Source organism: Paramisgurnus dabryanus, chromosome 12, assembly GCF_030506205.2.
Source record: "Paramisgurnus dabryanus chromosome 12, PD_genome_1.1, whole genome shotgun sequence".
NCBI lineage: Eukaryota > Metazoa > Chordata > Actinopteri > Cypriniformes > Cobitidae > Paramisgurnus > Paramisgurnus dabryanus.
The window spans coordinates 26,285,109-26,429,287 of record NC_133348.1 but is presented as its reverse complement, the minus strand read 5'-3'; the positions used below and the strand labels follow the sequence as shown (position 1 = coordinate 26,429,287).

The 144,179-nt window shown below is 34.7% G+C and overlaps 4 protein-coding genes across 10 annotated transcripts in view; 2 read left to right on the top strand and 2 right to left on the bottom strand.

Annotated features, from left to right (window-relative positions):
- Nucleotides 1-41,832: 41,832 nt before the first annotated feature.
- On the bottom strand, nucleotides 41,833-105,775 carry suco (SUN domain containing ossification factor). 4 transcript variants are annotated; one of them, XM_065257361.2, is made up of 24 exons: nucleotides 105,519-105,775; nucleotides 76,237-76,345; nucleotides 74,511-74,636; nucleotides 73,968-74,335; nucleotides 73,371-73,481; nucleotides 72,880-73,036; nucleotides 71,243-71,333; nucleotides 70,169-70,296; nucleotides 69,971-70,038; nucleotides 68,356-68,463; nucleotides 68,163-68,268; nucleotides 67,056-67,076; nucleotides 65,559-65,614; nucleotides 63,095-63,186; nucleotides 62,661-62,726; nucleotides 57,483-57,566; nucleotides 55,695-55,785; nucleotides 50,676-51,917; nucleotides 50,505-50,592; nucleotides 48,839-48,943; nucleotides 48,590-48,738; nucleotides 48,418-48,509; nucleotides 44,943-44,998; nucleotides 41,833-44,408 (listed from the first exon to the last, which is right to left on the bottom strand). In XM_065257361.2, the coding sequence occupies exons 1-24, from the start codon at nucleotides 105,569-105,571 to the stop codon at nucleotides 43,914-43,916; spliced, it is 4,062 nt and encodes a 1,353-aa protein (XP_065113433.1). In that variant the 5' UTR covers nucleotides 105,572-105,775; the 3' UTR covers nucleotides 41,833-43,913. The 4 variants fall into 4 exon arrangements, with proteins under 4 accessions (XP_065113433.1, XP_065113434.1, XP_065113435.1 ...); XM_065257362.2 differs by lacking the exon at nucleotides 67,056-67,076; XM_065257363.2 differs by lacking the exon at nucleotides 73,371-73,481.
- Nucleotides 105,776-106,727: 952 nt separating this feature from the next.
- tmed5 (transmembrane p24 trafficking protein 5) lies at nucleotides 106,728-110,604 on the top strand. The gene is made up of 4 exons (XM_065257365.2): nucleotides 106,728-107,045; nucleotides 107,421-107,518; nucleotides 107,616-107,796; nucleotides 109,912-110,604. The coding sequence occupies exons 1-4, from the start codon at nucleotides 106,878-106,880 to the stop codon at nucleotides 110,128-110,130; spliced, it is 666 nt and encodes a 221-aa protein (XP_065113437.1). The 5' UTR covers nucleotides 106,728-106,877; the 3' UTR covers nucleotides 110,131-110,604.
- A 3,544-nt stretch (nucleotides 110,605-114,148) lies between these two features.
- Nucleotides 114,149-117,615, top strand: pigc (phosphatidylinositol glycan anchor biosynthesis, class C). The gene is made up of 2 exons (XM_065257360.1): nucleotides 114,149-114,231; nucleotides 114,674-117,615. The coding sequence occupies exon 2, from the start codon at nucleotides 114,677-114,679 to the stop codon at nucleotides 115,556-115,558; it is 882 nt and encodes a 293-aa protein (XP_065113432.1). The 5' UTR covers nucleotides 114,149-114,231; nucleotides 114,674-114,676; the 3' UTR covers nucleotides 115,559-117,615.
- Nucleotides 117,616-117,747: 132 nt separating this feature from the next.
- Nucleotides 117,748-144,179, bottom strand: part of dnm3a (dynamin 3a) — a 70,662-nt gene continuing 44,230 nt past the window's right edge. For 3 of the 4 annotated variants that reach the window (XM_065257355.2, XM_065257356.2, XM_065257354.2), the window contains 5 exons: nucleotides 142,560-142,671; nucleotides 136,472-136,636; nucleotides 130,595-130,833; nucleotides 129,916-130,071; nucleotides 117,748-118,186 (listed from right to left, as the gene is read on the bottom strand). In XM_065257355.2, coding sequence (XP_065113427.1) covers nucleotides 118,147-118,186; nucleotides 129,916-130,071; nucleotides 130,595-130,833; nucleotides 136,472-136,636; nucleotides 142,560-142,671 — 712 coding nt within the window. In that variant the 3' untranslated portion in view covers nucleotides 117,748-118,146. Of the gene's footprint in view, nucleotides 118,187-129,915; nucleotides 130,072-130,594; nucleotides 130,834-136,471; nucleotides 136,637-142,559; nucleotides 142,672-144,179 lie in introns of those variants that run through there. The other variant, XR_010528827.2, reaches the window with a different exon arrangement.

Sequence of the window (144,179 nt, the reverse complement as noted above, 5' to 3'; positions counted from 1 at the left end):
ACACAAGGTACAACGTATTATAAACAAACAAACAAGTTATTAATACCTGAAAGAAAGAAAAATGTGTATATGTGTATATGTCGCTCCTTCTCGGAATTATAATGCTGGCAATAAATCTGTAGAGCAAAAAGTTCATTGTTTAGTTTTTTTTTCCATTAAATGTTTTAATAAACAAAAAAATGTATAAAAATGACACAAGATACAAAGCATAATAAACAAACAAACCAGTTATTATTACCTGAAAGAAAGAAAAAATGTGTATATGTCCCTCCTCCTCCCACTGTCATCCTCCTCTGAAATAAAATGCTGGCAATAAATCTGTAGGGCAAAAAGTTCATTGTTTAGTTTTTTTTTTCCATTAAACGTTTTAATAAACAAAAATATTTATAATAATTACACACGATACAAAGCATAATAAACAAACAAACAAGTTATTATTACCTGAAAGAAAGAAAAAATGTGTATATGTCCCTCCTCCTCCCACTGTCATCCTCCTCTAAATTATAATGCTGGCAATAAATCTGTAGGGCAAAAAGTTCATTGTTTAGTTTTTTTTCCCATTAAATGTTTTAATAAACAAAAATATTTATAATAATTACACACGATACAAAGCATAATAAACAAACAAACAAGTTATTATTACCTGAAAGAAAGAAAAAATGTGTATATGTGTATATGTCGCTCCTCCCACTGTCATCCTCCTCTAAATTATAATGCAGGCAATAAATCTGTAGGGCAAAAAGTTCATTGTTTAGTTTTTTTTCCCATTAAATGTTTTTATAAACAAAAATATGTATAATAATTACACAAGATACAATGTATTATAAACAAACAAACAAGTTATTAATACCTGAAAGAAAGAAAAAAATGTGTATATGTCCCTCCTCTGAATTAAAATGCTGGCAATAAATCTGTAGGGCAAAAAGTTCATTGTTTAGCATTATTTTCCATTAATTGTTTTAATTAACAAAATTATTTATAATAATTACACCAGATACAAAGCATAATAAACAAACAAACAAGTTATTATTACCTGAAAAAAAGAAAAAAATTGCATATGTCCCTCCTCCTCCCACTGTCATCCTCCTCTGAAATAAAATGCTGGCAATAAATCTGTAGGGCAAAAAGTTCATTGTTTAGCATTATTTTCCATTAAACGTTTTAATAAAAAAAATATGTATAATAATTACACAAGATACAAAGTATAATAAACAAACAAATAAGTTATTATTACCTGAAAAAAAGAAAAAATGTGTATATGTCCCTCCTCCTCTGAATTAAAATGCTGGCAATAAATCTGTAGGGCAAAAAGTTCATTGTTTAGTTTTTTTCCATTAAATGTTTTAATAAACAAAAAAATGTATAATAATTACACAAGATACAAAGCATATTAAACAAACAAACCAGTTATTATTACCTGAAAGAAAGAAAAAATGTGTATATGTCCCTCCTCCTCCCACTGTCATCCTCCTCTAAATTATAATGCTGAAAATAAATCTGTAGGGCAAAAAGTTCATTGTTTAGCATTTTTACATGAAATGTTTCAATAAAAAAAATATTTATAATAATTACACAATATACAAAGTATAATAAACAAACAAACAAGTTTTTATTACCTGAAAGAAAGAAAAAATGTGTATATGTCCCTCCTCCTCTGAATTAAAATGCTGGCAATAAATCTGTAGGTCAAAAGTTAATTGTTTAGTTTTTTTCCCATTAAATGTTTTAATAAACAAAAATATTTATAATAATTACACACGATACAAATTATAATAAACAAACAAACAAGTTATTATTACCTGAAAGAAAGAAAAAATGTGTATATGTCCCTCCTCCTCCCACTGTCATCCTCCTCTAAATTATAATGCAGGCAATAAATCTGTAGGGAAAAAAGTTCATTGTTCAGTCTTTTTTCCCATTAAATGTTTTAATAAACAAAAATATTTATAATAATTACACAAGGTACAACGTATTATAAACAAACAAACAAGTTATTAATACCTGAAAGAAAGAAAAATGTGTATATGTGTATATGTCGCTCCTTCTCGGAATTATAATGTTGGCAATAAATCTGTAGAGCAAAAAGTTCATTGTTTAGTTTTTTTTCCATTAAATGTTTTAATAAACAAAAAAATGTATAAAAATGACACAAGATACAAAGCATAATAAACAAACAAACCAGTTATTATTACCTGAAAGAAAGAAAAAATGTGTATATGTCCCTCCTCCTCCCACTGTCATCCTCCTCTGAAATAAAATGCTGGCAATAAATCTGTAGGGCAAAAAGTTCATTGTTTAGTTTTTTTTTTCCATTAAACGTTTTAATAAACAAAAATATTTATAATAATTACACACGATACAAAGTATAATAAACAAACAAAAAAGTTATTAATACCTGAAAGAAAGAAAAAATGTGTATATGTCCCTCCTCCTCCCACTGTCATCCTCCTCTAAATTATAATGCTGGCAATAAATCTGTAGGGCAAAAAGTTCATTGTTTAGTTTTTTTCCCATTAAATGTTTTAATAAACAAAAATATTTATAATAATTACACACGATACAAAGCATAATAAACAAACAAACAAGTTATTATTACCTGAAAGAAAGAAAAAATGTGTATATGTGTATATGTCGCTCCTCCCACTGTCATCCTCCTCTAAATTATAATGCAGGCAATAAATCTGTAGGGCAAAAAGTTCATTGTTTAGTTTTTTTTCCCATTAAATGTTTTTATAAACAAAAATATGTATAATAATTACACAAGATACAATGTATTATAAACAAACAAACAAGTTATTAATACCTGAAAGAAAGAAAAAAATGTGTATATGTCCCTCCTCTGAATTAAAATGCTGGCAATAAATCTGTAGGGCAAAAAGTTCATTGTTTAGCATTATTTTCCATTAAATGTTTTAATTAACAAAATTATTTATAATAATTACACAAGATACAAAGCATAATAAACAAACAAACAAGTTATTATTACCTGAAAAAAAGAAAAAAATTGCATATGTCCCTCCTCCTCCCACTGTCATCCTCCTCTGAAATAAAATGCTGGCAATAAATCTGTAGGGCAAAAAGTTCATTGTTTAGCATTATTTTCCATTAAACGTTTTAATAAAAAAAATATGTATAATAATTACACAAGATACAAAGTATAATAAACAAACAAATAAGTTATTATTACCTGAAAAAAAGAAAAAATGTGTATATGTCCCTCCTCCTCTGAATTAAAATGCTGGCAATAAATCTGTAGGGCAAAAAGTTCATTGCTTAGTTTTTTTTTCAATTAAATGTTTTAATATACAAAAATACTTATAATAATTACACAAGATACAACGTATTATAAAAAAACAAGTTATTATTACCTGAAAGAAAGAAAAAATGTGTATATGTCCCTCCTTCTCGGAATTATAATGCTGGCAATAAATCTGTAGAGCAAAAAGTTCATTGTTTAGTTTTTTTCCATTAAATGTTTTAATAAACAAAAAAATGTATAATAATTACACAAGATACAAAGCATAATAAACAAACAAACCAGTTATTATTACCTGAAAGAAAGAAAAAATGTGTATATGTCCCTCCTCCTCCCACTGTCATCCTCCTCTAAATTATAATGCTGAAAATAAATCTGTAGGGCAAAAAGTTCATTGTTTAGCATTTTTACATGAAATGTTTCAATAAAAAAAATATTTATAATAATTACACAATATACAAAGTATAATAAACAAACAAACAAGTTTTTATTACCTGAAAGAAAGAAAAAATGTGTATATGTCCCTCCTCCTCTGAATTAAAATGCTGGCAATAAATCTGTAGGTCAAAAGTTAATTGTTTAGTTTTTTTCCCATTAAATGTTTTAATAAACAAAAATATTTATAATAATTACACACGATACAAATTATAATAAACAAACAAACAAGTTATTATTACCTGAAAGAAAGAAAAAATGTGTATATGTCCCTCCTCCTCCCACTGTCATCCTCCTCTAAATTATAATGCAGGCAATAAATCTGTAGGGAAAAAAGTTCATTGTTCAGTCTTTTTTCCCATTAAATGTTTTAATAAACAAAAATATTTATAATAATTACACAAGGTACAACGTATTATAAACAAACAAACAAGTTATTAATACCTGAAAGAAAGAAAAATGTGTATATGTGTATATGTCGCTCCTTCTCGGAATTATAATGCTGGCAATAAATCTGTAGAGCAAAAAGTTCATTGTTTAGTTTTTTTCCATTAAATGTTTTAATAAACAAAAAAATGTATAATAATTACACAAGATACAAAGCATAATAAACAAACAAACCAGTTATTATTACCTGAAAGAAAGAAAAAATGTGTATATGTCCCTCCTCCTCCCACTGTCATCCTCCTCTAAATTATAATGCTGAAAATAAATCTGTAGGGCAAAAAGTTCATTGTTTAGCATTTTTACATGAAATGTTTCAATAAAAAAAATATTTATAATAATTACACAATATACAAAGTATAATAAACAAACAAACAAGTTTTTATTACCTGAAAGAAAGAAAAAATGTGTATATGTCCCTCCTCCTCTGAATTAAAATGCTGGCAATAAATCTGTAGGTCAAAAGTTAATTGTTTAGTTTTTTTCCCATTAAATGTTTTAATAAACAAAAATATTTATAATAATTACACACGATACAAATTATAATAAACAAACAAACAAGTTATTATTACCTGAAAGAAAGAAAAAATGTGTATATGTCCCTCCTCATCCCACTGTCATCCTCCTCTAAATTATAATGCAGGCAATAAATCTGTAGGGAAAAAAGTTCATTGTTCAGTCTTTTTTCCCATTAAATGTTTTAATAAACAAAAATATTTATAATAATTACACAAGGTACAACGTATTATAAACAAACAAACAAGTTATTAATACCTGAAAGAAAGAAAAATGTGTATATGTGTATATGTCGCTCCTTCTCGGAATTATAATGCTGGCAATAAATCTGTAGAGCAAAAAGTTCATTGTTTAGTTTTTTTTTCCATTAAATGTTTTAATAAACAAAAAAATGTATAAAAATGACACAAGATACAAAGCATAATAAACAAACAAACCAGTTATTATTACCTGAAAGAAAGAAAAAATGTGTATATGTCCCTCCTCCTCCCACTGTCATCCTCCTCTGAAATAAAATGCTGGCAATAAATCTGTAGGGCAAAAAGTTCATTGTTTAGTTTTTTTTTTCCATTAAACGTTTTAATAAACAAAAATATTTATAATAATTACACACGATACAAAGCATAATAAACAAACAAACAAGTTATTATTACCTGAAAGAAAGAAAAAATGTGTATATGTCCCTCCTCCTCCCACTGTCATCCTCCTCTAAATTATAATGCTGGCAATAAATCTGTAGGGCAAAAAGTTCATTGTTTAGTTTTTTTTCCCATTAAATGTTTTAATAAACAAAAATATTTATAATAATTACACACGATACAAAGCATAATAAACAAACAAACAAGTTATTATTACCTGAAAGAAAGAAAAAATGTGTATATGTGTATATGTCGCTCCTCCCACTGTCATCCTCCTCTAAATTATAATGCAGGCAATAAATCTGTAGGGCAAAAAGTTCATTGTTTAGTTTTTTTTCCCATTAAATGTTTTTATAAACAAAAATATGTATAATAATTACACAAGATACAATGTATTATAAACAAACAAACAAGTTATTAATACCTGAAAGAAAGAAAAAAATGTGTATATGTCCCTCCTCTGAATTAAAATGCTGGCAATAAATCTGTAGGGCAAAAAGTTCATTGTTTAGCATTATTTTCCATTAATTGTTTTAATTAACAAAATTATTTATAATAATTACACCAGATACAAAGCATAATAAACAAACAAACAAGTTATTATTACCTGAAAAAAAGAAAAAAATTGCATATGTCCCTCCTCCTCCCACTGTCATCCTCCTCTGAAATAAAATGCTGGCAATAAATCTGTAGGGCAAAAAGTTCATTGTTTAGCATTATTTTCCATTAAACGTTTTAATAAAAAAAATATGTATAATAATTACACAAGATACAAAGTATAATAAACAAACAAATAAGTTATTATTACCTGAAAAAAAGAAAAAATGTGTATATGTCCCTCCTCCTCTGAATTAAAATGCTGGCAATAAATCTGTAGGGCAAAAAGTTCATTGTTTAGTTTTTTTTTTCAATTAAATGTTTTAATATACAAAAATACTTATAATAATTACACAAGATACAACGTATTATAAAAAAACAAGTTATTATTACCTGAAAGAAAGAAAAAATGTGTATATGTCCCTCCTTCTCGGAATTATAATGCTGGCAATAAATCTGTAGAGCAAAAAGTTCATTGTTTAGTTTTTTTCCATTAAATGTTTTAATAAACAAAAAAATGTATAATAATTACACAAGATACAAAGCATAATAAACAAACAAACCAGTTATTATTACCTGAAAGAAAGAAAAAATGTGTATATGTCCCTCCTCCTCCCACTGTCATCCTCCTCTAAATTATAATGCTGAAAATAAATCTGTAGGGCAAAAAGTTCATTGTTTAGCATTTTTACATGAAATGTTTCAATAAAAAAAATATTTATAATAATTACACAATATACAAAGTATAATAAACAAACAAACAAGTTTTTATTACCTGAAAGAAAGAAAAAATGTGTATATGTCCCTCCTCCTCTGAATTAAAATGCTGGCAATAAATCTGTAGGTCAAAAGTTAATTGTTTAGTTTTTTTCCCATTAAATGTTTTAATAAACAAAAATATTTATAATAATTACACACGATACAAATTATAATAAACAAACAAACAAGTTATTATTACCTGAAAGAAAGAAAAAATGTGTATATGTCCCTCCTCCTCCCACTGTCATCCTCCTCTAAATTATAATGCAGGCAATAAATCTGTAGGGAAAAAAGTTCATTGTTCAGTCTTTTTTCCCATTAAATGTTTTAATAAACAAAAATATTTATAATAATTACACAAGGTACAACGTATTATAAACAAACAAACAAGTTATTAATACCTGAAAGAAAGAAAAATGTGTATATGTGTATATGTCGCTCCTTCTCGGAATTATAATGCTGGCAATAAATCTGTAGAGCAAAAAGTTCATTGTTTAGTTTTTTTCCATTAAATGTTTTAATAAACAAAAAAATGTATAATAATTACACAAGATACAAAGCATAATAAACAAACAAACCAGTTATTATTACCTGAAAGAAAGAAAAAATGTGTATATGTCCCTCCTCCTCCCACTGTCATCCTCCTCTAAATTATAATGCTGAAAATAAATCTGTAGGGCAAAAAGCTCATTGTTTAGCATTTTTACATGAAATGTTTCAATAAAAAAAATATTTATAATAATTACACAATATACAAAGTATAATAAACAAACAAACAAGTTTTTATTACCTGAAAGAAAGAAAAAATGTGTATATGTCCCTCCTCCTCTGAATTAAAATGCTGGCAATAAATCTGTAGGTCAAAAGTTAATTGTTTAGTTTTTTTCCCATTAAATGTTTTAATAAACAAAAATATTTATAATAATTACACACGATACAAATTATAATAAACAAACAAACAAGTTATTATTACCTGAAAGAAAGAAAAAATGTGTATATGTCCCTCCTCCTCCCACTGTCATCCTCCTCTAAATTATAATGCAGGCAATAAATCTGTAGGGAAAAAAGTTCATTGTTCAGTCTTTTTTCCCATTAAATGTTTTAATAAACAAAAATATTTATAATAATTACACAAGGTACAACGTATTATAAACAAACAAACAAGTTATTAATACCTGAAAGAAAGAAAAATGTGTATATGTGTATATGTCGCTCCTTCTCGGAATTATAATGCTGGCAATAAATCTGTAGAGCAAAAAGTTCATTGTTTAGTTTTTTTTTCCATTAAATGTTTTAATAAACAAAAAAATGTATAAAAATGACACAAGATACAAAGCATAATAAACAAACAAACCAGTTATTATTACCTGAAAGAAAGAAAAAATGTGTATATGTCCCTCCTCCTCCCACTGTCATCCTCCTCTGAAATAAAATGCTGGCAATAAATCTGTAGGGCAAAAAGTTCATTGTTTAGTTTTTTTTTTCCATTAAACGTTTTAATAAACAAAAATATTTATAATAATTACACACGATACAAAGTATAATAAACAAACAAAAAAGTTATTAATACCTGAAAGAAAGAAAAAATGTGTATATGTCCCTCCTCCTCCCACTGTCATCCTCCTCTAAATTATAATGCTGGCAATAAATCTGTAGGGCAAAAAGTTCATTGTTTAGTTTTTTTTCCCATTAAATGTTTTAATAAACAAAAATATTTATAATAATTACACACGATACAAAGCATAATAAACAAACAAACAAGTTATTATTACCTGAAAGAAAGAAAAAATGTGTATATGTGTATATGTCGCTCCTCCCACTGTCATCCTCCTCTAAATTATAATGCAGGCAATAAATCTGTAGGGCAAAAAGTTCATTGTTTAGTTTTTTTTCCCATTAAATGTTTTTATAAACAAAAATATGTATAATAATTACACAAGATACAATGTATTATAAACAAACAAACAAGTTATTAATACCTGAAAGAAAGAAAAAAATGTGTATATGTCCCTCCTCTGAATTAAAATGCTGGCAATAAATCTGTAGGGCAAAAAGTTCATTGTTTAGCATTATTTTCCATTAAATGTTTTAATTAACAAAATTATTTATAATAATTACACAAGATACAAAGCATAATAAACAAACAAACAAGTTATTATTACCTGAAAAAAAGAAAAAAATTGCATATGTCCCTCCTCCTCCCACTGTCATCCTCCTCTGAAATAAAATGCTGGCAATAAATCTGTAGGGCAAAAAGTTCATTGTTTAGCATTATTTTCCATTAAACGTTTTAATAAAAAAAATATGTATAATAATTACACAAGATACAAAGTATAATAAACAAACAAATAAGTTATTATTACCTGAAAAAAAGAAAAAATGTGTATATGTCCCTCCTCCTCTGAATTAAAATGCTGGCAATAAATCTGTAGGGCAAAAAGTTCATTGTTTAGTTTTTTTTTTTCAATTAAATGTTTTAATATACAAAAATACTTATAATAATTACACAAGATACAACGTATTATAAAAAAACAAGTTATTATTACCTGAAAGAAAGAAAAAATGTGTATATGTCCCTCCTTCTCGGAATTATAATGCTGGCAATAAATCTGTAGAGCAAAAAGTTCATTGTTTAGTTTTTTTCCATTAAATGTTTTAATAAACAAAAAAATGTATAATAATTACACAAGATACAAAGCATAATAAACAAACAAACCAGTTATTATTACCTGAAAGAAAGAAAAAATGTGTATATGTCCCTCCTCCTCCCACTGTCATCCTCCTCTAAATTATAATGCTGAAAATAAATCTGTAGGGCAAAAAGTTCATTGTTTAGCATTTTTACATGAAATGTTTCAATAAAAAAATATTTATAATAATTACACAATATACAAAGTATAATAAACAAACAAACAAGTTTTTATTACCTGAAAGAAAGAAAAAATGTGTATATGTCCCTCCTCCTCTGAATTAAAATGCTGGCAATAAATCTGTAGGTCAAAAGTTAATTGTTTAGTTTTTTTCCCATTAAATGTTTTAATAAACAAAAAATATTTATAATAATTACACACGATACAAATTATAATAAACAAACAAACAAGTTATTATTACCTGAAAGAAAGAAAAAATGTGTATATGTCCCTCCTCCTCCCACTGTCATCCTCCTCTAAATTATAATGCAGGCAATAAATCTGTAGGGAAAAAAGTTCATTGTTCAGTCTTTTTTCCCATTAAATGTTTTAATAAACAAAAATATTTATAATAATTACACAAGGTACAACGTATTATAAACAAACAAACAAGTTATTAATACCTGAAAGAAAGAAAAATGTGTATATGTGTATATGTCGCTCCTTCTCGGAATTATAATGCTGGCAATAAATCTGTAGAGCAAAAAGTTCATTGTTTAGTTTTTTTTTCCATTAAATGTTTTAATAAACAAAAAAATGTATAAAAATGACACAAGATACAAAGCATAATAAACAAACAAACCAGTTATTATTACCTGAAAGAAAGAAAAAATGTGTATATGTCCCTCCTCCTCCCACTGTCATCCTCCTCTGAAATAAAATGCTGGCAATAAATCTGTAGGGCAAAAAGTTCATTGTTTAGTTTTTTTTTCCATTAAACGTTTTAATAAACAAAAATATTTATAATAATTACACACGATACAAAGTATAATAAACAAACAAAAAAGTTATTAATACCTGAAAGAAAGAAAAAATGTGTATATGTCCCTCCTCCTCCCACTGTCATCCTCCTCTAAATTATAATGCTGGCAATAAATCTGTAGGGCAAAAAGTTCATTGTTTAGTTTTTTTCCCATTAAATGTTTTAATAAACAAAAATATTTATAATAATTACACACGATACAAAGCATAATAAACAAACAAACAAGTTATTATTACCTGAAAGAAAGAAAAAATGTGTATATGTGTATATGTCGCTCCTTCTCGGAATTATAATGCTGGCAATAAATCTGTAGAGCAAAAAGTTCATTGTTTAGTTTTTTTTTCCATTAAATGTTTTAATAAACAAAAAAATGTATAATAATGACACAAGATACAAAGCATAATAAACAAACAAACAAGTTATTATTACCTGAAAGAAAGAAAAAATGTGTATATGTGTATATGTCGCTCCTTCTCGGAATTATAATGCTGGCAATAAATCTGTAGAGCAAAAAGTTCATTGTTTAGTTTTTTATTCAATTAAATGTTTCAATAAACAAAAATATTTAAAATAATTACACAAGATACAAAGTATAATAAACAAACAAACAAGTTATTATTACCTGAAAAAAATTGTATATGTCGCTCCTCCTCCGAATTTAAATGCTGGCAATAAACCTGTAGGGCAAAAAGTTCATTGTTTAGCATTTTTTTACATTAAATGTTTTAATTAAAAAATATATATTTAAAAAAACTACACAATATACAAAGTATAATAAACAAACAAACAACGAGTTATTATTACCTGAAAGAAAGAAAGAAAAAATGTGTATATGTCCCTCCTCTGAATTAAAATGCTGGCAATAAATCTGTAGGGCAAAAAGTTCATTGTTTAGTTTTTCTTCCATTAAATTTTTTAATAAACAAAATTATTTATAATAATTACACAAGATACAAAGTATAATAAACAAACAAATAAGTTATTATTACCTGAAAAAAAGAAAAAATGTGTAGTCCCTCCTCCTCTGAATTAAAATGCTGGCAATAAATCTGTAGGGCAAAAAGTTCATTGTTTAGTTTTTTTTCAATTAAATGTTTTAATATACAAAAATACTTATAATAATTACACAAGATACAACGTATTATAAAAAAACAAGTTATTATTACCTGAAAGAAAGAAAAAATGTGTATATGTCCCTCCTTCTCGGAATTATAATGCTGGCAATAAATCTGTAGAGCAAAAAGTTCATTGTTTAGTTTTTTTTCCATTAAATGTTTTAATAAACAAAAAAATGTATAATAATTACACAAGATACAAATTATAATAAACAAACAAACAAGTTATTATTACCTGAAAGAAAGAAAAAATGTGTATATGTCCCTCCTCCTCCCACTGTCATCCTCCTCTAAATTATAATGCAGGCAATAAATCTGTGGGGCAAAAAGTTCATTGTTTAGTTTTTTATTAAATTAAATGTTTTAATAAACAAAAATATTTATAATAATTATACAAGATACAAAGTATAATAAACAAACAAACAAACGAGTTATTATTACCTGAAAGAAAGAAAAAATGTGTATATGTCTCTCCTCTGAATTAAAATGCTGGCAATAAATCTGTAGGGCAAAAAATTCATTGTTTAGCATTTTTTTCCATTAAATGTTTTAATTAACAAATATATTTATAATAATTACACAAGATACAAAGCATAATAAACAAACAAACAAGTTATTATTACCTGAAAAAAAGAAAAAAATTGCATATGTCCCTCCTCCTCCCACTGTCATCCTCCTCTGAAATAAAATGCTGGCAATAAATCTGTAGGGCAAAAAGTTCATTGTTTAGTTTTATTTTCCATTAAACATTTTAATAAAAAATTTTTTTATAATAATTACACAAGATACAAAGTATAATAAACAAACAAATAAGTTATTATTAACTGAAAAAAAGAAAAATGTGTATATCTCCCTCCTCCTCTGAATTAAAATGCAGGCAATAAATCTGTAGGGAAAAAAGTTCATTGTTTAGTTTTTTTTCCCATTAAATGTTTTAATAAACAAAAATATTTATAATAATTACACAAGGTACAACGTATTATAAACAAACAAACAAGTTATTAATACCTGAAAGAAAGAAAAATGTGTATATGTCGCTCCTTCTCGGAATTATAATGCTGGCAATAAATCTGTAGAGCAAAAAGTTCATTGTTTAGTTTTTTTTCCATTAAATGTTTTAATAAACAAAAAAATGTATAATAATGACACAAGATACAAAGCATAATAAACAAACAAACCAGTTATTATTACCTGAAAGAAAGAAAAAATGTGTATATGTCCCTCCTCCTCCCACTGTCATCCTCCTCTGAAATAAAATGCTGTCAATAAATCTGTAGGGCAAAAAGTTCATTGTTTAGTTTTTTTTTCCATTAAACGTTTTAATAAACAAAAATATTTATAATAATTACACAAGATACAAAGTATAATAAACAAACAAAAAAGTTATTAATACCTGAAAGAAAGAAAAAATGTGTATATGTCCCTCCTCCTCCCACTGTCATCCTCCTCTAAATTATAATGCTGGCAATAAATCTGTAGGGCAAAAAGTTCATTGTTTAGTTTTTTTCCCATTAAATGTTTTAATAAACAAAAATATTTATAATAATTACACACGATACAAAGTATAATAAACAAACAAACAAGTTATTATTACCTGAAAGAAAGAAAAAATGTGTATATGTGTATATGTCGCTCCTTCTCGGAATTATAATGCTGGCAATAAATCTGTAGAGCAAAAAGTTCATTGTTTAGTTTTTTATTCAATTAAATGTTTCAATAAACAAAAATATTTAAAATAATTACACAAGATACAAAGTATAATAAACAAACAAACAAGTTATTATTACCTGAAAAAAAGAAAAAAAATTTATATGTCGCTCCTCCTTTGAATTTAAATGCTGGCAATAAACCTGTAGGGCAAAAAGTTCATTGTTTAGCATTTTTTTACATTAAATGTTTTAATTAAAAAATATATATTAAAAAAAACTACACAATATACAAAGTATAATAAACAAACAAACAACGAGTTATTATTACCTGAAAGAAAGAAAAAATGTGTATATGTCCCTCCTCTGAATTAAAATCCTGGCAATAAATCTGTAGGGCAAAAAGTTCATTGTTTAGCATTATTTTCCATTAAATGTTTTAATTAACAAAATTATTTATAATAATTACACAAGATACAAAGCATAATAAACAAACAAACAAGTTATTATTACCTGAAAAAAAGAAAAAAATTGCATATGTCCCTCCTTCTTCCAACTGTCATCCTCCTCTGAAATAAAATGCTGGCAATAAATCTGTAGGGCAAAAAGTTCATTGTTTAGTTTTTTTTTTTCAATTAAACGTTTTAATAAAAAAAATATGTATAAAAATTACACAAGATACAAAGTATAATAAACAAACAAATAAGTTATTATTACCTGAAAAAAAAAGAAAAAATGTGTATATGTCCCTCCTCCTCTGAATTAAAATGCTGGCAATAAATCTGTAGGGCAAAAAGTTCATTGTTTAGTTTTTTTTTTCAATTAAATGTTTTAATATACAAAAATACTTATAATAATTACACAAGATACAACGTATTTTAAAAAAACAAGTTATTATTACCTGAAAGAAAGAAAAAATGTGTATATGTCCCTCCTTCTCGGAATTATAATGCTGGCAATAAATCTGTAGAGCAAAAAGTTCATTGTTTAGTTTTTTTTCCATTAAATGTTTTAATAAACAAAAAAATGTATAATAATTACACACGATACAAAGTATAATAAACAAACAAACCAGTTATTATTACCTGAAAGAAAGAAAAATGTGTATTTGTCCCTCCTCCTCCCACTGTCATCCTCCTCTAAATTATAATGCTGACAATAAATCTGTAGGGCAAAAAGTTCATTGTTTAGCATTTTTCCATGAAATGTTTCAATAAAAAAAATATTTATAATAATTACACAATATACAAAGTATAATAAACAAAAAAACAAGTTATTATTACCTGAAAGAAAGAAAAAATGTGTATATGTCCCTCCTCCTCTGAATTAAAATGCTGACAATAAATCTGTAGGCCAAAAGTTAATTGTTTAGTTTTTTTCCCATTAAATGTTTTAATAAACAAAAATATTTATAATAATTACACACGATACAAATTATAATAAACAAACAAACAAGTTATTATTACCTGAAAGAAAGAAAAAATGTGTATATGTCCCTCCTCCTCCCACTGTCATCCTCCTCTAAATTATAATGCAGGCAATAAATCTGTAGGGCAAAAAGTTCATTGTTTAGTTTTTTATTAAATTAAATGTTTTAATAAACAAAAATATTTATAATAATTACACAAGATACAAAGTATAATAAACAAACAAACAAACGAGTTATTATTACCTGAAAGAAAGAAAAAATGTGTATATGTCTCTCCTCTGAATTAAAATGCTGGCAATAAATCTGTAGGGCAAAAAATTCATTGTTTAGCATTTTTTTCCATTAAATGTTTTAATTAACAAAAATATGTATAATAATTACACAAGATACAAAGTATAATAAACAAACAAATAAGTTATTATTACCTGAAAAAAAAAGAAAAAATGTGTATATGTCCTTCCTCCTCTGAATTAAAATGCTGGCAATAAATCTGTAGGGCAAAAAGTTCATTGTTTAGTTTTTTTTTCAATTAAATGTTTTAATATACAAAAATACTTATAATAATTACACAAGATACAACGTATTATAAAAAAACAAGTTATTATTACCTGAAAGAAAGAAAAAATGTGTATATGTCCCTCCTTCTCGGAATTATAATGCTGGCAATAAATCTTAAGAGCAAAAAGTTCATTGTTTAGTTTTTTTTCTATTAAATGTTTTAATAAACAAAAAAATGTATAATAATTACACACGATACAAAGTATAATAAACAAACAAACCAGTTATTATTACCTGAAAGAAAGAAAAAATGTGTATTTGTCCCTCCTCCTCCCACTGTCATCCTCCTCTAAATTATAATGCTGACAATAAATCTGTAGGGCAAAAAGTTCATTGTTTAGTTTTTTATTAAATTAAATGTTTTAATAAACAAAAATATTTATAATAATTACACACGATACAAAGTATAATAAACAAACAAACAAACGAGTTATTATTACCTGAAAGAAAGAAAAAATGTGTATATGTCTCTCCTCTGAATTAAAATGCTGGCAATAAATCTGTAGGGCAAAAAATTCATTGTTTAGCATTTTTTTCCATTAAATGTTTTAATTAACAAAAATATTTATAATAATTACACAAGATACAAAGTATAATAAAAAAATAATAAGTTATTATTAACTAAAAAAAAGAAAAAATGTGTATATCTCCCTCCTCCTCTGAATTAAAATGCTGGCAATAAATCTGTAGGGCAAAAAATGCATTGTTTAGCATTTTGTTCCATTAAATTTTTTAATTAACAAATATATTTATAATAATTACACAAGATACAAAGCATAATAAACAAACAAACAAGTTATTATTACCTGAAAGAAAGAAAAAATGTGTATATGTCCCTCATCTGAATTAAAATGCTGGCAATAAATCTGTAGGGCAAAAAATTCATTGTTTAGAATTTTTTTCCATTAAATGTTTTAATTAACAAAAATATTTATAATAATTACACAAGATACAAAGCATAATAAACAAACAAACAAGTTATTATTACCTGAAAAAAAGAAAAAAATTGCATATGTCCCTCCTCCTCCCACTGTCATCCTCCTCTGAAATAAAATGCTGGAAATAAATCTGTAGGGCAAAAAGTTCATTGTTTATTTTTTTTTCATTAAACGTTTTAATAAAAAAAACAATATTTATAATAATTACACAAGATACAAAGTATAATAAACAAACAAATAAGTTATTATTACCTGAAAAAAAGAAAAAATGTGTATATGTCCCTCCTCTGAATTAAAATGCTGGCAATAAATCTGTAGGGCAAAAAGTTCATTGTTTATTTTTTTTTCCATTAAACGTTTTAATAAAAAAAACAATATTTATAATAATTACACAAGATACAAAGTATAATAAACAAACAAATAAGTTATTATTACCTGAAAAAAAGAAAAAATGTGTATATCTCCCTCCTCCTCCTCTGAATTAAAATGCTGGCAATAAATCTGTAGGGCAAAAAGTTCATTGTTTAGTTTTTTTTTCAATTAAATGTTTTAATAAACAAAAATACTTATAATAATTACACAAGATACAATGTATTATAAAAAAACAAAAAAGTTATTATTACCTGAAAGAAAGAAAAAATGTGTATATGTCCCTCCTCTGAATTAAAATGCTGGCAATAAATCTGTAGGGCAAAAAATTCATTGTTTAGCATTTTTTTCCAATAAATGTTTTAATTAACAAAAATATTTATAATAATTACACAAGATATAAAAGCATAATAAACAAACAAACAAGTTATTATTACCTGAAAAAAAGAAAAAAATTGCATATGTCCCTCCTCCTCCCACTGTCATCCTCCTCTGAAATAAAATGCTGGCAATAAATCTGTAGGGCAAAAAGTTCATTGTTTAGTTTTTTTTTCCATTAAACGTTTTATTAAAAAAAAATATTTATAATAATTACACAAGATACAAAGTATAATAAACAAACAAATAAGTTATTATTACCTGAAAGAAAGAAAAAATGTGTATATCTCCCTCCTCCTCTGAATTAAAATGCTGGCAATAAATCTGTAGGGTAAAAAGTTCATTGTTTAGCATTTTTAAATGTTTTAATAAAAAAATATATTTAGAATAATTACACAATATATAAAGTATAATAAAAAAACAAACAAGTTATTATTACCTGAAAGAAAGAAAAAATGTGTATATGTCCCTCCTCCTCTGAATTAAAATGCTGGCAATAAATCTGTAGGGCAAAAAGTTCATTGTTTAGTTTTTTTCCCAATAAATGTTTTAATAAACAAAAATATTTATATTAATTACACAAGATACAAAGTATAATAAACAAAAAAAAAAGTTATTATTACCTGAAAAAAAGAAAAAAATTGTATCTGTCGCTCCTCCTCCGAATTTAAATGCTGGCAATTAAACCGTAGGGCAAAAGGTTCATTGTTTAGTTTTTTTCCCATTAAATGTTTTAATAAACAAAAATATTTAAAATAATTACACAAGATACAAAGTATAATAAACAAACAAACAAGTTATTATTACCTGAAAGAAAGAAAAAATGTGTATATGTCCCTCCTCCTCCCACTGTCATCCTCCTCTAAATTATAATGCAGGCAATAAATCTGTAGGGCAAAAAGTTCATTGTTTAGTTTTTTTCCCATTAAATGTTTTAATAAACAAATTTTTTTATAATAATTACACAAGATACAATGTATTATAAACAAACAAACAAGTTATTAATACCTGAAAGAAAGAAAAAATGTGTATATGTCGCTCCTCCTCCGAATTAAAATGCTGGCAATAAATCTGTAGGGCAAAAAGTTCATTGTTTAGCATTTTTTTCCATTAAAACTTTTAATTAAAAAAAAATATTTATAAAAATTACACAATATACAAGTTATAATAAACAAACAAACAAACAAACGAGTTATTATTACCTGAAAGAAAGAAAAAATGTGTATATGTCCCTCCTCTGAATTAAAATGCTGGCAGTAAATCTGTAGGGCAAAAAGTTCATTGTTTAGCATTTTTTTTTTCATTAAATGTTTTAATAAACAAAAATATTTATAATAATTACACAAGATACAAAGTATAATAAACAAACAAACAAGTTATTATTACCTGAAAGAAAGAAAAACTGTGTATATGTCCCTCATCTGAATTAAAATGCTGGCAATAAATCTGTAGGGCAAAAAGTTCATTGTTTTGCTTTTTTTTTCATTAAATGTTTTAATAAACAAAAATATTTATAATAATTACACACGATACAAAGTATAATAAACAAACAAACAAGTTATTATTACCTGAAAAAAAGAAAAAAGTAATTATTACATGAAAAAAAGAAAAAATTGTATCTGTCCCTCCTCCTCTGAATTAAAATGCTGGCAATAAATCTGTAGGGCAAAAAGTTCATTGTTTAGTTTTTTTTTCAATTAAATGTTTTAATAAACAAAAATACTTATAATATTTACACAAGATACAACGTATTATAAAAAAACAAGTTATTATTACCTGAAAGAAAGAAAAAATGTGTATATGTCCCTCCTCCTCTAAATTATAATGCAGGCAATAAATCTGTAGGCCAAAAAGTTCATTGTTTAGTTTTTTTCCCCATTAAATGTTTTAATAAACTAAAAATATTTATAATAATTACACACAATACAAATTATAATAAACAAACAAACAAGTTATTATTACCTGAAAGAAAGAAAAAATGTGTATATGTCCCTCCTCCTCCCACTGTCATCCTCCTCTAAATTATAATGCAGGCAATAAATCTGTAGGGCAAAACGTTCATTGTTTAGTTTTTTATTAAATTAAATGTTTTAATAAACAAAAATATTTATAATAATTACACACGATACAAAGTATAATAAACAAACAAACAAACGAGTTATTATTACCTGAAAGAAAGAAAAAATGTGTATATCTCCCTCCTCCTCTGAATTAAAATGCTGGCAATAAATCTGTAGGGTAAAAAGTTCATTGTTTAGCATTTTTAAATGTTTTAATAAAAAAATATATTTAGAATAATTACACAATATATAAAGTATAATAAAAAAACAAACAAGTTATTATTACCTGAAAGAAAAAAAAAATGTGTATATGTCCCTCCTCCTCTGAATTAAAATGCTGGCAATAAATCTGTAGGGCAAAAAGTTCATTGTTTAGTTTTTTTCCCAATAAATGTTTTAATAAACAAAAATATTTATATTAATTACACAAGATACAAAGTATAATAAACAAAAAAAAAAGTTATTATTACCTGAAAAAAAGAAAAAAATTGTATCTGTCGCTCCTCCTCCGAATTTAAATGCTGGCAATTAATCCGTAGGGCAAAAGGTTCATTGTTTAGTTTTTTTCCCATTAAATGTTTTAATAAACAAAAATATTTAAAATAATTACACAAGATACAAAGTATAATAAACAAACAAACAAGTAATTATTACCTGAAAGAAAGAAAAAATGTGTATATGTCCCTCCTCCTCCCACTGTCATCCTCCTCTAAATTATAATGCAGGCAATAAATCTGTAGGGCAAAAAGTTCATTGTTTAGTTTTTTTCCCATTAAATGTTTTAATAAACAAATTTTTTTATAATAATTACACAAGATACAATGTATTATAAACAAACAAACAAGTTATTAATACCTGAAAGAAAGAAAAAATGTGTATATGTCGCTCCTCCTCCGAATTAAAATGCTGGCAATAAATCTGTAGGCCAAAAAGTTCATTGTTTAGTTTTTTTCCCCATTAAATGTTTTAATAAACTAAAAATATTTATAATAATTACACACAATACAAATTATAATAAACAAACAAACAAGTTATTATTACCTGAAAGAAAGAAAAAATGTGTATATGTCCCTCCTCCTCCCACTGTCATCCTCCTCTAAATTATAATGCAGGCAATAAATCTGTAGGGCAAAACGTTCATTGTTTAGTTTTTTATTAAATTAAATGTTTTAATAAACAAAAATATTTATAATAATTACACAAGATACAAAGTATAATAAACAAAGAAACAAACGAGTTATTATTACCTGAAAGAAAGAAAAAATGTGTATATGTCCCTCATCTGAATTAAAATGCTGGCAATAAATCTGTAGGGCAAAAAATTCATTGTTTAGCATTTTTTTCAATTAAATGTTTTAATTAACAAAAATATTTATAATAATTACACAAGATACAAACCATAATAAACAAACAAACAAGTTATTATTACCTGAAAAAAAGAAAAAAATTGCATATGTCCCTCCTCCTCCCACTGTCATCCTCCTCTAAAATAAAATGCTGGCAATAAATCTGTAGGGCAAAAAGTTCATTGTTTAGTTTTTTTTCCATTAAACGTTTTAATAAAAAAAATATTTAGAATAATTACACAAGATACAAAATATAATAAACAAACAAATAAGTTATTATTACCTGAAAAAAAGAAAAAATGTGTATATGTCCCTCCTCCTCTGAATTAAAATGCTGGCAATAAATCTGTAGGGCGAAAAGTTCATTGTTTAGTTTTTTTTTCAATTAAATGTTTTGATAAACAAAAATACTTATAATAATTACACAAGATACAACGTATTATAAAAAAACAAGTTATTATTACCTGAAAGAAAGAAAAAATGTGTATATGTCCCTCCTTCTCGGAATTATAATGCTGGCAATAAATCTGTAGGGCAAAAAGTTCATTGTTTAGTTTTTTCCCCATTAAATGTTTTAATAAACAAAAATATTTATAATAATTACACACGATACAAAGTATAATAAACAAACAAACAAGTTATTATTACCTGAAAAAAAGAAAAAATTGTATCTGTCGCTCCTTCTCCGAATTTAAATTCTGGCAATTAATCTATAGGGCAAAAAGTTCATTGTTTAGTTTTTTCCCCATTAAATGTTTTAATAAACAAAAATATTTATAATAATTACACAAGATACAAAGTATAATAAACAAACAAACAAGTTATTATTACCTGAAAAAAAGAAAAAATTGTATCTGTCGCTCCTTCTCCGAATTTAAATTCTGGCAATTAATCTATAGGGCAAAAAGTTCATTGTTTAGTTTTTTCCCCATTAAATGTTTTAATAAACAAAAATATTTATAATAATTACACAAGATACAAAGTATAATAAACAAACAAACAAGTTATTATTACCTGAAGAAAAGAAAAAATTGTATCTGTCGCTCCTTCTCCGAATTTAAATTCTGGCAATTAATCTATAGGGCAAGAAGTACATTGTTTAGTTTTTTTCCCATTAAATGTTTTAATAAAAAAAATATTTATAATAATTACACATTATACAAAGTATAATAAACAAACAATCAAGTTATTATTACATGAAAGAAAGAAAAAATGTGTATATGTCCCTCCTCCTCTGAATTAAAATGCTGGCAATAAATCTGTAGGCCAAAAAGTTAATTGTTTAGTTTTTTTCACATTAAATGTTTTAATAAACAAAATTTTTTTTAATAATTACACAGGATACAAAGTATAATAAACAAACAAACAAGTTATTATTACCTGAAAGAAAGAAAAAATGTGTATATGTCCCTCTTCCTCCCACTGTCATCCTCCTCTAAATTATAATGCAGGCAATAAATCTGTAGGGCAAAAAGTTCATTGTTTAGTTTTTTTCCCATTAAATGTTTTAATAAACAAAAATATTTATAATAATTACACAAGATACAATGTATTATAAACAAACAAACAAGTTATTAATACCTGAAAGAAAGAAAAAATGTGTATATGTCGCTCCTCCTCCGAATTAAAATGTTGGCAATAAATCTGTAGGGCAAAAAGTTCATTGTTTAGCATTTTTTTCCATTAAAACTTTTAATTAAAAAAATGTTTTATAAAAATTACACAATATACAAGGTATAATAAACAAACAAACAAACGAGTTATTATTACCTGAAAGAAAGAAAAAATGTGTATATGTCCCTCCTCTGAATTAAAATGCTGGCAATAAATCTGTAGGGCAAAAAGTTCATTGTTTAGCATTTTTTTTTCATTAAATGTTTTAATAAACAAAAATATTTATAATAATTACACAAGATACAAAGTATAATAAACAAACAAACAGGGCTGCGTTCTCCGATAACGTTGTCTCTTAGCGCGCTACGAAGACTCTTAAGGTAAACCTTAACTACAGGTATACCTTTCCTACGTGTGTTCTCCGAACTATACCTTAGGATGTTTCTTAAGGTAAACCTTCTTAAGTTCGACCTTAGCGGGTGCTGTCCATGGTGGAGGTGCTGAATATGTTGATATCGATCGCTCGACAATCAATTATTCACTTCATGTAATAGGTTTCGCTACGTTGTGAGATAGCGGTGTTATTTATTAAAGAAACATTTTAGAAATAGTTAAAGTTAAATTTATTAGTAATATCTGGTAAAAAAATATTTCAAATTGCAAACAACTAAATTCAACCTTCTATATTTTATATCAAACCCGTGCAAAACCCGCAAGTTTATTTCCAAACGTATCATGTTTAAACTGCTCCAATTCATCCGCTATGCCTTGAAAGGATCATTTATTTTAGGGGTTCCCAATAAGTGCGTTGCACAGGGGAAGGTGGGTCGTGCAAGTACTTGGCTGTGCATTACACTTAAAATAAAGTACAAACTGCTGTTGTTCATTAGTTCACGCGTTTATTGTGCTTGGACACTGGATGCGAAAGCAGCATGGTTACAATGCGGATAAAGCTTAATGGACGCATTTCTGGAGCCTGTCTGTCTAAATATAACATATAAAATATTATATAATAGCCTATATAAATATATAGTATGATTGCTGTAGATTTTACCTTTGATTAGTTTTAATGTGGAAATTTTGTTGATCTTAGGAGACTAAGCAGTAATCAAGTGCTCAGTTTATTTTGAATGTTTATAAAGAATACGGCATACAGTTGCCTCAAAGTTATGAAACATTAAAAAACTTCGATGCAAAGTCGAATTAACATTAATAATCATAATTAGTTTTTTTTGTAATTTTTCCCGATTTATTTATGCAGCTTAAATACTAGCCGGTAGACTAAGATTTAACGGATATGAAATGCACAAATGAAATGGTAGGATTCGCTGTATAGCTGCCAGTATCACCAACTCCATCACCCAAAATATATATTTTAAATAGTTTCTTAATCCTGTAGCATTTAATAGTTCGCAGCTGATGACGTCCCTTTGGAAAACGTTCATTGTTTAGTTTTTTATTAAATTAAATGTTTTAATAAACAAAAATATTTATAATAATTACACACGATACAAAGTATAATAAACAAACAAACAAACGAGTTATTATTACCTGAAAGAAAGAAAAAATGTGTATATCTCCCTCCTCCTCTGAATTAAAATGCTGGCAATAAATCTGTAGGGTAAAAAGTTCATTGTTTAGCATTTTTAAATGTTTTAATAAAAAAATATATTTAGAATAATTACACAATATATAAAGTATAATAAAAAAACAAACAAGTTATTATTACCTGAAAGAAAAAAAAAATGTGTATATGTCCCTCCTCCTCTGAATTAAAATGCTGGCAATAAATCTGTAGGGCAAAAAGTTCATTGTTTAGTTTTTTTCCCAATAAATGTTTTAATAAACAAAAATATTTATATTAATTACACAAGATACAAAGTATAATAAACAAAAAAAAAAGTTATTATTACCTGAAAAAAAGAAAAAAATTGTATCTGTCGCTCCTCCTCCGAATTTAAATGCTGGCAATTAATCCGTAGGGCAAAAGGTTCATTGTTTAGTTTTTTTCCCATTAAATGTTTTAATAAACAAAAATATTTAAAATAATTACACAAGATACAAAGTATAATAAACAAACAAACAAGTAATTATTACCTGAAAGAAAGAAAAAATGTGTATATGTCCCTCCTCCTCCCACTGTCATCCTCCTCTAAATTATAATGCAGGCAATAAATCTGTAGGGCAAAAAGTTCATTGTTTAGTTTTTTTCCCATTAAATGTTTTAATAAACAAATTTTTTTATAATAATTACACAAGATACAATGTATTATAAACAAACAAACAAGTTATTAATACCTGAAAGAAAGAAAAAATGTGTATATGTCGCTCCTCCTCCGAATTAAAATGCTGGCAATAAATCTGTAGGCCAAAAAGTTCATTGTTTAGTTTTTTTCCCCATTAAATGTTTTAATAAACTAAAAATATTTATAATAATTACACACAATACAAATTATAATAAACAAACAAACAAGTTATTATTACCTGAAAGAAAGAAAAAATGTGTATATGTCCCTCCTCCTCCCACTGTCATCCTCCTCTAAATTATAATGCAGGCAATAAATCTGTAGGGCAAAACGTTCATTGTTTAGTTTTTTATTAAATTAAATGTTTTAATAAACAAAAATATTTATAATAATTACACAAGATACAAAGTATAATAAACAAAGAAACAAACGAGTTATTATTACCTGAAAGAAAGAAAAAATGTGTATATGTCCCTCATCTGAATTAAAATGCTGGCAATAAATCTGTAGGGCAAAAAATTCATTGTTTAGCATTTTTTTCAATTAAATGTTTTAATTAACAAAAATATTTATAATAATTACACAAGATACAAACCATAATAAACAAACAAACAAGTTATTATTACCTGAAAAAAAGAAAAAAATTGCATATGTCCCTCCTCCTCCCACTGTCATCCTCCTCTAAAATAAAATGCTGGCAATAAATCTGTAGGGCAAAAAGTTCATTGTTTAGTTTTTTTTCCATTAAACGTTTTAATAAAAAAAATATTTAGAATAATTACACAAGATACAAAATATAATAAACAAACAAATAAGTTATTATTACCTGAAAAAAAGAAAAAATGTGTATATGTCCCTCCTCCTCTGAATTAAAATGCTGGCAATAAATCTGTAGGGCGAAAAGTTCATTGTTTAGTTTTTTTTTCAATTAAATGTTTTGATAAACAAAAATACTTATAATAATTACACAAGATACAACGTATTATAAAAAAACAAGTTATTATTACCTGAAAGAAAGAAAAAATGTGTATATGTCCCTCCTTCTCGGAATTATAATGCTGGCAATAAATCTGTAGGGCAAAAAGTTCATTGTTTAGTTTTTTCCCCATTAAATGTTTTAATAAACAAAAATATTTATAATAATTACACACGATACAAAGTATAATAAACAAACAAACAAGTTATTATTACCTGAAAAAAAGAAAAAATTGTATCTGTCGCTCCTTCTCCGAATTTAAATTCTGGCAATTAATCTATAGGGCAAAAAGTTCATTGTTTAGTTTTTTCCCCATTAAATGTTTTAATAAACAAAAATATTTATAATAATTACACAAGATACAAAGTATAATAAACAAACAAACAAGTTATTATTACCTGAAAAAAAGAAAAAATTGTATCTGTCGCTCCTTCTCCGAATTTAAATTCTGGCAATTAATCTATAGGGCAAAAAGTTCATTGTTTAGTTTTTTCCCCATTAAATGTTTTAATAAACAAAAATATTTATAATAATTACACAAGATACAAAGTATAATAAACAAACAAACAAGTTATTATTACCTGAAGAAAAGAAAAAATTGTATCTGTCGCTCCTTCTCCGAATTTAAATTCTGGCAATTAATCTATAGGGCAAGAAGTACATTGTTTAGTTTTTTTCCCATTAAATGTTTTAATAAAAAAAATATTTATAATAATTACACATTATACAAAGTATAATAAACAAACAATCAAGTTATTATTACATGAAAGAAAGAAAAAATGTGTATATGTCCCTCCTCCTCTGAATTAAAATGCTGGCAATAAATCTGTAGGCCAAAAAGTTAATTGTTTAGTTTTTTTCACATTAAATGTTTTAATAAACAAAATTTTTTTTAATAATTACACAGGATACAAAGTATAATAAACAAACAAACAAGTTATTATTACCTGAAAGAAAGAAAAAATGTGTATATGTCCCTCTTCCTCCCACTGTCATCCTCCTCTAAATTATAATGCAGGCAATAAATCTGTAGGGCAAAAAGTTCATTGTTTAGTTTTTTTCCCATTAAATGTTTTAATAAACAAAAATATTTATAATAATTACACAAGATACAATGTATTATAAACAAACAAACAAGTTATTAATACCTGAAAGAAAGAAAAAATGTGTATATGTCGCTCCTCCTCCGAATTAAAATGTTGGCAATAAATCTGTAGGGCAAAAAGTTCATTGTTTAGCATTTTTTTCCATTAAAACTTTTAATTAAAAAAATGTTTTATAAAAATTACACAATATACAAGGTATAATAAACAAACAAACAAACGAGTTATTATTACCTGAAAGAAAGAAAAAATGTGTATATGTCCCTCCTCTGAATTAAAATGCTGGCAATAAATCTGTAGGGCAAAAAGTTCATTGTTTAGCATTTTTTTTTCATTAAATGTTTTAATAAACAAAAATATTTATAATAATTACACAAGATACAAAGTATAATAAACAAACAAACAGGGCTGCGTTCTCCGATAACGTTGTCTCTTAGCGCGCTACGAAGACTCTTAAGGTAAACCTTAACTACAGGTATACCTTTCCTACGTGTGTTCTCCGAACTATACCTTAGGATGTTTCTTAAGGTAAACCTTCTTAAGTTCGACCTTAGCGGGTGCTGTCCATGGTGGAGGTGCTGAATATGTTGATATCGATCGCTCGACAATCAATTATTCACTTCATGTAATAGGTTTCGCTACGTTGTGAGATAGCGGTGTTATTTATTAAAGAAACATTTTAGAAATAGTTAAAGTTAAATTTATTAGTAATATCTGGTAAAAAAATATTTCAAATTGCAAACAACTAAATTCAACCTTCTATATTTTATATCAAACCCGTGCAAAACCCGCAAGTTTATTTCCAAACGTATCATGTTTAAACTGCTCCAATTCATCCGCTATGCCTTGAAAGGATCATTTATTTTAGGGGTTCCCAATAAGTGCGTTGCACAGGGGAAGGTGGGTCGTGCAAGTACTTGGCTGTGCATTACACTTAAAATAAAGTACAAACTGCTGTTGTTCATTAGTTCACGCGTTTATTGTGCTTGGACACTGGATGCGAAAGCAGCATGGTTACAATGCGGATAAAGCTTAATGGACGCATTTCTGGAGCCTGTCTGTCTAAATATAACATATAAAATATTATATAATAGCCTATATAAATATATAGTATGATTGCTGTAGATTTTACCTTTGATTAGTTTTAATGTGGAAATTTTGTTGATCTTAGGAGACTAAGCAGTAATCAAGTGCTCAGTTTATTTTGAATGTTTATAAAGAATACGGCATACAGTTGCCTCAAAGTTATGAAACATTAAAAAACTTCGATGCAAAGTCGAATTAACATTAATAATCATAATTAGTTTTTTTTGTAATTTTTCCCGATTTATTTATGCAGCTTAAATACTAGCCGGTAGACTAAGATTTAACGGATATGAAATGCACAAATGAAATGGTAGGATTCGCTGTATAGCTGCCAGTATCACCAACTCCATCACCCAAAATATATATTTTAAATAGTTTCTTAATCCTGTAGCATTTAATAGTTCGCAGCTGATGACGTCCCTTTGGAAAACATAATGAAAAATCTAACAACCATCAATGTAATGATGTCTAATTATTTAATTTAAATGTTTTATTCTTTAAATATAAAAATATTTGCCTAAATAAACACGAAGTGTATTGCAACTTTTTTTTACACATATTTAGTCGTATTACATAGACTGCAATGTAAGCTTTTATGAAAGTGATGGACCCTAGTGGAGTCATGTGGGATAAGGTATAGCTAAGAGTGCTCCAGACCAACCTTACGAACATATGACTTACAGAAGGTATACGTAACTAAGAACGTTTCGGCAAACACGTATTAGCGATAAGGTACAGCTTAAGGTACAACTTAAGAACGACGTAGCGTTAAGGTAGTTTCGGAGAACGCAGCCCAAGTTATTATTACCTGAAAGAAAGAAAAAATTTATATATGTCCCTCCTCCTCTAAATTATAATGCAGGCAATAAATCTGTAGGGCAAAAAGTTCATTGTTTAGTTTTTTTCCCATTAAATGTTTTAATAAACAAAAATATTTATAATAATTACACACGATACAAATTATAATAAACAAACAAACGATTTATTATTACCTGAAAGAAAGAAATAATGTGTATATGTCTCTCCTCTGAATTAAAATGCTGGCAATAAATCTGTAGGGCAAAAAATTCATTGTTTAGCATTTTTTTCCATTAAATGTTTTAATTAACAAAAATATTTATAATAATTACACAACATACAAAGCATAATAAACAAACAAACAAGTTATTATTACCTGAAAGAAAGAAAAAATGTGTATATGTCCCTCCTCTGAATTAAAATGCTGGCAATAAATCTGTAGGGCAAAAAATTCATTGTTTAGCATTTTTTCCATTAAATGTTTTAATTAACAAAAATATGTATAATAATTACACAAGATACAAAGCATAATAAACAAACAAACAAGTTATTATTACCTGAAAAAAAGAAAAAAATTGCATATGTCCCTCCTCTGAATTAAAATGCTGGCAATAAATCTGTAGGGCAAAAAATTCATTTTTTAGCATTTTTTTCCATTAAATGTTTTAATTAACAAAAATATTTATAATAATTACACAAGATACAAACCATAATAAACAAACAAACAAGTAATTATTACCTGAAAAAAAGAAAAAAATTGCATATGTCCCTCCTCCTCCCACTGTCATCCTCCTCTGAAATAAAATGCTGGCAATAAATCTGTAGGGCAAAAAGTTCATTGTTTAGTTTTTTTTTCCATTAAACGTTTTAATAATGAAAAAATATTTATAATAATTACACAAGATACAAAGTATAATAAACAAACAAATAAGTTATTATTACCTGAAAAAAAGAAAAAAATGTCTATATCTCCCTCCACCTCTGAATTAAAATGCTGACAATAAATCTGTAGGGCGAAAAGTTCATTGTTTAGTTTTATTTTTCAATTAAATGTTTTAATAAACAAAAATACTTATAATAATTACACAAGATACAACGTATTATAAAAAAACAAGCTATTATTACCTGAAAGAAAGAAAAAATGTGTATATGTCCCTCCTTCTCGGTATTATAATGCTGGCAATAAATCTGTAGAGCAAAAAGTTCATTATTTAGTTTTTTATTCAATTAAATGTTTTAATAAACAAAAATATTTATAATAATTACACACGATACAAAGCATAATAAACAAACAAACAAGTTACTATTACCTGAAAGAAAGAAAAAAATGTGTATATGTCCCTCCTCTGAATTAAAATGCTGGCAATAAATCTGTAGGGCAAAAAATTTATTAAAAAACAAAAAAATGTATAATAATTACACAAGATACAAAGCATAATAAACAAACAAACAAGTTATTACCTGAAAGAAAGAAAAAATATGTATATGTCGCTCCTCCTCCCACTGTCATCCTCCTCTAAATTATAATGCTGGCAATAAATCTGTAGGGCAAAAAGTTCATTGTTTAGTTTTTTCCATTAAATGTTTTAATAAACAAAAATATTTATAATAATTACACACGATACAAAGTATAATAAACAAACAAACAAGTTATTATTACCTGAAAAAAAGAAAAAAATTGCATATGTCCCTCCTCCTCCCACTGTCATCCTCCTCTGAAGTAAAATGCTGGCAATAAATCTGTAGGGCAAAAAGTTCATTGTTTAGTTTTTCTTCCATTAAATTTTTTAATAAACAAAAAATATTTATAATAATTACACAAGATACAAAGTATAATAAACAAACAAATAAGTTATTATTGCCTGAAAGAAAGAAAGAATGTGTATATGTCCCTCCTCCTCTAAATTATAATGCAGGCAATAAATCTGTAGGGCAAAAAGTTCATTGTTTAGTTTTTTTCCCATTAAATTTTTTAATAAACAAAAATATTTATAAAAATTACACAAGATAGAAAGTATAATAAACAAACAAACAAGTTATTATTACCTGAAAAAAAGAAAAAATTGTATATGTCGCTCCTCCTCCGAATTAAAATGCTGGCAATAAATCTGTAGGGCAAAAAGTTCATTGTTTAGTTTTTTATTTAATTAAATGTTTCAATTAACAAAAATATTTATAATAATTACACAAGATACAAAGTATAATAAACAAACAAACAAGTTATTATTACCTGAAAAAAAGAAAAAAAATTTATATGTCGCTCCTCCTCCGAATTTAAATGCTGGCAATAAACCTGTAGGGCAAAAAGTTAATTGTTTAGCATTTTTTTCCATTAAATGTTTTAATTAACAAAAATATTTATAATAATTACACAAGATACAAAGCATAATAAACAAACAAACAAGTTATTATTACCTGAAAGAAAGAAAAAATGTGTATATGTCCCTCCTCCTCCCACTGTCATCCTCCTCTAAATTATAATGCTGGCAATAAATCTGTAGGGCAAAAAGTTTATTGTTTAGTTTTTTTTTTCCATTAAATGTTTTAAAAAACAAAAATATTTATAATAATTACACAAGATACAAAGCATAATAAACAAACAAACAAGTTATTATTACCTGAAAGAAAGAAAAAATGTGTATATGTCCCTCCTCCTCCCACTGTCATCCTCCTCTAAATTATAATGCTGGCAATAAATCTGTAGGGCAAAAAGTTTATTGTTTAGTTTTTTTTTTCCATTAAATGTTTTAAAAAACAAAAATATTTATAATAATTACACAAGATACAAAGCATAATAAACAAACAAACAAGTTATTATTACCTGAAAGAAAGAAAAAATGTGTATATGTCCCTCCTCCTCCCACTGTCATCCTCCTCTAAATTATAATGCTGGCAATAAATCTGTAGGGCAAAAAGTTTATTGTTTAGTTTTTTTTTTCCATTAAATGTTTTAAAAAACAAAAATATTTATAATAATTACACAAGATACAAAGTATAATAAACAAACAAACAAGTTATTATTACCTGAAAAAAAGAAAAAAATTGTATATGTCCCTCCTTCTCGGAATTAAAATGCTGGCAATAAATCTGTAGGGCAAAAGTTCATTGTTTAGTTTTTTCCATTAAATGTTTTAATAAACAAAAATATTTATAAAAATTACACACGATACAAAGTATAATAAACAAACAAACAAGTTATTATTACCTGAAAGAAAGAAAGAATGTGAATATGTCCCTCCTCTAAATTATAATGCAGGCAATAAATCTGTAGGGCAAAAAGTTCATTGTTTAGTTTTTTCCCATTAAATGTTTTAATAAACAAAAATATTTATAAAAATTACACAAGATAGAAAGTATAATAAACAAACAAACAAGTTATTATTACCTGAAAAAAAGAAAAAAATTGTATATGTCGCTGCTCCTCCGAATTAAAATGCTGGCAATAAATCTGTAGGGCAAAAAGTTCATTGTTTAGTTTTTTATTTAATTAAATGTTTCAATAAACAAAAATATTTATAATAATTACACAAGATACAAAGTATAATAAACAAACAAACAAGTTATTATTACCTGAAAAAAAGAAAAAAATTGTATATGTCGCTCCTCCTCCAAATTTAAATGCTGGCAATAAACCTGTAGGGCAAAAAGTTCATTGTTTAGCATTTTTTTCCATTAAATGTTTTAATTAAAAATATATATTTAAAAAAATTACACAATATACAAAGTATAATAAACAAACAAACAAACAAACGAGTTATTATTACCTGAAAGAAAGAAAAAATATGTCGCTCCTCTGAATTAAAATGCTGGCAATAAATCTGTAGGGCAAAAAGTTCATTGTTTAGCATTTTTTTCCATTAAATGTTTTAATTAACAAAAATATTTATAATAATTACACAAGATACAAAGCATAATAAACAAACAAACAAGTTATTATTACCTGAAAGAAAGAAAAAATGTGTATATGTCCCTCCTCCTCTGAATTAAAATGCTGGCAATAAATCTGTAGGGCAAAAAGTTAATTGTTTAGTTTTTTCCCATTAAATGTTTTAATAAACAAAAATATTTATAATAATTACACACGATACAAAGTATAATAAACAAACAAACAAGTTATTATTACCTGAAAGAAAGAAAATTTTTTTATATGTCCCTCCTCCTCCCACCGTCATCCTCCTCTAAATTATAATGCAGGCAATAAATCTGTAGGGAAAAAAGTTCATTGTTTAGTTTTTTTCCCATTAAATGTTTTAATAAACAAAAATATTTATATTAATTACACAAGGTACAACGTATTATAAACAAACAAAAAAGTTATTAATAACTGAAAGAAAGAAAAAATGTGTATATGTCCCTCCTCCTCTGAATTAAAATGCTGGCAATAAATCTGTAGGCCAAAAAGTTAATTGTTTAGTTTTTTTCCCATTTAATGTTTTAATAAACAAAATTATTTATAATAATTACACACGATACAAAGTATAATAAACAAACAAACAAGTTATTATTACCTGTAAGAAAGAAAAAATGTGTATATGTCCCTCCTCCTCCCACTGTCATCCTCCTCTAAATTATAATGCAGGCAATAAATCTGTAGGGAAAAAGTTCATTGTTTAGTTTTTTTTCCCATTAAATGTTTTAATAAACAAAAATATTTATATTAATTACACAAGGTACAACGTATTATAAACAAACAAACAAGTTATTAATAACTGAAAGAAAGAAAAAATGTGTATATGTCCCTCCTCCTCCCACTGTCAACCTCCTCTAAATTATAATGCAGGCAATAAATCTGTAGGGCAAAAAGTTCATTGTTTAGTTTATTTCCCATTAAATGTTTTAATAAAAAAATATTTATAATAATTACACAAGATACAAAGTATAATAAACAAACAAACAAGTTATTATTACCTGAAAAAAAGAAAAAAATTGTATATGTCCCTCCTCCTCCGAATTTAAATGCTGGCAATAAACCTGTAGGGCAAAAAGTTCATTGTTTAGCATTTTTTTCCATTAAATGTTTTAATAAACAAAAAAATGTATAATAATTACACAAGATACAAAGTATAATAAACAAACAAACAAACGAGTTATTATTACCTGAAAGAAAGAAAAATGTGTATATGTCCCTCCTTCTCGGAATTATAATGCTGGCAATAAATCTGTAGAGCAAAAAATTCAATGTTTAGTTTTTTTTCCATTAAATTTTTTAATAAACAAAAAAATGTATAATAATTACACAAGATACAAAGTATAATAAACAAACAAACAAACAAACAAACGAGTTATTATTACCTGAAAGGAAGAAAAATGTGTATATGTCCCTCCTCTAAATTATAATGCAGGCAATAAATCTGTAGGGCAAAAAGTTCATTGTTTAGTTTTTTTTCCCATTAAATGTTTTAATAAACAAAAATATTTATAATAATTACACAAGGTACAAGGTATTATAAACAAACAAACAAGTTAATAATACCTGAAAGAAAGAAAAAATGTGTATATGTCGCTCCTCCTCCGAATTAAAATGCTGGCAATAAATCTGTAGGGCAAAAAGTTCATTGTTTATTTTTTTCAATTAAATGTTTCAATAAACAAAAATACTTAAAATAATTACACAAGATACAACGTATTAAAAAAAACAAGTTATTATTACCTGAAAGAAAGAAAAAATATGTATATGTCCCTCCTTCTCGGAATTATAATGCTGGCAATAAATCTGTAGGGCAAAAAGTTCATTGTTTAGTTTTTTTTTTTCAATTAAATGTTTTAATAAACAAACATATTTATAATAATTACACAAGATACAACGTATTATAAAAAAACAAGTTATTATTACCTGAAAGAAAAAAAAATGTGTATATGTCCCTCCTCTGAATTAAAATGCTGGCAATAAATCTGTAGGGCAAAAAGTTCATTGTTTAGCATTTTTTTCCATTAAATGTTTCAGTAAAAAAATATTCATAATAATTACACAATATACAAAGTATAATTAACTAACAAACAAGTTATTATTACCTGAAAGAAAGAAAAAATTTGTATATGTCCCTCCTCCTCTGAATTAAAATGCTGGCAATAAATCTGTAGGGCAAAAAGTTCATTGTTTAGCATTTTTTTCCATTAAATGTTTCAGTAAAAAAATATTCATAATAATTACACAATATACAAAGTATAATAAACAAACAAACAAGTTATTATTACCTGAATGAAAGAAAAAATATGTATATGTCCCTCCTCCTCCCACTGTCATTCTCCTCTAAATTAAAATGCTGGAAATAAATCTGTAGGGCAAGAAGTTCATTGTTTAGTTTTTTTTCAATTAAATGTTTTAATAAACAAAAATATTTATAATAATTACACAAGATATAACGCATTATAAAAAAAAAAAGTTATTATTACCTGAAAGAAAGAAAATATGTGTATATGTCCCTCCTTCTCGGAATTAAAATGCTGGAAATAAATCTGTAGAGCAAAAAGTTCATTGTTTAGTTTTTTCCAGTAAATGTTTTAATAAACAAAGAAATTTATAACAATTACACAATATACAAAGTATTATACACAAACAAACAAGTTGTTATTACCTGAAAGAAAGAAAAAATGTGTATATGTCCCTCCTCCTCTGAATTAAAATGCTGGCAATAAATCTGTAGGCCAAAAAGTTCATTGTTTAGTTTTTTTTCAATTAAATGTTTTAATAAACAAAAATATTTATAATAATTACACACGATACAAAGTATAATAAACAAACAAACAAGTTATTATTACCTGAAAGAAAGAAAAAATGTGTATATGTCCCTCCTCCTCCCACTGTTATCCTCCTCTAAATTATTATGCTGGCAATAAATCTGTAGGGCAAAACGTTAATTATTTAGTTTTTTTCCATTAAATGTTTTAATAAACAAAAATATTTTTAATAATTACACAAAATACAAAGAATAATAAACACACAAAGAAGTTATAATTACCTGAAAGAAAGAAAAAAAGTGTGTGTGTTTGTGTGTGTGTGTTCACTACTTAAATTCAGAGGCCACATTTTGAGTGTGCATTACATACTTGACAAGTATGTCACTTTCACCTCTGAATTAAAATGCAGGCAATAAATCTGTATGGAGAAACATGTTCATTATTTAGCTTTTTTCCAAAAAAATGTTTTAATTAAAACACATACAATATTTATAATAATTACACAAAATACAAAGTATAAAGAACAAACAAACAAGTTATTATTACCTGAATGAAAGAAAAAATATGTATATGTCCCTCCTCCTCCCACTGTCATTCTCCTCTGAAATATAATGCAGGCAATAAATCTGTAGGGCAAAAAGTTCATTGTTTAGTTTGTTTTCAATTAAATGTTTTAATAAACAAAAAATGTATAATAATTACACAAGATATAACGTTTTATAAAAAAACAAGTTATTATTACCTGAAAGAAAGAAAAAATGTGTATATGTCCCTCCTTCTCGGAATTAAAATGCTGGAAATAAATATGTAGAGCAAAAAGTTCATTGTTTAGTTTTTTCCAGTAAATGTTTTAATAAACAAAGAAATTTATAACAATTACACAATATACAAAGTATTATAAACAAACAAACAAGTTGTTATTACCTGAAAGAAAGAAAAAATGTGTATATGTCCCTCCTCTTCTGAATTAAAATGCTGGCAATAAATCTGTAGGCCAAAAAGTTCATTGTTTAGTTTTTTTTTCAATTAAATGTTTTAATAAACAAAAATATTTATAATAATTACACACGATACAAAGTATAATAAATAAACAAACAAGTTATTATTACCTGAAAGAAAGAAAAAATGTGTATATGTCCCTCCTCCTCCCACTGTCATCCTCCTCTAAATTATTATGCTGGCAATAAATCTGTAGGCCAAAAAGTTCATTGTTTAGTTTTTTTTTTCAATTAAATGTTTTAATAAACAAAAATATTTATAATAATTACACACGATACAAAGTAGAATAAACAAACAAACAAGTTATTATTACCTGAAAGAAAGAAAAAATGTGTATATGTCCCTCCTCCTCCCACTGTTATCCTCCTCTAAATTATTATGCTGGCAATAAATCTGTAGGGCAAAAAGTTCATTATTTAGTTTTTTTCCATTAAATGTTTTAATAAACAAAAATATTTTTAATAATTACACAAAATACAAAGAATAATAAACACACAAACAAGTTATAATTACCTGAAAGAAAGAAAAAAAGTGTGTGTGTTTGTGTGTGTGTGTGTTCACTACTTAAATTCAGAGGCCACATTTTGAGTGTGCATTACATACTTGACAAGTATGTCACTTTCACCTCTGAATTAAAATGCAGGCAATAAATCTGTAGGGAAAAAAGTTCATTATTTAGCTTTTTTTCAAATAAATGTTTTAATTAAAACACATACAATATTTATAATAATTACACAAGATACAAAGTATAAAGAACAAACAAACAAGTTATTAATACCTGAAAGAAAGAAAAAATGTGTATATGTCCCTCCTCCTCTGAATTAAAATGCTGGCAATAAATCTGTAGGCCAAAAAGTTCATTGTTTAGTTTTTTTTTCAATTAAATGTTTTAATAAACAAAAATATTTATAATAATTACACACGATACAAAGTATAATAAACAAACAAACAAGTTATTATTACCTGAAAGAAAGAAAAAATGTGTATATGTCCCTCCTCCTCCCACTGTCATCCTCCTCTAAATTATTATGCTGGCAATAAATCTGTAGGGCAAAAAGTTGATTATTTAGTTTTTTTCCATTAAATGTTTTAATAAACAAAAATATTCATAATAATTACACAAAATACAAAGAATATAAACACACAAACAAGTTATAATTACCTGAAAGAAAGAAAAAAAGTGTGTGTGTTTGTGTGTGTGTGTGTGTGTGTGTGTTCACTACTTAAATTCAGAGGCCACATTTTGAGTGTGCATTACATACTTGACAAGTATGTCACTTTCACCTCTGAATTAAAATGCAGGCAATAAATCTGTATGGAGAAAAAAGTTCATTATTTAGCTTTTTTTCAAATAAATGTTTTAATTAAAACACATACAATATTTATAATAATTACACAAGATACAAAGTATAAAGAACAAACAAACAAGTTATTATTACCTGAATGAAAGAAAAAATATGTATATGTCCCTCCTCCTCCCACTGTCATTCTCCTCTAAATTATAATGCAGGCAATAAATCTGTAGGGCAAAAAGTTCATTGTTTAGTTTGTTTTCAATTAAATGTTTTAATAAACAAAAAATTTATAATAATTACACAAGATATAACGTATTATAAAAAAAAAGTTATTATTACCTGAAAGAAAGAAAAAATGTGTATATGTCCCTCCTCTGAATTAAAATGCTGGCAATAAATCTGTAGGGCAAGAAGTTCATTGTTTAGTTTTTTTTCAATTAAATGTTTTAATAAACAAAAATATTTATAATAATTACACAAGATATAACGTATTATAAAAACAAGTTATTATTACCTGAAAGAAAGAAAAAATGTGTATATGTCCCTCCTTCTCGGAATTAAAATGCTGGAAATAAATCTGTAGAGCAAAAAGTTCATTGTTTAGTTTTTTCCAATAAATGTTTTAATAAACAAAGAAATTTATAACAATTACACAATATACAAAGTATTATAAACAAACAAACAAGTTGTTATTACCTGAAAGAAAGAAAAAATGTGTATATGTCCCTCCTCCTCTGAATTAAAATGCTGGCAATAAATCTGTAGGCCAAAAAGTTCATTGTTTAGTTTTTTTTTTCAATTAAATGTTTTAATAAACAAAAATATTTATAATAATTACACACGATACAAAGTATAATAAACAAACAAACATGTTATTATTACCTGAAAGAAAGAAAAAATGTGTATATGTCCCTCCTCCCACTGTTATCCTCCTCTAAATTATTATGCTGGCAATAAATCTGTAGGGCAAAAAGTTAATTATTTAGTTTTTTTCCATTAAATGTTTTAATAAACAAATATATTTATAATAATTACACAAAATACAAAGAATAATAAACACACAAACAAGTTATAATTACCTGAAAGAAAGAAAAAAAGTGTGTGTGTTTGTGTGTGTGTGTTCACTACTTAAATTCAGAGGCCACATTTTGAGTGTGCATTACATACTTGACAAGTATGTCACTTTCACCTCTGAATTAAAATGCAGGCAATAAATCTGTATGGAGAAAAAAGTTCATTATTTAGCTTTTTTTCAAATAAATGTTTTAATTAAAACACATACAATATTTATAATAATTACACAAGATACAAAGTATAAAGAACAAACAAACAAGTTATTATTACCTGAAAGAAAAAAAAAATCTGTATAAGACCCTCCACCTCCCACTGTCAATGCCTATTCTGTTGGCAAAAATGGCATGTATGGCATGTTTTAGCAATATCTCTATATTTTTATACTTTTAAAGTCTCCGTGTAAGTGTGTTTTGAGTTTGTCACACCACAGAAGGCCCAGCCAAATTGATACTGTAAAGTGGTTATACATTTTCTGTAATTTTGATCTGACTGTAAAGCCAGTCAACATTAAAGTAGTGATGTGCTGTCAGTTAACTCAGTGTTGTCAGATATTTAAACAAAAAACAATTTGTACAAAACAAAATAGGCTAAGTTCAAGCTTTGTCTTTCAGAAATAATTCAGAGACCACCAACCTGCACCAACTAGTCACTTTATACATTTCCTAAAGTGTCGCATAAAACACTAAACACAACATCTACAGAGGATTTAAATAAAGATTTTAATAATAGTCTGGAAACACTGCGAATGCTGCATCCGCGCGCTCTCACAACTCCCCGCCACAGCGGTTAATGAAAAATAAATGGCCTCACCGCGGCCTGAGTAAATCTCCATCATTTACACTACAACATACAGTAGTTAGCCGTTAAAACTTGATTATATACGCGGATGCCAATATAACTCGTTTTAAATGGCTAATCCGTTATTTCTGAAATCATACATTTAAGGAGGTCCGGACCGGTGACCTTATAAAATTATGCGGCCATGATTAATAACTAAAGTTGTGTGTTATTTCACAAATATATTCACAGTAATTACAACTTACATTGTTGGGCCGTCGTGTTTCTCTTCGTGTGATAGGATGGGATGAGGTGAGACAACTCAAGAGACAAGTGATGCAACAATTCGAACATGGACCTGTCCAACCGACTCGGATCTATGAAAATACATGCTTTCTTTAATCACACAATTCACTTAACATTTAACAACATCTAAATGTCTGGATTCCGGCTAGCAGCGCCCCTTAGCGCCCGCTAAAGATAATAACCCCACTGAAAAATCCAGCTAAAGCCCGCCAGCATGATCAGCTTTGTCAGACTGGGAGGACCAGCGTAAACCACCTTAAACCAGCTAAAACCAGCTTATGCTGGTCTTAGCTGGATTTTTCAGTAGGGATTTTAAACCCGCTAGATTCCGTTACACCGTACATTTTGGCGCTTTTTTCCCAGCCCACTGCACAGCAAAAATATTTTTGTTGAGGAGCTAAATTACGTTAAAAACAATTTATATTATTTGTGCCTAAAATTTAGTTAAATAATTATGTCAAATAATTAAGATGAAATTATTACAATAAATAAAGCACATAACTTACACGAGTGTCTCGCAATTTTCGACTGTTTTCTGCACCTTTACTGTTCTGATACTTACCACAGAATGAAGAATCCAGTTCTAACCACGCTTGAGTGAACGTTCTGTATGACGTCATAATGGGTAATTAATAAAGGCTTTGCGTCCCTGACAACTTGCCTAACAACCACTCTGTGGACATTGGCATATGGCCAGACATTGCTTTTACTGACATATGTCAATAACACTTAAACCAGTCTACCTTTGTAGAACACAAGGCTCATCATAATGGATGTTTTTAATGAAGGCTCACTGACAAAACTTTGCAATTACATAGAATAAGTGTATTAATTTATGTGTATTTCGTGTATTTTTTATCATAACATTTTACATACCTGACATATGGCTACTGCTGATTTACTTCTCCATTGAGTGGCAAAACATTCAACAAAATGGCTGGATGTTTTAGCGGCGGCCGCGAAAATGTCAGTATAACTGACAATTACCAGCAAAAATCTAATTTAGTTGCACTTGATAGTTACCCTACCAACTTGTCAACCCACCTGTGGTCAGTGGACGTTGGCATGGACGATCCATTTACTTCTTCTTTCGGTGTTTCTTGGCAGTCTGTTAAACGATAGCTCCGAATTCATGTTAAACTGTTAGTACAGTCTATCGCACAACAGCTTTTTCCCGTTTAGACGCGTTTTCACCGTGTTTTGCTGATTTCACACTGTACACAATAGGCTTGTTCGACTTCATGCGGCGCCGCAAGAATCGACACCCGGATGACGTCAAAGTATCACGAGAACGAGACGAAATATGATTTCTTGAATAATTCTCGCGGTACTTTGACGTCATCCGGATGTCGGTTCTTGTGGCGCCGCATGAAGTCGAACAAGCCTAAATGCTGCCGCTCTGTCTTTTGCCACTCAGTGGGCGTAACCGCAGTCATTTTCATCGAAGGTGACGTCACGTGGATACCCTCTTTATACAAACCTCCGCGGAAGTACTGTCTTAAGTACCTTAAGTTTCCCTTAAGTATGACACTTAAGGGGTAAATTCCCCTTAACTACTGTAAGAGAATAATTAAAGTGTTTTGCATATAATCCCTTAAATTGTTCTCTTAGGTAAAGGTAATCGTAAAGTGTTTCATGACAGCGACCCCGGTTTGTTGTTATAAAATACTATTGTTGCCATGGAGACGCAACAGAAAAAACTTAAGGGTTTTTCTGCAACACCCTTAATTTTAAGGGAAACATAAGGGTAAACTTAAGGGAAAATTACACTTAAGGTGCTTTATGCAACCAGGCCCAGATTTTGCAGATAATTATAATTAAGGCGTATTCATACTGTGGTAGCACGGGGTTTTATATATATTAATCGACACGCTATATTCACTTTTTTGTTTTTTTTAGTAGTAGAGAAAGGATGTTTTGATTGGTCAATGTACGGTTTGTCCGGCCTCTCCTCCATTGTTATTGGACGGCTGGATAAAAGCAACTTTACCTGTCTGTCTGTCTGTCTGTCTGTCTATCTATCAGTCCATGACAAATACACATATTACCAGATTAACAACTGTTTTATTTATTTGTTGTGGAAAATCATTTTAGCCAAATGGGGGCCTAACTATCCATCCATCCATAATGCAGCCAAAATAAAAGAGAGGAATTGTCTGGTTAAAGGTGCATTGTGTAACTTCTAGAAGGATCTCTTTACAGAAATGCAATATAATATACATAACTATATTATCAGTGGTGTACAAGACCTTATGAACTGAATTATTTTTATTACTTTAGAATGAGCAATTTTATCTACATACAAACGCGGTCCCCTACACGGAAGTCGCCATCATATTTCTACAGTAGCCCTAAACAGACAAACTGCTCTACAAATGCACGTCCCTACGTTGTCTCAGGCGATGACATGTTTGTCCTGTGGTGGCTACCGTATGCGTTTTGAAATTAAGGGGTGAGCTGTTGGTTCCAAGTCGCAAACTTACCACTAGATGCCATTAAAATGTACACAGACTGAAAATGTTGTGAGGCAAGTTTAAATTTTTTTTACAAAATTTTTGTAAAATGCATGACAATTTAATTACATTAAAAATGATCTGGAGTTCCAGTTGTAAAATGCAATTCATATTTTAATGGCTGCATGTAAGATATTGTAGAAAGACTGACTGACATAGGAAGTACTGTGTGACAGTGAAGAGTTTGCACAATAAAACGCCAACAAAGCAATTAAGGACAACAAAATATTTATTAATAAATTCACAGTTTCTAATGGCACTACACCGCTGTAGTTACAGTTTCTCCTGGAAAAAAACAAACAAAAGAAATTAAAATACCGTGCAACTCGTCCTCACAGATTATCAGATTAGTTTGGGCAGCACCTAACATGTATGTTAAATAAATCACACATTGACCACTAGAGTGCGCCATACTACAGGGATCCTGTGGAGAAAAGGTGGTGTAAAACTCAAAAGACATGTTTAGTTCTCCAAAGTGCGAGGGTGAGCCTTCGCAGAGGTCTCTACTGGGGTAATTCATCTCCAAATATGACACAGACGAATAAAACATCCATACATACTTAAACACAAGGTCCACAAACATATCAATAACATTCAAAATATATGAAGGATCATAAAGGTAGTAAAAAGATTTGAAGAGGGGGATCCCTCCCCTGAAAGTGTAGGTGGTCCACAATCTTTCCCTTTCAATTCAATCACAATGTCAATTCACACACTTAATTCACCACAAGCCCACAGTCTGATAAAAGGTCTATGATTGGATTCATCCAAATGAAAAAACATTTACCGCCCAGACAACACAACAAACACGGGCCCATCAGAGAGGAAAAACTGCACTTGGGTTTCAAATGGTCTCATTAAAAACATCTTTAAAAAAAAAAGTGGCCACACATACACTAATAACACGTGTTGAGAGGGACATGGAGTGTGAAAAGTTAGATATAGAGAATGCAAGACATCACATACATACATACATGTATAAATAAGCGGTCTACATACATGATAGATTGTGTAGCACAAGACACAGGAAACATGCATAATATTTGCACAAAGATAAATTGATTTACTCCGATCCAGTAAAATACAGAGCTCATCCGAACAGATCCAGAGAAGAACGGCATAGATGCAGCTTCTCTTAACAGCAAACCTAACCAATAAGGTGCGCTAAACAGAAGCAACCAATCAGATGACATCTCGTTATGATCACATTAAAAGTAGAACAATTCACTTAAATAATAAAGTGACTCCGAATACAGCTCTCAAAGAACGAATAAAACAGTTTAAGCAAACTATAAAGATCAGTGAGATGAGTTTGTGTAACAGTACCACTTTGTCTGTACCTCTCGTGTGTCTTGGGATGAATCTTGAGATCTCTAAATATGGTTGTTATATGGTTTGTGATAAGACCATGAGCTCATAGAGCCCAGGTCAGATTTAAATAAATAAATACATAAATAATAACCACTAAAAATGTCCACTTAACAAACTCTGTGTACATATATTAAGTGTGTAAGAATGTGTTTTGGAATGACAAACTGGCCTTGCTCTGTTACGGCTTGGCTAAACACACAATCTTAAAATAGTTGAAAATATGCAAATATTAATCCATGTATGCATGCTGTCTGTGTGTTCAGGCCCAGCCTGGACATGTTGGTCACACTACAGTGAACATCAGAAACGAATGCAGATGTTTATTAGGCTTTAAAAGAAAAAGAATTAAAAAACACAGAACTGGATCTGATCTTCATTTTGCTCTTTTTACTGGATTGAAGCCCTGTGCTTTGTGACATCACTGGTCCCACGAACCAATCACGACGACTGACGTAGTGTTACACAGTCACATGTACAAGACAGACACTTATTAAAGGGGAAGAAAGTGAGATGACAATGGAAAGAGATGTTAGTGTAGAAGGTATGAGAGGTTGGAGACTAGGGCTGCCTGCATCGGACAGTTCACGTGTACCTGGCCAACCCCCATTCGGTCATTTCTGTCCATGGTGACACAGCACGACCTCTGACATGAAATCATGTTTATCAGTGTAAATTCAATAAATCTTAAGAGGAATAACAGCGGATTCTTCGGGGCGGTGAATATTTTCAAATGAATAAAAAAGGCACAAAAGTTCAGGATGTAGTGACATGGGAAAAAAGATGGTGCCAGGACTGCCGTTGCACTGGAGAATATTGACAAACAAAGTCTGACGTCCGATGTTAAAATGAAAGCGAGACAAATAACAATATGAAAGCAGCAGCAGCATGAAAGCGTGCGAAGGTCAATCCTTTTTTTTTAACTCAAACTCGTCCCGATACAGCCGTCCTTCCGAACGTGGCCACTGCCAGTTCAGCCTTTCCCTTCATGATTTCCTCCAGCGTGGGCATGACAACAGGAAGTGACGCGTGTAGTATCTCCTCCCCGCACCGGCCCTCCTGCTGCTGCTCGGCATTCTTAGTCCGCCGGCGTTTCAGAGACTTTTTCTCTATTTTGCTCTTTGCTGGAGGAAGGGTTTGCGTATGCTCTCCGTTACAAAGGGCGGGGTCGTGTCCGTTCAACGAGGGGCCGCTGTTGTAAGATTCCTCGGATAGTGTGGAGACAGAACTCTCTGAGCTGACCTCAGACGCAAAGTCCCTGGAAAAGCTTGTGGATGTGTAGCTGTCGCATACTGATGGTAAGAACTGAAGAGAAGGCTCGCCGTTGCATTTGGGTCCGCCGTTACCGATCGTCGTCGAGGGGACGGATGCCCGGAGCGTCTCCACTTTGTCCAGTCCTTTTGTCTTGCAGCGCTTCTTCTGAAAGACACAAAGACAGAGATTCTTTAGAGTAAAAAATAATTGAATTTAGATAGTCATTTAGACAATTACATTTTTCCTGCTTTTCTTCCAAATGGTTATATTTTTTGGCACATATTGTCATGGATTACAAGATGCTACCGTCAAACTTTGTTACCAGTGTAGAGTAATAAACACATACATGATGGTCAACACCATTAACTTGTTAACCAATACAAAATTCTCGTAAAGTATAACCAGCTGTTGTAATGCAAGTATGATCACAAACACCGCGGACGATAGGAACATGAATTATGGGCGGACATCACTATGACTACATGGATGGTTCACATGAAGGCAAACAACAGGGAATATATTTTGCATAAGATACGCCTTATGATTAGCTTAAGCTATTACCTGCTATTACAAACGGCTGCTCAAATACAATACACAGATACATGTTTACCATACATGGTATTTTATTGATTTTGAAACACACCCCAATCCCCCTATTCTCATGTACTATACACACAGTTTGCAAAACACATTTCGTACCTTTTTCTCTGGAGAAAACCTTAGAGGTTCTACAATGTACAAGTCATCAGGACCTACTAAAGAGGGGAGAGAGGGGGCAGGTTAACGAAATGGTATGACAAACAAGAACACAAGCATGACAGCACTTGCAAGTAGTAGCGCAAGTAATAAGGACACTTCAAAGTACCTTACAGCATTAAAAGAATAATGTAATTATTTGGAATTTACATCTGTAAAACAGTTTCCTGATGTTACTACTTGCAAATGTCAAAAAAACATATGCCAGCCAAAAGCATCATGTGCTAAAAATATCTAACCTCTGCTCTGCCTCGTGAACACAAACAACAGTCTACCCATAGGCATGCTTGCCTGCTCCAACACACATGTACTGTACATGTGCTGCTGCATAATGTCGTAGAAATAGGTTTTACGGTGAGGAATGTTTATTTTCCCTGGATATGTTTGCAAAGTTTACATTTTTGGGGAAGTCAAAATGTTGGGCTAGTCAGGGCTTTAGGCATGGGCCGGTTACAGGTTTCAAGGTATACTGAGGTTTTAAACAGGTAAGGTTTCAAAACCACTAAAATGTTCCATGATACCGTCTCCAAGGTATGAGCTCTGTTTATACAAAATTCATTAAACCATTAAGTCATGTGATTGATTTGATGTTTACATTTAATATACATTACGAGAATATTGTATATTTTTGAAAGCATATTATAATGTAAAGACTTTATTTTTACCTGGCATTTGAAAATTACACATTTTAGTGTTGCATTGTATTAGCAATACTGTGAAACTGTGGTATTTTTGCTAAAGGTTATCATACTGCCAGAATCTTATATATATGCTTTATTGATAAGGTGTAAAGTATAATATCAAAACTCCAAATTTAATCACAGTTTTAAAGGTATACTCCAGCCAAATATCAAAATTAGCCTATGATTTACTCACCCTCAAGTAATATGTGAAATATATGTCCATTATATTTTAATACATTTCCTTGCTTTTGCAAGCTTTATAATGGGAGAATAGGGATCAGGGAACAACTTCTGACTTTAAAACACCAAAAAGTGCATTAATCCTTCTCAGAAGAAATCCACATTGCTCAAGGGGTTAATAAAAGATCTTCTGCGGGTAATTGATGAGATTGTGTAAGAATAATATCCAGATTTCAAACTTTATGAACTGTAATAACTGGCTTTTGGTAATGGTGCCATCTTGACTTTTAGGGAAATTTAGGGAAGCTAGTATTATAGTTAATAAAGTTTAAAGTATGATTTTTTTCTTACAATAACGCATCATTTACCAGCAAAATACCTTTTACTTAACCCCTTAGAGCCCCCCTTCCCTTTACCTCTGTGAAGGATGGATGCACATTTTTGGACCTCAAAGTCAGAAGCTGATCTTTTTTAGGACACTTACTAAAATAACTCACAAATGTCCATCATATTTCAGACAAACACATTTGATCTTGGATTGCTTCAGGGTGAGTACATAATAAAATATAATTTTGATATTTGGCTGAAGTATCACTTTAATGCATTTCCTAACTTGGTTTCTGCTTCTTCACATAACTCCGAACACTGTAAAACTGTAAATATTATTATGACTTTATCCTCAAAATATTACAACTTTAATCTTGTATTGCAATGACTATTTTTGTAATATTGACTTTATTCCTGAAATATTATGACTTAATTCTCTTTATTTTGACTGCATTCTCAAAATATTAAAATTGAAAATCGTAATTTTATTTCTTTAGAGGGATAGTTCGGCCAAAAACGATATTAAACCCATGATTTACTCACCCCCGAGCTGTCCGAGTTGCATATGTCCATCGTTTTTCAGATAAACACATTTTCGGATATTTTAGAAAATATTTTAGATCTTTCAGTTGATTAAATGTAGTGTTACGAGGTCCACGACCTTCAAGTGCAAAAAAAGTGCGTCCATCCTTCACAAATTAAATCCAAACGGCTCCAGGATGATAAACAAAGGTCTTCTGAGGGTAATCCGTGCGGTGTTGTTGTAGAAATATCCATATTTAAAACTTTATTAACGAAAATAAATACCTTCCGGTAGCGCCGCCATCTTAGACTCCTCTGTATTTAGGAGAGAGTATTAGCGTAGTGTACGCACTTTTCTTAGTGACGTATGACAAATTCGGAGGGCGGGGGCACAGAGCAGCAGCAGAGTAGCCTCCGTAGGTTGCGTAAGCTCTCATCCTGAATGTGGACGCGACTAAGATGGCGGCGCTATCGGAAGGCATTTATTTACGTTAATAAAGTTTTAAATATGGATATTTCTACAACACCGTGCGGATTACCCACAGAAGACCTTTGTTTATCTTCCTGGAGCGGTTTGGCTTTAATTTGTGAAGGATGGACGCACTTTTTTTGGACTTGAAGGTCGTGGACTATGGGTGGACCCCGTAACATTACATTTAATCAACTGAAAGATCTAAAACATTTTCTAAAATATCCGAAAATGTGTTTGTCTGTAAAACGATGGACATATGCAACTCGGACAGCTTGGGGGTGAGTAAATCATGGGTTTAATATCGTTTTTGGCCGAACTATCCCTTTAGACGATAATGCGACATTTAGGTTTTTTTAAATACCTTATTGTAGTAGACTAGTAGACTGATTTCATTTCAATCCGAAAAGTAGGACTGAATAGCCCCAACTAATTGGTCAGACTAGTTCTTAAGACACAGTCTTAACCTTCTGGCTAAGTTTATGCAACTGCCCCAGGTCAGGGGTATGATATTTTTATTTATTTATTATTACACACACACATATATACATATATGTGTGAGGAGATATTTGAGGAGATATCTCAAATGCAAAAGTAACCAAATGCCACCTCGGTCAAAAATTAGATTTTTTTAAATTAATTTAATGCTCTCGGCACGTATTATACAGTCACCAAATATTTTTGCTTTAAATTCGCTTTGTTGGCAGAAACATTAAGAATTCTGATAAAAAAAATGCTCATTTAAAAGAAAACACATCAGATGCATTTAGAGGGTTTGCATCTGAGCTTTTTTTTATTAGTTTTTGATCATAACCATAAGTAAAGTATTTGATCAGCAGAGTTTGGTGGGACCAAATATGAAGCAAGACTTTGCGTTGACATTTAACTACAAAACACATTGTGCTCCAGTATAGGTCACAGTGACATTGAACCATCGCCAGACACGATGGAACCTTTGGACTCCAAACTAGTCCAAGTTGAAAGCGATCTGGCTATTTGTGAGGCATGGAAAACAAAAGCCCTGATTCTTCTGGGAGGGGCAGCCAAAATGAACACACACAATGTAAGCCACATGTTAAATCAAAAAAAGTTTGATGTTAGTGGGCATCTTGTGTTCACAAGCAGTGAAGAATGAATGTGGCACTATTGGGTATTTGTGAAAAAGACAATAAAACACAGTGACACGATGAGCGTGAGTAAGAAAAAACTATGTCTTTAAAACAATAGTGACTCTTACCTTCTGCTGTAGGTAACTGAAATGATTTCGACCGAACAAGAGGGCAAGAGACTCTTCGTTTTAGACTCATATCGTCATAAGAGGAAAAACACCTAAGAGAAAGAAGTGTTAAGTATATATATGTTTGTGCATTATGCTGTGTATTAAATATAGCTGTGTGTGTATTGTGTACCTCTTAGGGCTGGGGTAATGGTTGCTCATAGGAACGGTTGGGCTGGGGTTGTTATTGGGTGAGCTCTTACAGCACTGCATACACAGCAGTAAACCCAGCGTCAGACACAGGATAACAGACAACACCAGATAACTCTGCCTGTCTGACACCTGCAACACACACATTAGTTATCATATACAATTTATATACATTACTGGGTGGCCCATAACAGATGGAAGGAATGTGACAAAAATAGCCATGTTTGTATACCTCTCTCTGTAGCTGAGAAACAATGACAGACAGATTCAGCATGATCTTGGTGGCATTCTCCAGTTGGCTCTGTAACATCTGTATAGACTCCGTCTGTTTCTGGTCCTGAACACACATACAGTAAACCACACTGAGTTGATACATTATTGCACACGGTTCGTGTGATATCTACGCATTTCTAATGCAATGATTAAAAACATGCAATGTGCTATAGAGGCCCAAGCAGTATTTGATCCATGTAATCGGTCTTAATAATTTTGGATTACAAAAAAACAACAGAAAAATAAAGGTGGCGCATTTGTTTGCAGATGCCACAATGTTCTTCATAACGAAGAAAGGCCCTGTCTTAAATGGCGCACTTCATGTGGACTTTCAGTCTCGTGGCCTTAAATTGCGTGTGCTAGCTTAGTCTACGAGTCCGTAAGGTGTCCCATCTGTCATTTTTACACTCCGAAGTGTGCTTATCAGTGCCCCGTTTGCATTCTTGATACAATCTATGGCAAAGCACTTTACCAACCCAGAAGTCCTTGCAAAAGGGCAATCAGACCAATCAGACGAAGGGTGGGAGGAGTTCACACTGATGGGCAACTTCTCTTCCCATTTTCAGCGTGATGCTCAAGTCTGTCCCAAAATATGACCTAGGTGTGCCCTCTTGGACTCGCGTCAAGGGTCCCTAAGGTCTGCACTACATGATGTCATCAAAGTGTGGACTCTGAGGAGGTCCACAAGTCCAGAGTGTGCCATTTGGGACAGGCCATAGTAACCACAGGTATTGGTTTTCACTACTTTTGGGTGATATGCCCCATTTTGAGATCGTCCTATCGTCAGCCTGTGAGATTGCTGATACACGAAAGCTGATATGCGGTATCCGCGTAATTAAGTCCAGGCACTCTAAAAATGTCCTACGTGCCAGGAGGTAGGAACAACAAACTTGCTGGTTTGAACCCTCTGCGCGGCCAACAACCTCTCTAGTGCAAGGAAATGTCAGAGCCATGTGTATTACAAGTTCAGGTGCTAAAAAGAGTAAATGCCGAGCGCATTCTGGTCCGTACAAGAGTCCAAGGTGTGCGCATTGAGTCCACGTGCGTGCAAGAAGGAATCCACGTGCACTATAAGCTCTCTCGTGCAAAGTTAAGGCCACAAACCCTCTCATGCGAGGAAAACTATGCAATGCGCATGTTAATGTGAAACTATGATGATAATAACATCAACTATTGTAACTATCGTCATGAAAGCCCACCATTAGCGATATATCTGACAATCTCCAATGCACGATACTATCGTCTATCAGCCCTATGTGTCACATTAACTAGGAACGTTGTTCACTAAATTTAACAACCAGACACTGTCCAAATACATTAATTATTTAAGATTACTTAAATAAGCGAAGCCACCAAAAGTGTATTTCCATAAACTGTACAAAACATGGACATCACCCATAGGTTTCTAAAGAGCATTTTTGTAGCCCAAAGTAGGCGGAGCCTGCCGTCGCCATCTTGGCCACACATCACTCTCAAATAACCAAAAATTTGCAAAGAATCAGAATGTGGGTGGAGATAAGGTTCAATGCACCCATCAATCAAGTGGACACGCCCTTAGTTATGCAGAAATTTAAGGCTTAAAGTCCTAGTTTGGATTGCAAATGTACTGCGAGATTAATAATAACCTGCTCCTCTGCGATTCTGGAGGTGTTCTGCAGTTTAATGATGGTCTTATTGAAAGCACGCTGCATCTCCTCCATTTGCTTACGATACCTGTAAAACAGGGGCGCAAATTAACCCAAAGGTGATGATTAGCTAAAATGTTCATTTGAGTTTATTAGTCCATAACTGTGTACCTTTGACTGAGCTCCTCCAGGTATCTGCTGCTGAGAGACATGTTCATCTCCAGTGCTTTGATTCTATTATTCAACCTCATGAAAACAGATTCCTTCTGGTTGGATCCGTGCACCTGATTCCCGTTTCCGTTAACATGTCCGTTTTCCGAAGAATGCTGCTGCTCTGCGTAAAACTCTCCGGCGTTGCGGTGAGGTCCGGTCTGGCTGAGCAGGATGTCATCTACGGTCTCCTCCTGCTGAGGCAGAGGTGGTTCGGAAACCTCTGGTTGGGTGACCACAGCACTGTGGTGCGAGTCTTCCACACCTTCTGCCCTACTGTTGTCTGAGGACTCTGGAGGTAGGATGGGAAGTTCGGTAGGTGGGGGGATGTCAGCAGGCTGAGTGTGGGTTGGAAGTAGCTGTGCTGGCGGTTCACTGGTAGAGGTGGGAAGCTCCAGTTTGGGTGGATCTGTCTCTGGGCTGGAAGATTCAGTGGTGGTGGGGGTGAGGATGGAGGAGGTGGCACTAGGAGTTAGGATGCTGACAGATGAACGAGTCTCTGCGATGTTTTCCATGTACTGCGATCCCTGGTCTACGGTCTCTTCCACAGCTGGGGACTCAGGGATGGTTTGAGTGGGGGTGTCAGAAAAGCTATGTAGTGGAAGGGTGGAGGTGCGACTGGGTTCCAGTAAAATGATCTCATGTTGGAGCTTCTGGTCGGTCACTGTATCTTCACTGGAAGGCTGAGGCGGAGTGGTCATCGTTTCAGTAGGGGATATGACTTCGCTTTGTGAATGAGAGGGATGATCCCCTTCTGCAAGTTTCTCAGAGAAAGATGGAGGTTCTTGAGTGGGGGTGGTGCTAGTCAAAATCTGTTGAGAGGAACTTTGAATGTCTGTGTCGGGGTGTGCGTGCTGAGCCTTGTGCTGTAGATCTCTGAACTGGCGTTGTAGTGCTAAAGCGGCTGAACAGTAGCAATAAAAGTATTCTTGTAAAGATGCCAAGCATGACAAAGTCGAGAGGTGACCGCAGTACAAGGCGCTTTCTCTCTCCCACACCTCTAAGCGCCTTCTCTCCTCTTCGCTCTCCTCCTCCTCCAGCAGGGTCACCGTTGGGCGGGTGACCTCTTCATCTTCCTCCTCTTTGATGAGGATGACGATGCGGTCTTCCTCAGGGAGAGGCGCCAAATCAAAGGTTTCTGTTTGGTCTCCCGAATCCAAGTCTTCTTTCACCAGAGTGGGAGACAACTCAGGGGTTTCCAATCTGGAGGCATAAAGACAGGGAATGAACATACTGTCGCCTGTTGTCTCGCTATAGAAATGTCAAGTACATATCAATATAAAGAACAAAGTCTAGTCAACAATTGCATTCAAGTCGTATATACCATCCGCTTTTTAAACTTTTACCAGAAATGTAATATTTAACTTACAAACAAACATCATGAAACCATGCTTGGGTAATCAGATTACCATATTGTAAGTTATGAGTAGGAATTGGTGATTTTAAAATACAATGTAGTCTTGCACATTCTTAGTCAACAAATCAACTTTGTCAACATTCTTTGATTCTTGAACAGTGTAATTTTATTTACTGAACTGTTTCATAAGATGCAAAGTTACACGGTTTACTTGGAAATTGTTGTATAATGTCTTTGCTTGACATTTGACATTGTGTTGTGTACACATTGACTGCTGTTCATTATTTGAGCAAAAATGCAGCATGGGTAATAATCTCAAGTGTAGGTGATGATCCTAAGACTGTTCTGGTGTTTTGTTGTGACAACCAGTTAATTTTTTTTATTTCCACTTGCAATTCCTTGTAATTAAAGACCAGCATTGCTAGACAATATTTAAAGTCCCACTTTGGGAAAATCTGATTTTTATTGTCTTTTATACACTGTAAAAAATCCAATTAATGAAATGTTGGACGGGCAAAAATATATAAGTTAAACCAATTTTTTTGTTTGAGCTAGTTGAGAAGACATATTATTTTAAGTCTAGATAAATCTGTGTTAAAACATTAAATGAATGTTTTTTTCAAATCCAGTCAACATTCAGAATGGCTAATGTTGACTGAACTTATTAAGACAAATCAGGTAAATATGTGGACTTATGACAGCTTTGTTTCCTGACAGCAAAATGCTCCTAATATTACTGTTATTTAGTCACAAAATGTAATTGTAAGAGTTGTTCAGGCGTGAATGTATGTGCTTAAAGTTTAAATTTGCGGTCGGTTAATAAAGAGAGCGTCTATTTAAAAGTGTGCTCGGACACTTTCGGATGGAGATTAGCTCCATGTGAGCTCCAGAAAATCACCGGCGCTTAAGCGCTCACACCCCGCCCAGCGCAGCCTCGCCTCGGCAAGCGCATCAGAAATCGACTGCTGGCTCTGATATCTCTGTGGCATTTAAACGTGATTTAATTCATTTTAATTTCTTATACTTAACAATGAAAGGGTTATGTTTTAAATCATATTTTAGGATTGCACTTAATTGATATCGCTGTTGAGTGCATGTTTCATATCTTTTACATTTGTTATAACCGGACTGCATGGGAATTTGAACTTCAGAGCTGAAGGAGCGGGTGGAGAAATAGTCCCAATATCATTACAATCTTAAATAAAACTTCTAAATATACCCGTGTATGTACCCGTGTGCGCGCCGGCGTGCACGCGACCCGCTCGCGCGCGTGTGTGTACAGTATGTGCGTGATTTTTTAATTTAAAATGTCTTAACTCGGAAGGATCTGGATCACAGGTCATTTCATCTGAGATCAATCCGCACCTAACAGCAGGCATCACTGATTCACATGACACAAGTCAACAGCCATTTCCTCAAGTTCACGTCAGGTAAGTGTTTGTAAACAAATGTTAATTTTAGACTATATTAAATTGGCAAAGACGCAAATACGCGACGTTTTTGTAAAGTTATATAAAGGTGTGTTAAAGTGGAGCTATTTTAGTTAACGTTACCGGACAGGGTTAAGGACTCCGTCTTAATTATAATTGGGACATTTTTACAAACAAACCTTATAAAATACAATACTGGCGTGCATTTTGAGACAAAACAATATCACTCATATGTTAAGAGATGTCAGTATTTTAGTCAGTGATAAGTCCTGTCCGAGAAAACCGCCCAATAGTGTTTAATTCAATTACGTGTGATGTCTGAGGGAAATTTGGCAATTTTGGGGTATAAAGTCTTTCACCGTCAAGCTTTATAATATTAAACATCTATTTATGTATGTATTTATATTCCTCTGTTTATCAAACCAGAGCGGTGATGATGCGGAGAGGCAGACCAGAGGGTTACATGGCGAAAGAAGTTAAATGGCCCTGGAGATGTTCTGACTGACTTCGGAGTGCTTTTTGGACTGTTTTATGCCATCTATTAAGAGAAGACTTAATTCTGTATGTTCAGTCTGTATGATAAGTGAATAAAGCTTTTGTTTTTATGTGACTGAAGTTAATTATTTGTTAACACCACCAGCATAAATTATTTGATAAATAATTTTTAAAAGTTTATTAAAAATTTCCAAATAATAAATATTAATTGAAGTAACACATAAAACATTGAGTAAATACTTAAATTTTAATTGAAAATCTTTAGTGTAAGTTTTTAAAGATTCAACTGATTAAAACATTTTAGCTGAATGAACTATAAAAGCTAGTTGAGCAAACATACTTTTTTATATTTGAGTCAAGTTTGGGCCAACTAAAAAACATCAATCCAGGTAACACTTTGGAGTCAGAAATTGAGTGAACGTAAAATTTCTGTGGAACTAGTTACTAAAAAATAATTCATTGAGCCAACAATTTATTTTTTACAGTGTATGTCTGTGGTGATTTTATTATGTTTTAAGACAAGCCATGGGCAAATTCATAATTTAACAAGATTTTCTCTATAAAATCTCATTCCCGCGTTTAGAAATCGCCTTGGTTTTTCATTGTGTTGATGTGATTGGTAACATGTTTATGACAGTTGATATTATGTTTGTTTTTTTTAATTTTCCTAACATCCCAACAATTACTGATATTCGTGAAATTTCTTTGTAGAAAAGGTTTCAAATAAAATACGATATTTTTGGCATTATTTTATGACTTTTAATCATTTAACCACCAAGTTTCCTTAAAGGTCAAATTCTTTCTGATCCTATTTTTTAAACCCTAGTTACGTAGTTAGTGTTCAATGTTGCTATAATAGCATAAATAACACCTGTAAAATGACAAAGCTCAAAGTTCACTGCCAGACAATATATTTTCTTTAACAGAATTCAACTTTCAAAGGCTACAGCGAACGATTGGTTTGGACTACAGTCCTCTACTTCCTGCTTTAATGACGTCAGTAGAACAGTTTTTTGACTAACCTCCGCCCACAGGAATACGTCAGTCGCCAGCTAAGCTGCTATCAAATCACAACACACTAAACAAGCTACACAATCAGAACTCGATACGCATTTCTGAAGGAGGGACTTCATAGGACAAGGAAGACATCAGACGTTTTGAGGACAGTGAAAACAGCACTATCCAGATAAGTAAATTGTGTGAAAAATACAGTGTTTTTTACATGTTAAACATGAACACATGTTATATTGCGCACTGTAAACACAATCAAAGCTTCAAAAACACAGAAAAAACGGGACCTTTAAACTGCCAAGTTGTAAGGAAAGTTGCCCCACCTGCCAATTTACAAGTTTAAGATACCAAAACAAAAAATGTGTATTTATTATTAAAAATACTGAAAATGTATTTAAACTAAAAAGGTTTTATAGAATAAAGTGACATAATAAATGCATCAAGTTTTTTTAATAGTACATAATGCCCCTGACACAAAGATAAGCATGTCATTTCATTGACCCAACTACAGTTTATTAGCGTTTTAGAAGCTTATGCTTTATGTAAAAAATGACTTAGCAGGTGACTTTATGTCAAACCAGTCTGTGCTGGAAAACTGGTCCTAGCTTTGGGCTCAATTTTGAGCAAGCATTTGGTGTTTAAATGTGTTTGATGAGCAGGCGGTGTGTGAGTGTGTATTAAACTCACATAGCAGGCGGTTCAGTGGGGGCGATTTCTGGCATGAGTGTAGTTTCTGGTGACGTCTCTGTGAGGTTTTCAGTCTCAAAGGACACATTTCCTGTTGGAAAAAAATGAATTGTGAAAGTGCAAGAAAAAGGAGAACACAAATATTGGTCTCCATACTCTTCTACCTCATCACAAAAAGAAGAATTGTTTAGACATCTATCCTTCATTAACCAACATCAAACACAATTGTGCCCTTAACCAAGATCTGGTAAAGATCTCTCATAGCTTGAAGTGATAATACTTAGAATAGTTTACAGGTAAATGTATTCAGAACAACAGGGGTTTCCACAGACTGCTGCAGAATGTCTATTAGTTCAAGGCGGTCTCCATAATGTGACTTATCAACGTAGTCCAAATTTTTGAAATGCCTCTACACATGGAAAATATCACTGACCAAAGGAACATTACGTATTATACAGTTCACAGCCTTCTTACTACTATTAGTTAACCATGACTAACTGTTTTGGTGAAATGCTTGGTAGGCTTTTAAGGTAACCGTCAGCAGTTCAAGTGTGTAATAAATATATATATATATATATATATATAAATATAAATATAATATAATATATATAAATATCAATATTCAAATATCAATATTATTGAATTACTTCTGGTTTCAATAATATTGATATTTGTATACAAACTTTGTATACTGTGGTTATGGTCGGCTCAAGACAAAATATTAAAGGAACACTCCACTTTTTTTTTGAAAATGGGCTCATTTTCCAGCTCCCCTAGAGGTAAACAATTCAGTTTTACAGTTTTGGAATTGGCCTAGAAAATAGCAACTTAAATTTTTGGTCTTACTAAACAATATATCTACAGAAGAGTAAAGTTTTCAATAGGAAAAATATCAAAATTCTTTGGTTATTTTTTAGCATGATGCTAATGGTCAAATCAGATTCAATGAATTACGCTAAGCTGTGCTAAAAGTGGTACCGCCAGACCCAATGATCGGCTAAATGGATTCCAAACGGTAAAACTGAATTGTTTACTCTAGGGGAGCTGTCCCTTTAAAGGGTGGTTTTCTGGACAGGGTTTAGATTAAGACAGGACTAGAATTTACTTAAGACATTTAAGTAATTTTTTCAAACAAACCTTACAAAAAATATTACTGGTGTGCATCTTGAGACAAAACAATAGCAGGGATATACTTTAAGATATGTCAGTGCAAGTTGTTTTCATAAAGGACATCTCAATCAAGCATTTTAGTCTTGGACTAGACTCAAGCAGGGTCTTGAAAAAACACCCATAATTGTCCGTTTGAATAAAAGCATCTTCTAAATGAATAAATGTAAAAATGTAACAAACATTCATCGGTTCACAAGATTACAATTTTCCATAGTAAAAATATCTTATTAAACAGTCTTTACTTTTCTATATGCCTAGCCAGACTGCTTACTGTTACGATATAGATTGAGTTCTTCTTTTTTGTCTCACTTTTGCATTTAGGAAAGCCACATGCTTATTTGAATAGTGTTTTGTAACAAATCTCTGTGAGTGCATACACACAAACCCTGGGAGAGTTTGATGCTGGCAAGCACAGCTAGAGAGCTTGTCAAAGACAGGCATTCACTACCAGGCCTCACAGCTCAAGCACTGCTGGCATAGGGACAACCTTCACTAGTCACAGATGCCAAGCACAGAGGAGCAAATAAGAGGAGCAATGTTATACTGCCGAAAGCACTAAAGAGACCTGGGTATAAGAGATTTTATTATCCATCCACAAGTAGAAGATTAAATCCATACCTTCGATTTCAACTCCATCTTCAAGCTCCGATTTCCCTCCAAGCACGTTGGCTGCGATGTTGTTTACCATATTCAGGATGGCTTCTTGAATAAATACAATAAATACAATAGCATCTTTATCACCATAAATTTACCAGAATGGACTTTAGCAGTAAAATCTAAAATGTTAAGTCTTTAAGATATTAACTTGCATATCAGTACCATAATATGTGTCAGAGAGGCTGTTTACACCTGGTATTAAAATGTGTTTTTGGCAATCGGATCACATGTGGACAATGCTACATACAAGTGTAAATGGGGTGTGAAACGTTTTGAGGTCGTCCACTTGCGATCACATTACAGGTAATCTTACAACTCCTCTTTTTTTTTAAATGGTCCTGTTCACTCAATCTTTTAACAACTTTCACTGCCTTCACTGGTAAATTGCATCTATAAAGTGAACAAAATACTATAATCCTGAGCTGTGGAAACTGGGGTAAGCACAAAAGTACAAACTAACAGGTAGATGCAAATTGACTTTAACACATGTGAATGCATTTTCTGTGCGCGTCTCGAGGCCTCCATGCTCACTGAACCAAGCAGGAGAAATCATTAATATGAGGGTGCGTGCGTTTGACATATGTGTGAAAGGTAAATCATTTTCACTGGAACTGAGGAACCCTCAGGGGTAACGTCCTTGAATGATAAAGTCAGCATGTGCTTCTAGAAAATATTTCTTTCCACAATAACAAAAATCAACATATTGAAATTAATATACCAATAAATCCTGTGATCTAATGAACTTTCTACGAGGAAAACAAGATGTGGCCAATTTTTTACCCCTTACATTATAAAAATTTTAGGCACGCTTGTTATTTTTGAGACGAAGGCCCTGTGTCCACTAAAGTGTTAAAACGTGGCTAAAAATGCCAGGCGCTCTTAAAAGGGATAATTCACCCAAAAATAAAAAATTGCAGTTCATTTACTCCTTCAGGCCATCTGATATGTTTGTGATATTTTTGCTTCGGTGAAATCTTTCAGTAGAATAATAAAGAAGTGCTCTGTGACTCATGTAATGCAAGTAAACGGTTTCCAGCAGTTTAAGAGTTTAAAAAGAAATCAATACAAAAGTAAACTCCCGGTGACATATTGACCTCCTGTGAAACCAATTGATAAGCCTATCAGTGCCACCTATAGAGCTGGATGGTACAGTGCACTTCCTGTATATCTATTAAGTGCGCTAATACCCCTTCCGCTCTATACTGGTGCTTTTTAATTGCATAGTACCCCACCGTTTGGGTCCGGTCGGCTTACTTTTTTACTGGGGTTTTCCCACTGGTTACAGTATGAGTACCCAATACTTTTTAGTACCACCTCGGTTGGGGTTCCAAGCGAGCTGAGTGGATACTAAAACGTGACGTGAAAACACTGATGATCACTGATTGGTCTGAGAGAATTGTGACGAACGCGTGCTTTACCTCAGTGCTTGCGTTGTCTCGAGCAAGCCTGTTGTCATCTGTGCTTCATGGTAAGTTCCCAAACTCCTTTTTAGCGGTGAAAAACATACACTTGTTGAGAATCAAAAACACAACATATAGTGTTTTCAAGACTTGCGGTTTGTGGCAGCACATTCGCGACGTGAAACCCCGCATGTACAGCATTTTGGAACTTAAATCAGGCTCAGCAGAGAGCGCGTCAGCAGAGAACGCGTCAACTGACGCTACGGGTATTTGTACAAAAACCATGTGAGACAGAGGTAGTGATAAACACGATGTGCAAACATTTATTTGTGGTGGCCAATTTTGATTTTGTGGCAGACTGAGAAATAAATGAATGTATAGGAACGTATAGCATTCCAACAATGCTCTCACTTGTATGATGTCACAGCAATGGGCAGCGCAAATTTAACGACACGCCTATAATAAGTTTACACCCGTTAATAATACTAACGGTAATAATTGTGTAAATAACTTCAATTTCTTGCAAAAACAATCGATTGGTTTAATAAGAAATCAGTATGTCAGCAGGAGTTGTGATTTTGTTGTGGTGAAAACAGTTTACCTGCATTATATGAATGAAATTACCATTGCGGTTTCTGCAAAACATCATCTTTATTGTTCTACTCAAAAAATAGCAGATGACCTGAGGGTGAGTAAAATGAACAGTGAAGCAGGGCCGTGCAGAGACCATTGGAGGGGCAGGTGCTCAAAGAATAAAAAGGGTACTTTGCTCGCCGACACGCAAGCACACAACTGAAACAAATAATAAAGTAATACAGAATAGAAAGATGATAAGTCTAACGTTTTTCTTTATTTTCCTTGTAAATAGAGTGAGACAGAAAAATCTATATAGACTGAGTTTTATATCTATATATTTATGCATTTGGGAGCAGCTTTTATCCAAAACGACTTACAGTGCATTTCATTTAGTGTTTGTGTGTGTCAACACAGTATATGCAGTTTTGAAATTATATGATTTTATATATTGCATTGTTACATTAAGATATTATTACGTTTACAGGCTTGTGTTTTTGTTGTCATATTTAAAATATAATTCTATTCTAATCCTGTTCGAAATTTGTATACAAAGAGAGTAGCCTAGATATTTTAGTTTTGAATCGTGTTTGTGTTGTGTTTTTGCACACTTTGATGCCTTGATGACAGGGCAATAAAATAATGATATTCATCTCACCTTTCATTCATTTCATGAAGCCTCTAGTACTTTCATTATTTTCAGGTAAACTAAAACTGGTTGCAAACCTGGAGAGTTTTTGACTGAGTTAATAATTTAGCACGAGTATGGCTATTACCCAACATCAGCTCACATTGTCTTTTATCAAAGGCGAGTCCAGGAATCGTAAATTCAATGTGATACAAAAATTAAGAGTTTTTTTTACCGTATTCATCGGATCTTGCTCTTCCAACAAACTCTGCGTTACAAGTGGATCACATTAGAACAGCGCGAGAGCGATTTGAAATCAAACTCCTCCGTATGATTTCCCGAATATTTCTCGCGGTACTTTGATGTCATGTGCGTTTCGGTTCTTGCATTGCTGCGTGAAGTTGAGCACACCTAAGAACTCGAGACAGCTACCTGTATGAACTTCCGGCAGAGAACGTCCCTGCCTTTGCCTCATCCATTGTTTTTATATGGGAAGAATGTTTTATTTTCAGCGTGAGAAATACAAGGTGTGGCGTCACTGGCGTGTAAACTGGCTGAAGTGCGTGTGAAGGCTGAAATGCGTGAGACTTGAGCAGGGCCGTGCAGAGACAATTGGAGAGGCAGGTGCTCAAAAAATAAAAAGGGCACTTTGCTCGCTGACACGCAAGCACACAACTGAAACAAATAATAAAGTAATACAGAATAGAAAGGTGATTTTAAGTCTAACGTTTTCCTTTATTTTCCTTGCAAATAGAGTGAGAGAGAAAAATCTATATAGACTGAGTTTTATATCTATACATTTATGCATTTGGCAGCCACTTTTATCCAAAACGACTTACAGTGCATTTCATTTTGTGTTTGTGTGTGTCAACAGTATGTGCAGTTTTGAAATTATATGATATTATTGCATTGTGACATTAAGATATTACTACGTTTACAGTCTTGTGTTTTTGTTGTCATATTTAAAATATAATTCTATTCTATTCTAATCCTGTTCGAAATTTGTATACAAAGAGAGTAGCCTATAGTTTTGAAAGCGTGTTTGTGTTGTGTTTTTGCACACTTTGATGCCTTGATGACACGGCAATAAAATAATGACATTCATCTCTCCTTTCATTCATTTTATGAAGCCTCTAGTACTTTCTTTATTTTCAGGTAAACTAAAACTGGTTGCAAAGCTGGAGAGTTTTTGACTGCGTTAATAATTTAGCACGAGTATGGCTATATTAGCCAACATCAGCTCACATTGTCTTTTATCAAAGGCGAGTCCAGGAATCGTAAATTCAATATGATACAAAAATTAAACGAGTTTTTTTTACCGTATTCATCGGATCTTGCTCCTCCAACAAACTCTGCGTGACAGGTGAACAGCGCAAGAGCGATTTGAAATCAAACTCCTCCGTATGATTTCCCGAATATTTCTCGCGGTACTTTGATATGCGTTTCGGTTCTTGCATTGCTGCGTGAAGTTGAGCACACCTAAAAACTCGAGACAGCTACCTGTATGAACTCCCGGCAGAGAACGTCCCTGCCTTTGCCTCATCCATTGTTTTTATATGGGAAGAATGTTTTATTTTCAGCGTGAGAAATGCAAGGTGTGTCGTCACTGGCGTGTAAACTGGCTGAAATGCGTGTGTCTCCCGCCGAATGCGTGAGACTTGAGAGCCCTGTTTGCATCTAACTTTGTAGAGATGTTAATACACACAGACAGCAATAAACAAAAGCTGTGCATGCTCTCCTCACGTTGTTCTTGTAAAATAATAATAATATAACAAGCATATCGCTTCGGTTCAATGCCGGCTCGAGGGGGATCCTCCCTGTACTGCGCACCGTGTCGTGCACGTGTGGGCGCTGCCTGCTACTAGCGCTGTGAGCTAGCTAGTGATGATCGTCCCTAAAGAGATTGTCCAATGAAAGGTCAATACGTCATCACGTGACTAGTTTTATTTGCGTCTAAAATATTTTTTATTAATTTTACTAATAGTTAGATTGGGCAGGCCTTCACAAAAGGGCATTTAATTACAAAAAAATGCCTTGTCAAAAAGGGCACTTTGGTCATCCAGGGGTAAAGGGGCAGGTGCTTGGGCACCCGCCGCCCCCCCCCTCTGCACGTGCCTGCAGTGAAGTTTCAGTTTTGGGTGAATTATCCCTTCTAAAACGCAGACTGTGGCTAGCCTTCTGTTAGATGCGCTTTGGCTGCTATGATATTTCTGTTATGTTTATCAATCGTTGTACAATGTGCCGGTTGGTATGTGTGGTATTTGTCCTGCGCCTCCTTCACTGTGATTAGACGGCTGGGTGAAAAATGACATTGACGAGCCTAGCGTTTCACACATAGATGAAAATGTTTTCACTCCCGTCAAAAAACAAAAATGCAGAGCACTAAGCGCTAAACATGTAACAAAACCAATCAGCACCTCGCCAGCTGCTGATGGTTTTATTTTTTTTAAACGTGATATTTCTATTAGAAACAACTGGAAGAAATTTACTGGCCTAAAAAAAAACAGGACCTAATGAACAGTTAGTAAGAGGACCTACTAGTGGCAGAGCCCAGCAGATTTTTTGCTGCCTTGTCTTCCGATGGCAAGTAGCCGGGTGCGTAATCTGTAAAATATAATTCTAGGATTAAAACAACAGGATTAGCCAATGAAAACACAAAACAAGAGTTAAAATGAAAGATGATAGCCTTTCCAAAGTGGAATTTGCTCCTGAAAATCCTAATCTTTGTAAATGTGCGAGTTGCCATCTTTAAGCTCCTTTGTGTAAAGACTTCCAGTGAGCCACTAAAGTTAATGGAAGTCGTATTGCAAGAGACAGAAGTGTGCTGTTTGTACTGGCTTTTTAATGTTTATTATGAATTTGTGCAGTTAGGTAGGGTTTGCTAATAACATTTCTGACGATAACATTGTCCTTCTCTAACATTTTAGCATTGATGAAACACAAAAGGGACCAGAAAGCTATCTGTATCATACCATAGTCTTCATCCAGATACTCTGATCTCTCCGAGGTGTACTGTGAGTCGGCTATCTCATCATACTCCTCCACCATACTGGTGCCAAACACCCTGATATAAAGAAAATATAGATGAACAAAGAATTGATTAGAAACTTCATAGTGAAAAAACGATAACAAAAACTAGGTGATTAAAAATATGCCTACATTATCTCAAAGACCTCACAGTCCCATTACAGATAAAGTCTGTTAGGCCTTGGGACTATCGGAAACTTTAAGGCAAATCCCACTGGGATCACTAGCATAACTTATCTCTACTTTCTCCAAGTCAACTATTACTCTGCTCTTTGCCCTGGTGGGGTCTTTAAAAACAAGTTTTTAATTCTTAAGTGCTAGTTATGGGGAGGGTAATCGCAGGGACAGACACATAAAAACATATAGACATTCAGTAAAACAGTCAGAAGGAGGGAGGGAAAATCTGCAGTTTACAGATAATTCCACTCAAGTGAGGGGATTAAAGTATTAAACTCATCTGAAAATACGATTAATATGACTCATCATTTGGACGTGTTAAATGTCAACAAAAAAAGACCAAATATTTATTAACAGCTTAGTTTATAATGAGATCACTTGGGAAAAAGTTTTGTTTGTTTCTCTGTGGTGTCTTGCTTGCCTCCCACAATACATACAGAAATGTCCCTATAGTGGGTGAGAATGTCTCTTATAGAGTGAGTGAGCCCACATCAGTCCCTTTATGGGCCTCTAACCAAGATTAAATCTGCTGCCAATGCACACGGACCAGAGAGGAGCCAGAGGCGAAATATATCAACCCTGCTCCAGAACTTTTAAACATCTATAAAAGCTGTGTTTCCTTTTCTCAGAGACAATAAAAATGTAAAGGTCACTGGAAATACATAATCAGTTTCTCATTACTGCATAATGTTAAAGTGCATCTGTTTTATATACACACACACACGCACACACACACACACACGCACACGCACAACAAAGAAATCCTTCACAGCATGCTTAAGGTCAGACAACATCAGGTAATGTGTTAAAAGCTATTGACAAACTAATGTTTAGCAACTTGTTTCATTCTTAACTCTTGCGCCAATTTGATTATAGTGGACTCTTAAAGCCTGGAGTATAGTTTGCTTTTTCCGTGTACATGAACGTACGTAGTCGAATGGACAGCCTTGCAAACCATAGTTTATTTGACTCGTATGTGTACACACCAGTGTTGTAGTACTCAAAACTCGGACGCGGTCTTGGACTCGTTCTCGAGACCATATTTAAATGGTCTTGGTCTTGACTCTGACTCAACCCTCTCTGGACTCGGTCTTGACTCAGATTCGAATGAGCTGGTCTCGAATACAACACTGGAACACAGACATTCGACGCATGCGCATTGCGACAAAATGCAATGCATCTCCAAGGCTGTGTATGCACATGAGTCAAATATAGTATACTTGGCATGCCGCCTGTGTGTTTGACTGTTCAAAAAACTATGTTCACTTGGGCGTTTACGACCATTATAGTGCTTCTTGTGGTTATACTGAGATACCAGCTGGTACTAAGATCATTCAAAACAAGCACATACTTGGAGATTATGTTTTGGACTTTGACATAGCGCACATGTTTTAGATCACAAATTTAAATGTATGGTTGTATTCAACTCTTTCCACACCATTTTTAAATAACAGAAAACACTTCCCTGTCAAAGACGAAATTTTGTATTTTTGATAGGGGTGCACCGATATATCGGCCGATGATGCTTGCTATGCTTCTCAATGAATACCGGTGAAATGCTTCTACATCCAAAAGCCAGAGGGCGCTCTCGTGCAGAAACTCAATGTGCGCTGTAGACTAATGCTGCATTTACACCAACCGCGGTAGAGGCGTGAAGAGTGAGTGATTTCAATGTTAAGTCAATGTGAAGACGCGTTGACGCGCGTCAGGAGGTCCCGCGTGTAGCTCGCGCAAAAGGCGCGAATTGAGCGTTGTGCGCGTTACGCGCGAATTGTGCTTTTGTGCATTTTGCGGTTCACACGAATTTGCGGCTGACGCCAGAGTTGAAAAATTTGAAATATTTTCATGATAATAAAGAATATTTATAATGATTATGTTTGACGAGTGTTGCTTTTTCAAATGCATGTTATAAACGACTAACAGTGATTTGATCGATAGGGACTTGCTGATCAAAAGCTGTAGTACATGAAATAGCTGTGAATATTATTGGCTGTGCGATTCAGAATAATTATCGGCCACATATTATTAGTGAATATCGCCATTTATGGGTGCACCCCTAATTATTGAAGAAACCTATCCCATATTTGAGAGGTGATACAAAAGGAGAACAAATGAAGATTATTTCCTTCTAATTAAACATTTCCATGTAAAAAAATGCTGTTGGGCAACTTCTTTGAAAACACACAGACACAGAGATTATTAAATAATATTAATTGATAAAAATAAACCAACCTGATCAGGCTGAGGGGACAAAAGTGTTCAGACCCAAAATGGGAGAGCAACTCAACCTAAATAAAAACAACAAGAAAAGGATGCTCAAAAATGCTCACAAATAAAACCAGTACACATATAACCTTCTCACAATTTCATATCAATCTTAAGTGACATCCCAATAATTCACAACAAGATTAGTGGTGTTGTATTTGCAAAGCATAACACTTCCTGGTGAATGTGAGAAATGCATGCAGGTGTGTATATTTGTGGGTTCAAGGAATTGACACTGCCAGTGGCGAGGCCAGAAATTTTTCAATCTGAGTGGACCTCTGTGCCTATTCTTAAAATAATATAATTTTGCAATGTAGTAGTGGTTAAACGGATTACATTAAATTTTTTGAGTTAAAGATCGAATAATTTTCGGATGAGCAAAAAATTGAAAAAAAAGGAAACTAAATTTGTTTTTCATTTAAGAAATTATACGCATATGAAAATAAAAAAGACCAAAGTTACAAATAAAGTATAACAGTAGTATTAAGGAACAAAAATAGAATTGAATGATAACCGAGTTTTTGTGGTTTATGGTTAAAAAACCCACTATTTTCCACATTTCATAAATTTTTGTAGCTCCAGATATACTGTTTCCCTCACACGCATTGATTTTTGTACAAAGCGCATCGATCTGAAAAACTGAGTCCCTGATTGGCCAGCTAATCTATATGTTGTGATTGACCTGAATACCTCTGTTCTCAGCCGAAAATGTGACGCTCCTTATTATGTTTGAAAGATTCACTCACAGTGAAATGCTAACAGGAGTTAACTTACAGGCTGTGAGTCCGAAGCGAGAGGAATTATGATAATGTCGGTCTTGTCTACATCGCCAATCCCAGGAAGTAAACTGTTGCCTACAATCTGTGTGTTTGTTGTAGTCCAAGAAAAGAGATTTACGTTGGAGACGATAACTTGCATCATCGTTTACTTTGGGGTATGTACCTTTGGCATATCGCTAGCATGTACTAATACACACTTACACAAAGGAAATATAAAATCGGGAATCAGACATTAGGGGCTTTTAAAGACATAACTGACTGTTTTATGTGAATACTTGCAAAGACTGTGGAATTTCGAGATGATTTTGGCTTTAGGTGTCCTGTCAAGTGCAGAGAGATGCTGTGTTCAATGTGTGTGCGTCATCTTGCGCTCAAATTGTTTAAAATTTTAACATTTGCAAGATTTATAAACTCATACAAAGGATAAACTTTCTGTATAAATATTTATTTATTTCTAAGTTATGCATATTTGAGCGATTACTATTAAAAAGATAATTATAATTTATGCGTGACTTTATTTGCATTTATTTTGTCTCTCTTCTGACTGGGTGGGGCAACCGTTAATCTGGCCAGTGCCACCCTGGGCTTTCTGTAGCCTCGCCACTGGACACAGCAGTGCACTACTGTATCTGAGCCCTGCCACGCAAAGCAGCATTCAGAGAATCTGAGAGAGAAGAAAGCTAACCTTAATGTACTTGATGAACATCTGATGCAGGAGCAGAAGACAGCAGAGAAAAACAGAGAGGAAGATCAGTATATAAAAGGTTTCATTCATGATTAAGAACTACTTCTTTCATGAACTGAGCAGCCTTATCAATGCAGAAGAAAAGAGCTAGTTTAAGAAAAGCTTGCAACATGAAAAGCAAAGTGCAAAACAAAGAAAGAAAAATTTAATTAAAACAACATAAAAAGCATTCAAATTACAAAACTACACAGGAGCAGAGGAGGACAGTGTTGCTCAATATTGAGAAAGCATTACACAAATCCTAGAGAAAAGCATTTAGGAAGTGAAAATAAGTGCTGTCAATAAAAAAACATGCTAACATGAGAGATTGGTGCATTCAATGCTTTAACACATACCAATGCAAATCTGTGACTATAACCGATCAATGTGTGTGGGGGGATCATAATGACAGTCGGTATACATTTATGAGCCTCAAAGCCCTCAGGGAAAGGCATGGCTTTTCTCATATAACTGAACTGTTCCCAGCACACACTGTAATTTAATCAGTTTAACATGAAATGTTAATGCAAATCCATGTTTTTAGATCATAGCCATGCAACAGATGTGTGTGTGATAGTTTGAGCTTTTCATGCTTCAGATATTTAAAAAAAAAATGACAAAGATTGTGTATCTTTCTTCATCCACCTATCCAAGCATCTACCCACTTTTTTCTTATTATTTTAACACTTTAGGTGTTGGCAAGAAAAAAAAAAAAAACTAGGTGACGCTACTAACATAACTATATTTATCAGTGGTGTGAAAGCAGCTCAGATGCTTTATTACAACACTGTAGCTTTTCCAAGCGGTGTAGTGTGACAAAACAACACATTGTATTCCACACACAACAGAGTAAGCAGAGATAGAAATGTAATACCCTTCCTATGACCTCTCTATAGCAACTCACAGGAGAGTCAGATTCATTTTAGCAAATGATTGGTTAGGGAATATCATGTCAATGCGCAGGTGAAAACTATTCATAGCATCATTGATCAACACGATTGCCTAACTCACCAAAAAGGTTTTATCTTTATTTATTGCCGAATCAATATCTTCTCATCTATACCTTACCTTGACATATTTGGCATAGAGTTGCTCATCCAAAGGAAAGCTCTGTACTGTGCGTTCATCGCGGGCATGAAATGTGCCCAGCTTGACCCACTTACTGGTCGGATACCTGTGCAATAAAAAAAAATCAAAGTGTGATGAGGTTAGCATTTATGTACCTTCACACTACGCCCACCCATGTTTGCAGGCGAGTTACCTGTCGCTTATGGACACCAGGAAATCTTTTGGGGTAGAAGAAAACAACTCAAAGTTTGCGATGTCCAGCTGCTTCACCTGGATTGGCTCACAGAGCTCAATAACAAACCTGGAATTGCAGAGGAAACGAAAGTTTAAATATGAAAAATGTATTAAACTTTTAATTACAATAATAAATACATTTTATTGTATTACATTTAAGTAGTTGATGCATAACAATGAAACAAAGGATAAGTAAATCAACAACATAAGGCACATGACTGCTTTATTACAAATTTAGAGCAATACTCCAGACAAATGTCAAAATTACCTCAAGACTTACTCACCCTCAAGCAATAAAAGATACAAAAGTCCATCATCTTTCAGTCAAGCACATTTGAAGAAGTTAACTTTAGTAAATGTCCTTGTTTTTCCAAGCTTATAATGGGAGAAAACAGGGATCAGGGGACAACTTCTGTGAAGGGTGGATGGTCTTCAAAGTCAGAAGTAATCCACAAGCCTCAAAGGGGTTAATAAAGTTTTTTGCAATTAATTGATGCGATATTGTAAGAAAAATATTCATATTTCAAACTTTATAAACTATGATAAATAGCTTCCGGTAATGACGGCATCTTCGACTCCGATGATTCACTGCGCAACGTACCTATGGCAATGAACGCTTATTACGGTATGCTAAAACTCTTGTGAGTCCAAGATGGCGCCGTTACCAAAAGCTAGCTATTACGGTTATAAAAGTTTGAGATATGGATATTTTTCTTACGCAATCGCATTGATTACCTGCAAAAGAACTTTATGTCGATTACTTACTTCTGTGAAGGATGAATTAACTTTTGGGGCTTTCAAGTCAAAAGTTGTACAAAGCTTGGAAGAGCAAGGACATTTACTAAAATAACTTCAAATGTGTTCGTCTGAAAGATGATGGACATATGCATCTCAGATTGTTTGAAGGCGCGTAAATCATAGGGTAATGTTGATATTTGGCTGGAGTATCCATTCAAGTAGATAGAGTCTAAGGCCACATCCACATGAAGCCAGAGCTGTCACTATCCAGTCTTTTATTTCGCTGATAAAAGAAATATCTGCATACACAAAAACCAATATTTGACACTATAATACCGCCACAGACATACACTAAAAACGTGAGAGATGATGACTTTAAGCATGCACATAAACCTTGCTTACCGGAGCAGAAGATTTTGCTTTAGTAAAGCTAAAAGGCTAATGTAGTCCACCATTACGTGACGTAGCAGTGGTGACTAACTATGGTCGACACTAACTAGGGGTAATGGCATTATAGTATCACAAAATATACGAATTGGCTGTACACACGAAACGTTGTTTTGAGTTTTATCCCCACTGGTTTAAAAAAAAGCAGTTTCAGGCTCCATCTGGTTAAAATGTCAATTTGATAATTTTCTTTAGCATATACAGCTAAACGCATCTCCATGTGGATGGGCTCTGCACGTCACACTGCAGGACAAGCCAACATCCCAAGAGTATTAGATGTCAACTGTCCATATACACAGAAGAAAATGGATACTCCAAATATATTTATTCACTAGCTCTCAGCATCTGTTGTAGTCTCTCTCTTAAGCCCTCTCTCCGCAGTAACTCACCAGATCTTAGTACTGCATGGATTCAGCATGTACAGATCCATATTCTCCATCAGGATTGCAGATGTGCTCTGAACAGAAAAGACATGCATGGTTGTATAAAGCAAATGATAATACATCAGAAACATTCGACATGGAGGAATATGCAGTTGAATGATTGTTCTCCGATGGAAATCAATCCATCTTTCTCTGGAGTTGTACCTTGGCCTCATTGTTAGCCGAGAGGATTTTGGCCCCGCATTCAACAGACGCGTAGTTATTCTTGAAATTTTTCTGGACCTTTTTGACTGGGTGAGGACTGCCATTCGAAGAAGTATGCAGAGATTGACCTGTGATCAAAATTACAAATTATGTAGATTACATGTAAAAGTTCTATAGCATGGATAAAGTTGATTTAGCATGCTAATATAGAGCGTTTAACATGCTATATGTGACATGAAAATGAAAAGGTGGTTGTCAACATGTCCACTACCACGTGAAAACATTCAAAAGACGAACTTATATCAATGTTTCATGTGATTGCATAGATAAGAAGATTGCTACACAAATGGGTTATCAGTTAGATTTTAACTACCAATAGCTGCTGTCCCTATAAATGCTCAAAGTCTTTGTATTTATAAACGCCTATGATGGAAAGAAGCCTAGTACTACAACACACAACAACTGTATTTTCAATAAACTTAAAATAAAAAAACTGTTTTGGTTGAGAACGTACTACAAAGAGACCCTGTTACACAACTTCCCCATAAGCCTCATTTTGCTGTACTTCAATGGTCTCTGTGCAGATGTTTTTCTGAGATCTCTTTAGTTTGTAATTATGGTTTAGCAGACATTCATTAACATTCATTAGAGATAATTAACACACTATTAGCTAGTGGTAGTTGAGACAACAGTGGACCTGTTATAATTAGCTTGATTTGCCTAGGGAACATATGGGCAACAGGCTAAAAAAGCCCTGATGATCCAGTGCAAGGTAGTTAAATTATTTAGTTGCCCTACAGCATGAGTCTAGACACTAAAACAGTGCGTAAAAGCAACCTACTTTAGGTTATGCACGCGGCTTCCTGACACACAGGACGGAAAATAAAAATCGGTCCAAATTAAATTAAATTGGAATATAAAATATAAAAGCAAGCTAAAAATCTCTACAGAAACAATTGAGATTGGAGACTGTTTTGTGAAACCAAGCAGAGCGTGCACGAATGCAAAAGATCCCGGGAGTGGATTTGCATGCAACGATGCATTCATGATCTTGCAGCTTGGTCAGTCTCTTACTTTTCTTCTCCTCTACTTCCATCTGTTTCTTCTTCCATTCATCGAACGTGGGGATGTTCGATCCAGAATTTTCTCCAGCTCCCTCATTGTCCTGCAAAATAAAAGGAAAAAACAGAACTCAGCCACTTGCATTTTTCCATTGTGGTAATACGTAAAAACTTGTAATATTTATAATAAACCTGGACTTCAAGAAGAGTGACAATGTCATATGTCTATGTAGTGATGACAAACATACCAATATATCGGCCTGACCTATAAATCACCTGATATTTTGTGGTAAATTTGGCTTTTTAAAAAAGATTTTAAGTGCGCACATCCCACCTTCTGGCAGGTGCTGAACAAGAAGAGAACTACTAAAGTTAAAAGATTGTTATGTCCGCAACACTTCCATTTACTCCAATATTTTAATAAAAAGCAACGTTTAAAAAAAAGCAAGTGACGATTAGTTCAGACCAATCAGTGATCTACAGTGTTTTTGCGTCACATTTTGGTATCAGCCTGGGTCGCTTGGAACCCTGACCGAGGTGGTACTAAAAAACAAAACAAAAAAACAGCCCCCAAAAGTAAGCTAACCCGATCCAAACCAAACCACGGGGTACTATGCAATGAAAAAGCGCCATGTGTGTCACATCTGCCATCATGATTTCTAAATACCTGTATCTGCCATTGAACAAACCTAAATCTGTCAAAATGTCACAATTTACATGTGATCCATCCTATCCAAAACCAAAACATGACCATAATAACACAAGTGTTCTTAAAGCACTGAGATTTGAATGTATAACAAGTAAATACTTAAAGGAGCATTTCACCCATAGAAACATTAATCTTTATTGAAAGTGTGTCATATTTGTAGTCAAAATGTAACATACATTTAGAATTTGGTGCCTATTTGACAGAGAAAAGGAGTGTTTGTAGTCTCACCCCCTCAACAAAGATATTGGACATCCTTCTTTCAATTATGCAAAATTATGATTTTTACATCATTGAAAGAAGGAAGTGCAACACTGAAATCTGTATTTCTCCTGTCTCAGCGGCAACTGAGAAAATGATGCACGACCATTCAAAAACATGACTGGGGTTCTAACTATACAAAGCTTAATGCAAATGGGTGAAGTGTCCCTTTAAACATATGGTTTTGTGGAGTGAGATCTGTCTGTTCGTTTCCATGCAAGGCCTTTTAACAGTACGCTACCCAACAGTCTTCCCATCGCTTTGTCTTTTTCCTTTCTGATCTCGCTCTTTCTCTGGGTCTGTCAGTGTCTAAATAGCATCGCTGAGTGAGCATTTAGCTGATTAAACATTTACAAGGCTGACCAGCGGAAAACAAACACGCTGACTTGTCTCACTCTCTCAGTTTACACTTCATCTTCCTTCCCTCTTCTCTCGGTCTCTCACTCTCAACTGCTCAATTTATATATATAATAGTTTTATGAGAGAAGAGGGAAGGGTTTAGCTTTGTGGACCTCTAACAGTGGGGTGTCAACAGGCTCGGCGGTAATCAAATATATATTTGAAATTTGAAAGAGCTTTAAAGCTGATCTATGCTTAAAGCAATTCAATTAAGAAATGTGTCTTCTCTAATATCATGCTTGAAAATGATGCACCTGCAGTTTCTGTAAAGTGTGTGTGTGTACCTGCAGGTTCACTTTGGGTGGAGGGGTTGTTGTTGCCTGATCCGGCTCTGGGAGCTCCTGCTCCTTTTGGTTTAGAGGGTCAGTCAGGTCAGTAATGGTGTTGATGTCCTGTGCCGGTGTATTGGACTGATTTTCTGCATGTTCCTCCACATCACCGCTGAGAAACAAATAAGAGAGATGGTAGATAACAATGGATGGATACACAGTTAATACGTGAACTATTAACAAATAATCTCTCTTTGTGCACTCAAAAAACAGTGAAATGAGCATTGAAACATCATGGATTTGGAAGGATGAAGGAAAATAAATTAATAAATAAAATAAATGGAAATTAAAAGAATAAAATACATTGCTTGATAGGCTTGAAGCAGCTTCATTATGCGATTATCCAGCAATTACCAAGCCACCTGATATTACCCGACTGCTTGATTTATCGTAAGGTTACTATGTACAGCAACCTGCCTTTTACCTTTCAGGTGCTCAGTACTCACCTTATGAGATTGGTACCAATGGGCTGGCTGAAGGGGGGCACAGAGCCCACCTCACACTGACTGGCACTAGAGTTCTCTACAGGGGCATCAGCATGCGAAACGTCTAGTCCACTGAAGGAAAGAAATCATATTCTATTTACCGTGAGATTGGAAAGGGAGAGAGAGGGAAAGAGAGAAAGGGAGAGAGCAAGAGAGGGAGGGAAAAAGAGAGAGCTCTGGTATAACAAGGCTTGAGGTCAGGACTGAAAGTTAATTTGCCAAGCTCCCGTGGTCCTGGTATAGTGGTGCTTCGTTGGCGCGAATGTGAAAAGTCCGGTCAAAAGCTAAAAGCAATAGCGAACTAAAAGCTGACATCCTTTTATGAATTGTGAGGTTTTTGAAAACTCCAAGGTCCAATGTGAAGTCCGTAAAGCGAAAACATATGACAGTTCGATTTCAAAGTCCACAAGTAAGTAAATCAATGAAACAATGAATGGATCATAAAAAAATATGTAAAAAGCGGAATAAAGAAATACTGAAAAAAAATGAAAGAAATGATTGACAACCATACTAACTCTATTCTCCTTTCCTCTCTAACATGCGGATGTGTGTACTCACCTGGAGGAGCTCTCAGGGGAGGTCTCTGAGGTAGGTGAGGTTGATTCTGGACTATTCTGGAGCTCAGAAGCAGGTGCGGAGGACTCTTCCACCTGTGGGTCAGCCTGGGGAGGGGGAGGTTGCTCCTCTGTGGTAGTGCCCTGTGAAGCTTCAGGGTCTGGTTGGGACTGGGGCGAAGAAGGAGGTGTTGTTTGGGGCTGTGCAAGTGTGGGTGTTTGTGGTTTTTCATTTTGTTGGAGGTTTTTGGGTTCTGATTGCTCCACCTCCTCTTGCTGCTGCTCCTGCTGTTGTTCTTGATCTTGATCAGGGAGGTCAGATTCAAGCTGAACCTGTGCCTCCTCCACCACCTCCTCCTCTAGATTCACAGTCTAAAACAACAGAAAAACAGATCCATACTTTATACAAGAATATGAAAAACATCACTCTGAGCTATTATTAGTTCCACAAGAAAACTGCTTGCAATCACATCCAAACCTACAGCAAAAGTACACATAGAAAACTGTTAGTAAGAAAACATTAATAATGGTTGGAGCATGTGGGTACCTGTTTGTGCTCTTCCTCTTGTGGGGCATGTTGCGAGAGTGATAAGGCCTCCTCTAATTCAGCCTTCTCCGCCTCCAGCCCCACGTCGTATGATGACTGAATGTGTGTCGTACTTTCCTCTTTAACCTAAATTGAAACAAAATCCCAAATGTTTTATGTAAGCTATCAAATTCAAAATAAGAAAAAAAAAGATTTTGCGGTCAGAAACATGGCTTGGCCACAGCAAAAACATCTGAGGTTTTGAGAAACCACATATAGAATATTAACTCTTTCCCCGCCATGGACGAGTTAACTCGTGTGTGTGTCTATATCTATATCTATATACATATGACGACGACTTTGCAAATGTTTTTTAATAGCATATTAAAGGTCCCGTTCTTTCTGTGTTTTTGAATTGTGTTCTGTGCTTTGATTGTGTTTACAGTCCGCCTTATAACATGTGTTCATGTTTCACATGTAAAAAAAACTCAGTATTCTTCACACAATTGACTTCTCTATAGCACTATTTTCACTGTCCTAAAAACAGGCTGATGTCTTCCTTGTTTTATGAAGTCCCTCCTTCAGAAAAACGTAACAAGTTCTGATTGCGTAGTTTGTTTAATGTGTTGTGATTCGATAGCAGGTTAGCTTGCCGTTAGCTTAGCTGGCGACTGATGTATTCCTGTGGGCGGAGTTAAGTCAAAAAACTGTTCTACTGGCATCATTAAAGCAGGAAGAAGGCGGCTGTAGTCCAAACCGGTTGTTCGCTTTGAAAGGCGAATTCTGTTAAAGAAAATAAATAGTCTGGCAGTGAACTTTGAGCTTTATCATTTTACAGGTATTATTTATGCTATTATAGCAACATTACACACTAAATAGGGTTTAAAAAATAAGATCAGAAAGAACGTGACCTTTAAAACCACCACAAAGACATAAAAACAACAAAAACCTGATTTTCACCACAGGGGGATTTTAAAAATTCAGTCTGATACAAAGCTATGATTATATAAACTTGAATTACAATGCACAAGCAATGTCAACTACTTAAATGACTTTTTATTATACTTTTAATCCTTGTCCTGCTGCAAAAAAGAAAGTCACAAGAGTTTAGATAGACATGATGAGGTAAGTTAATTATGACAACTGTCATTCTTGGGTGAACTATTTCCTTACCGTAAGGAAAGTTGTCAGAACAAGCTTGGTAACTTTGATAGGTAAGCTTTCAAGGGCAAAGACTCAGTCAAGTTACACAAAGGTAAGAGAAAACATTTCTGACATAAATCTATAGGTTACACTTTTATTTTTCAGAAGAGGGATGGTTCTTTGTTGGGCCCATGCCAGTATTTGTTTATATAGATTAACCTGTTGAAAGAATGAATGTCAACAGCAGTCATTAGTCTGAATAGGGAACTATTGCACAATTTACGGGACAATTCAGGAATGAAGTTGTGCAAGCTAACCAAGCCAGAGGTCAAAATACATTTGACCTTTTTACAAACAAAAAAACAAGCTCAGAGACTTGTAGTTTTAGGATTGTGTTGGATTCTAGAAGCTGGACTTAAAAATTCTGATTCTAGAAAATTCTGGTTGCATGCTGAACCACGGTATTACATCAGTAAACACTAGTTGGAGTTTAACAAGTCTGTCTATAATTATTGCTATACATACACATAAACCAATTGTGGCTGTGGATTAGGATTTAGTTTGGCCTTTAGTAGACTATGCTGCATTCATGTTTATTCATTACCTCTTCGTCAGCTCCCGTTCCCTGCATTGTGTAATGGCTGTCATCCTGTGCAGGGAGTCCTGGGCCAGCGGAGATCTCTTCTGAACAATATACATGATGACCAGAGTGCCTGCAATACAGAGATGCAAACGTAAGACTGACATCACCAGACAAAAATGAGACAACTTATGTTGGCCTGTATGCATAACATAAAAGCATTACAATCAGGATAATGTAAACATATCATTTCATGCAAATAAAACCTCTCTTCGATCCAATGGAGAACTGAGCAATCTTGGACCACCTCCCAAATACCTGCTGAGAATATTTAACACTATATGGAACTCAAAGGGCCCATATTTCATTTCATTTCATTTTCATTTCATTTCTCTTTTATTCTTTTCATGAAAATGCATTATTTATACAAAGCACATACAATTCATTTGAATTTTCCTTTACATTTCCATGATCAGAAAGGAGCAGCTGGAAGAATAATATTCTTATATTTTTCTGCACCATATAATGCAAAATCCACCTTAACAAGATGTTTAAACATGAATGTGTGTTGGTAGTATGTGAACAATACAACCCTACAATAAACAAAAAAAAAATTCACCCACTCATTCATTTTTTAACCCACATTAAACCAAAGCAGGCTCATTAGACATGCGGTTTTGATTCTTTTGTTAGTGTAATGCCACACTGATAAAGCCCCACCCACGGCCACTGACTGGTTAATTGTACCCTAACGCTTTTCTGAAATGCGTTTATCACCAATGTGGTTAAAGATACAATTGTCTCTGTTGGTAAGGGAGTGAAGTGCACCCATCTCATTTCTAAAAAACAACAACATTATTTTGTGTATTTGGTATAATACAATGTGTTCGCGTGGTTTATGGTAAAAAACACTTTATTTTCACATACCATACATTTTTGTAGCTCCAGATATAAGGTTTCCCTAAATGCACTGATTTTGTACAAAACTCATCGATCTGAAATGCGCCGTGTCCCTGATTGGCCAGCTAATCTATACGTTGTGATTGGCCTGAATACCTCTGACGTCAGCTGGAAATGTGACGCTACTTACCATGTTTGAAAGATTCGCTTACAATGCAATGCTGACAGGACTTAATTTACAGGCTGTGAGTCAAATCGGAAGGAATTATGATAATGTCAACAGGCCCCAGGAAGTAAACTGTTGCCTACACTCTGTGTGTTTGTTGTAGTCCAAAAAAAAGAGATTAACGTTAGAAACGTTGGAAATTTGTACCTTTTGCATATCGTTAAACATGTACTAACACACACTTACACACTAAAGGAAATGTAAAATCGGGAATAGGACATTAGGTGCTCTTTAAAGGTACACATATAGCCTACTAACAACGCTTTATGCTCCTACCCAAATAGGGACATTTTGGACATACTATAACAAATCATCTGTGGGGTATTTTTTATATTACATCTTGTAAAACCCCCAAACACACCACCTTACAAGGGCAGTCTGCAGGAGTTTCTGTTGTAGCTTAAAATACTTCACATTTGGGTGGTGAAGCAATAAGTGCCAAATCCTCCACCATGGTAAAAGCCAGTCACAAGCAAATGGACCAATGTTTACTGCTGGGAATCAACAACAACATATTTCAGTCATAGTGTATATGCCTAATGCTGTCTAAGCTTCAAACTTTTATTAGTAACAAAATGAACAGAGGCCAACATTTTATGATACAGGTGAAAGACGTTGAGTTTAGGGATGTGCAAAACATTTTTAATGTGGCAGATTATCTAAACATGAAGTTCAGTCTTAAGAAAACACCATAAATGTTTGCTTGGACTAGCTCAGAAAATGCGTAATTGCAAAACAAAATGTGATGTCTAGAAACCAAACCGTTACAGCCACCTATGTGCATCATAAAAACTGAATGAACATGAGGAAACATGAAAATATTTCATGTTTAGTTCTACTCCACTAAACACATCTGCATGATTAGGCCATTACTAATTTCCCCTAGGCTGAGAATATAGGCAACTGAACTGTGTGAAGAAAACACGCGGTTAATCATTAGACAGCAAAACACAACAACAGGATTTTAAATGTCAATTCACCGAAGCTGTGAATTCATGCCTCCTTGCCAAGCTCAACACCTAAAACACACCATGTTTGGAAGCGAATCCAAGCTGCATGGGCAGCAGCATCTGGAATTAATATCAATGGGCCAGCGCCACCAAACCAATCATATCGTCCCCATAACCTTGCACTTGAACAATTCAACCAGCATTTAACATTTAACTTGGCAACCAACTGTCCTTTAAAGAAAGCTGTCAGATGACTTGTAGAATGAACAACAGCTGAGGCTTGTCAATGTAAGCGCTCGGTTTCACTCCAGTTTTAAAGTGTCACACAGTAATTTGAGAGCGTCACCTTGACTAGATTTAGGAGTGAGGACTTGCACACATGTAGGAACATGTTAGCACACTGTCAGCACCTCAACCGATACGACTGAACCCTCAATCAACGTCGATCAGACATTAACTGACGTCGACTGATCCTTCAGTCTTATCCTTCGACTCTTCACTATCAGCATTTTGTGATTGGGCGTTTATGTTGACCGTGTACAGGCAAGTCACAGCAGTAAAGACGCACCCACTTTAATGACAATGTAAATACTTTGTGAAAGTTTACTACATTTAACAACATGCAAATATCAATAAAATGTCAAATTATGTTTGTAAGATAAATAACAAATTGTTATTGACACACACGGATGTAGAGACACTGATTACAGAGACAAACCTTTAACACACACACACACACACACACACACAAACACAGTGTGGGTCTACAGAGGTGTCAGTGGTGAATTGCTGCCCCTGGAAAATTTTGAACGCAAGTGTATGCCTGTGGGTCAAGTAGTTTAAAACTATAAGAGCACTACACTCTGGTAGGCCTCATGTTTTGAAAAAATTATTTTGCAGAAATGGCTAATAAGTTATCAGGTTTTATGTCATCATATATTTATGATTATGCTAGGCTAATTGTTATGTATTCTGCTTATTAAACTTTCATTACAAATAAATAATTATATAGAGATGGGCACATAAAGGAGCTTCTGAATAAATGTCATCTCATTCCAGTTATTCATCAGGATTGTCGCTGTATTTATTTATTCTGATTTATCTAAAACATCTCCCCCACCCCAATATCGTGCAGGCCTAATGGACAATACAACCATTCTTGTCCTAGTAGCACTGTATCCCTTTACTTCGGAGGCGAACAGCAGCAAGACAATCTGACTTGTCCCAACAGGAAAACAGGTCAAGGCCTTACCTAATAAGAGAAGAAAGGATGTTTACATTCTCTTCCTAAAAAGAGGAAATGAATGCAAAAAGGCAGCCCAAACTTCATTTTCAGGCAAAAAACTATGAACATTTTAACAGGATTTGTATAGAGTTCTTTAAGCATGTCAAAGATCTACCACAGTTAAAGGCACAATGTATAATTTTCACCACTAAGAGGTCACAGAACAATAACACTGGTGTAAGCTTGATGACGCTGTAAAGAAACGAGAAATGATGGGAGCTGGGTGTTGCCTTTACTTCCACTGCCAAATGGAAATCCAATAGGACTGCCAAATCATGTTCATGGATGACGTAAAGGGGGGGGTGTAAATTTTAGTGGCATCTAGTGGTAAGATTGCAGCCAGCGGCTCGCTCCTCAATTTCAAAACCATATGGTAGCCACCGAAGGACAACATGTCGTCATCTGAAACAACGTAGGGATGAAATGCGCTCTGTAGAACAGTTTGTCCGGTTAGGGCTACTACTGTAGAAACATGATGGCGACTTCCATGTAAGGAGACCCACATTGTATGTAGATGAAAATGGCTCATTATGAGGTAATAAAACAATACAGTTCATTATGTAAGGTCTTTATACACCACTGAGAATATAGTTATCGACTCAACAGGAGTATAGGACAATATTTTGCAGAGGCCGATATATCGGCCAACATTTGGATTTTTTTAAATAAATCGTCCAGTTAATATCTCTATTACTTATTTTTGATGTTTGTAATTAAAAGACACTCAATTTCACTTAATGAGACGCCAAAGTTTGACAGACAGTAAAATGACTAATCATTATTCACTTTTTAACATGACGTTATGTTGTGTCACAAACTAGTTCAACACACTTATTCAAACAGTAACATGAGATGTCAGATCCACATTAATTATGTCTTGTTAATATGTATTAAGTACTTCAAAATGGTCTATTTATAAAATGTTATGCATAAATGTTTCTTTTCATTTCCCCAATTGTCTGTCTGTCTCTTATTTACTGTAATAACGTGTGTTATATCAGCCTTATATCGGCCAATCAGCTTTCTTAATATCGACATCGGCCATAAAAAAATAAACACATTGGTCAACCAACCACTAATCAACAGTACTGCTTTTATTGCTTTCATAATACTGTGTTTTTATACGACACCGCATAGGCCGATTGGTGTATGAAATCAAATACACCTATCATTTCTGCGGCAGTAAAACCAAAAAATGAGGATAACAGACATGACACTATTGACAGGTGGCGGAGGAGGGACATTACTCTGGATTTGAGATAATACCAATAAACAAGTAAACCAAATATATAACAGTGTTCTAGTGGTTTTGGGAAAAAAATCCTACATTCTTTGCCTTTGGGTGTCCACAATCACAGAACAAAGAGTATAACTGTCGAACCAACCCCACACAGACAAGCCATGCAGCCCAAAAGAAAATTTAAAAACTTGCTGCTTTTCCATTAGACATCAAGTTGTTTGTGGTTCTCAAACTTTGTTTCTCACAAAGATTCCGTAAAACTCACAAAAAGTGTGTAAGATCCACATGCTTATCCACAACTTATCTCTGGAGAAACCATGCACGTGCACGTATTTTCTGATCTAATCGTAAACTTGCGCATGAAGCTGGAGATCTTTTCATGTCATTTCTTGGGACGACTTCGTGTTTACGGTGGATAAAAGATCGGATTAAAAAAGACAGATAGGGGAAGCAATGGCTTCGTGTGGATGTGGCCTAAGCTCAGCACAGCAGTACAGTAGAGAAAGGTTACTTTCAAAATACCTTGCCCTATCCTACTAAAAATGAGGTTTTTGCATTACCAAAGGCAGCATAAGCAAACTCAAATAAATAAAGTTTCAAATTTTATCAAGGAATAAATCAAGTTTCATAATAGACTACTTAGAGTCTAAAAATACGTAGATGCAGTACATCAAAAGTACCAGATAAAATGTGCAAGACCGTAAGGCCAAATCGAACAACATTTTTCAAACCTAGTCCCGACAGAGATTTGCGAAACATTTTAGCGATAGTGATAGAAAAAAGTGTCATGTCTGTGTCTGATGATGGATTCAAACTGAAACCATTGTATTAAGTGAAATGAACATTGAACATCGCATAGTCAAGCGTGAACCCGACTGCAGCTTTGGACAAAGTAAACAGCAGTAAAGAAAACCGGATTACACATTGTGGAGGCTCACAATAAACGACTACAATCAATTTGCCTGTGCTCCACTTGATGCGACAGATCACTACATTTCTGCACTAGCATTTATTTTCTCAGTCTCTGTCTGGATGACCCATGTGCCCAGTGAAATCCCACAAGCATTTCCTGTTAGCTTTAGCCCTATTCTTTATTCAAGAGCTGGATTCCAATATCACAATCATGTAACCCTATCATATATTGCTAGCTGTTCTTTGTTAATAAAATTAGCTTAACTTTATAAACACGATCATCTCAAAACGGAGGTCAAAAACCAAAATATTATCAAGGTAAACTGATAACACAAAACAAACTGAAGCCACAGAAGAGAAACTAAAAATGCATGGACATCATGAAAATCCTGCGGTTAAGTGACAGGGAAAATTCATTTGTTTAAAACCATAAATGGCTTCTTAAAGTGACTGCCTGAAATTGTTTTTGAAATATAACACTAAATACATGCTTTACAAATTGTGGTCAATTTAGGACTGTCTGACTTTGGCTATTTATGAAACAAATATGTAAATGTATCCCTGTTTTTCTTGCATCAAAAAAGAACTTCAAAGGTAGCAGACAGTCATCCAAACACACCAAACCTATGTGAACTGTGACCACGCTTTTAATAAATATTTAGTTCAAATTATTGGCATCTCAAAATAGCGCAGATAAGTACACTAAGATTATCTTAAGAAGTGCTAAAGAAGAATTGTAGGTATATTAAGTACAACATAAAGTGCTCTATTTTTACGTACTTCTGTACACTATGGAGATGTACTTTTTCACCTGGGGATTATAAAATTAGTCGTTAGTTGCAGCCCCAGTGGTAAAAACAATAATATCTGCAGCACAATTCCTACGTGACAATGTAATCCTTGCTGTCACTTAGCTAAGCGAAAATATTCAGGTGTGTCCCCTCTGTAAACAACCTTGAATGTCAGTGTCACCATTGACAAAAGAGGAGCAGAAGTGTTTGAAGAGCTTTAAATAAATATACATGATAAAGGGCATTTATAATAGAGTTTGTGTTTTAACGTAATCATAACAGTTCATATCAAGAAGGTGGGTGTGAATGGATGGATGGATGATGCTGTAAACTGCAGCTACTATGTGAACAGGGATCTCTTTGTAATATTTTGCCTCTAAATGGATCTTAAATTGGGCAACAAGTATTGTTTAAAAAACAGTCTCAAGAGAGATTGTGTGATCATGGTTTAACTTGCTTGGCTAAATAAATTTAACACTGAAGAACCCACGGGTCAAATTTGACCAATGTTAATTGCTGCTAATAAAAGAGTTCTTGGGTTCTCCAGGGTTAAGTTGAAAGCCAAAAAGGGTCTATGATATTATGCTATCTAAATAAGGCAGATTGAGGTACCAGTCATACCAGCCGCCTTTGCAAACACCACTAATGATTTCATGACATCACTAAACACACGCAGATCCACATTGTGCCTATTTGAGCAACTTCACAATGTCATCACAAACTTAAGTCAAAGACAGAGGATGTCAAACTGTGGGTGTTTAAACCGTTCCCACGTCAGTTATGGGAAGGCCTGATTGATGACTGCTGATCTCACCTGATCACATCACTGGCAAAGCAAAGGTTATTTTTCATGCAGTTATGCTAAATGGTAAAGCTGAAGGTAACCAAATATGCAAACAGATGCTTACAAACTCATCTATGCATGAATGGGCAAAAAGCTTGATGATAACCTTTGGTTTTACATTCACTTAATAGACTTTATCTTGCCTATGTGGCAGTGGAACAGAGCATCTGGCACATTAAAAGGAAAAATGCCTGCTTTAGAGAGTAAATGCTGGAGGATGACTAGATCCTAAATGTCAGGACAAATGCTAATTTTTGCAGTGTGCTCTGCCTAACAAAGTATATACACACAGTCCTGTGTCAAGAATGCCAATAAAGTCTCTTGCAGAAAAAGCTGGCAGCAATTTGAAGCTCAACCACAGCCAGAAATCTCTTAAAACCGCTCGAAGATGTAGAACCTTGTAAACAGGGGATGAGGTAGATGCTCTGATTTAAGCGTGATTTATACTTCTGCGTCAGTCAGACCTACGCATTTTCCGTATATCCATTTCCGTTTGCGACGGTAAAAACAAACATGGACCAAGTTGAGGAGTGATCAAACTCAAGCTGCAAAAAAGTCGCCTTTACGATCATTACTGCTGATGCATGCATCAACAACATACACATTAAGCTGCTTCTTCCTCGGCAGTTGCCTTTACTCTTAGAACGGATGTGTAAAAAACAACACAGTTTTAGTTTAGGGACAACACATTTTGTGTTACTTTTAACACTACTTGTGTTTTATTTTAACACAAAATCAACATAAATGACACATGTGTCAGAATTACACAATGTGTTAAATAGCATAACACAAAAATGTGTAAAAAAATTCACATCCTGTCTTAAGGGTGATTTATAGTCGTGCGTAGGTCCTACGCCGTAGCTACGTAGCTATCCATAGCCTGTGCGTAGCCTGACGCGCACCTCACAAAATTTCTAACAGCGCGGCAGCTCTACGCATACCGCAAGCGCTGTGATTGGTCCACCAGAACCTCTCCCGTCAGGTAAAAAAAAACTACGTCATAGGTATTTCCGTTTGAGACGGTGAAAAGAAAGATGAGCCAAGTTGAGGATTGATTTAACTCAAACTGCAACATAAGTAGCTGTTTTACTTCCATCATTGCTGGTCTTCTCAAATTATACACAAGTTGCTATTTCTTCTTCGTTTGTGGGTTAACTTGCCAAGCTGCTTCTTCTCTGACGGTCGCGCTGCTACTGTGGTAACACGCGTGGATACTGCCAACCAGCGTTTTCGCGTGTGTTTGCACGTCGACGTGGAGGACGACGCAAAACTATAAATGAAAACCGACGCGGAACCTACGCCGTCGCGGTTACGCCGTAGGACCTACGCACGACTATTAATCGCCCTTTAGTGTTAATACATGCTCGTGGGCATGTTTTACTAGTAGCTGGGCTCCAGACTGCCCCCAAATGGTGGCATTTTGCCACCAAAATTTGAGAGTGTGCTACTGAATTTTACATCCAGTTGCACATGTGCGACCAGTAAATTTGACCTTTTTTTGTGACGTGACACTGAATTTGAAACAGCACATAGTACTTTCTGCATCTATCATCAAACTATTTATTAGTAATACAGTGGAAATTTGTAGAAATGTCATTATTTGATTAGCATGTTGATTTTCGATGTGTGCCCCTAAATTTTTTGGTTGAGCCCCTAAAATTTTTAGTTGGGGGCCACTGTGCTCCTAGTGAAAAAAGTTAGTCTGGAGCCCTGAGTAGTGGTGTGACAGATCGCAGTTGATCCTTGATCCCTTTGGATCACGACCCACGGTTCGTCTCGCATGTGATTCGCGGATTAAAGGCGCTCTAAGCGAATCTGAGAGACGTTAGTTTTTGTTGATGTATGAATTGTTTTCAAACAGACGGAGCGTAGCAAACTCCTCCCCCTCCCTTCTGTGCTTTCATGAACGCGCCCAACCCCCACCCCCAAATCCTTTTTTGTCGTTTATTGGCTGGAACACTTTTATGGTTTCTGGTGCTAGGTTTGGCCACTGTGTTTATATTGAAGTTTGTGAAGCCTGGGCTGTCTACAGAGATCACGTTTTTTTACAGTTTGATCAGTGGTCAGGCAGCAAGCAGATAGTGAGGAGATGTTTGCTGTATGTAACAAAAAAAATGTATGGTCTAAAACGCATGAATTCTCTTAGAGCACCTTTAATAAGCTCATTTAAATAGGGAAAGTTTATCATTTGCACATGTTGCACAAGACTTGGGAAATTTAGCCGCAAAAAAGATCTAAAGTGAGCAGCCTTCTGTAAGCACAAACGCACATGTGAATGTGTCCGGTCCAGCTCCAGTCAGACGTGATCATCCCTACACGCTTCACAGATCACAACTCTTGATGAATAAACTTTAGAGAGAGCTGCGTTACTGTATCTCATACTGTAGTCCATTAAAATACATTTGGCGAATAGAGCAATGAAAAACAATGTAAAGTTTTTATGTGGAGAAACTGTTTATGCTGTGCCGTTTCATCAAAAGTGCACACACGGAGAGACGAGTTTCAAAAAGCAAGCAAACATACAGTCTTTGTTCTTGACAAAATTATCTCCACAGTATTCTTTTTCTAAAAAACATTTGTTTATGTCTTAAGTTTATATATAGATTAGGCAGAAACCAGTCCGTGCTTATTTGGTTTTAAAGAGACAGTAACCTTAATTAACCTACTTAAGTCTGTGTCATTAATGTTAATCAAACAACCAAAGACAAAATCACTTCTGTAGCTTTAAAAAAAAAATTATGTATACAATAAAGACAGTGTTATTATTCATTTGATTCAATTTCTGTACCTAATGCTAATTTTAGACCTTACTTAAATGCGCAACTTTGTTATTTTTTATAAATGTTTGTAATTTCTTTATTTGTTGTCATTTGATTTTTCCCACCCCTTTTTTGCTGATCCGAAAAATGATCTGCTGTGTGTCTCAAAAACCGTAATGTGATCCGAACCATGAGTTTGTAATCCGTCACACCTCTATTTACTAGCATTCTGCATAAGGGATGTCAATTTATGCAATTCTCCATATTCGGTGAACTTTTAAATTAACAATCAATCAATTAAATAACCATTAACTGTAATGGTGCAATAAGCCTTTACTGCAGTGGCATATAGAAAATGACATGAAAGTGTGCATAAATGCTGTATGTTCTGCACAGGCACCGTACATGACATATATTTTTCGACCATGGTCAAGTTTTCTCTATTGAATTATTACCGGCAATTAATATACGATTGATTAATTGTGAGCATCCCTTGTATGCATGAGTAATTGCATGTCAAAAACTGATACAAGCCTACAGCGTAGGTCTGACAGGGAAGCATAAATCCCCCTTTAGATGATCAAGAGTAGTTGGTACTAAAAGTCAAGTTGCACTTTGCAATATTGCAGCTGTGCATGTAAATGGTCAAAAGCTCTTTATCAAAAATAACCATCTTGGGTTACATACTAAATGTTTAATTTATTATAGTTAAATATAATACATAATTTAAAATAAATGTTAAAGGTGCTCTAAGCGAATTGAAGCGTTTTAGACCATAAAACATTTTTTGTTACATACCGGAAACATCTCCTCACTATCTGCTTGCTGCCTGTCTCCTGATCAAACTGTAAAAAAACGCGATCTCTGTAGACAGCCCAGGCTTCACAAACGGCCATATCAACAAATGGCCAAACCTAGCCAGCACAAAACTAAACAAAGTATTCCAGCCAATAAACGACAAGAAGGATTTGGGGGTGGGGGTTGGGCGCGTTCATGAAAGCACGGAAGGGAGGGGGAGGGGGAGGAGTTAGCTACGCTCTGTCTGTTTGAAAACAGTTCAAACATCAACAGGAAGTGACGTCGCACATTATTCGCTTAGAGCGCCTTTAACAAAGCAGAGTGTTTAATAGCACTGGATTTGCTATGCTATCAACACTGGTAACATTTTTCAACTCATAAATTCTACAATGTACGTTTTTAAATATAACAATTGAGAGAAATAAAAGCTATAGATGTGCATTTAGCAACGTGGCCATGGGAGGAACCGAGGAATGGGGCACACAGCCAGGACGGTCCCAAAAAGTAGGTCAATGCTGCAGCCAGACAAGGCATTCTGCCAACCAGCAAATGACAGAAGCACTTTAAAGCACAGCTGACATGCCCCAAAACAAAAAAGAAAGAAAAACAATCCAGTGCATAGCAAAATAATCTCTGAACATTTTAAATCCAAATCTCTAGAGCCAATTGAAACTGAACTGAGCTGAACAGTAGCAAAACAATTACAATCAAAACACAAGCGCTACTTTGATACATTTCGCAAATACTTGTCATGCCACAAACTTCATTCCTCACATTTGTGGTTATGAATAACTTTTCTGAAAATCTTGACATGCGGTTTCATGTATGTGCGGGAATCAATGTGACTAAAAACAGGTTTTACATTTCCGTACAACATCTGAACAGACGAGCACTAGAAAGAAAGAAGTCAAATATGAAACTGAACTTTAACAGGAATACATTTACAGATCTAGAAGAGCTCATCTCATCAAAAGACATAACCACCTGTGGACAACTCTTATGAGAGTGTTTAAGAGAGTGGGTGCATTTTTTATAAAATGTACTACAGGCCAGAGCAAATCACAAGCAGCATGCATTCAAGCAGCTAATGCAATCTGACCATGGCAAACGTCACAAAGCACAGGCTTATTCAGCTCTGGAAAAACACTGCCACTGGATCTCATCATGCAATCATTAGAAATGAGAACTAGAAGCAATAAAACATTTCTGGATGATAAATCTGTTATTTCTTTGTGTGCATATCAGCAAGGTCCCAACAGAAAGGCGGTGCCATCCATTTCTTTGGTTATTAGTTTTTGGAGCTCTGTTGCTTCATACAGCATTCAGACCATAACCTCATAACTCGCAAAAGCATTCGGTTCAAGTATTGGAGAAACAGAACCAGTTGTAAATAAAAACAGATTTTTTGTTTCCCTAAACCAACCTCACATGACCATAATGATTTAAAAGGAGTTACTGTGCAAACAAAAAAAAAAAAAAAAAAAAAAATCACCCAATACCCTTAGCCCTGGTTGGACCAAACCAAAAAGTGTCATTATCATGGGTCATGCAGGGTGTCGTTCATATTACAAAGTGATACTGTATAATTAGCTCAATCCAGAATGCTAAATCCATCAATTGAAATGCTATGCCTGTATTCCTCAACAGGCAATGCTCTGGGCAGCAGAGTCAGCATAGTACAGCGGTTTGTAAATCTACTTATGTTTTCCCTACACTGTAAAAAATAAATTGTTGGCTCAATGAATTATTTTTTAGTAACTAGTTCCACAGAAATTTTACGTTCACTCAATTTCTGTCTCCAAAGTGTTACCTGGATTGATGTTTTTTAGTTGGCCCAAACTTGACTCAAATATAAAAAAGTATGTTGGCTCAATTAGTTTTGTAGTTCATGCAACTAAAATGTTTTAATCAGTTGAATCTTTAAAAAATTACAGCAAAGACTCTGTCAATTAAAATTTAAGTATTCACTCAATGTTTTATGTGTTACTTCAATTAATATTTATTATTTGGGATTTTTTTATAACATTTTAAAATTATTTATCAAATAATTTATGCAGGTGTTGTTAACAAAATAATTAACTTCAGTCACATGAAAACAAAAGCTTTTTATTCACTTATTCACTTATCATACAGACTGAACATACAGAATTAAGTCTTCTCTAAATAGGAGGACATTAAACAGTCTAAAAAGCACTCCGAAGCCAGTCAGAACATCTCCAGGGCCATTTAGGAGACTTTCTTCAGCCCTCTGGTTTTTCCTCTCCGCATCATCACAGCTCTGGTTTGATAAACAGAGGAATATAAACACACACACATACATAAATAACATGTTTAATATAATAAAGCTTGATTGTGAAATACTTTGTTCCCTAAAATAACGTTAACGTTAGGCCAAATTTCCCTCAGACATCACACATAATTAAACACTATTGGGTGGTTTTCTCGGACAGGGCTTATCACTGACTAAAATAACTGACATCACTTAACATATGAGTAACGTACTATTGTTTTGTCTCAAAATGCACGCCAGTATTGTATTTTATAAGGTTTGTTTGTAAAAATGTCCCAATTATAATAAAGACCGAGTTCTAAACCCTGTCCGGTAAACCACCTAAAGGCTATCTTTACTAAAATAGCCCCACTTTACTTCGGACACATAACACACTTTTAAATATATCTTTACAAAAATATCATTACAAAAACGTCGAGTATTTGCGTCTTTGCCGATTAATATATTCTAAAATTAACATTTAATTACAACCACTTACCTGACGTGAACTTGAGGAAACGGCTGATAACTTGTGTCCTGTGAATCAGTAAGTGATTCCAGCTGTTGCGTGCGGATTGATCTCAGATGAAATGACCTGTGATCCAGATCCTTCCGAGTTAAGACATTTTAAATAAAAAAAACTCTCACGCACATACTGTACATACACAAACGCGCGCGAGCGGGTTGTGCGCACGCAGGCGCGCACATGGGTACACACACGGGTATATTTAGAAGTTTTATCTAAGATTGTTATGATATTGGGACTATTTCTCCATCCGCTCCTTCAGCTCTGAAGTTCAAATTCGCATGCTGTCCGGTTATAACAAATGTATAAGATATGAAACATCACTCAACAGCGATATCAATTAAGTGCAATCCTAAAATATGATTTAAAACATAACCCTTTCATTGTTAAGTATGAGAAATTAAAATGAATTAAATCACGTTTAAACGCCACAGAGATATCAGAGCCAGCAGTCGATTTCTGATGCGCTTGCCGAAGCGAGGCTGCGCTGGGCGGGGTGTGAGCGCTTAAGTGCCGGTGATTTTCTGGAGCTCATATGGAGCTCATATGGAGCTAATCTCCGTCCGAAAGTGTCCGAGCACACTTTTAAATAGACGCTATCTTTATTAACCGACCGCATATTTAAACTTTAAGCACATACATTCACGCCTGAACAACTCTTACAATTACATTTTATGACCAAATAACAGTAATATTTTGAGCATTTTGTTGTCAGGAAAAATAGCTGTCATAAGTCCACATATTAACCTGATTTGTCTTAATTAGTTCAGTCAACACTAGCCATTCTGAATGTTGACTGGATTTGAAAATAACCATTCATTTAATGTTTTAAACACAGATTTATCTAGACTTAAAATAATATGTCTTCTCAACTAGCTCAAACAAAAAAATTGGTTTAACTTATATATTTTTGCCCGTCCAACATTTCATTAATTGGATTTTTTACAGTGTATGTACGAGTGCAGGGTTGTAATACTTTGGAAATTAAGTTGACATGGACATGTAGATGCCTGCGGCAAAAACATAAAGGAAAGAGGTGGAATTTAATCTGTTGGCATAAAAGATAAGCATAATCTGACATTAGGGTGAGCACAAATTTTAAATCCTATCTTCAAACAAGGTTCCCTTAGGATATGTCCAACAATGACATAACTTAAACCGATGCAGGTTAAACATGATAGTCAGGTTTCTTTATTTGGTTAAGACGTCATATATTCTACATCACATGAAATTTATCTAAAGAACAAACACAACATATAGATTGGCAATGCAGAAAGACCATTTTGGCGCCCACAGACAACTTTATTAAAATAAAATGGACCAACAATCACAGACACTTTGCTATTAGCCAAGTAACAGCAACAGGCACATACAAACAGTGTCTGATGGTCTATGTTTGCAGGATCAGTTACATTTAGATTTATGGATTAGAAATGCGGCAGCACATAGAGAGTATCTAATCAACAAACACGATCTCAGTTTCACGTCTGCAGGAGGAAACTCAATAGCACAGCTCAACATGTTGACATAACTATGGCATGCCCATAAAGACCACATAGTTGTGATCCTGTGTTCAGTCCATATGGGGTCTCAGCACATGAAGAAATGCTGATTCATAATAAGCATATCTAAATGTGAAAACTAAGCAGAAAAGTCTTGGTTTAAAGGCAAACATGTACTGACAGGACATTTTGCAAATAAGCAGTCTGCTGGCTGGGTGTGAGATTTATAAGGGATACGAGCACAAAGACTACAACATGGACAAGGTTTTTTTTCACACAAACAACTTGTCAAGAAGTTATGAGTTTTACTGATGTATTGAAGGCATAGGATTTTAAATTAATTTGGAAAAACCAAGGTATCTGCTCAGATTCAGGAACAAATAAAAAACTGTTAGAGGTTTGCTAAGCAGAAAGTTGCAGAAACACAGATTTCAGGAAATGTTAAGATTGGTAAAAGCAGTTAAACGGCAGGAAAAATGGACACTTAGAGTTGAAGCGAAATGAGGGATGTTAAAGGCAATGAAAAACTGACAAAAACATGGTCTTGCATTACTGCCGTCAGCATGATAAAACCACATTACACACATTAAACAAAGTGGGTGCTTGCATTCTTCCCCAACTACTCTTAAAAAAAAATTATAGTGATAGACAGCCGGACGATATTCCGGGCTGTTTTTTGCGTGTTTTATGTGTATCGGATTCGGCATCGACCTATACGTGGCTGCTGTGTTCGCCAATTTTTCCGGCATCATTACAGACAGAGTGCTGAAAGCCGCAAGCGATTACAGGTCATGTGACTTAAAACAACCAACCTTTCCATGACAACAGCAAAAGCGGGTTTTTATTGCTCATCTCTATATTTGTAGTTGTAAAGGGCTAGAAATCTATATCCTTTGGTGATAGTTCCTCATCATTGTGGAGAGTGCAGTTCATGGTTCCATAGCACCCTCACCTGTTTTTACTATTTGTTAAATATAGTTTAAATAAATTCAATAAATGATAGGGCTGTAACGATTAATCGTGCAAATGCGCCTTTTCTCAATGAATGAATTTTAATGAATTACAGTGAAATCCCAGCACATGCCAAAGCCAGGGGGCGCTTTCATGCAGAAACTCCCTTTGTGCCACAGAAGAAGTAGCATTACAAACTAGGGGTGTGCATTGGCACTGCCCTCACAATTCAATTCAATTACGATTCACCACGTAACGATTCAATTCAATTCGATTCTACGATGCATTGCGATGCATCAGAATTCTACTGTACACAACAAGGCAAATTTTTAATAAGTCAAGTAGTAAACTCAAGTGCAACTATTCTCAACAAAAACGAAAGCTGACCAGGGCTCGCAAAATTTTTAAATCCCTGGTAGCCCTTCGGGCAGACACTCTTTAATTTTTGGTAGCCCAAAATGAATATAAGTAGCTAGAATAAAAAATACACTGTTTAATGTAGAATATTGATAAATCCTGGATTTCCATGTAAGCCAAATATTCCTGCCCATCCCAGCTAACAATTTGGTTCCCAAAATGTTCCCCTATTTTCCAAGGTTTTTGGTTAGCCAGGAATGTTTTCTTTAAGAAAATAAACATTCCCCTAATGTTATTTTTAGGTTATTTTAACGTTCCCCTAACGTTAGAATAATTTAATTGTTATATTACTGAAATATTATATGAATGTATTATAACACAGGTTATTTTTTATAAAAAAATACCTCAACACATCACACATTGTATTTAGATAACATGGTATTTTATCAAATATATAAACAACCAGTGACTTTAACACAATATAGAAGACTTAAAACAGATATTTATTAAAAAGGAATAAACATAATTCCCTTTATGTTCCCCTAATGTTAGACTCTGAGGTAAAACGAAATGACAAACACACATTCTATTCGCTTTAGGTAAACATATCTTACCACTGCTGTTTAGTCACCTATCAGCTACATCAATAGGCTAGACGTAAATCACTCAAACATATTTTCCTTCTCACATATTTAAGTTACTAACTGAAGAAAGAAAAAAAATACGATAAAACAATGTTAGTCTATGAGGTAAAAATGAAATGACGTTATTTTATTAAATGACTTGAGTTCGCGCAAGCAGGTGCTCGTGAAGAATCTAGGCGGTAGAAGCGCGTGCAGAGGGTCGCGCGCATATATCAGACGTGCACATTAAGGATGAGTTTATTTATGCTTTCACTTCATTTCCTGACAGTTTCACTTGGTACGTGAGGATAATGACTGACAAGAGGACACCGAAATACATGCAATATGACCTAACTAAATCTGAGACAAAGCAAAAACATTAAAATATTATTTCCTCCCCAAGATAGCCCGACAGGCAGGGTGGAGATACATTTTGGTAGCCCGACAGGAATTCACAATAGAAACGCGACGTCGGGCTAGCGATTTTGCGAGCCCTGCCCGAGATGAGAATTGTACACACAGCGTAAGTCTTGTTCCCCATTAACTTCATAGAATCCGAAATGTGCCCATATGTCCACTTTCCATGAAAAAGGGTGCGCTTTTATTTACCCGTCTATCACGGTCATCTCCAGAAAATAAACAGTGACATAATCGATTATGGCATTTGCTGCATCGATGCTGAATCGTGCATGTGCGCATTGCGATGCATTGCCGAATCGATTATTGTTGACACCCCTATTACAAACGTAACGCTATTCCAGGATATGTCTACAGGAATATTTATATCACTGTTCTTCAGATTGTTTCAGCTATTTTCATGATATTAAAGAATATTTGTTTAACGAGTGTTGCTTTTTTAAATGCACGTTATAAACGACTCCGATAATGATTTTAGATTGATAAGGACTTCCTACTGACCAAATGCCGTAGTACACGCACAAGCTGTGCATGAAACACAGAATCGCAGCCTTGCGATTCAGAATTTATTTCAGGCAGGCATTTTTAATGGGACACATGATTAATCATACAGCCCTAATAAATGATACTTTAAATTGAGACTTGTAACATCTGGCATCATTGTGTCATTTTTCCATGTAAGACATTTGTGTAGTAAACTGTAGTGTGGGTAAATGTATCAGACATGTGGTCGAACCTTCCTCCTCTATAGGCTTTCCACGTCATAGGTTGCTTTTGTTCACCCACTTTGCCATTTAACAAAACGTCTAGTAAAGAAAGGGGCTGAAGAATGTCTGTGAGAGACAATGTTCTGAGGAAATGGGGGATGGAATATACAGAGTTTACTACAACCACACCAAACATTGATGAGGAATGAGACCAAACTATTTATTTTTAAAAACCAAGGTTGATCGACTTTTGTGAAAGAGCAGTAAATATAAAATTATTATATCAATTATACCCTCATGGCAATCCAGATGTCTCTGACTTCTTTTCTCCAGTTAAACACAAACTAAAACTTTTATCATTTTGACCTCAAAGTCTGGTTCATTTGTTTAGTGTGATTGCTCTGTATTGTGTGTCACTTCTAGAAAAACTGGCACAAAATATCAGTGGTCTTAGAAGTTGTAGTCACTGTGAATGCCATTGTGCATCATTATTATTTTCCAACACCACAACATCTGCCTAAAAGTATAAATGAAGAACTAAGTTGTGATAAGCAACAATAATGGACCGGTCAACCCACCAAAAATGAAAAACCAAAAGACGGGAAAAAAAGCCCCAGTCTTGGGGGGAAACGGTGTCTGTTCCAGCATCAGAAAGTGATACCTTTACTCAGTGTTATAAATGGCGTGGGCACCAGCAGAACTAAGAAGTGAGAATCAGTAAGTAAAAATTTGCATACATCACAGCTGTAAGATGCTCTTTACAAAAGCCAACAAGGTAGTTTTGCTAAGGAATATTTGTAAATATTATAAAATTCCATTCAGCACTAAAAATGCTGAAAATAACCATGTTCTTCAATATAATAATGTATTGTATGGAAGTAGATCCCCATAAAGATGCAGTCTGCATGCCTGTCTGCAAGTCCACACCAAAATGTACAAATCCCCTATAAGAGAATTACCCTAATTTTCTGAAATAGATTTCAGGTCCTGCAATGTAAAGATTTGCTCTGATTATCGAGCTACAAGTTCAGGTCAATGAAAAATGAACATCCTGCATTAGAGGCATTATCAAGAAGAACCTACAGAAAAGCTTAAACAGGAACCTATTCTAATCTAATGCACGAGGGAAATTCCTCTGAATACAGCAAACAGCAGATATTGTCATTGTCCTGTGAGACTTCACTTTTTAAAATTAAATTCTTAAGAAATACAAACATGTCCCTCCAAGGAAAATACCAGATAAACTTGACAAAGATTCTCATTTAACTATACAAGCAGGATATTCTTGATATAAAGCAATCTAGCCTTAAGGTTATGGTCTTTAATGGCCGCCCCCTTTCTAAGGGTAAAGAATAAAAAAAAACACCACTTCTGACAAAGAACAGACCCCCATAAGCCACCTAACCCTCATGTTATCAGCCGGAGGCATGTTCAGAGTTACCCTTGCTCCACTTATACAATCATCCACATACTAAAAACAGGTTTGTATGATAACTAGGAGTCACACATGACCAATGTAAAAGCCCTCGTGGGATGGACTTGCGTAAGAGGGCAGCACAAATGGCTTTTAAATTTGCCTACATGAACAAACGCACACGCATATGGGAACGCCACTGAAAGCATGACTGCTCAAGTTTTCCCTCCATGAGGGCACTCTAATTTAGTCATGTATATAGATCACAAGCTACAGAGACTCAGATGACTAGTAGCAATGTTCAATGGCTTGAATAGGTGGTTCTCAAACTTTTCGGTGCACAGCGCCCCTGTTTACGGTGCAACCCTTGGTGGCACCCCAAAGAAAATTTATGAGACAAAATGTTCCAAAGCTTTAAAAAAAAAAAATGTAATTAAACAAAACTTACTGAATTATTATAATGTAGTGGTGTGGGTTAGTAGCCTTTAGGGTTGTCACTTTTGAGAAAAATCAAATTCGAACGGATTTCGAATATCATGCAATGTATCCGAATATATTCGAATATCTAGGCTCCGCCCCCCCCCATGCGCATCAAAAACCCACCGTAATGGAGATTCAATCACAAAATTATTAACAGTGACAGTCATAAACAGGGTTGTCTGGATTACTTTTTTACTTAATGTTTGAAACAGCAGGTTATAAACTTATGAATAACAAACTTATATATATATAAAAATGATTCAGAACAGTTACAAACAATAACGTGACAACTTAAATAGCAGCAGGAGTATATAGGCAGACGCAAACGGAATTCGCGCCCGCAGATTTCGGCAGAAAACTCCGCGGAATTCCGCGGATTTAATGCCCGTCATCGACAAGCACACATACCCCGCGCTTGAGCGTGTTTGTGACCAGAACTGTCACTGACAACAAGCACACATACAAAGCCCATCCCGCGCGTTTGTGAGCCGTCATTCACAAGTACATTAACCCTGCGCGTGCTGTTTGCTTGCCCGTTTTCAATGATAGAGAGCACAAACCCTTTGATACTTGAGATGAAATTAAACTTACCACTTTAAGCAGATCTCAATTGTCGTCAATGTGACGCGCAAAAGTCTGCACATGATCATTTCAAATCCGTTTACAAGACAAATGCTGTTGTTGTTTAATATAAAGTTTACATTGCGTTGTAAAAAAAATATGAAATTATCTTCATACATGCTTATTTCATAATGCGAACGTATTATAAGCTTTTTATACTGCTATAATATTTAAAGGAACAGTATGTAAGAAATTTATATCAATTAATCATTAAATGGCCCTGAAATGGCACTAGACATTAAGAAATAATTTTCATTTCAAATACTTATATCACTGACAACAGTGGTATAACCAGGATATTATCATTGAAAAAGTGGAGTTGCAGCCCTCAACTGATGTTTATGTTGTCGTTTTGTATATTGGCCACCAGCTGTGTGATTGCAGTACCAGTTTTAGCCACATGTTTTGTGATTGCAATACCAGTTTTGGCCACAATCCTACATACTGTTCCTTTAACACTATAAACAATATGTCATTTTATATACAAACTATAATTCTATCTTGACATGCACATTAGGTTCATGTTGGTCCCATTTGATTCCCTCTCTTGCGCACAGTTGCCGTCGTCGGTCTCACTCTCAGCATTCTTACTGTTACGAGGTGTTACTGTAAAAAATGCGCTACACATGGCATTTAAAAAACCGGATGGTTTATTTATAGTTCGAATACGGATATTTCACGTCATGTTCGAATGCATATTCGAATATCGAATAAAAAGTGACAGCCCTAGTAGCCTTATTTTTTTTTAGGTTTAATTACGCAGAACGTAACGTTTTTTATAAAATGGCATTTTACAGTCACAGTTCACAGTTTGAGAACCACTGGCTTAAATGCTGAAATGCAAAATCAAATCTATTATTTGATCAAATTCTTTGATGACACATTCTATATATACACTGTATATATATTCAGGGTTCCCACACCATGGTTAACTTCAAATTCAAGGACCTTTCAAGGACTTTACAGGTCCAATATCCTCAAATTCAACTACTAAATGTGGGGCACAAGGTTACATCTTGTTACCTTTTAAGATACATTGTTACAGTTCCCTATCGAGGGACCTCTCGATGCATCACTGTGGTGACACTTTGGGGACACGTCCAGGGGTAGGTGCGTCTGAATATGTATATCAAATTCAACCAATGGTGAGGCTTAACGACAAAGACAGGGTGAGGCAGGAGCCAGGAAGTATATCACTATTTGAAATATTGCCAAAGACGGCGTTACAGGGACGCAGGAAGTATGGCAAGGGAGACGCAGCGTCTCGGGGAACAACAGTTACATGCGTAACCCAAGATGTTTTCATGTGTCAAACATAACTATGCAAACAAGCATTTTGGTATGAATCAACATGGGCATACAGAAGATATAAGCATTTAAAGCAAACAGTTTAGCACGTGTGCTTAAAAGGCTAGATTTTATGATATTATCCTACACTTCACGGGGGAATATGGATTTTTTTCCTGAAAACTTCTTGCATAAATTGGATTAAATTACTTTCAATGACCTGTATCTATGCATGTATATTTTTTCAAAAACAGGCCCTTGAATTTTTCCCTCAGAGTCACAAACTTTCAAGGATTTCAAGGACCCATGGGAACCCTGTATACTGACACCATAATGGAGGTTTAAATGTTACAGTACATGGTACAGTGGTTCCTAGGCATAAATTTGATGAAGAACAAGATGTTTCTTTATCGTCTTTATGAGATGGGTGAGGAATAGGCCACGTTTCTTAAAACATCTATAAGGCAAAACATGCTTGTCTTGGGACATGAAAAATCTATATATTGAAATGTTTACAGCAGCAATAAACGTTATAAAATAGCAGGCATGACAACATTACAGACCAGCAAACAAAGCACATGGGCTTGAAGACCGACTGCCTTCCCATTTCAATCCCTCTTATCCAATCCTCTATTATATAATCCAATCTCTAACTACGCAGGGCTCATGCTAAAAACATTAGCCCTCTAAATCATTATCAATCTCATTCAGCTATACTGTACATGCCACACTGATCCTGCTGTAACGGAGGAAATATCTGCAAGTAAGATTTACCCAAATTAAAAGGCTCATATTGCTGTGTGATTTTATCATACAATAATCTTAACCCTCAAAGGTAAATCTGTGGAATCTGTAAATATGAATTCACTCCTTAAAAAAAAAGTGTGTGAGGTGAAATGTCAGTGCCTGCATTCAGGGTAAAAGTCTTCACATAACAAACCAGACCTTCCTGGGGGGGGGGGGGGGAGAACACAATGTTCTTTACTATGACATGTCACTTCGTTCACATGTCAAAAACATGCAACATTCTCAAGAGATCAACATGAACCTAGGCTAAAGTCACAAAATGCAAGTAACCGTTGTTCAGTTTTTGTTCAGCAACATTAGCAGCATGCATACATGAGCATACAATACTAGTCTGTATACCTCAGTCATATAGGGTTCATATAGGACCCCTCCCCCAGACCCATGCTAGGCTGGAAACTCAAACACTTACAAAAGCGGCGATTTCAACCAAGTGGCTGCTTTCAACCAGAGGCATTGCATAACACAGCTACAATGCCCACATTCACAAACAAAAACCATAAAATGGTTAGCACCAAAGCTAGAGCACTCCATCTGTAAACAATGTCCGAATGTGTGTCAATTGTGATAATTTTTCACGCATGTTTCTGTTCTTACCATGCAGGATTGATCGGTTTATGTTTTGCTTTAAACAGTCTTCTTTTAAACTTGATCGACCTCTAAAATTACTCTGCACTGTCAGAAATAAAGGTACAAAACTGTACCTTTTCCGTCACTGGGGCTGTACCCTTTCAAAAAGTACAGCCTAGGGATTTCATTTTAGTACCTCAGAGGTACATACTGGGACCAAATAGAGCTTATACGTACCTCAAAATACATATTAGAATCTCAAAGGTACATATTGGTACTAAATGTTTACATTTCTGTACCTAATGGTCCATACAATTACCTTTTTAATGGTGCTGCCCCACTGAGAGCTAGGGTACATATTTTGACTTTTTTCTAACAATGTAGGTCCTTAAGGTACGGTAATCTACCCAAAATTATATTCTGTTTTGTATTCCTGTAAAGCAGGAGTGGGGAACCCTGGGTCCTGGAGGGCCACTGTCCTGCAGAGTTTAGTTCCAATTAGGGCTGTGACGGTCATTATATAACCGTGAGACCGACGGTTATAGTTGAACACCGTCATTAGAACTCTATAACCGGCAAAACCGTGTTATTAAAATATAAAAAAAAAAGTATCATACAGAATTTTTAAATACTATTTAAAACAATTGTTAACAGTCTGTGTTATACGCCCCACTATGTTCTCACGCAGTGAAAAATACAGAGCGGAGCAGACACTGACAACGTGCTGACATACAGGACAGACCAGGTTACTTTTCGGTTACTTTTGAGATTAAACATATTAAACAAAGTCTCACCTTTCAAATCATCTCTTCCTTCTAGTTAATTTATAGCATCAAATAAACATGAATGACCATAAGAAGGAATGTTGTTTTAACCGCGGAAAGGCGTCAGTACACTCCGCTTTTCAAGTTCAAATTCTCCCATGCTAATCTACTAACTCTCCTGAAAGCACATTCACTGCTTGTCTTGCTGTTAATTTTAAATAAACGTAGAGTAAGTAGCTAATCAGTGTCTTGTTTATTCAAACGCCGGTTTACTTCGCAAGTGTGAGCACTGAACAGCGCGTACTGTATGTGGAGAGCGTTTGCCGCGCGTGGCCATTGTCGGCTGCGTTTGCTGCGCATACTGTGCAGTTTAGTAACAGTATAAAAATCTCAAGTTCATATTACTTTACTTTACATGCATTTATGAGCAAAACCTCTTCAAGACGCTTTTTAACCCACATTCTGGTCCATGTAATGACAGATATAGACACAATTAAATCTGTTTCTCTGAAGATTATCAAAATAGATGAGAGAGGATTCATTTATTCTGAGCAGAGAGTGACAGCGCAGTCTTCTGTCAACATTGTGTTTTTAAATATTTCATTGCTTTCTGTTAAATTGCTTAAAGTCATTACTGCTTAAAACACACTTGGAATCACATTCATGATTTTATGGTAAAATGACACTTTCGCGTCAATCCACAAGCATTTAAACGAGCAAAACGCCCCCCACAGACGGTTATGTTATGAACCGTCACATTTGACTCACGTCATAACCGTCATCACCAATTCTGAAACCGGCACACCCCTAGTTCCAATCCTAATCAAACTTACCTGAAATTCATTTCCAAGTAACCCTGAAGACTTTGATTTTTCAGGTGTGTTTAATTAGGGTTGGAACAAAACCCTGCAGGACAGTGGCCCTCCAGGTTCCCCACCCCTGCTGTAAAGGTACCAAACAGAAACTTAGGGTACAGCCCCAGTGACAGAAAAGGTACAATTTTGTACCTTAATTTCTGACAGTGTGATGAGTCACAAATTACTTTAAATTATCCCATCTAAAAATGCATTACACTAAATGCATGCAGAGTTGCCAGGTATTCATAGTAAAACCCACCCAAATGATATTTAAATACCTGACAATAAAGCATAATACAGCTGATCAGACTTAACACTATGCACAGAAAAACAGCAGTTACAATAATTTGCGAGTTTGTGATGCGATTTCTTATGCAAATATCTTTTCATACGGTTTAAAAGTGTTAACATTTCACACCCGTGTTTGTCAAAAACACAGAAGTTACATTGAAGCTTCTTTCATAATGATTTTTCCAGCTGCAAGACAACAAACCACCACAAAAAAGCACAATACTGCTTTGTAGAGTCTCAAGGCCAAGGGCGAAGATGAACTCAATAACCAAGAATTGATGTTTCCAAGGCAACCCAGGAGTCCACCCCTCAACTCAAGATGGGTGATGGGCAGTTCAGAATGGGACATGCATAATAGCGGGTCAAAGTGTTCACAGCCTTCACTTGCTGAGCCACCATTACAGTTTTTGAGAAAGGTGAGAGATGTTTGTATCTCACCAAGAATTTAACAAGGCCTCTGCATGAGCTCGAGGCTGCTAGTTGTTGTGCTGGAGGTGTGGAGGAAGAGGTCACAGCAATATGCTATATTCATAGCCATTGTAATAATGAAGAAAAAGAAAAGTAGGTAAGGAATCAGGAAGAAAGAAAAATAAATAAGTAAAAGGAAATGTTTTTGGTAGGCTTGCCGTGGGTCTGACCATGTGCCAAACCAGCAAAATGTCCTGGCCATACTCTAGGTTGTATCTGTCGCTCACGATTTTAACTTTTTCTCACTTCTTTCCTACTCTCACTAGACTAGAGCCTTTCATTCTTGAGCTGCCCTAGCTGAACATTGTAAACAATTACTTGTCCGCGTCCCTGCAAAAAGATTAGATACAAAACAGGAATAGGACACACTTGAGTAATCTTAAAATGATCCCTACTAATATTAAATTGTAGGTCAAGATCCATCACTAGTGTACATTTAAAAAGTTGAGTCAGTTTTATTAAACTTGCCACGTCATTTCAAAAACAAGGATTGCACATATACATTTCCCTGGATTTTGGCTTTAGATGGTCAAGAACTGTTTTTACAAAAACATTTGTGAGGAAAGTGGGTGAACGTTTCAAAACAATAAGCAAAGTAAAATGACATTACTATTGGATGCGGTCCGCTGAACTATGAACAACAAAGTAGTTCACACATTACTACAATTATTGTTAGAGATGCTCCGATCAGAATTTTTGCAGCCGAAACAGAGTACAGAATTTTTGTCATCATGATTAGCTGATACAAAGTACTGATTCCAATTCGTTAAGCTGTGATGTAAGCACTTTGCAAACAGTCACTTTTAACCCTTTTCAGATAAAGTTAAGTTACACCACTTTGTTCTGTTCTCATGCTAAATGACAGGCTGTGCATGCACATTGGGTGTGCGCAGAAAGATAAAACTGTAGTAACTTTAAAACGCATACAAATAAAAAAAATTCTGGCATGAAGATGCAATATCCACAATACAAATATATACATGGTATACGCTGTTTGATGTGAATGTGAAGGGGTATTACGCTGCATGTTACAAGTGCGCAGCCATATACACATGTACTGTAGCATGATTTTAAAGTGCACCCATTTAATTGCTAATAAAAACAACGTTTTTTGTGTATTTGGTATAATACAATTTGTTCACATGGTTTATGGTAAAAAAAACAATAAAATCGCATTCTTCATTCTGATTGGTGAAAACACGTTGTAATCCGTAATAAAATACCACCGTAACCCCACGGTTCAGACCGCATTACATAAGTATCACTGCACCTCTGTTGCTACGTAATGTTTTTTTTTAACTGATAATATTAAAGGCGGAGTCCACGATGTTTGAAAAACGCTTTGGAAAAGGAGACGGGCCGACTACCAAAACACACTAATAGCCAATCAAATCAAATCAAATGCCGGGTTGCGTATGTGTGGGGCGGGTCTATCAACAGAAGGTCCAGATTCTATTGGGGTAGGGGCGTGTTTGTTTAGGTGATTTCAAATATCAACATTGGCTTTCAAACATCATGGACTCCGCCTTTAATTGTTCAAGTTGTTGAATTTTGAAATTGAAGAAATGTTGAAGGAAATAATATTCACTTTACATGCTTCTAAAGTAATTTGCACTTTTTTGTATTGAAGACAAATATATCAATGTTATTTAACTCGTTGTCTTGCTAATAAACTGCAAAACCGTAGGAATTTGTTGATTATCGACCACGTTAAGAAAAATCCAAACCGGCCCAGCCCTAAATGTCGGTCTTTTCTACATCACCAATCCCAGGAAGTAAACTGTTGCCTACTATCCGTGTGTTTGTTGTAGTCAAAGAAAAGAGATTTATGTTAGAAACAATAACTCACATCATCGTTTACTTTGGGGTTTGTACATTTCGCATATCATTAACATAACTAATACACACTTACACACCAAAGGAAATTTAAAAACGTGAATCGGACAATAGGTGCTCTTTAATGATATCTCTGTAAGGAAGAGACAGAAATCCAAATTTGCAGATTACACATGAGCAACTGGTGGTAAAACTGCTAATAATGTGTCATATCTAAAATGGTCTCAAAATGTGCCTGTATGCAGGAGTCTTATGACAAACATAAATAAGAAGATTTGTGAAATTTGATGATCATCTGATACTAACCTGCGGCCGATCGTTCGAAGAATCCTTAATTATTATAAAAAAGACCTGCACAAACAAGTCTACAATATAATACTACAGCATATCTAGATAAACATGTCAGATAAAAATCTAATTCCCAGTATTTGCGAAATAACCTGATCAAAGAGTAGAATGACACTGTGTGCATTCCTACAAACACTCATAACGTGTGTTCATTCAAATACAATACAACATGACATGCAGGTTAAATATTGCAAATCTTGTTGAACTTCAATGGAAATTCACTTAACCATCTTGCACTGGAAAGGGGTGCATGTTTTCCTTGTGGAGCACCTTTTGATAATAAACAATGCGATTTTCATGCCCACAAACTGTCCTACTTTTCTAAATTTCACTGAAAATTAGACTTTCGCATTTTATTTTTACTATACTGTATAATTTTGAAAAGCCTTAAATCATTTAAAAGGTTACAACTCGCGTCACCTCAGAATCACTTGTAGACCGGAGCGTTTTTCCAGTGGCATGTGTTTTCAATCGTTTCAAAGCATTAGGCTTTAAAAAAACACAAGCAGAAGTTGTAGATTCATATCAATTTTGAAATGTACATAAACCATATTTCAACTAAGAAGACTTTGAAAAAGACTGTTCACCCACCACTTCACTCTTATTTTTGGTCCCATGGTAACCTTATAAGACAAGTTTACACATTTTTAGATTATAGATTGCCAAGAAAAAAAATGCAGTTATATAAACTAGTACGAAGTTGTTATGAAAATAACAGCGAGTTCCCAAACCAGCCTGATATTAAACTCATTGACCTAGTAGGATGGTTGGCACATGGTTAAATTGCTTTCTTGTGTCTCACAGAAAATACTGCAACATGAGTTGGCATCCTGTTTGCTTTGTCAACATATGACAATCCCCAATCTGCCACCTGTCCACTGTAGACGTAACATAATTTTGGCAGAAATACTAAAGGACAAAAATGTGCCACATATCAAAGCAAAAATTGATATAAGTGTATATAAAAGGCTATAAAGGTGGATTGATATGCTGGCCACAAATGTAAACTTTATAAGCTGCTGCCATCGGTTAACTGGCCAGCCAGCTGTTCAAAAAAAATTAGTAAGTGTTAGGAAGTAATACACAAACAATTAAACAGCTTAACATTAGTTGTTACATAGTTGTGGTAAGTATACCTTACTAATGAAATAAATGATGTTTACATGCACTGTCTGGATCCTATACATCCACAAATGCATACATATTGGACAGCTGATGGTCCAGTGCTTTCAACAGGCTGACAACCCATATTTGTGTGAAATTTACTCATCTTTAAAATTTAAACACGATATAAATGAGCATCTGATTAATATTTGTCATTGTCAGCATAGCTCTCAAAAACATCCCACATTCGAGGCTACTGAACTAACGTTAGCATCTAGCATGATGCTATCATGAGAGACAGAATGATAAAGGTTCTTGTTGTCAATATAATAACGTTTATATTGCTTAGCTTAATAGTTAGAGATATTACAATATCGTTTTAATAAATGTAACGGTTAGACTTACCAGCACAGGAGAGCTAAAACGACGCACGGCAAAAACACGCGCAGCTTCTTCATTATCTTCCAGCGGGGACCAACATCCTCGCTTTTTATATTATCCCCTCTAATACTGGCCAAGACAACCTAATAATGCTAATTGTTAACAACTGGATAAATGCGAAGGGGGTGTGTTTCAAGGTACAGAACAAACACTTGAGCTGTTTTTTGTGTTAAACCCCCCGCTGACGACGATCATTTACTGGCTCTTCCCGTCGTATACTGCTGTTGCTCTGGCTGCCCAAGTTCGCTTACCGCTCCTGCTCCCCCACCGTCAGCCAATAGAAATAGAGTATTACGTCCGACTCCGCCCCCGTTTGAGGCCTTGATGAGTTGGAAGTTTTGTCATCAGACGCGTCATTTTATTGATAAGAGGCATTAAATGAAAATGTGACAGATCATTTATATGGCAAAGTAACAATCTATAATACGTTATCATATTTAGTTAATATTAAATTATATTTTTTTAGGTATGGGCTATTGTAAAAGCTTTCTATATATATATATATATATATATATATATATATATATATATATATATATATATATATATATATATATATATATATATATATATATATATATTTCACAAATGTGATGAGGGGGATAAAGTAAATTCCTCGTTTTTAATAAAAACTTTAAATACGTATTACTGTTTAGCACAAAACTAGAATTTGTATTTATTTTCGTTTTAGATGTTTAAAGGTACCCATTTAATGATAAGGTAACCACACAAAAATAGCATTATTGGTGAATATATTGATAGAAAAATGTAATTTATCTTGTAATTACATGTAAAAAAAGGTATTTGCTTTATGTTTCAACAAATTGGTGCTATAACTTTTCTTGGTATCAAATAATAATAATAATAATAAATGTGTTTGTGTGTGATGCAATAACTAATTATCACCATATGCTGGATGAATGCACTTGACGTTGACCTGGGTGACGTTCTGGAAAGTTGTATTGAGCGCTAAACTATCCGCTGCTTTTAAAACTACATATCCCACAATGCAACATTTTAGTACGTCGCGTAAGATGCCAGTTGATGTTTCGCGTGTATATAAATATTTAATGAATTAACGTTAAACAACCCTATTCCAGTGTTTACGGAATAATAACTTATCTCCAAACATAGAGGAGATGCATGTCCTGTTAGGTTTAGTACCGATTAATAACATCTCTGTTTATGTGGCGGGGTCCTCAAGTTACAACATTCCCAACTCGTTCGGTGAGCTGTCCTAAACAGCTGCTGCTGAAGTTTACAGAAGCGCAGTTTTCATCGGTTTCTGCAGTTTTTTTGCGTTGTAGTTAGAGGCGGAAGAGCATGGATGTGTTCAGGGTGTTTGTGGCTTTTTTATCACTGTGCGTGTCTGTGATCAGCGCTTTTTCTCAGTCTCTGGACAGCGACTTTACATTCACTCTCCCTGCCGGTCGTAAAGAGTGTTTCTACCAGAGTATGAAGAAAGAGGGTTCACTGGAAATCGAGTATCAGGTACATCTGAATATTTGACAGTTAAAAAAGCTCTGCTCTTTACAATGATTTACATAAGTCTAAGATACTTTTTAGATCTTTCACAAAAAGTCACATTGCAAGAAATCACGTGCATAAATTCATAAAATTAGATTTACGTAGCTTTAGTGAGTAGTTTTGATGTGAAAGGTCCTAATGTAGGACATCAGTCATCTTAAGATGCTGGTTGCAAAACTAGCTGATGCATTGGGAATATTACACTGTGACACAATGATGCTAGAGGTCATTGCTCAAAACAAATGTACCAAAAGTACTGTAATTCGTTATATTTGTGTATTAATGCTGTTTTTTGATTCATTATGAAAAGGTTATCCATTTGTCTTGGTTTTGGTATAGGTTTTGGATGGAGCGGGTTTAGATGTAGACTTCTACTTGTATGCACCTAATGGTGACATATTGGCCACTGACGACAGAAAGTCTGATGGGGTTCACACGTAAGCAGATGCTGTTATAATCATATACAGACTCATACCCTCACCTTCCTGTATTAATTGTTTCTATGCTTTTTCTATGTGATTTGTTAACCTTTAGCGTGGAAGCAGAAGATGGAGACTACATGTTCTGTTTTGATAACACATTCAGTTCTGTTTCTGAGAAAATTATCTTCTTTGAGTTGATTTTGGACAATATGGATAACGGAGAGGACCCTGAGGACTGGAAGGCATATGTACAGGGAACAGACCTTCTGGACATGAAGCTTGAAGATATCATGGTAAGAATCGTGCACACACCCATTCAGTTTCCATTGCATTCACATTAAGTTTAAAAACACCAATCTGAATACCTGTATGATGAACAAAGTTTGGTGGCAGTGTGTATACGTTATTGACACAATGCAAGGTCGTATTTATTTTTTTTTACATGCAAAAAAATTATTTTAATGTGCAAACTCCATTATACTGACTGGACTCAGTCAGAAGCTGCATTTCCATTACCCCATAAATTGTGCAAATTCACATTGCAATTTGAAAATACAGCCAATGGAAACACATCAATTTCAGAAAAACTCCCATATATTGCAAAAAATATTTTTACGCTCGCATGAGGTGGTTTTTCAGGCATTTCAGGCAACTTCTGAAAATGTGTATTTAGCAAAACTGCAATGTAAACAGTTTATTGGCATTTCCAAGTCACCTGTATTAACCAAAACCTCTCAGAAACAACCAAATTATGTGTCTGCTACTGAGCTTTCCTTTCCAATAATGTTTGGATAACACTCCTACATCTCCTTTGATTTAAAATAATGCAATATTACATCCAAGAAACACCTGTAGGTTGCCACTACTAATTATAAAGGGCTTTCCTTGGCATTAATGTTTGGATAAAACTCTTATGTCTCCTTCGGTTAAATGTAATGCCTAATGCGGTGTATGTGATATTAGTAACCCTACCAACATAAGTTGATGTAATGTTTGGAATGAAGTGTACACTTTCTGAAAATTACTTAGAGAAAAAAAAATTAACACTAACTAACTCTGCAATGGAAATGCAGCTAGTGTTTGATGTTTTTATATTTCTAAGACTATGAGGGTTCCTGTGGTGATGGAAAATCTTTATTCAGGTACAGACATTCATAAAATGACTCTTTCACTATTAAAGATAAAGGTAGGCAGATTTATAGAGGCTAGCCATAGCAAGCTAGTTAAAAAATAAACAAGATCCCACCCAAAAGGTTTTTAATCAAGTGAATTCAAACATGGTTTTATTAAATAAATTTTAAACATCTTTTCTAGTCTTATTTTATTTTATTAAATTTCATTCTCGCCATGAATATAGCCTTAGAAGCTGGTATGGCGTTTTAAGGAAAAGAAAGAAAAAAGAAAGATCCCACCCTCTCCAAAAGCCACACCCCCGGCAAAACGTATGACAAATACATAGTTTGATAGGCAAGTAGGACATCCTATCATTGCATTTGGAACGAATGCAGTGATTGGGGGAACAGGATATAAATATATTAGTGATTGCAATCAGAATGTAAATTTATTTCAACCAGCATAGCAAAAAGTGTTCCTGGACAAAACGCCTACCCTGCCTTTAATTTTCCTGGTTGTGTTTTCTATTTTCTAAAAATAACATATTAGAAACAACAAGAAAAAGCGTACAAAAATGTATTGGTTGTGACGTGAGGAAACCCAGAATTGTTTTGTGGAAGGTGCATTAAGTATTTTGAAAATACATTGAATCAGTGATCACATCACTGGTGTAGTATTTGTAAACTAATCTTTACATGCACTTTAATCTAGTTGCATAATCTAGTTATTATTAACTTCCTAATAATAATTAACTTTTATGTTAGTATTTGGGTTTCATCATAATCCGATTTAACTGACCTTATGGCATGTGACATTTGTTTTAACCTAAGCAATGTCGATAAACAGATAAAGGGTGCCAAGCCAGCAGTGCAGCACAGTTGGTGTGATCCTGCCTGCTTTTAAAATGGCACGGCACGCTTGTAAAGGAGTAGGGTGGTAGCCAACATCGTTGGTGGTTACAAGTACTTTTTCATGAAAGATTACAAACGGATTCAACATTGATGTCAGAAGCTATATAAGAAAACAACAGGAAGCTTTCAAATGAATCTCACAGCTGTAGAGGAAATTGTGTGTTCCTATTGGGTCAAAGTGTTTAACTGTCAACCCTTTGTCCATTGAGACATTTTTATCAGAGTTTATACACATGTTCCTCTTTATGTTCCTCTGAGGCCATAATAATAAAGATTTCACTATAAGAGACTTATTTTCAATCTCTTTTTATTCTCTCTTTTCCTCAGATACAAAAGTCTTTGCATTGACTTAAAGAACTGATCTAAGGCTTTTTCTCTTTGTAGGAATCCATCAACAGCGTGAAAGCCCGTTTGGGCAAGAGTCTTCAGATCCAGACGTTGCTGAGAGCCTTTGAAGCGCGTGACCGCAACCTGCAAGAAAGCAATTACGAAAGGGTTAACCTGTGGTCCTGTACCAACCTTGTTGTCATGGTGATCGTATCTTGTGTCCAGGTCTACTTGTTACGCAGTCTATTCGACGACAAGAGGAAAATGCGCACATAGGCTGCTGCAACTGACTGAAAAATCTCTGACTGTCCCTAATTTTCTGCTCTATCCTTGGTTATCGCTCAACAAAGTGTCCTTGGACTGATGATAGATGGAGTCTCTCCTCTGCACACCTTTTCACTTTTATATCCGTCTTGTTACGATAAAGACAATCATATTTTACTTGAGTCAGGCACTCTTACTGATAAAATGAGACATTGAAGTTGATCTTTAAGTTGCTGCTATGTGTGACACAGATCTCACCAGGTGTATGACTTCTAAGATGTTTTTAATGATAAATCAGATTACTAATAGTTTTCTGTTTTTGTATGACATCATGTTTTATAGATTGTAAATCCATACTGACTTGTTCACTGTATAAAGTGTAGTTACTGAATTTTTGGCACTGATAATACACTGATATGCAGCATATTTCAGGTTTTTTGTAACGAGCAATTTAACTATTTTGAAATTAAACTGACGTGAAGCGTTTGTGAATAGCAATGTCTGATTTAAGCTACTCTTTTGAATGCATTTTTCTACATTTAACCACACCCTGAGTCCGTTTTGTTACAGATAAATATAAAGGCAGACACACCCTACCTTCACCTAACATGCTAGGTTCTTTTATTACCAGGGATTATTTAACACCGCCCTTCTTAGAAGCCGTGATTAGTGCCAGCCCGTCACAGGGAAGAGTTATTGGTCAGCAAAGTTTGGTTTGACCCACGTTAAATAAGGAGTGAACCTCTAGTATAAATTACCAGAGGCTTTAGCAAGAATACATGACCTACTGTAGTAATGACAGCAGCTTTCCAATCCCTCATCCTTCAATGACAGAGGGGTCTTCTTACAGTGGGCAGCCTGCTAAACCAATGCTTGGCTTTCACTGGCTGGGAAGCTGGGTTTCTCTTTGGTTATTGCTAAAGGGAGCTTGTATTGTAGATAAAAAGCAATCTGTGAAAGTTAGATATTTGATGTTTAGTGCGTGAATCGCTTCAGTACAGGAACATGTGAGTTGTGAAGTTTAAAATTAGGGAAGATTCTTGTACTGTTGCTCAGTCACTGTATTTACAGTTAGGCTATTTCTGTGTTGTTACCATGACAGTCTGCGTCCACTGAGATTGCCTGGGCCCTTTGGGAAGCTGCTCCCACAGTAAAGGACAGCTAAAACTATATTAACTTCAACCAAAAGACGATAACGTAATGTTTATTCTAAAAATTGCGTGAGCCCTTTAACTTGTTTAACACTGCGGACCCTGTCCCATGTCCAGAATAACTTATGACTTAATATAAAATATTCCTTTAATTTGTAATGGTCTGTCATGGATCCAGTACACATATGAGATACAGTTTGAAAGCTTAGACTCTCTACTTTCTGCAGATATTCATCACTTTAAGATATGTTTTACTGTAAGAATGTTATTTACACCATCACCCCCCCCCCCCACAATTTTTTATATGATTTAATATTCACATATTTCATATTTTTTAAATATGACAAACATGGGCAAGACTTATATCAAATGAAAGCTCTCATTCTCAGAAATAAGGCGGCATCTTTATTTTTGTTCTATTATCATCACATATACAACAATCGTCAAATGAATAATGACATAAAAAATCATCCTTTGTGAACGTATGTGAAACTTGAGCGTGACCTGCCTCAGATAGCACATATAGCCACAAATGATACACTTTCTTTTATCTTAGGTCCTACTCTAAACAATGAGTCCATTCATAGCATTTTCTTTGGTTGTGTGCATATATAGTCCCTTGCTATTTATTATATATGCAAAACAAAAAATTAATATTTATATGAAAAATGTATTTTCACACCCTTCAGTAAAATAATAATAACTTTTGAATTGGACATGCTGAAGAGATCATTCTTTTTTTGGGTGTTTACTGTCTGCTGCTGGTAACAACCAGAACTGTCTGCAGTCTGCTAGAGCACCCAGAAACAGAGTTATCTACTTTCAAACACAGTGTTTACAACATAAAAAATGAAAATTTGGTGTTTCGTCACATGAAAAACAACTTAAATAACAGTATCTGTCACAAACAGCAGCTTTTTATGTAACTTTAAAGGGTTTTCTGTAAAATGATATAAAGATATTGGATTTATTTTACTGTATTTGGTTTTGAGGACACTTCAAATTCTTTTTTGCGGAAATTGAAAACAAAAAGGGTATTATTCCTCCCTTCAGTTGGAATAGAATAACTTTTGCATAGATTATGATAGAGAAAAAATTCCTTTTTCCTCTGTAAGCTGACAATTGCTGGAATCAAATAAAACTTTCTGCAGGTTTCGTTACCACTCAGGTCCAGAGTTATACCCTTTATAATAAAAACTTTAGAAAAAAAACATCAAAAAGCGCTGAAAATGATACCAAACTTTTGAATGTACACCTCTGCATGTGGGTAGGGGAAGCGTGGGTAGTCCACATCCAGACTGAAATCCCCAAAATAAGAGTGTAAGAGGTTAAATGATTTTGATTGGCTGTCAGTTTTATTGTTAATCAGCTGGAAAGAAATCGCAATTGTATTAAATTTAGTATGAATTTATAACTTTAATTGTATTCTAAGTACCATTATTTGTGAGTTTAATAAAATTTTAGTTTTTATCTAATTAAAAAAAAACGTCTTCAGACAGATTTTCTCATGATTCTATTTCTAGCTAGTGGTTAACATTTTTGTCAACCACTAAAAGATTTCAAGTTTTATATCTACTTCACTATTTTTGCAGTTTCACAGAATGAATTTTAATTTCTAATCTTATGTCGCCACCTACTGGCAGTAGATGGAAGAATCTGTGACACGGCAAGCCGATCATTTTTAGACATTGTAAAAAGTGAAGAAATAGAAAAAAGCAAACAGATTAATCATGACATTGTTTAAAATGTAAATGTTTTTTTTTTTTTACAGAAGTTGTATTGATTCCTTCGCAGTGTCCCTGATTTTGTGTATGGATGCTTCTGGGTCTTAAAGGAACAGTATGTAAGAAATTTATATCAATTAATCATTAAATGGCCCTGAAATGTCACTAGACATTAAGAAATCCTTTTCATTTCAAATACTTATATCACTGACAACAGCAGTCCGGCCAGGATATTGTCATTTAAAAAGTGGAGTTGCAGCCCTCAACTGATGTTTATGTTGTCGTTTGGTATATTGGCCACCAGCTGTGTGATTGCAGCACCAGTTTCAGCCACACGTTTTGTGATTGCAATACCAGTTTTGGCCACAATCCTACATACTGTTCCTTTAAGTCCTTATGCATGTTTCAAATTTTATCTGGACGTTTGATCTAAATTATGATGATAAAGTCATTTATTGTATAAACGAAGTTTAACAAAGTTCAAAAGAAACATAATTTAATCCAACCAGTCAGCGCAAAGACTGCTGTATCCCGTCCCGTGACCATTTTTACAGCGACTTCGACGCCACAAGAACCCACAGCCGGATGACGTCAAAGTTCCGCGAGAGCTATTTAAAAGCAAACTCCTTCATATGATTTCGCGAATCGCTCTCGCGGTACTTTGAGGTCATCCGCTGTCGATTCTTGCGGCGCCGCATGAAATCGAACAAGCCTATGGCCATGTCTGTACCTCATCTTTGGAGGACGAGTTTAATGCCAAGCGGCATTAATAAAGAGAAGAAGAAGACGACATGTGCAGCTTATGAAAGAGAGCGGTCCTACTAAGTCCCAACTAAGACAAGCTTTAAGAAATATGAAAATCAATTAGCTGACACTTCCAGCTCTCCGTGGAGAAGGTTCCAAACAAACAAGCATTTATCATGAGTTATTTATGTATTTAAATGAACATGATTATTTAATAGAATGTAAAACTCCCTTTTGTGTAACCTTTATTATATGAACTTCCTTTCCATAATGCGCTTCACACTCCTTTTCAGTAGGTGGCGGGAATGCACCTTTTAAGTTGCTTTGCCAACCGCCATTAAATCCTAGAAGAATAAGAACCAGGCCAATGGATGGCGCTCTTTCATTTCAATAGCTCCACCTTTGTTTAGGCGTCCCGTTACTTCCGGGTTGTGGAGAAGGAGGTTGTGTGATGGCATGACAGCAGTGTGAAAAGAGAAAATCCAGTTTATTCGGTAAAAAAAATATAGTTTTGTAATTTTTTTATTGTTTACATGAATGTATTCGCGATGAATAAACTTGAAAGTTATTGTATTATTGGTAAGCTTGAATCGCTGATCTGCTCTTGGTGTATATATGGAGCTGTCCATACAAAGCAGTTTATTTATTTCACCAGTCATTGCTTGGTCGCTAACTTACTTAAACTATTCTAGTCTTACTTTAAGATCGGTCTACCAATGTTAAACCTCTTCATTTATGGGGTGTCGCGTAACTTAGATCCAGGCTTACAGTTTATGTACTTAGCATTTCGTGAGTTAAATGTATCATTGGGAGGTTGATATGTTAGCTTGTATCTACTGAAAGATGTTTTTTGCGTCCCTTGATATTATGACACGATACAAAAGTCTTATTTTGTTGTATGTATTTTTTGATAATGTTTGATGTCTATTTTGACAGGTGATGGGGGCAGACAGTGATCCGGGAGCTCCGGCGGCAGTCCCATGGCGCAAAGTGTTGTATGAGCGACAGCCTTTCCCGGACAATTACGTGGACAGCCGTTTCCTGGAAGAGCTACGACGCAACATCCGGGTCCGTCAGTACCGTTACTGGGCTGTGGTTCGAGAGGCTGGGCTGATCGCACAGCAGGTGTCATGCGTGGCAATCTTTCTCACATTATGGTCTTATATGGAACAGGGAGACCTTGTGCCATCCACAGTGTTGTGGGTCAGTCTGGCTTGTGCTCTGTTGGGCTACGGACTCTATGAGATCCTGGGAGGAGCCGAGATTCGAGAACGCACGCGCCTGGCAGACCTGCAGAGTGCCACTATCTTCCTGGCTTTTACTTTTGGGTTCTCCCCGGTTTTAAAGACACTGACCGAAGCGGTTAGTACAGATACTGTGTACGCCATGTCAGCCGGCATGCTCTTGGCACACTTGGTGTCTTTCCCCTATGCCCAACCCAGTCCGCCGGGCAGCCTTTCACTCAACGCGGCCCTTTTTGGGTCGGTGTGCCTGGCATCTCGGTTGCCCGGTGCCCTGCATACCTTCACGATGCTGAGCTGTGCTCTTCTGATATTTGCGCTTTGGCCCTGCCTGCTTCATCGTATGAGGGAGAAGGCGACGTGGAGCTTCCCGTGGGCAGCCGGGTTGGTGTGTTTGGGTGGTGTGGGGGGTCTGGGTAGTCTCTGGCTTGAAGGAGCAGTGCTTCTCTCCCTGGCTCTGATAATGCTTACTTTCCTGTCTCCGCTGTTACTAGTCCACCTGCAAAGACATAAGGACAATATCCATGGTCCTTGGGACGAGGCAGAGATCAGAGAGGACCTCTCACACTTCCTGAACTGAAATAAAACCTGCTCGGGCTACAGGATTTTAAAGAAGTTGTTACTATAAGGCTAATTCACACTGATCTGAAAAACACAAATGCTGACTGTTGACATTTGTGGGATTAGTGTGAATTAGTCTTCAGATGTTTTCGATAGAGTCTTAAGAAGGTCTTCATTTTAAGACTTGTGTGCACTTTTCCAAGCTCAGGGAGAAATTAGTACTGTGTGCCAGAGATCTCATATGGAATGGTTTGCAACTATTAAATTTGTGATTTTAAAAGGGACATTTTTTTTAAGATGTCAAATAAATCTTTGGTGTCTCCAGAGTACATATGTGAAGATTCAGCTAAGAATATCATATAGATAATTTATTATAGCATTTTAAAATTGCCACTTTGTAGGTATGAGCAAAAATTTGCCGTTTTTGATTGTGTCCTTTTAAATGCAAATTATTTGATCTCTGCACTAAATGGCAGTGACATGGTTGGATAGTGCAAATTAAGGGGCGGTAATATGTCCTTCTGACATCACAAGGGGAGTCAAATTTAAATAGCTATTTTTTCACATGCTTGCAGAGAATGGTTTACTAAAACTAAGTTACTGGGTTGATCTTTTTCACAGTTTCTAGGTTGATAGAAGCATTTATAGCACTTAAAAGTCAGATTTTCATAACATGTCCCCTTTAACACTCCCATATCATATATTACCCTGATACCAAAAGAATAATCTAATTGCAAAAGTAATTCATAATTTGCAAAAGAAAATGAGCCCATAACAGAAGCAACTGTTAGCCAAAATTGTAATTGCCAGTATTCTGTTTTATTATTTTCATTTGTGATTCTTAATAGATTCTCAATACTGTATTATGTCATTCAGTCTGTGAAAACCCAGCTGATGTTATTTTTCCTACACAATGTTAAGAAAATTCTGTAAACAAAAAATATAATCTTAATGTCTTTAATATTGACTGAGCAAGGTAATAAAAATACTAAACTCTAATTTACATTTTTATGGATTTGGCAGATGCTTTTATCCAAAATCACAAATGTAATATCTCTGGCGCAAATATTTTATGTCAACAGTAGAAAAAGATGATTTCAAAGATTGAAATCAAACTTTAAAGCTCATAATCTCATAATAAGATGAAGACTTTACTTTGGATTTCAGACAGGGTCACATAGTGTTAACTGTATTGATTTACATAAAATGCGTTTACACTAATTATCACATAATAATGTCTTTGAGTTTCTATTTTATAAAGGATGTTTTGGGGTTAGGTGCAGTATGATCCAAGCATGTTCACCTTAATGAACTATGTGGACTGTAGGAAGCTATAAACTCTTAAAACAGTATTTATATAAATGCAAGGATGTTGCAGAATTGTCTGGGTTTAATTATTAAATGGTTTAATGGTTGTTGTTTTTTTAAGAATACATTTATTAACACTCATTGTGTTGAAATAAATATAGTTCTTAACAGTGATGTTTCTAGATTTTTTACTATTACAGTACATGCCTTAACTCAGCATTAGTTTGTGTTTAAGTAAAAATACATTTATGTCTTAGTTCATTATGATTCATGGACCCTTATTATAAAGAATAACCAGAATTTGTGTATAATGTTACATTAAAGGTAATAACCATTGCTGCAACATATTTGCCCACAAGATGTCAGTCTCATACAGTATTGGTTAAAGCATTATATGCATTGTTACATGCAAATGGCATTACAACATTTAATGCCCCTCTATTGGTTTTTCTTCAGTCTCATAACTGAATTTTAATATAACAGTGGTATATATTCATAAATACAGCACATAACCCCAATGTTAGGGTGTTAACTCAAAAAGGCAAATTATTTAAGGTACATTGAATAGCCCTAAGTGGGACATTTTTTTTTTAAATTCAGAATTCTGTGACATTGCAATGTGTAGCCAAAACATTAAATCCACACCCAACCCCAGGATTTTGATTACATGTCACAACTTTGCTAACCCATAGTTTCAATGGCAGTCATGTATTTAGGAGGGACTTACAAACACTATGGATATCCCACTTTAGGGCAGCTCACCCCTATCATTCACATAGCACAAACAATGCAAGATATACACGGCTGTTCATGTTTAACAAAACCGTCTTACAAGTTTGTTCAAATTTGTAACTCCTGAATGCAAGAAATTGTTTTATTTTCTCTCAAGGACACAAAGTATTTAAAAAAATCCATTTTATTTGAGGCAATAAACTCACTCAATACACTCATATTGTAAAACAACACATACAATGTTGATCCCAGCTAAAATGAACATGTATGTACAAAAGAGTAACAAACTTTCCAGCATGAAAAGTTTTGCTCACTAAAAGCAGAATTATTGGGCAAAGAGATTATTTGGCTCAGTGGAGATCTGCTTTGCTAAACCACAATCTGTCTAAAAGCAAAGATCCAGAACTGATTCAAGGTCTGCATTTACAAAATAAATTCCACATTAAAACAAATAAAACTGAGTGGAGAGTATCAGGTTTTTTTAAAGGCAGTTTAATGAAAATGTAAGCAGATTGTGTAATTGGTAATTTTTCCCTTGCAGGTGGGTTTGATGATGGCACAGGGGTCTCAGTGTGTCTCTTGTGTGGGTACCGCCGGTGGTTGTCTCCTGAAACACATTAGACATAACCCAAGCTTTTAGAAGAAACTCTGAGAGGTCAGCAGTAAGAACTCTGCCAATTCAGATAATGGAAATATCAACAATCTCTGTTTCAGATGGCTGCATGTGTTTACAATTGCCTGTGTGTATGTTTTGTTTCTGAAAATAAAAGTTAAAATGAAAGCAAATGCCCAGATCAAATCTATACAACAGAAAGATTTTTCTTTAGATAAGTCACATATGAATACAGAACCCTGCAGATTATTTGAGAAGAGGAACATGAATTCCACAGGCAAACACTTATAGATGTATAGCTCAGTGGTGGAGCATTGCATTAGGAGTGCATAAGGTCATGGGTTTGAACCCAGGGAACGCACATACTGATTAAAAAATTAATACTTTGTAATGCACTGTAAGTTACTTTGGATAAAAGCGTCAGCCAAATGCATAAAAATGTATAATTAAGTGTGCTTGCAAAAAGCACGCTTATTGTTCTTCATGAGTTTACTTATTATTATTTTTATTATTCCGCCCAAATTTTTGGCAAGCTCCGGCGAGTAGGCCGTTTGACACAAAAACCCCATACAAACTTTAAAATGTTCGGGCGGTGCTGGTCTAAGTTGCTTTTCTGGACGGATCCATGTCGTTCTTCCGCCATATTGGATTGAATAGAAAACCAAAAAAAGATTCACATGTCACAAATTTTGTCTGAACTTCACAAAACTGGACATACATGATCCTTGGAACAAGCCTCACAAAAGTAACTAGAAGGATTTTTATATTTTCCGGAAGCGTTTGTCCGTCACAGTCCCAACGAAATGTGTGTCAAATCTGCCAAAACAGGAAGTAGTTCATGCAGGAACGCTTTCATGATTGAAACCAAACTTTACATGAACTTAGGACTCCAATGTGAGGATGCACAACATCAAAAAACTAAATTGGCGGCACCAGAGCAAGCACACTTATACAGTTCCTCCAGAAATGCATTTTTTTACTTATAGTTTGTTGCTTTTTTTAGAGGTGCACATATTTAAAAAATGTTTAATAATAGTGATTTTCACACTATTATTAAAAGAGACCTAAAAGTGAAATGTATCATTACATAAAATGTATCATTATTACAGAGCAATATTTTAAGCACCACAAAATCATGCTGTTTAAAAGGGTAAATGTCAAAATATGTACCCCAGCTGTCACTGGGACGGTACCCTTTATGGCAATTGCATGGTTGGATAGTGCAGGTTATGTGGCGGTATTATCCCCTTGTGACATCATCAGGGAGCCAAATTTCAATTACCAATTTTTCCACATACTCGCAGAGAATAGTTTATCAAAACTAAGTTACTAGGTTGATCTTTTTCACATTTTCTAGGTTGATAAAAGCACTGGGGACCCAATTTTAGCACTTAAACATAGAAAAAGTCAGATTTTCATGATATGTCCCCTTTAACACAATTATACTTGCTGCGATTATGAGCTTAATCCCATTATTATAATCAAAGTATTCTGTTTACATAAGGTAAAGTATAATCGCAAAATTGCCAAAATTCAATTATAATCCCATTATGAGGGTGCATGTTAACGGTAACAAAGGTACACTGTTAGTAAAAATTGTCAATATATGTACCCCAGCTGTCACTGGGGAGGTTCCCTTTAAACGTCCTATAATATGTACCATTTAGGTACCTTTGAGAGACATATTTATCGTTGAGGTACTAATAAGCTCTCCTTGGTACCAATATGTACCTCTGACATGCTAATATAAACTCTTTAGGTGCAAAGCTGCACTTTTTTTTAGTGCAGAGATTAACTCATTTGCATGTTAAAGGACACACCAAAAATGGCAAATTTTTACTTAAACCTACATAGTTGAAATTTTAACATGCTATAATAAACTATCTATGTGGTATTTTGAGTTAAAAGTTCACATATGTACTCTGGAGATACCAAAGATTTATTTGAATCTTAAAAAAGTTTTGTGAAATGTCCCCTTTAAAACACGTGGTGTATGCCATTTTTTATCGCATTATGCGCCTTTGTAATCCAAGGCTTTGAACCGGTTCACAGAACGAAAACGAAAACCAGAAACTTTTGATGTTTTGCAAGGAACAGAAACGAAACCAGAAACTTTCAAAAAATATATGTTCCGAAACAGAAACGTTTATTTAAAATAATGGTAACTGGTTAATACCGTTTTTTTTTTCGTTCTTTGACAAGATTTCTGTGCAATACTCGAAGTTCACTTCCGGTCGTCGTTGACTCATCTGAGAAATGAGAAGCTTGCCTCCATCAAGTAGTCTACTCAAGCCCAAGTCTCTAATGCTCAATCATAAGAGGTAAATATTGTAGGCTACCAAGTATCTCAAGATGTTTGTTTTTTTACTAATTAGTGGTGTAACGGATCGCAGTTGATCCGTGATCCGTACAGATCACGACCCACGGTTCGGCTCGCATGCGATTCGCGGATTAATACGCAAATTTAGATAGGGTGAAAGTTGATTATTTGCACGGGTTTTAAGGGCTTGCAAATGTTAACGCTTAAGTGATTTTAAACAATTTAACTGCAAAAAGACGCTAAAGTGAGCAATTTTCTGTACGCACATGGGGTTGAATGTGTCCGGTCCAACTCACCCTTGAAGGATAAGAACTCTTGATGTATAAACTTGAGAGAAAGTTGCGCTACTGTGTCTCATACTGTAGTCCATTAAAATACATTTGGTGAATAAAGCACTGAAAAACAACATAATTTTCACTTTATGTGGAACGATTGTTTATGCTGGTGCTTCTTTCCAAAGCGCTGTTTGGAATTTGTCCTCCGTCTATGTGTGTGCCCGTGTTTAAGTGCACTCAACAAATGTAGGTTTAATGTCCTAATGATCGGCCTACTTATTTGTATGTCCCACAGCTGACATGGAACGTTATTAACCGGTTCAGGAACGTCAATTTCAGGGTTGAACCAAAAACCAGAAACGTTAAAATACTGTTTCTGTTAGGAACGAACCAATTGGGAAAAAAATCTGGTTCAAAGCCCTGTTGTAATCGCATCTATACTGCACAAACCTTAACCGCAAATTCGTTTTATACTTGACATTAGAAAGTTATCCCTGAACTCTGTCAACACGATTCTCCAGAAAAAGCTAAAATAACGCGACAGCTGCGTATAAAACCGTTACAGCCACTGTCATAATATTTGTGTCTTCATCATGGCACAGAATAACGAAATACGTCCATAAGAATGTGTTTGTCATTTAACGCAAGTACACAGTATATGTGAGTTCATCATTGGGCTATGTGTGAATAATAAGCACAATTATTAACAAATAATCAGAAAATAAAAACCTGCATATAACTAGAAGTAAAGAGGTTAGCAGTCATGTAAACATCTAATTACTGGGATTAAGTCCTTACTCAGATTATTGGAAATAATCGCATTATTGGTGTACATGTAAGCGTAGTCAATGACGGACCAAGTTGACTTCTAAGCGGGTGTTGTGTGTGTGTTGAAATATATGTAGGAGGAATATGAGTCCAGCATTCCTGCAGTGCTGGTCCTGGAAAGATCCCTGTGGAGATGCAGGAATCTCACTCTCTAATGGAGCTGGCAGAACGAGCAGGTTTCTGGGATGGGAAAGAAAGGCGAACGACTTTTATTTTTCCCGAGCTGCGGCGAGTGCAGGACTGTGGTTTTGCTGAAAGAAAGAAAGAGGATGGAGAAGATGGAAAGAAAAGCATAACATTTCTTGAAGAACCGTACTAGATATTACAGCCTGGAAATACCAGGGGTTTACTGGAACACAGAAAGAAATAATTAAGTTAAATGTACAAGAATTTACAAAAATAATATGTGGGTGTAATTGCAATGTCACTGGGGCGGTACCCATGAAAAGAGTTCATACAAGTACCTCAAAAGTTCCAAATGTATACATATCTGTACCTAAATGATACATATTAGGACATTTTTAATGGGCACTGCCCCAGTGACAGCTTAGGGGTATTTTTTTCTGACAATGTGGGGTCGGTAGGCAGCTCACTAAGTTCTAAGTGCACTAAAGTGATGTTGGCCAGGGTCACAACACAACTGTGAAAAGGTTCAAATGAGTTCTGCACAAACTGCAGGAAAAATGGGGTATGGGGGTGGAAGAAAAGAGAGGGAAAGTTGGAGAGTGGGGATGAGTGATTGTGAGAGGAAATGTGAAAAAATAAGTGGGAGACGGTGAGAGAAAGAGAGAGGGAGAAAAAGGAGGAGTAAATGGGTGGAGGTCTAAACAGACCCGTTACTGAACACAAAGGAAATGAGGCAGAAACGAAATGAAAAATGGGCCAAAAATCGAGGTAAGGAATGAGTGACGGAGATCAAAAAAGGGACAAGTAAGAAACAAACACCACTGGAATAGTGAGGAAGAAAAAGATAAAGTCAGTTGGTGAATGCTAATATGAGAGTTTAAACGGTATGATAACTCTCTTTCCATGAAGTCATGCTCTTGGTCGTGTGAAATAAGAAACGCAACAGAAATCCAAACAAAAAAGTCAAATAACCGTAAGACACGTGAGAAGCCTTCTTGTACTGTCTTTGGTGATTTGGCTTAGAAATGAAAAACAAGCTGAGAGCTAGAAAGAGTGAGAGAGACTAAGAGACCATATGTACAAAAAATCAAATATGAAAAACACACTTTCCAGAGGACCCCCACCCATCCCAAGCGGTTTTGTAAAAATTCTGGATCATAAATTATATTTTGCACAAAGTATATTTTGCATAAAGGAAGTCTATTTTAAGGACCATTAACGCTGTGTTCAAGTTTCCAGCGATAAGCAATTTGTCTGTAAACACTAAATGTGAACACTGCTGACATTTACGCATTTGGCAGACACATCCAAAGTGACTTACAGTGCATTGCAACGTACAAGGCAATGCTTTTTATCAGTATCTGTGTACCCTGGGTTCAAATCCATGGCCTTTTTGTGAGGATATACAGGAACACATGCTGAACATTGTGACTCAACCACAGCCATTCAGAAGATATTTTTATGCGTTATGTAGTTATGAGCACTTTTCTCTCTCTCTCTGAGAAACTTGTGATTATAATGCAGGGTTTCCAAACTTTTTTTTTCGCCACACTTAACACTTAATACAATCTATCCTGGCTGGGACCCAACAACATATTTTTAAATGGAAATATGAGGGAAGACACATTTTTTCTCTTTTATAATTTATTGTTATTATTTTTGCTTGTAACTTTTTCAAATGTAAAATAGTACGTATGTGAAATTCTAGCTCAAAATACCGGATAAATAATTTATCATAGCATGTTAAAATTGGCATTTTGTAGGTAAGAGCAAAAATGTGCCGTTTTTGGGTTCGTCCTTTTAAAAGCAAATGAGCTGATCTCTGCACTAAATGGCTGTGCCGTGGTTGGATAGTACAGATTAAGGGGCGGTATTATCCCCTTCTGACATCACAAGGGAATCCAAATGTCAATGGCCTATTTTTTACATGCTTGCAGAGAATGGTTTACCAAAACTAAGATACTTGGTTGATCTTTTAACATTTTCTTGGTTAATAGAAGCACTGGGGAGCCAATTATAGCACTTAAACATGTAAAGATTTTCATGATATGTCCCCTTTTTGAAATTAATTAAAATATTCATATCCGAATTATCATATCCGAATTAATGTCATTTTCATTAGTTAAACTTCTCTGTAAATTGTCATTCAGCGCTATTACAGTCAAGCAACTTTGCATGACCCACCTTATCCCACTGTGCGACCCACAAGTGGGTCCCAACTCACAGTTTAAAAAACTCTGTTATAGTGCTATATAAAATGTCATTCTCAAATGTATAATACAAATTAACCAGACACAAGGTTTAAGGCAGCGTATAACAAAGACAACTCTTAATAGACAACTCTTTACATGCAGTTATGGGGCGGCACAGTGGCTCAGTGGGTAGCACTGTTGCCTCACAGCAAAAAGGTCTCTGGTTGGAGCCTTGGCTGGGTCAGGAGGTCTATCTGTGTGGATTTTGCATGCTCTCTCTGTGTCTGGTTTCCTCCCAAGTTCAAAGCATTGACTGCAAAAAAAGATGGATGTAGTGACCGTGACATCACCCATAGGTTTCTGAAGATCGTTTTTGAAGCCAAAAGTAGACGTGCCTGCCGTCGCCATCTTGGCCGCGCGTCACTGCGCATCACTCGCGGATATCCGAAAATGGGTAAAGAGTCAAGCTAGGCGGGCATGGTTTCAGCAACCAGCCACCTCAGCTTCACGCACGCCTAGCTTTAGGGGGCGTGCACACCAAAGCTTGTACACCCACGGCATGTTTTCGATGAATTCCTACGTAAACTCTGTGTTTTCAAATAAACCAGCAGCAAGTATTTTTTTTCCATGCTGAAAACCGTAGCTCGGCGCTAAGTGTCGAGAGTTGAAAGAGATTCAACTTTGGGTGAAAAGCTCAGCTCGTCAATGTCAGTTCTCACACGGCCCTGCAATCACAGTGTAGGAGGGGCGGGACAAATATCACAATAACCAACCGCCTCACAGCTCAAGTATCACAGCTACCCAATCGCTCGGCTGAAAAAACAGCTGGCAATCGCGCCAACAGGCGTTTTCAGCCGCGTTTAAAATTTTTGGTGTGCACAACCCCTTACTCTAGTGACAGCAGTAGCAGTTCAAGTGGCCACGCCCTTAATTATGCAGAACTTTAAAGCTTAATATAATTTAAACGGATGAGTTACAAAAAAGTCACCCCCTCACAGTTGTCATAAAGGGCAAAATTAGACTCCCTTTTGGAGCCAGCCTCTATCTGCCAGTCGATGAATTGCAGTTTAAATCACTTCCGTATTTGCTTCATCAGAGAGATCGGTGGGTTGCCCCTCAGTCCAAAGGCGTGCAGGTTAGGGGAATTGGAGATTCCAAATTGTCCTTCCCCCAACTTGTGTGTGGATTTACCATGGTGAAGATACAGTGTCAAATCAGTTTTTTTGCGTTCTATGTAAAATTGCTGACACGGTATACGACAACTTATTGGTGTTTCAAAATTATTTTAATAACTTTTTGTCTTGGGTGTCTCTAGATCAGGGATGGGCAACTTCCGTCCTGACCAACTTGCCTCAGCACACCTGCCTAAAAGTTTCTAGTATGCCTATTAAGACCTTATTTGGCCTCCAGGACCAACGTTGTCCATCCCAGCTCTAGATGCTACCAACTGAATGCGTAACTCGAAATGCATTTGTCAAAAGAATTTAGTTTGTGCATTAGTAGTTTTAAGCAAAAACGTAAGTAAAACTTTGGACTGTTGGTGGCGCTAGCGGGTTTGAGATAGAGACTCCAAATTTAGTGTGGCAACAAATTGAACCATTTTCTCACCATAAATATAATAGATGGACTGCTGGAATTTACAATCTACTTCAATAAAGCCATTTTAATAGTTAACATCCTTGTGTAAAATATTACCCAGAATTTTAAAATAAATTTTTACACAACTCTTTCTGCAAAAAAATATGTTTGTTGGTTTGATTTAAAAGTTACACTCCAATGTGCTTGCGTGTGTGAATAAGTTTGTACATCTGCTCAATTTTTCTTTACCCTTAGAGCCATATGTTTACTGAACGTGTAGACGGCTTTGTCTGTGATCTAGTGCTGTAGTTTTGGGACCAGTCAGCATGTAGTCTCATCTATCATGCATGTGATGGTAGGTATGCCTATATTTCATGAGGAGTTTTTTGGGTCTCCGAGTTCACCGCTTTGAGACTAATCCTAAATACAGGTCCAAGTATGAACCTTATTCTCAAGATACCAAGGGTCTTATTAGATGTGTTTGGTAAGTGCATAAATCCCAACATTTGGAAAGTATAACAGAACTAACTGAGCTTAAATTCTTTCCTGAACATATGCCTGTAGTGTTTCTGACTCCCATGCTGCCTTTAAAGGCAGGGTATCTGATTTGATCCAGAAACATTTTTAGTTATGTTGGTTCAAAGTCTCCTAAGTTGTTTAAATGTATTTTTATAAATATATGTCATCTGTAAAAGGCGTAGGACCAAAAAAGTTCAACAAATCATTGAAGTCGGACTGAACGCAATAATTGGATGCATTACATTTTTGCTCCTCATCTGTGAACGTGTTTTGCATATGCAACTGCGCAACCTGTTCACGCAGACACCATACATCATCAGAGCGTTCACGTGCGCTCACCTCTCGTCTGTTAACAGAAGGAGAATGGCAAAATTTCCTGCTGAATTGACAACCTGCACAGGAGCCACAAAACAAAATTATTTTTTTGAAACAACGACAAAAACCGTCTGGATAAGCAAAGAGCAAAAATCCAAATTAACACCGGTAACTTTACTGTTTTACCATGAGATGCAAACAGCTGCGGGAGGCAAAGGGTTTCTTTTGGTATTGTAGGTAAGCGATGTGATTGTATTTAAATGGATTTAGATATTCTACTTTGATGAAACATTGTGTTGCTTATGAAGTTTGTGTTCGTTCGTAACGATATAGTTACTACGTCTACAGTACCGAAAACATGCTTTAAATAATTCTGATGTAAACCAGTTGTTTAAGTTGGTTATTTTGGTAATGTTATTCTCACTGGTGAATGAAACATGGGATGTGGACTGTGGATGTCTGGTCTGTGCGTGTTCATGTGTTTTGGAGGAGGCGTGGCTTTGGATGGCGATTTGAATGGAGGGTGGGATCGTGATTTAGTGCTAGTCGGCTACCGTTAGCATTTTTCAAAATCAGATACCCTGCCTTTAAGTCAAAGTTTTTATCTACAAACACTGCGGTTCCCCTTACATGAAAGTCGCCATTTTACACCCTCATGTTTCTTTAGTAGCCCTAAACGGACAAACTTCTCTACCGAACCCGTCTTATCACTACACTGTCTAAGATGATGACATGTTTGTCCTGTGGCGGCTACCGTAGCTTCTCTATGAATTTCGAAAGGGAGGGGTGAGCTGTGAACTGAGTGAAATTAAATTGACCACCACAAATAGATGTTTGCACATCGCGTTAATCACTATCTCTGTCTCACATGAAAGTTTCTGTACAAACACCCCTGGCGTCCGTCGGATATATTGCATTTAAGCATATATGAGGACGTGCGCATCGGGAATGTGCCGCCACAAACTGCAAGTCTGGAAAAAAACTGTTATGGTGTTTCTGATTCTGTTCCTGTAGATGTTTTCATCGCTAAAAGGGAGTTTGGGAACTTACAGCAAAGCACAGTTGACAACAGGTTAACTCGAGACAGCGCAAGCTAGCATGAAGGTAAAGCTAATCTTTTACATTATAGCGATGGCGCTGGTAGTGACGATTCTCTCAGACCAATCAGTGTTTTCATGTCACGTTTTTTTATCAGCTCGGGTCGCTTGGATCCAAAACTGAGGTGGTACTAAAAAAGTATCGGGTACTACGTACTGCACCCAGTGGACCCGACCCAAATTTCATTGTTCATTGTTAGCTAATGCATTTACTAATGTTAACAAATATAACCTTATTGTAGAGTAAAAAGTCAATGACAATCTTACTGTATGTAAACAAACTATATTCAAATGTTCAATATGTTGCATTGGCCCTAACAAGCACCCATTGTTTAATGTGAAGTTATAAACAGAATATTTAGCATAAACTTGTTATCAGATATGATAATAAAGCATATTTGCTGTGCTGTCCAAGGGGAGGTTTCCGAGCTTGCAATTTTAGGCCGAACTCAGAGTACTCCCCCCTTCCTTAAATGGGATAGATACCAGCCAATATTGAGGCAATGGGGTGGAGGAGGGATGCCACAAAAAAACTGTCATGGAACAAAGCTATATGCACAGACCTCTTCGCACTGATTGGTTGCATCACATGACCATGCTCCTCCCAATCTTCGTTAAATAGAAAATGGTCAAATGTTTTCATCACATCTTAGTTCAATTTTCATTTCTCAATATGTATTGTAAAGGGAATTTATTGGATATTTCTGGAAAACTTGTGGCAGAAGATTTGTGGTCACGTACTTGGTAACAACATGAGGTCATGAAAACACAGAAAACCAAAAAAGTAAAGAACTTTTTTCACCAAGCTTGGAGCTTTAAAGATGTTTTTTTAAATAGTGTGTAGTTACAGGTCACTGAGTTCATTTATTCCAATGCAAACACACTGCATTCCAGCCCTATAATCACTGGGCACTTGATGAATTTAGAGTTTATTCAGCTGTGTTGTTGATGGAAGGAACACATACTGTATGTGAAATTCCTTTTAATGCAGTACATAAACATAAGTTTGATGACTCATATCATGGTTTCAGTGGTGTCAAAATGTTGCTCAAAATATTAGCTTTGCTCAAAATGGACCATGGTGTAAAGCAGGGGTGTCAAACTCATTTTAGGCTGTGGGCCGGATGGTAAATAACGCCATGAAATGCGGGCCGGATAATTTTTTTAAACTAGTGTGCTGATAATTGTGTTAAAATTAACTTAACAAACCAATTAATTAGTTTGTTTAGCAAAAAAACCAGAGAAACACACAGCTCTGTGAAAACTACATTTTCATAAGGTCACACTCATACTGTATATTATACACACAAATTTACATCTGAACAAAACCCACTGGCCTTATAGGTTGAAAAGCTTTAATTTAACTTCTTTTGCCTTAATGCCAAAATTATTTATAAACCATTCACTTTTATTTGGAATATATTTGTAATAAGAACAGTCATTTAGAAAATGCTAGATGGGGCAGTGGCCCAAACCAAAAATGGCACTATGGGGGGTGGTACTATTATTATGGTTTTAATAAAGTATTATAAATATTATGTATTATATTACTAGCATCAACTTAGACAAGTGATTATAATGGGAAATATAATATAAATTTATATATAATATATAATATAAAATATAATATATATATATAAAAGAATTAAAGTGTGACAGTCTGCTAAATATTCAATATGATTTACCTGCTGGCTTGATGGAGCTTTGAATCCATGTTTGCAATGTTGAACTGCTGCTAAAAGCCTCTCTTTCCGTTCTCTGTCGTTATTTTGTGAAGGCATTGGTGTTTTTTGTATTTTTTTGTCTACAAAGTGTGCCAACAACAGCAAATTTAGTGTTTATATTAACTTAGATCTTATCGGGAACATTAAATCGATTAGACAAGCATTGTAACGTTAATAAGAATGTGGATTTTTTGTTTTTGTTAGCTTGCTAAGATGTTAGCACTTTTTGAACACTGACAACAAATCATTACCGGAAGAAATACATAAACATACTTACAAATTACTAATTCTGCGATTTAACAACTGATATAATGTAATGAATCTACCTGTTAATGCAACGAACTTCGGAAACGGTCGTCTTCGCTCTCCAGGCAGAGAGTGGACACAGAGATGCTGCGGAGCGGGCGAGAAAACACGAAGTGGATCACCGGAATCAGTGGATCTTTAGCGGAGCGGTAACAATAAAACGGCAAGATTTTTGGGCACCATGTTTAGTCTATGTTCCGCGTTTTGCTCCTTTCCGCAAGTCTCTCATATTAAAAACGAACTAGACACCCGCCTAAAGGGGTTTTTAAAATTTAATATTTAATAATACTGTATAAATCATCACGCGGGCCGGATTGGACACCTTTGCGGGCCGTATCCGGCCCGCGGGCCGCATGTTTGACACCCCTGGTGTAAAGCATCATGGGTTAGTCAAAAAACTGAGAGGTCGGTTTGAAGGTAAAGGGTTGGAGTGAATAGTTTACCTGGGAACACTGGGAGGAATTCGTTTGGAGCGGCTGGAAGTATTGGTGGTGTCTGTGCTGTTGGAAAGGGGTGGGGTGGGCGGTTCTGAACGATTTGTTGGAGGAGGAGCAGCTGGTGCAGGATGCTTCTTAGGGACACTATAACCCAGAGGAGACCTGAGAAATGGGAGAGCAAGAGAGCAACTTAACAAGGGAAGTAAGCAGAATTTGCTGTTTTGGTTGACGCCCAAAAATGTGTTGGGTTATGGGCAACTCAACTGCTGGCTTCTCAAGGATATTTCATATTAATCCAAAATTGTGATTCATATTTCCCAATGAATTTCCAAGACTTTCCATTACATTGGGTCATTTGTGGTTACTGGATCAGGATTCCTTTATATTTTGATTTGCTAATGAATCATGTAGAAGTGAATCGTTCAAACTGGTTACAAAAATCTATAAACTAACAAAAATTTGCATTAATTTGAATGTCTTTTCTTAGCCTGAAAAGCAAAATTTCCTTATATTTCCAGGTTTCCATAAAGATGAGAACCCTGGTAATCGAGTGCATGTGATCACCTTAGCGCTGATGAGTTGACTGGAGCCATACCAGCTCAAAGAAAAGTGCTGAAAAGAGTGAAAGATAAAAAGTAAAGAGTGCTGATGGAGATTCTAAACAGGAAGTGAAGAGCTGAAATACCTGCGGTGCAGTGTGGAGCTGCCGTGCAGCCAGGAGTTATCTACGGGTGGTGGCAAAGGGGTGGAGATGGTGGAAGTAGAAATGTCGGTTATGATGTTTAGTGCCTCCTTCAGGGCAGCGTGGGTACGCAGCACCTCATCTCGACGCAGAGCCTGTTCAGGAGACTCGTCCATAAGAGAGACATGATCTCCTGATGAGTACAGCAGAGCTAGCAACTCAGAGTGGATGAACTCCTTCACCTGCAAATGCAAATGAGGAAGAATGTAATCATATAGATATGAAATATCCAGAGGCCATACAGATTACTTTTTATACTTTGTCAACTATGTTTAAAATAATCAGTGTTGGGGAGTAGTTAAAGAAAAACACATCCGTTTTTCAATATTTTACCGTGTTCTTACCTCAACTAGCATTTAGCATTTAGTCTAGCCCCATTCATTCCTATGGCTCCAAGTTTTATTTTGTGTCACCATACTTACTTGTGTAACTACTCATGTAACAGTCTTCAAATAGGGAAAACATGGAAGTGTTTGGTGGCTTCTAAATTCATCCCTGTTTGGAGCCATATGAATAAATGGAGCTAGGCTAAATGCTAACACATTCACGAGGCGCTATACAAAGATTATAAGTGCATGCACTGAAAAAAGATAGGGATGTATTAATTTTTCCTAAGTTGAGGTAAGAACATTGTAAAATATTGAAAAACAGTGGGGTTTTCCTTTAACTATAAGTAGTACAAGAAATCGTCTGATAATTACGTGAAGAACATGCATGAGTAAAGTCGACACACTCATTCTATTATTATGTCCGTGATGGAGTGAGGCATGATGGCAGAATCTGAAGATGTAGAGATTAATTGGGCATGGCCTTATTTGTCCAAGTTCATGTCTCTTCACTCCCCGTAAAAGACTAAACAATGTGGTCAATATCGTATATTGGTCAACAGTATATATTTGGTAAACCTCCTTTAATCGGCTTAAAATTCTTGAAGCTCGACAATGGAAATCCGTATGAGTGACATCATTTATCCATTTTATCATCCAGGCAATTTTGCAAGCTGGTGCTTAATGGATTCTGCCAACAAACTGGTATTTCTGAATCCCTGTGGCTGGGATTAAGCAGATTTGAAGCCAAAGTATTTGATGAACGTATAATACATGCTGAGAGCAATTGGTCAATATCATTATCTCATGTTTTGACAGAAGTGGCGTTTAGCAGCTTTTAAATCTGAGCCTTTGTGTGTCTTCCGAAGCAAAACGATAAGTTTGTGGGAAAATTAATATTTTGAGCTTATTTAGCTATTGATAAACACCTACCCATGGCAACATATAGATCAGCGTGGTAATTTCAAATATGGCGATAGATTGATAACTTTGTATCCCATTGGTTCTTTTGTGTTCTCTGGCAAAACACATGTGCATAGGGCATACTCACATTCTGTGAACCATACCGTACCCGAGTACGTTCGACGTTATATGAAATTCAAACATTGATCGCAATGATGGTGGTTTGTTGCAATTGAAACTAAATTGTGCTGTGAATTATTTTCTCTGCACTGAATGGCTGTGTCGTGGTTGGCTAGTGCAGATTAAGGGCGGTATTATTATAATAAGATCTCCATATGATATCATAAGGAGAGCCAAATTTCAATGACTTATTTTTTCTTATTACACGGCTCTCTGGAATGCTTGATTCTGATTGGTCAGTTGAGACATTTGCAGGTTCGTTCTTTTCGAATAATAACCGCTCCAAAATAATAACGCATAGCCGGTACTACTTTTACGAGTAAGATCGCTCCGCGCCAATAAAGATCAATAAAGATTACTGTCTGTTTGGCGCCATCTTGTGACAAACACTGGACAACCACGACAAGACACAGAGAGCTGACTGAGACTGAACTTGACAAAATAGAGCATGACAGCTACGAAGCCAACACACAAAAAAATACAGAATGGGCATTAAAACTTCTCAAAGACTGGCTAAAAGAGAAAAAAATGGAGACAGACAAGTATGAAGCAGAGGATCTTAATAAGGTATTACGATCATTTTATGCATCTGTGCAAAGTTTCGCGGAAGGATAAAAATGTTAATTTAAAACAAATATGCCAATAAAATGTTTCAAATTCATATTCATGTCCAGTTTTTTTTTCTTATGTGACAAGTAGCCGTGTAATAAGCGGGATAATGTAGAGTCAGCCGGTAGTTATCGGGAAATAAGCCCCTTCAGTGTGATACAAGACCCTCCGCTTCGCGTCGGGTCCTGATCACACTGTCGGGGCTTATTTCCCGATAACTACCGGCTGCCTCTACATTATCCCTTACATATGCTTGCAGAGCATGGTTTACCAAAATTTACCAAAAAAGTTACTGGGTTGATCTTTTTCATATTTTCTAGGTTGATAGAAGCACTGGGAACCCAATTATAGCACTTAAACAGAAAAAGTCAGATTTGTGACTAGGGATGTCCCGATCCGATCACATGATCGGAAATCGGCCCCGATCACGTGTTTTCAGACTCGATCGGAATCAGACGTTACCTTCCGATCAGGACTCAGATACATATGCAGGGTTTAAATTGGGCCAGGGCCGTCTGGGGCTAACAGACTGAAGGTCTCTCTCTGCTCCGCGCCAGTGTACGCGCTGCGCTGGTGCGTGTGAACTGACGTAAATAATGACGTGTTTCCATTCATAGGCTTGAAACACTCGTGCATGTGGTGCATCTACGACAAAACCGCGTTTTTCCCGCTCATTTAAACGACGCGTCGATCGTTTTTGTCACTATGTGCTCAGTTAATCTACATCAGTAGGCAGCTCCGTGTCTCACTCAGAACCTCAAGAACGTGCATTCGCGCAGAAGGATTACATTACACATTGTAGAGATGAGAGATAGAGAGAGAGGTAAGAATGGTGCACACGTCGAAAAAACTTAATAGAAGTCTAGAAACAAAGTATTAAAGTATGTATAGCTATGTCAATCATCTTATTACAATATGTTAACTAGATAACTGGATACAGCTTACTGCATAGTTTAATCAAATAATGTATTTTGATTATACAAATCAATTACGACCTAACTATAGTGATTGTTTAACTAACAGCTGACCAGCTTAGGGAAACTCTATGGCTAATTTATAAGACATACCCTATTGCTGAATCAATATGTTGTTTTTCTTGTTAATTTAGTTTTTTTGGGTAGCCTATCTTATGCCTAGAATTAGTCAAGGAGGTTGAGTTTTATAACTTCCTTCAAAATTTTATCAATTGTGCATAATGACATGTGCAACAAATGCATATAGAGTGCCAGACTCATAGATTTGCATAATTTAAAGTTCAGGTTTTAAAGTTTGGGTCAACCTGTGGCACAGCTTTAAAGCTGAAAGTTATAAAATCCTATCAGAGGTCCAAAATGTCATTGAAACACACCAGTGGCTTTGCTGTCATCAGGATAAAACATGTTACCCCTCGAACCTTCCCTCCTAACAGAGCATCCCCACAAAACAAACCCCAATTTAACCCTCTTTACATATATACTATATTCTCATAATTTTTTTTAACACATCTATAGTTATGCGCTGGCACAGAGTTATACCCTTTTGACTCCACACAGAAACAGCAACGTGTGCGGCATGACATAAGGAATATCCTGGATCTGTTTTTTCGCTCTTCTTTATTCTTTTTTTTTATGTATTATAGAAGTATCGGATCGGGACTCGGTATCGGCAGATACTCAAAATCAAATTTTGAGTTATTCACAGATTCTGAAAGTGGCCATTTGAATATAACACATTCAAGAAAGAGAATGCTGAGAAAATTGAGAAAGAAGAGTTAACAGTTTTCCCTGCCTGGAGAGACAATAGGGGTCATTTACATCTCATTTAGCTAAGCCATAACCCCTGTTAAGCTGTTTTGAGATACAGATGTTCTAGCATCATATGTAGTATTTTGTGACAGAAGTCCGGATGACAACATGCAAAAATAAACAGGACTTTTTACCTTTGTCTATTGTTTACATCAGATTTCGCATGAACGTCTGGTATAGAATATAATATACAATCTGAGGACTATTTACATCGTAACATGTAAGGGTATATGAGATTACCGTAGATTTACGTTTATGTTATTTACTAGCAAGAGTTTGTTCAAAGTTAAATCAATTTTAAATATTAACAAGTCTTTATCTTTATAGAATAAAACTATACAATAACAGCCTCATGCAAAGCATTCTGGGAACCATAAATAATCATCAACCTTTTTCTGTTTTTTTGCTTCAGATTTTGTTTCCCAGAATGTTTTGCTTGATGCTGTTTTTTTAGTTTTTACTCTTTAAAGACAAAGACTTGTAAATGTTTAATGTTCATTTATCTTTGAACAAACTCTTGCCAGTAAATAACATAAATGTAAATCTACGGTAAATTACCGTCAACCCAGCTGCAATTTCTACGGAATTTTTTTACAGTGTAGGAAGGTAGAATAATCTAAACAGCGCCATCGAAAACGTGACGTCCTTTAGGGATTTAACCAATCGCTCGCTCATTCCTCCATCAGCCAATGACTTCATGGAAAATATTGATAGACAAAACATGTAGCCAATTATATAACGAATTCAACGATCTCTGTGTGAAAAAGTGTGCGTGTTTGACTTCATGCTGTGCTGCAAGAACTGACAGACAGATGACGCCAAAGTACCGCGAGAGCAAGTCGAAATTAAACTACTCCGTAAGATTTCTTGAAGAGCTCTCGCGGTACTTTGACGTCATCCGACTGCGGCGCATAAAGTCAGTGAGGAAAAGGTCAGCCGCGTCACTACAGTTACGTGACTTCACGCGGTTCACAACAGAGCCGGAAAAGAAGATAATGCTCAATAAATTCGTAATTCTTGCTATTTTTGGACCAAAATGTATTTTCGATGCCCACTGATGTCACATGGACTACTTGATGTTTTTATTACCTTTCTGGACATGGAAACCTTACATAGATTTTCAATGAAGGGACAGAAAGCACTCGGAATAAATCTAACGTTAAAACATCTTAAACTGTGTTCCGAAGATGAACGGAGGTCTTCCAAATTTAGAACGACATAAGGGTGAGTCATTAATTGCATTATTTTCATTTTTGGGCAAACAATCCCTATTTAATAGTCACGCTGTTCCCTTTGGGGGCGGGGCGAAAACACAAGCCGCTTATCCATTATGTAAATATACACAGACAATGACGCCCCCCACTGCACGCTAGAATCTCCGGAAAAGAAAGCCAAAATGTATGCTTTTAAATATACAAAAACTGCTATCTCAAACATGGAGAGGCTTCTTCTTGATCTCAACTAACAGATTCTGCAATAAAACAAAAATCACAAATTTTGAAAAAAAAAAAATTTGTTTCTCGTTATCTCAAAACTTGTGCTGCCGACTTGTGTCACTGGTTTCCGTGACGGGTCACATATTCATGCCATGACCCCTTTAATGTCAAATGATCTGCGCAGTACGCATGATTTTAAATACACCTAATAAGCCTTATAAACCTAATAAACTTTTAATTACGATGAACTTGATCGTGCATATCTTCCATTTTTCTTCAAAACAATCCCATTTTTTAATGACGTAAGTGTACTCGGGTACAGATCATAAAGTGTAGTGTAAGTGCAGACAAGCGGGAAGTGGGGACAATCATATTTGGGTACAGTTCGGTCCAGTGACCCGCCCCACACATACGCAACCCTGGCAAGGATGTTGGTTAGTAGACACGCCCCTTACTGCTGATTGTCTACAAGTGTGTTTTGGTAGTCGGCCCGACTCCCTTTTCCAAAGCGTTTTTTTCAAACATTGTGCACTTCGCCTTTAATTAAATGTCAAATAAAAGTAGGGTAGAAACACTACAGACATTGCTGATAACAAGGTGCATGATGGTCTTGGGCATCAGGTCTCGTATGCTTTTGTAGACAATGGTCATGTATGAATCCACAAGATTTCGGATGGTCTCGACCTGACGCTCCAGTTGAGGGTCCATGGAGAAACTCTCGGCCTGGCTTGAACTCTCTCCATCCACCTGACCAATTAGAAGAAAGACAAAAACAAGAGTGTTTTCAAAAAGGTTAAGAGGGGACCAACATCTCTTCAGCCTTTCTTTAACTTACTGTGTTCTCCTTAAGACATTATAGAGTGGACTTAATGGAAAAATAAAAGCAAAAAATAAACTAATCTAATTAATCAAATATTAGTTTAAAATCACATAGATTGCTAACATTTCCTACAACAGCACTGGGATGTTACACAACTCCTCTCCACTTGCTATATTTCATGATACCATAGAGGACCATATTTTTGGCTCAGTGGTTCAAGACTCAACCATTTAGACAAAAGTGATTCTTCTATGGCATCATGAGCATCTTTTTTTTAAAGGAACACGACAACTTTTGTGGGACTTTAGCTTATTCACCGTATCCCCAGAGTTAGATAAGTCCATACATACCCTTTTAATTTCTGTGTGTCCCATTGTGATTCTCGCAAAATTAGACTTATGACGTGTCATGAAACATTTTGATAAAAAAGTAAATGCAAAGTAAGAGCATCAAAATAGGAAGCATACAGTTACAAACATCTCTTCATACTATTGTGCACATGATTTCACATGACATCATACAAACCAATTTTGTTGTTTTTCCACATTTAAGGGGAAATTTTTCATTACCGCAACGTGTCCATGACTGGATTTGGGTTCTTTGACATGGAAATATTTATAATTAAACAATCTAAAAAAATAAAAAGCTTCAGAAAAACATGTGGTGTTTGGTGATCATTGGTAAATGTAGAGACAATAATAAAGAATATAAATGTGTCCAAGACCAATTTTATCATCCTCCGCAACAATTTTCAATCATTGTTTGAGCCCTCAAGGAACATTTTCACAAAAAAAAATAGTTGGAAGGGACATAATTGACTGTGACACTCAAGATGGCTACCAGGTAAGCAGTATTTTTTTGTAATATATTTTATAATATAATATGATATATTTTGCATATATTTGATGTAATATCATGTTGTGGTAATGATAATTTTTGATAATGATAATTTAAAAACTATAAATAATTCTATAAGAAATATTTTTTAAATCCTCAAAAAATAATGGTTATAGTAAGTTCAGACCTTAATCTTAAATGTGCAAAAAGAAAAATTGGCTTCAAGGGCTTTTTATAAATTCTGATGCTAGACACCTTCTAAATCTGGATTTCGTGAGAATTACCCAACTCTGTCTGACGCACCCACCGCTAGCCTAGCTTAGCACATAGACTGAAAGTAAATGGCTCCAGCTAGCATACTGCTCCCAACAAGTGACAAAATAACGGCAACATTTTCCTATTTATATGTTGTGATTTGTATAGTCACAGCGTGTATAAATAACAAGGTCATATGAGAGACAGCCATCTTTTAAACGTATACATACTAGGAACTATATTCTCAGATTTGCTTGCAGCACCTGAGAAACCCAGTGGTGAGGAGCAGAGATTGCGCAAGTGTTGCGCTAATCACTCCCCCCAAATAGCAGTGCTTTGTCTTCTGAGAATATAGTTTTTTCCCAGTATTTTCCCAGTACTTAACAAAACACAGCCCAGTGCAAAACACAGCCATGTTAATATTCCGAACAAAAGTACTTTTGCTCATGTGATGTTTTTAAAATAGTTGACTCCCAAGTGTAAGATACTAAAACAGTGATCCAAATGTCAACCTGTAACACATTTATACTATATTACAAACCCAAACCCAAAGAAAGAACATTGCATTCTCATTTCAGAAGACATGGCACTGATGATGATGTTGGTAGAGCTGGATGAGACAGGTGCTAACAGCTTTAAGAAACGATAAATGCGTTTCAGAGAGCAACAAGTATGCGTAGATGATGTGAACGAGACAGAAAAAACAAATGTTGGAGAAAAAAGACATCTGGGATGAGAAGCAAAGAAAAACTTGCAGAGTTTTCTTCTGTGAGTGTCTGTGGGGGTGTGGTAGACTTCTGTCAGAGCAAATTATGGGAAACCCTGACAGACCTGTGACATCACTCAACATGTTGCTCCAAAGCACACATAAAGACTGAGGAGCGGGTGGAGGGGACCGTGAAGAAAAAAACGAGAGGGAGCTGATTAGAAACAGAGCTCAGAGTCCCTCCCTCTCTGATCCTTCATGGTGTGACACAAGAGCTGAGGAATGCAGCAGAGCTCCTGACCCCAGAGCAGAGCCACCATGAAGCCCACAGAGTCAAGCACACACACAGAATCGCTACAGGAGCGAGAGCTATAGCAAAATGAGCAGCTATACAGTCTATGGGGTCATTGGGTCCACATACACTGTTTAGTGTTTGTGCAAGGCAACTTGTGTCGAATGTGTAAGATCTAACAGTTGAAAAGATGGTGTTTAGACAATTAAAAGCTAAAGGTTCTTCAGTGGTTGTTTTTTACACATTTTTTGTGTTGCTATTTACCACATTATGTGTCATTTTGTGTTCAAATAAATAAAAGGGACAACACAAGATGTGTTGTTCCAATAATAACACAGAGATGTGTCTATAGGGACAACACATTAAATGTAAATGTGTTGATTTAACTCAACCGTTTTAGAGTGTTGAAGCACCTTTAAAGGAGCATTTCACCCGTAGAAACATTCATCTTTATTAAAAGTGTGCCATATTTGTAGTCGAAATGTAACATACATTTTGAATTTGGTGCCTATTTGACAGAGAAAAGGGGTGTTAGTCTCACTCTCTCAACAAAGATATTGGACTTCCTTCTTTCAATGATGCAAAATTATGATTTTTACATCATTGAAAGAAGGAAGTGCAACACTGAAATCTGTATTTCTCCTGTCTCAGCGGCAACTGAGAAAATTATGCATGACCATTCAAAAACATGACTGGGGTTCTAACTATACAAAGCTTAATGCAAATGGGTGAAGTGTCCCTTTAAAGCACCTCTTAAAAATGAAGGTGCTTAAAAGTTTCTTCACAGCGATGCCACAGAATAACTATTTTTGGTTCCTTGAATTTAAGAATCATTCAGTCAAAGGTTCTTCTTATGCCACTTTGAAGGTGTGAGCAAAAATTTGTCATTTTTGAGCGTACCCTTTCAAATGTAATGTTCTGATAAAATGCAAGCACTGGTGCAATAATGGAGAAATGGAAAATCAATTGTGCTCTCAATTACTTTCTCTCTCCCTGCAGTAAATGGCAGTGCCGTGGTTGGCTAGTGCAGATTTAAGGGGCGTTGTCAATTATTTTAATTGAAGTGCATTATTTTCAAATAATTCAAAGACCGGAGTCAATTATTTCGCTTATACCACGGTTACAACAAATATTGCTCTGTTGCCTTTTTTTAAGATATTTGACAAGTTAGGTGTGCGGTTTACAGAAAAATAATCAACACTCATGGAACATTTCTCAGCCAATCAGAATAAAGCATTCAACAGACCTTTGGTATAAATTATAATTTGTCCCTTTTGACAGCCAAATTTCAATGACCTTTTTTTTTTTAAATGCTTGCAGAGAATGGTTTACCAAAACTAAGTTACTGGGTTGATCTTTTTCACATTTTCTAGGTTGATAGAAGCACTGGGGACTCAATTATAGCACTTAAACATAAAAAAGTCAGATTTTCATGATTAGTCCCCTTTAAAGGTTCTTTATGGAACTGTTCAGCCAAAAATGGTTCTTCTATGGCATTGAAAAGCACCATTATTTTCAAGTGTGAACCCTTGCATTATCAAGAACAATATCTTTCTTAAGTGCTTTGCAGATTGTTTGCAGATCTAAAAAAATGTTTATTATTCAACACAGTCTCTTCAGATCAGCATTCGGGATGCTTTAAAGGAACAGTTCATCCAAAAATTCAGTAATTTACTCACGGTATGGTTTTTCTTTTACAAGAACAAAATAATGCATCATAAAAGTGGTCGACTCAACCCTTCTGAAGCCATCTGATACGTTTGTCTAAATTTGTTCAAATGACATTTGAGAGACACAGGGCAACATGTTGGTTTCCTCCTCACACAGACTTTTAATAGGTTTAGCTTTTTTTATAGCTTTATAAAAACAATAAAGTAACATAAAAGTCAAACAACTCTTAATGTAGTCACAAATTTAGTCAAAATTCTAATTGGTGTCGACTTTCATAATATTTTTTTGTTGTTTTTCACTTTTTTAAGACACTGGTCACTGTATTTCATTATAAGTGTGGATTCACACCAGCCGCGTTTGAGGCTTCAAATTCACGTCTACTGCGTCTTGTTTGAAGCTTAAACATTTTGAGTTTACTCGCTTCATTCGCGTGTGCATGAAATTCTAGTAATCGAGACATTCATGCGGAAATTCGCTTCATGTGAGTGGCTTCTGCGACTCCGCCCACTTTCTGCAATAACGTCACTACTAGAACAAGCTCCTGACTGGTTAACGTGGCGCATTTTTCTGCCAAAGTTCAAATTTTTCAACTCGTTAGTTTCCCATGGCAACGCTCAATTCGCACCATTCACGTGTTTACCGTGCCGCGCTAAACGCCTCATTTGCGCAGCGAGACCTCCAGACGCGCATCAACGCGTCTTCACATTGACTTAACGTTGAAATGAATCGCGCTTGACAACTCTACTGGTCTGAACGCAGCATAAGGCAAAGGGCAATGTCCATGACCATTCCTCGGAACTTGTCCTGTTGTAGACAAAAGATGATGGTATAGAATTGATAGATCTTTCATTATTAGTGAACTTTCCCTTTAATACACCAGTACACAGATGGGACTTATTAAGGCTCTTCTATGTGTCAGGATTAGGGATGCACTGAATCCAGGATTCGGATTCGGCCGAATACTAGGCTTTTTGACGGGGTTCGGGTTCGGCCGAATCTTAGATTTTTTTTCCACCGAACCGAACCCTAAGCTTGCGCTACACTGGTCGACGTCACACGGCCGTTGATTACACACATCAGGTGCTGACGTGGAAATATATATTTTTTTTTCGGTGAGCCTTAGGGGCGTTTCACATTTTGTGGACGCACCTGGAAAAACGCATCGCACTGCATCGCTTTCATTGTGCTTTGCAGTCGGGCTATCAAAATGCATCCCCGCCCTGCCCGTCGGGCTATCTTGACTTATAGGGAGGAAAAAATATATTTAAATGCTTATGTATCCTCTCACAGATTTGGATGGGTATTTGTGGTGCATGAAATTCAGGCATTGGGTATTTAAATTGCGTTGGAGCGCGCGCTCGAGTTTTACTTTCACTTTCGCGATCGGGCGAACCCGCAGTACAGGAAGCAATCCGTACTGATTTGTCATGGATTTTTGTGCAAATCCTCCAACTTCGTCCTGTCAGTCATTACTATCCTCACGTAAGAAAATTTAATCTCTCTCAGCAAGCTTTAAAGTGATATAGATTGTACGGGCAGTGAAGAGAGTTACTCTGTGCTCTTAAAGCGACAGTAGCCCCTGTTTTTCTGATCGAAAAAATGATCCAATCTCTAACTGGATGATCCAAACTGTGATTTTGTGACCCACTGAACCACTTTTAAATGGTGGGTATATCTGGTGTGGGGATGAGCAGGAACAGTTGGTTTACATGGAAATCCAGTTTTTTTTTTTGGTTAAAAAACCAACAGCATCAAAACAACAACAAGAATAGCAGATTAAACATTGTGGTTAGAGGCCCTATTGGCTTTGTATTGGCAAAATTTCAGGATATCAAAAACTGAAGAGTGCCTGCCCGAAGGGCTACCACGGATTTTGAGATTTTGCGAGCCCTGTAATGGAATAAGGATGCGAGTAGGATTCGGTATTCGGCCGAATCTTAAACGGTGGATTCGGTATTCGGACGAACCCAAAAAATCTGGATTCGGTGCATCCCTAGTCAGGATATTAAAACCATTCTTGGCTTGAACAAGAACATTTCTTCTCAAAAGTATGAAGTTTGGGACACAGGATTGACGGGTACATGCTTACAGTGGTTTTCTCTGGGTAGACCCCGGCCCGCAGCAGAGATGCCTTCCAGCTGTCCACCTCCTCCTGCGTATCACAGGCCAGCTCCAGATGCCTGTAGTCCTTATACACGTTTCTATGGCGGAGATAATCTGTCCTTAGTGGGTTTTCATGGCAACACATATACACTTTTGCACAAACAAATACAGAACACGCAAATTCTCTCGCTCACTTGCACATATAATCCAAACCACAAACCACAGACCCCCCTCCCCTCCTATCCTCTATGACGTAAATATTCATTCATTCGCTTTATCCTAATCTGATCTCTAGTTCTTTATTTCTCTTATATTTTTAACCTATTCTATAAATCAATATAGTTGTAGTAGCTCAGTTTTTACACTTTTGGTCACACATAAATAAGTCTGCATTTTATAATCAAAATACCAACTTGGCTATACTTGGCTATTTTTGCAATGACTTTAAACTGCCTAGCTCTAATGTGATTTTTAGGTGTTGCGTAAAGTCATTCGCTCTCAAGTTTACACAGGTGTACAGCAGAGTGAACACAGGTGTAGTTTATCACATTAAGGGGCCATTCCCATTTCACGTCTAAAACCACAAAGAGTGCTTGAGAGATCATACAGCTCTGGGTATCCCTGTACAGTATGATTAGCTGTTCCTCCATCTCATGTTGATATGTAATGATACAATGTTTACAGGATACAATATTGATAGGTAAACAATGAAGCTGATTGGTTTGTTCTTGTCACATGACGTGCAGTGCGAACTTGGTTTTCTGAAAGTTAAAATATTTTCAATTCACTGCGGCACTAATGTGCCTGAGAAAGTTTGGTGGCTTTGTGCCGTGTTAAAATAACATACTTGCACGTGCAAAAGACATAAAATATCAACGGCCCCTAACTATGGACATATTTCATTAACAGGACAGTTAGTGAAGTATTTTACTTTCTACTTAAGTACATCTGTACTTTATCAGTGTTTTATTTTGGAAAGCATATTTCATAAATACAAGTTGTTTTAAAACTTAAGTACATTAAAAACTTCTACTAACTTTTACTTGGGAAAAAAGTAAAAAGAACTAGATTTTTAATGTAAATAGGTAATAAAATGTAATAAAATTTAGTGGAATAAAAAAGTATATACTATGCTTAAGAATGAAGTGAAGTAAAGATTGTCCAAAGAAAAACACTGATCAACTATAGATATTTGAAAAATGTACTTGAGTAGAGTAAAAATACTTAAGTACGGTCCACCTCTATCTATTCACCATAATAAAATACTTTTATTAAGTTGCCCGACAAAAGTAAGTTGCCTGGTTGCTTTAAAATTTTCAGTTAATTCAACTCTAAAATAATAGTTAACTCAAAAAAGTTGTATAAAAATTGTTGTGTCTACTAATATGTTTAGGTTGTATTAACTCAAAACTTGAATGCAACCAGGTACTTAAGTTAAAGGAATATTCCATTTTCTTAAAAGAAAAATCCAGATAATTTACTCACCACAATGTCATCCAAAATGTTGATGTCTTTCTTTGTTCAGTCGAGATAAAATTATGTTTTTTGAGGAAAACATTGCAGGATTTTTCTCATTTTAATGGACTTTAATAGACACCAACAATTA

Coding starts and splice junctions, on each gene's coding strand:
- suco (XM_065257361.2), bottom strand. CDS start 105,571: ATGAAGAAGCTGCGCGTGTTTTTGCCGTGCGTCGTTTTAGCTCTCCTG. Junction 70,297..71,242: donor GGAAGTAGAGGAGAAGAAAA/GTAAGAGACTGA, acceptor TTTTGATCACAG/GTCAATCTCTGCATACTTCT. Junction 68,464..69,970: donor CCATGCAGTACTAAGATCTG/GTGAGTTACTGC, acceptor CTGCAATTCCAG/GTTTGTTATTGAGCTCTGTG.
- tmed5 (XM_065257365.2), top strand. CDS start 106,878: ATGGATGTGTTCAGGGTGTTTGTGGCTTTTTTATCACTGTGCGTGTCT. Junction 107,046..107,420: donor CACTGGAAATCGAGTATCAG/GTACATCTGAAT, acceptor GTTTTGGTATAG/GTTTTGGATGGAGCGGGTTT. Junction 107,519..107,615: donor AAGTCTGATGGGGTTCACAC/GTAAGCAGATGC, acceptor GTTAACCTTTAG/CGTGGAAGCAGAAGATGGAG.
- pigc (XM_065257360.1), top strand. CDS start 114,677: ATGGGGGCAGACAGTGATCCGGGAGCTCCGGCGGCAGTCCCATGGCGC.